Source organism: Leuciscus leuciscus, assembly GCF_965113295.1.
Source record: "Leuciscus leuciscus genome assembly, chromosome: 5".
NCBI lineage: Eukaryota > Metazoa > Chordata > Actinopteri > Cypriniformes > Leuciscidae > Leuciscus > Leuciscus leuciscus.
This window is the reverse complement of record NC_138729.1, coordinates 28,963,558-29,089,363: the sequence shown is the minus strand read 5'-3', so window position 1 is coordinate 29,089,363 and position 125,806 is coordinate 28,963,558. Positions and strand designations below refer to the sequence as shown.

The following is a 125,806-nucleotide window of genomic DNA, read 5'->3' as shown; positions in this document are numbered from 1 at the left end:
GACGCACTCCGTCCACACTCAAAGTATACATGACAGTTATTGCAGCGTACCCAAGCCCCAATAGCTGGCCAGTAGAGATGCGCGGTTGGCAGTTACAGCCGCAGACTCTGCGGATAAACCATGGATCGGGCGGATGATGTGACAAAAATTATATTTTAATTAAATTCGGGTGGGTGGCGGTTGAACCAATCAAATGAAAAAAAAATATATACGAGCACACTTTGAAATAGTCACATTTTCTTCAGGCTGTAATTTGGCCTAGTCGCCGTTGCGTCTGTGCATGCTGCTTTGTTTATTATAAGAGATGGCAACGCCGGCGAAGGTGGTACGTGACAAACTCAAAAAGGGAGAACTAAAAGCCAAGGAAAAAGAAGGTCAGAAAAGTGCTGCCTGGAATAAGTTTTGTGAAGTAGTGATTGTGCTGACAGTATAAAATGAATTGCACTGTCTGCCTGAAAAAGACGCACTCTCTTCCCATATGCAGTCAAAATTAACGGGAGTCTTCAGAACAGGCTCGTCCTAGTCGTCACCCTGACCTGAAAGTGCGTAGTTAATTAGCCTATAATGTGAATGACTTGTTATTTTATTCGAGCTTTCTTTCTTTTTGCAAAAAAAAAAAAAGTGCAGTAGGAATTAATTAGTAGTAGGCTAAATAGCAGCATGTTGAAATGATGTGCCAAATTGCGTTTTTTATTACAATGATAAAATTGTACAGTAACCTAGTCAGGTAAGGTCAGGTTTGCCGATGTGTGTTTTATTTAGGCTATTTATTTATTTTTGTCTCTGTGTGCCGATCGGAGATGGAGTTCATTGTTGATATTCTGGGGATACAACATAGCCAATAGGCAATTCTAGTAGGGACTTTAGCCTTTAAATATCTTTGCTGCATTGGATCAGTATCCTTTCTAGAACAGGCAAGAGCTTTCTAGGCTCGCGTCAGCAGCGCCTTGCATCGCCCATAGACCTTAAAACAATCAGCGGATGCCGGGCAGGTGCGGCTTTAAAAATTGGTCACAAAACGTTGGTGCAGATGGATGGCGGACGGATGATGAGTTTTGTGATGTGGTTGCGGATGAAATAATAGCCCATCCGCGCATCTCTACTGGCCAGTCAATTGGGAAACATGACCAGATGGTCAGATTTCTCAGAGGGGCTAGGAGGCTAAACCTTCCCCAACATGGTCTCTTCCTGGGACCTGTCCATTGTCCTGAGGGTACTCAGCGGCCCTCGTTTGAGCTGCTCATGACAGCCGACCTTCAGCCTCTCTCGCTAAAGACTGCTCTTCTGCTGGCTCTAGCATCGGTCAAGCGAATTGGTGACCTGCAGGCTTTCTCAGTGGACACTTCCTGCCTCAAGTTTGGGCCTAACGTCAGCAAAGTTGTCCTTGAACCCAGACGAGGCTATGTGCCTAAGGTGCACTACACGCCCTTTAGGGCACAAGTCATCTCACTCTCTGCCCTCCCCTCTGCTGAGGGTGAAGAGACACCACACCTCTTTACCCGGTGTGGGCCAATGTAGGGTGTATTGTAATGTTAATGTAGGGTGTACATTAAGCGCTCTAGCCAATTCAGGCAAACATAGCAGCTGTTTGTGTGCATCGGAGGTCGCTCTAAATGGCTGCTAGTTACGAAGCAGAGACTGTCCCACTAGATAGTGCAGATATGCGCGAGTCAACGCTTTTGCTACTCAGTCAAGAAATTCTGACTAAATGGTCTTTTTGTACAACTTAAATAGGCAGTCCCTTTCTGGTGGGCTAAAAAGCCATTTGTCTGTGAAAAGTACAGACATGAACCAATCAGGCTTCAGTATTCAGAGAAAATGGAGTTTCCCCATATACGTCATAGACGCAATGCTCGCTCCCGTTTTCTCAGGGAACCGAGGTTACGTTAGTAATCAGAGCATTTTCTTTCTTAACTGTTTACGTTCACTTAAAACACAACTGACTGTGTTTACATGAATACTCACCAAGACAGGCATTTTGACATTTTTTTTTGTGTATTTGACTGTTTAAGTGCAATAAGCAGAGCAAAAGCACTCAATAGTACTGAGAAGGCGGCTTTATGTGTACACTTTGGATCTGAGCACAAAATCTTCGGGAATGAGAAAAATTATGCGCAATACGCACAATCCCACGTCAAAATTCAAGCCCTGTAACAACAAAAATATTCATCTGGAGCAAATGAAACGAGTGAGTGAGGGGAGGCGGGTTTGTGTGTCAACTCGCTATCGGAAAGATGAGAAAGCGCAGCTGGTATCGTGTATCTATTCTGCGAAAATGAGAATTGGAAGCGATATTTCAGTATCGTTAACACTACATTGCATTTATTTTATTATTTGATATGCCTTTTTAAAAGACACTTGAAAAATGTATATATTATATATAAAATTCAACCTACCAAAGTGGCTAGTGTATATATATATAGGAGGTCCATAGGTGGGCGGTACACGGTCACGGAGCTGACCCCATGGAAGGTGCTCCGGATAGTGGATATACGTGTCAGCCGACAGCACTCACCTGAGTAAGAAGAGGAGGATGCTCCCGATCCAACAATACTGAGAGTGGAACAGAAACGCTTGTACTCCTGGTGGCCACAGCTACATATGCCACTATGGTTTTTCTTGTTTACCATTACTGTAGTCTTATAGTCTTATTACTATGTTTACATTTGTACTGTTTGTTTGTATATATTTTCCAGTGTTAAATATTTTGTCCCTGGTTTATTTCTGAATCTGACTGAAATAAAGGGAATGAATGAATTTGAAAATGTATTACATTTGTGGAAAATGTGGTTAGCCAACTTTAGAGCATTAAAAATGACTGTACACTATATGGGTACTGTTGAGACATAAATGCACCTTATGATTATGAGCTAATTGTGGAAAATATAAACTACTTATGGACATTATTGATTTATTAATATTGATACTTTAGGACACAAGCAAAGGAAATATATCATTTGAAAAATCACTTCTTTTCAGCATCTTGTTTTTGTGTGGGTATGAAAAAAGCTGTAGGCCTACTTAGTGTACCCCTGTATTAAAATTATTTGAACGCTAGCAGACAGACCGTGATATAATTTTTACAGAATCATACAACATTATATATAAGGAGGAGGGTTGAAGACCTCTGATCTGGTCTAAATTTTTGTTGTTACATGATGCTGTTTAAACTATAGAAACCTTTCGTCCTTAAAGTGTTAAGCCCCGCCCTCTCTAATGGATCCTTGCCTTTGGTTCCAGCTGACAACAAGTTAATTAGGCTACTTCATCTGACAATTTAATCAGTGGCTGTTATAGCGGCAGCGGAATTTTAGGAATATTACAATGGATTTCCCAGAAGCAGCGTTCCGTTCATTACGAATGGCTTGTAGGAACTGTCAGTACCTACCGTGTGTTTGTTTTGGGAGTGCTGCTCACCTTCAGGCTTGGTCATGAACTCTCCTTCCCTTCTACCCAAAGGGCCACACACGCATATACATGTGATGCAGACACACAGGAACACCCAAACAAGCGTGTTGAATAACATGACATGCTATAACCAATTACATGCAAGCGCGCGAACACACACACACTCATCCACTCCACTCTCCTGAGGATTAAAAAGTCATTCAGTCGTTCACCTCTGTGCCACCACTTATGTTGAACAATGGAGGTGTGTATTCAAGCAAACAGGACATCCTTATTTATCAGGGAAAGAAATTCACTTGAACACACACACATGTTGTGTATTATGTACGGCATACTGTGCATTATGTACGGCATACTGTGTTACTGCTGTACAAAGTATTTTTAAAAATGAATGCTTTTTACATTTGCACATAGGCTATATCAGACTGCAAATATTTTACAGGGACTATAAAGAAGTCCCAGTCATACTGTCTTGTATTTTGCTTTGTAATATCAGCACTGATTCCTCATCTACATGTTTCATACAGGTTATCTTGACAAAATTATATATTTCTGGATTATATAACCAATGTTAAATTATGTACTCAAGCCATATTATTATAAAAAATATAATAATCATAACAACTATTACTGTTTAATTAGAAAATAAATATTACATTATAAACAAAGATCACAAAGAGATAATGGCTTTTGAATTAGTTAGAAGCAAGTTTTATTGTTTTGTTTTCTGATTTGAAAACCAACTGAATCTGATTCATTCTCCAGGACATCCTTTAATGCTCTTGAATGAGACATGCATCCCTTTCTGATGCATTAGATTTGAAAGACAGGAATAATAGTCACTAACACCAGCACATCTTGCTTGGGCGTTTAACAGACAAGAGCTCCATAAATACCGATGGTGATGTCAGAGACACCATAAACAGACGGTGAGGTGGCTGATGAGTCTCTTCCTTTGAATAAACAGTGGTGACATCTGAACAACCATGGGAATACAGCACACAAATGGTTTATGTCTCTGTGTAAGCACAAAGTGATTTATTTACGACAACACATCCCCTAAGCCAACCTGGCGGGCAACAAAATTGTATACACACAGGAAGTAAAACACCCGCATCTGAAATATGCCACGTACTATTTTAATAAACACCAACTGTACAACAATGTACAAACTTACAAATTATTGGTATAGGATGTCACAGTATATGACTTACTGCAAAACAATACGAGCTCCAAGAAAAATGACTTGAAGATCCTATAAATAGGTGATGTTGCTGAAGAAAGAAGTTAAGGGTGTGTGTGTGTGTGGGTGTGTGTGTGTGTATAACGGTTGACAGAAATTCCCACTGGAGAGATTTCTTAGAACAGACAAATGGGAGAATGCCAATCTAGCTCTTGAATACTCTTAATATTATATAACTGAGTAATAGATCATCTTAAATGGATTGCCCTAAAGTCAGTTTCACATTAGTTTAAAGTCAACAAGAAATTATAGAGTACAGCACTGTCCTCTCAAACTATATATCTCTCTCACACAGAGCTCTGGTACAACTTCCCTTCTTTTCTCTCAGTCTCAAGACAACAAACACCTCTCTTATCTCCCTTTCCTTTCTGTGCACTGACCTTTGCCCCTTTTACACCTGTAGGCAGATGAATCTGTGTACTGTTTGTCTTAGGCTGTCAATCTACAGGAAGACTGACCGCGTCATCAGCACATCTCGAAAAACACAGAAAACACCCAAACCCACTGAACTCCTGCAAGAAGAGGGACAGTTGGCTCACTGTTTATTAAAACTACTTGAACGAGCAGACCGTAATATAATTTTTACAGAATCATACAACACGTCGGGAATAATGCTGTCAGCCGGTCATTGTCGTAAAATAAGGTGTGATCAGGACTTTGACGCAAACTGACCAACACATTAATTGAAATAGAGAATAGATGAAATACAGATAATTTTATGATGATTTAAATCAATACAGATGCTGTTACCTGAAGTAAAGCATTGGTTCTCAACTTATTATTTGACTGACTTTTGTCCATGAATGTCTCCAATTGTTTATGATTTACTGGATAAGCATATATGAAGAGTTCAGATGCAAAAGCCTCTAAGTGCCATCTGAAATTTTCTTCTAGAATGATAATTTTTTATCAAGCTTGTATATTTAAGTTCAGTAATTTCACTTAAATGGCAATGAAAATCACCTATTAGTTGTCATTTAAGTGAAATTATTGAACTTAAATATACAAGCTTGAGAAAAATTGGCACTTAGAGAGTTTTGCATCTGAACTCTTCATATCCCATACACAAAAGAAATATATTTGAAATATATTTTCAAAATATATTTTTGGAATATATGCAAATATTTGATATTGGCCCAATAAATATATTTTAGTTCAATATATGTAAATATATTTTCATATATGTTTTAACTTTTGCAAATTGTTTCATTTGAAATTTAAAAAGTTAACATTTTCACAAACAACACATTTTCAGTTTATTTTTTTAGATAGACCACTTCATCTGTGGATGGTGCTCTACCACTTCCCCCAGCCACATTTTTCCTACTGGTCGGGGATCGAACCGGCAACTCTTCAGTTACAAGCCCGAAGCCCGAAGCGAAGCCCGAAGCCCGAAGCCCGAAGCCCGAAGCCCAAAGCCCGAAGCCCGAAGCCCGAAGCCCGAAGCCCGAAGCCCGAAGCCCGAAGCCCGAAGCCCGAAGCCCGAAGCCCGAAGCCCGAAGCTCGAAGCCCTAACCAGTATAGGCCATGGCCCTTTACTGACTTTATTGGTCTAAAATGACAATTTTATGTAGGAAAGAACACACAGAATGCAGAGTTTTTTCCCCTATTTTTACAGAATTGATTACTGTTATTTAATAGTGTGTGTATGCAGTGTTAGACACTGAGTTCTATCTATTGTTTAAGTGTACTTCACTGTTGGAGTGTCACTGTTATACTTGCATCATAAATATTGTGCATATTTTCAATATTTAAATGACTTCAGGAAAGATGTCAATAAAACAACAATAAATCTAATAATTGCACTTAGTGTTAGGTACGTGCCACCTAATATGGCCTAATAGTCCAAGGAAAGCAACTATCTTACATTGCAGTCATTTAAATGTAAGTACAGTATTTATTATAGCTGTGTGTCATAACACAGTAGTGAAATATGGTAGCCTACTGTTGTATATAGGGGAAAAGGTAGAGGAATTACTATGATCAAAATTCATTTTTGACCCTTCTTTAGCAAGCTAAACATTTTATGACCATATATTTTGTCGTATATTTTACATTACATGTTATAAATGTAAATATATTTCACACTTAACATCATATATTTTTGTTATATTTCAGAATATATTTCAAAATGATAAATATAAGTGAACAACAATGCAAATATATTGTATTTGGACATGTATTTGGAATATGTGCCACATATATTTTTGACACTTTAAAATATATTTCAATATATTTCTTTTGTGTATGGGATATATACTTATTTTAAATCTATAAAAAAAAAAGGTTCTTCAGCGGTTCTTCAGGGGTTCTTTGCAGCACCACTACCATTTAAAGAACCTGTTAAGCCCAGTTTGGTTCTTCAGCGGTTCTTTAGCGGTTCTTTGGGGTGGTTAAGGTGCTATATGGCACCTCTTATGGTTCTACATAGCACCATTTGACAAAGGTAGGTGCTATATGGCACTTAAAGTGGTTCCCCTATGATTACAAGCCAATGAACCACTTTTAGTGCTATTTAGCACCATTTTTGTTTAGAGTGTATATATATATATATATATATATATATATTAAAAATGCTCATGCAGTTTGATTTTATTAATTTACTTGACTTAGTAACACTTTAAATTAAGCTTATATATTCATATATATATTCTTATATGTTTATATCTTCGATGAGACGTAAAACCGAGCTCCTGACTCTCTGTGGTCATTAAAAATCCCAGGATGTCCTTCAGAAAAAGAGAAGGCCAAATTTGCCCATTGGCCTCTGTCCATCATGGCCTCCTAATCATCCCCATATACTGATTGGCTTCAGCACTCTGTCTCCTCTCCACCAGTAAGCTGGTGTGTGGTGGGCGTTCTGGCGCAATATGGCTGCCGTCGCATAATCCAAGTGGATGCTGCACATTGGTGGTGGTTGAGGAGATTCCTCCTTCCATATGTAAAGAGCGTTGAGTACCTAGAAAAACGCTATATAAATATAACAAATTATAATAAAAAAAAAAATATTATTATATATTCAGGTTTTCCAAGACTATGAGCATCCTGGTTCTTCAAAGACAAAACAAATTTTTTTTTTTTCATTAAGGGGGTAAATTAAAATGAGAAATATTTATAAATATTTTTTATTGGTTTTGGTTTATTTTAATCCGTGTTTTATCTTATTTGAAATAATTTGATGTCATCATGAACGTTTATTTTTTATTTTTTTTAGGCCCTAGTGGGCCCCAGTGTGCAGGTTGAGGCAGATCAATTCCAAGAAATAAAATATAATTTCTATCATGACAAATCTTGGAAGATTTTTAGCATGGCAATGGATATGACAATGTTAATGTATTTGGTATTGGCAGAAAAAGATCTGCTACGCTGCTGCTGAATTAGTTCTGCTGTTGATTATTGCTGGCGCTGCTGCAGAGCAAGTACAGGAACTTGCTACCGCCAATACACATAGCGATACGCTTGCTGTGAGTATGTAAGACATACTGCTGCTGCATAAATAGCATATTATATTAATTACCTATAGCAGATCTAAACAGGTGGTGCTGGGGAAGGTGGAGGGTTTTAGATAAACTCTGAAAAAGCACTGCAAACTTATATGGTAACCATCCATTTAAATGTTGAGCAGCAAGCTCATTGGCTGCAGATGCGACATAAACCAATCAGTGTGTGCTAAGTAGTTAACGCTGCAGATATCCTCAGCTGTGTTATGGACCAATCAGCCTGCAGCATCTAGTTTAATGACAGAATTAGGCATGAAATTAAAGGTTATTAAGGTTTGAAAATTGGCCTAACAGACAAAAATCAATGACTTCAGCACTTAAACATGAATATTTACAGGAAACAAATGGTAAGAAGATACTGAGGACAATAAGCTTGTTAACTCTTAAGGAGCTTAATGGAGCAATCTGAATATGTAGTTGGTCATTAGGAAGAGCGAGGTCAGCGGGAGGTTTGTGTTTTGGCTGGTTCTTTTTTACTGTCCTTAGAACATTCTAGGACCTATTATTTAAAGAATAAACTTGGAAGAGCTCTTATCCTGACAAAGACCTTTTGTTTTGTTCCCTTGGATGAATTCAAGAGGCTGAAAAATTGAAAGTAAACAGACACTAACTCAAACACATACGCCATTTTCATGACCTTTGACAGTCCACCTGAGAGCTGAGCGCAGCCAAAAACATGTCTGTGACTTAGAGTCATGCATTAATTTATAGTGTCTCTAGGGTAGAAGGAGAAGGAAAGCCTTCCTGAAAAGAAGTGAGGGGAGAGAGGAACAGGGAGGACAGGGGAGAAGGAGAGAGAGTAAACGAGAAAAAGAAACAATAGCACGCACTCTGAAATATTGCATTGGGCGGTTGACCTCTGCCCCTTCACACAGGACTTCATGGATATTTACGCAAACAGGCCCTTGCTTCATCAGTCAGCCAGTTAGGAGGACGTCCCGCAGGAAACAATAGCGTGGGTCTGAAACAGGACAAAACTCAAGACATCAGGCACACACACCCAAACATACACACATTTACACATCACCTCATTACACTCAGAAATATACAACTACTAAACTGCCACTACACACACAGAATAACTAATACAATTAGACATGCCATGCACACATGTAAAGAGATAGTTGATTACACAAAAGTGCGGACACCATTCCACACGTCATTCTCTCATTCTTTATCTAGTCTGTTAACCTCAAAGCATACAGTTTACAGCAGAGGTTACCAGTTAGAGTCCCAAATGGGCCCTATGAGGATGTTGACATTGTGTGCCCATAAAGATGTTGGATCTGCAGGCGAGAACGGCTGTTTCTCTAATGTCACTGGCCTTCCTTTGTTCACCGTCATTGCGCCCCAGAGCAAGGCACTTAACTCTTGGATGTTGAAGAGGGCTTCCTGCAGGCGAGTCCTGCCATTACTCATGCAAGAAGCCTATTAAGAAAAGTGGATCAAAATGTTTGTTACTGAGCACAAACAAATGTTTCAAATTTTCACCTCTTTTTCCATTTATTGTGAAGATATGGAGTTTATTCTCAAAATTGTAAGTTGAAATGCCTTTTTGAGTATATAATACCAAAATACCAATAGTAATGAGTTTATATATATATATATATATATATATATATATATATATATATATATATATATTTATTGTTTATTGCTTTTACTGTTTAATGTAAATAAAAACAATAAAAAATACGGTTGTATCTTCTGTACTTTAAAGGTTGCCAACAAACATAGGCCTAAAAACTTTTCCTGCGGTGAATTCATATTTATAAAAAGTTTTCCCCTTTCATTATTTTAACTTTATGGACGGGTCACTTTGGTATTGGGTACGAGGAAACAAGTCAGCTGCCTACGTTTTCAGATGCAGCCCTTCTGTAGCCCCGCCCCTTTTCATCGCTGTGCTCGTTGTTTTGTCTTCCGGTTTATATTTCCACGGCATGAAAGTAAGATCTAAATAATTCATAAATATTTTTTATTGGTTTTGGTTTATTTCAATGCGTGTTTTATCTTATTTGAAATAATTTGATGTCATCATGAACGTTTTTTCTAATCTGATTAAACAATTTGAAAATCTTCTCGATCCACTGACATTTATTATGACATTAGCTTCAAATATTACAATGCTCATGATAATTTTTGTTTAAAAAAAGATAACTCTACAATAAGTAAATCTACTTCACTAGATAATTAGGCCTACACTTAGACACCCATGCCATAAAAATAAGTTCATACAAATACAATATTCTAAAGATGGAAAAAATATTCTTGTTTCTCTGGCGCATAAGTATACCCTGTGATAATGATGTTACATATGAAACTGAAGTCACGAGAATGCTTCACTCACTATATATATTTGTATTCAAAGTTATTCAACCCCTATTGCGAATCAGGTTTATTGGCAAAACTGACAGACTTTCAGCTGTTTGAAATGAACAAATGAAACAAAAGTAAATGAAATAGCTCAACACAACAAATGTTTCAAGTGGTTTCCCCAAATTCAACTGAAAATGCTACGTTTAATGGCTTCTGCAGTCTCAAAATTATTCAACCCCTTCATGGCAAGCATCTTTAGTACTTAGTAGAACACCCTTTTGCTGTCATGACAAGCAATGTGTATAACCAGACACCAGCTTCTGGCAGCGTTTCTGAGTAATCTTAGCCCATTCCTCATGAGCAATGGCCTCCAGTTCAGTAATATTCTTGGGTTTGCGTGCTCCAACCGCCTTCTTCAAATCCCACCAGAGATTTTCTATGGGGTTGAAGTCAGGTGAGTGAGGTGACTATGGTGGCCACTGTAGAATCGTCCAGGACTACTTACAGTGTACAGTGCACTTACTTTACAGTGATAATAGGAAATTAAAGTAACAGAAATTGTTTTGGCTTTACAGCAGCTCTAGAATAAAGTTATTGTCCAGCTAAATTTAGTTTTGATTGATTCACTTCTGTTGCAAAGATCATTAGTTATTAACTAAGGGGCCGATTACACGACACCGTTCTAACAGATAACCCTTAATGCGCTCCGGCCACAACAACAGTGACTGGTCGCTCGAGAGCGCAAACCTTGAAATAGGTTCCAAGGTGCACGCGCTGAAAATTTTTGAAAAACGTTATCATCTCCGCGTAAACTTCAAAAACGCAAATCTGTGAAAACGCTGATGGCGTGCACATGCGTATTACGTGTTTGGTCTATAGGTATGCGTGTTTGAATATATATGTGCGCAGGCGTGTAGTCTTTCTTTACAAATTTACCTCACCAAATGACTTGTCTGCTGTTAAAAATTCATAGTACATTATTTTTATTTTTTTTTACTTCCGCGCATCAATGAACTGGAATAATTTTGACAACGTTTTATCTGTACAGAGGTAAAGGGAAGGGAAGGAGGCCTTCACAGGGCAGAGACTAATTGACACTTCAGGACTGCGTTGCCGTCGTAGGATGCCGCAGGTCCTTCATTAGATCTGGATACGGCCTGGATGCGGCGAACTCAAGTAAACCTCGGGATAAACAGAGAGACTAATATTAGCGTAGATGCCATTCTTCTTATGATGTAAGGAGACGGAGTACATCAGGATACATGGGAAGGTTTCCCGGTTCCAGCTGATCTAATCTATGTAGCCTAACATTGAATTTTAAAAATTGATAATGTGTTATGTTTATGCTAGGTCAAAGAGATGTGTTTTTAGTTTAGATTTAAACTGACAGAGTGTCTGCTTCCCGGACAATGTTAGGAAGACTGTTCCAAAGGTTAGGTGCTAATTAGGAAAAGGATCTACCGCCAGCAGTCCAGAGGCAGTGAATGGCCGTTTCTGTTTTGAAGTCCATAAAAGTGCATCTGTCTATCATAAAAGTGCTCCACATGGCTCTGAGGGGTTAATAAAGGTCTTCTGAAGCGAAGCGATGCGTTTGTGTAAGAAAAATATTCATATTTAACATGTTACAAAGTAAAATTCTAGCTTCTGGCCAAACGGCCATACGCAGTCTACTTGTGTATAAAGCGCAACTTACTCAACTTATGACATCAGAAGTAGCGTAGTGCATCATGGCGTAGCAGAAATATCAGCAGTACGTCGCATTACTCGCATAAGTTGCGCTTAGACTTAAATATTTTATGCTTTAGTCGAATACGTATGTTCGTTTGGCCGGAAGCTAGAATTTTACTTTGTAACATGTTAAATATGAATATTTTTCTTGCACAAACGCATCGCTTCGCTTCAGAAGGCCTTTATTACCCCCCCCCCCCCCGGAGCCGTGTGGAGTTTGTTTATGATGGATGGATGCACTTTTATGGACTTCAAAACAGAAACGGCCATTCACTGTCACGACACACATGAGGGAGACAGTAGATCCAAGTGCAGTGAGATATTTATTGGGTAATCCGTGAAACGTAATCCAGTCCAGGCAAGTGTCAAATACCATACAAGCAATCTAAACAAGAACAATGAACACAAGGAACAAGCAGGAACAAACCAAGAAGTGTGAGACATTAACAAGGACTCCGTAACAAACACTAACACAGACAGGGCATATATACACACAGAACTAACAAGGTGATGGGAACCAGCTGAGTGCAATAATCAGATAAGTGACAGAACAGAATGCTGGGAATTGTAGTCTAATGTGAATGACACCGTGAGAACGAGGACCTCTATTGAACCCCAGGGAAACACAACCAGACACTGTGACAGAACCTCCCCTCTACGGAGCGGCTACCAGACGCTCCAGGACAGAAAACAAGACGGTGAAGACCCCTCGGGCGGCCACGGCGGTGAAGACCCCTCGGGCGGCCACGGCGGAGACGACCAGGGCGGAACAGGAACAGACCCCGACTCCAGAACCGGAACAGGCACCGACACCGACACCGATCCTGCTGGCTCAGGAACAGGAACAGACACCGGCTCAGGCACAGGAACAGGAACAGACACCGGCTCAGGCTCCGGCTCAGGCACAGACACCACCGGCTCAGGAACAGACACCACCGGTTCAGGAACAGATACCACCGGCCCAGGAACAGATACCACCGGCTCAGGAACAGATACCACCGGCCCAGGAACAGACACCACCGGCTCAGACACCAACGGCTCAGGAACAGATACCACCGACTCAGGCACTGGAACCGGCGCCACCGACTCAGGCACTGGAACCGGCGCCACCGACTCAGGCACTGGAACCGGCGCCACCGACTCAGGCACTGGAACCGGCGCCACCGACTCAGGCACTGGAACCGGCGCCACCGACTCAGGCACTGGAACCGGCGCCACCGACTCAGGCACTGGAACCGGCGCCACCGACTCAGGCACTGGAACCGGCGCCACCGGCTCAGGCTCAGGAACAGACGCCACCGGCTCAGAACAGACACTGGAACAGACCCAGTCTCTGGATTGGCCGAAGCTACATGAACAGTCTCTGGACCGGCAGACCTCCTAAACCTCCTCCAAGCATGTAACACCGTCAATGAGTAGAAAAGGAAGACTACCTTCTTGACCGTGGCAGGAGAGATGACGGGTAGTTCTGGGATGGTCTCTGGGATAACAGCGGACTGCACTGGGACGGCTTCTGAAACAACCGCATGCTGTACAGGGACGGCCTCCAAAACGGCCGCACGCTGCACAGGGACGGCCTCTGAAATGACCTCATGCTGCACAGGGACGGCCTCCAAAATGACCGCATGCTGCACAGGGACGGCCTCCAAAATGACCGCATGCTGCACAGGGACGGCCTCCAAAATGACCGCACGCTGCACAGGGACGGTCTCTGAAATGACCGCATGCTGCACAGGGACGGCCTCCAAAACGACCGCACGCTGCACAGGGACGGCCTCTGAAATGACCGCATGCTGCACAGGGACGACCACCGGGGCGTTGGGGAGATAAGAGGCCCTTCTCCTCCTCCTCCGTCCTTGATGGCGAGGTGCAGCCTCAGTACTAGACGAGACCAGCGGCGAGGACTTTGAACTGGACAGGACCAGCGGTGAGGATCTGGTGCTGGACGGAACCAGCGGCGAGGATCTGGTGCTGGACGGAACCAGCGGCGAGGATCTTGTACTAGACCAGTCCGGCGGCTCCGGATCAGAAGAATGGCCAGGCGGAGGACGGTGTCGTGGAATTTGTCGACCACCTCCTCCCCTGCAACCTCCCCGAGTTCCGGAGAACTTCACCAGACGAGTCCCCAGAAACGACTCACCATTTCTGATGGACGAGTTCGCTGAAGCCTTAGCCGCTGCTGCTTCCTCAGTCTGCTGGGCCCATAAGGCAAAACATTGAAAAATGTTTAGTCGAGGCGCTTCCTCCCCGACCTGCGAACCTCCTCTCTGTGGTCCCCTTCCTTCCCCATACACAGGAGAAGGGTTACGGAATCCCGAACTGCTGGATCTATTCATTGTGACGGAGTCCTTCTGTCACGACACACATGAGGGAGACAGTAGATCCAAGTGCAGTGAGATATTTATTGGGTAATCCGTGAAACGTAATCCAGTCCGGGCAAGTGTCAAATACCATACAAGCAATCTAAACAAGAACAATGAACACAAGGAACAAGCAGGAACAAACCAAGAAGTGTGAGACATTAACAAGGACTCCGTAACAAACACTAACACAGACAGGGCATATATACACACAGAACTAACAAGGTGATGGGAACCAGCTGAGTGCAATAATCAGATAAGTGACAGAACAGAATGCTGGGAATTGTAGTCTAATGTGAATGACACCGTGAGAACGAGGACCTCTAGTGAACCCCAGGGAAACACAACCAGACACTGTGACATTCACTGCAATTATAAAGCTCGGAAGCGTCAGGGTGTTTATTAATATAACTCCAATTGTATTCGTCTGAAAGAAGAAAGTTATATACATCTAGGATGACTTGACGGTGAGTAAATCATGGGCTAATTTTCATTTTTGGGTGAACTATCCCTTTAATAAATGCAAATAATTAGCATAACAATACAATAAATAAATGCAATTTAAAAGCTATAAGGAAACAGAATAATCATACACATTATTCAAAGTTGCTCAGAATATTGTCAAAATGCCATTTACAGTGTTAATGCACTAATAACCAACACAATTATTATCTTATAAGTGTATAAGAGCATGCATTTTTATTGCACATATTGTCGACTGGCGAAGTCGAACATCAGCCGACGTGAATAATAATACTTTTAGCATTAGCCAGCACTTTTAAAATTGCTTTGATGTCAGGCGCTCTGGTACCCAGCAAACATGTGAATATGGTGGCTGGTGTCTCTATGTACACGTTCCGTGTAATAAAATCGCCAATAACTAGGGCACATTCAACAGGATTCTAAGTGGGTGTTTCACTGAGTGGGGAGAACCTGTTTGATACTGTAATCGGAACGGAAGAGCGGTATTTTGTCCCGCGACTATAGCGTCTCACGGTCACCCAATTGCCCTGCTGCATGGGCTCTACAGCCAGACCCGAACAATGTACAGAGATCACTAAGCTAGTCGCATACAAAGCAGTATCTAAAGCCCTTGTATTCTTACTATCCTCGATTCAAGTATGGATGCGTGTCTCTAGTTCTGAAATCTTTTCTGTCAGCCTATATCTCCCTGCATTTATCACATGTGAAGACCCCTTAGTGCTGACAGAGAGTGCTATACTATACATGTGACACGAAGTGCAAGTGACAAGTGACAGGAAGCTATAGGGCCAAAAGGTTCCAAAGTTTTAAAAAGTTTTGTCTGATCACTCCACAGAATAGAATCCCAAAACTTCTGTGGTTTATCTATATGATTTTGAGCAACTGGAGCCGACTTTTCTTGTGCTTTTGAGTCAGTAGTGGAGTACGTCTTGGAGTTCTGGCATGCGTTTTTTACGCACCTTACTGTGCAAGCTGAAACCTCAGTGTCTGTTGCCACCAAGTCTTTCTGCAGGTCTTTTGCAGTCACTTGCAGTCACTTGAGAGTTTTTCTGAACCTACCTTCTCAGAAATCTGGTTGCAGCCGTTGATAGCTTCCTTTTTCTGCCCCGTCCAGGTAGTGTAACCACTGTTCCTTTAACTGTGAACTTGCGAACTATGCTTCCAACGGTGTCTCTAGGAACATTTGGTGCCGTCGCTATCTTTTTGTATCCTGTTCCTTGTTTGTGAAGGGCAATGATATCTTCTCTTAACTTTTTGGACCATTATTTTGACTTATATTTTGACCATATTTCTAACATGCAGTCAAAACTAGCCAGTTCAGATATTTCATGTGTTCTAGCTCAAGCACACCTAGTGCAACTAATGAAGGCCTTGATTAGTTGCATCAGGTGTGCTTGAAACAACACCTGTTTTGCAGATTTATGCTGTTGTGAGGGATTCTATTCAGGAGGTTGAATAATTTTGAGATTGCAGAAGTCATTTTCAGTTGAATTTTGGAAAACCACTTGAAACATTTGTTGTGTTGAGTTATTTCAATTACTTTTGTTTGATTTGTTCATTGCAAACATCTGGAAGTATATATATATATATATATATGTATATGTATATGTATATGTATATACACAGTATATATACAGGCTATATGTATGTGTGTGCGTGTGAGTGTAACATTTTCATATATGCTGCCATATAAACAGTACAAAACCATAAAATAATAAGAGCACCATACTTGCCTCAAACAACTCTGTTGGTATTACTATTATTATTGTTGTTGTTGTTGTTGTTGTTACATTGAATTTACTTCAGTATGTGAATTATATTTTCATAAACTGAACACATTTAGCGTTATCATGCTTTTATTTGTGCTTAATAGATAAAAGAACGGAGCTGCACTCGGGTTTATGGCTGCTATAAATTTGACCTGCCAAAATATGGCACTGTTTTCAACACTTCTATCTAAGAGGCTTAATTCCTCCATCCCTACCTTGTGAAACCCACTGCGCAGGACACTATCACGACGACAAAAATCACCTTGGTGGGATTAGGCTATAGTTTTAATGATGTTAGGACTCCATCTAGTGGTGTTTTGATGGTCTAAACACCTACTTTTAAAACTAATGGAACATTCAGTTACATAACCTGTCATTTTATTCCCTTCCTGGTGGTCTATAATATATTATATGAGCCATATCTCTAACTGGACCAAGCTAATAAAAAAAATGTCTTTGCATTCATGGCAATAGGTGTTAGTTTAAAAGACCACTGCCATATTGGTTGTTCAGTAAAACGATGTGAAAGTAAAAAGCATAAATGAAAGGTGCAGCAGCACATCATGCAAAAACATGTGGTTCAGTTTTTTTCCTCAATTATCTTACTTATTTATGGTTATCTTTGTGTTGTGACAACTTATTGTGGTTATTTAGGGAAAACTCAATATGTCAGTTGTAAACTGGGAAGGGTTCGAGTGTCAGTCCTATGTAAGGCAAGTATAGTGCACATGCAGAACATTTCAGGGTTGAGAGTTCTCTTTATATTTCAATGGGGACAAGAAAGTGCATTTAAAAAAAAAATTAAAAAATCTCACATTCGTGTTGATTATGTCTGGTGTTAGGAACCAATTGAGAAGCTGAAATGTTTACAGATATAAATCCTCTATGGCTCCATTGTAAAAACTATTATGGTTACAGAAACAGGGATAGTGGAAACCTGGGGGAAAGCCTACTTAATTCATGCATTTTGAGAAATGTAAAGATATACAACTGTACTATGAACCTAACAAATAATAAAGATGAAGTGTATTTTATTGCAAGTTTATCAATTAGGTCTATACGTTGTTTTTTTTAGGCAGATGGTTCCCAGACTAAAATGCATTATTGAGCTGTTTTTAACTGAAAACACCTTGCACTGACGTATCATACAATATACATGAATTAGCATTGTAATGTGTTAAGAAGATATTGTGTATTGTGTTAAATATATGAACACATTGGATTGTATATGTGCTTAGGGTAAATTTTGTTGCCATCAGATGATAGACAGTCCTTGAACAGCATCCTCATTAAACTCCTGGGCCACTCTGAGTTGATTTACAGCTGCAATAGCATTTACCTGAGTGCAGCAGTGAAGAGAGACCATTGTTTGGATGGTTAGGGTCCTTAATGATTTTCCTGGACCTCTTGAATTAAATGTCCTGTAAGGTGGGGAGAGCATGATAATGCACTCAGCGGAGCGTTTCGATCTCTGCAGAGCCTTGCAGTCCTGAGATGTGCTGTTTCTAAATGCTGTGTAAGAGAATGCTTGTGATGTATGAATGAACTTAGTATCTCACAGAGGTGGTCAGTAACAAAGTACATTTACTTAAGTACTGTACTTAAAGGGTTAGTTCACCCAAAAATGAAAATTCTGCCAGTAATTACTCACCCTCATGTTGTTCCAACCCCGTAAGACCTTCGTTCATCTTCGGAACACAAATTAAGATATTTTTTATTAAATCTGAGAGCTGTCTCACTCCTCCATAGGCTTCTAAGACATTATAATTGCTGGCCCAGAAAATGCATTAAAGACATCATTAATATAGTCCAAGTGACTACAGTGGCTCAATCTTAAGTTTATAAAGCGATGAGAATACTTTTTGTGCGCAAAAACCCCCAAAAATAACGACTTTATTCCACTATTTATTTCCTTCTCTCTGAGCCTCGAGTTTTTTCACATAGTGTTTTAGCGCAGCGCATCTGTGTTGTACGTCACATGTAGGCTCACTATTGGCCGACGCTGGTCATGTGTGTCATGCGTGTGACGTGCAACACAGACTCGCTACGCTATTACACTACGTGAAAAAACTCGAGGCCCAGAGAGAAGGAAATAAATAGTGAATAAAGTCGTTATTTTTGTTTTTTTTGCGCACAAAAAGTATTCTCATCGCTTTATAAACTTAAGATTGAGCCACTGTAGTCACTTGGACTATATTAACGATGTCTTTAATGCATTTTCTGGGCCAGCAAGTTATAATGTCTTAGAAGCCTATGGAGGAGTGAGCCAGCTCTCAGATTTAATCAAAAATATCTTAATTTGTGTTCCGAAGATGAACGAAGGTCTTACGGGGTTGGAACAACATGAGGGTGAGTAATTACTGACAGAATTTTCATTTTTGGGTGAACTAACCCTTTAAGTACACTTTCTGAGTATCTGTACTTAACTTTTCTTTTTCTGTTTTTCTGGAAACTTTTTACTTTTAACTTCACTACTTTTGTAAGACAAATATCGTACTTTTTACTTCACTACATTTCTGTCAAGGTCCTTGGGTAGAAAGTAGTAACGTCAGTCAGGGGATGATTTTGGTCGCAGGGGTTGCATTTTGGTTGGAAATGAAAGTCGGGTTGATGTCAACATCCAACATCGGACAGACGTTGGATTTTGGTTGGAAATGAAAGTTGGTTTATGACGTCAACCCGATTTTCATTTTCAACCACAATACAACATCTGTCCACCATTGGAGATTAACGTCAATCTGACGTTGGATTCTGACATCAACCTGATTTTCATTTTCAACGTTGAGTTTGGTCTTCTAAATGCGAATTTTGTCATTGTTTTGGAGCACACTAGCTTATAGATGGAACTGGATAATATTCTGAATGTTTCTGATCCAATCTGACTTCTGACCTATAATGCTGCCTGGATCATAATCATACACTGTTCGTTCATTGGTCAGAGGAGAACTGGCCCCCGACTGAGTCTGGGTTCTCCCAAGGTTTTTTTCTCCATTCTGTCACCTGATGGAGTTTTGGTTCCTTGCCACTTTTGCCTTGGCTTTTGGCTTGCTTAGTTGGGGACATTTAATATTCAACAATATTATTGATCTGCCTTACTTAAGGTGGACGATGACGCAATTTTCTTCTAGAAACAAACTTTGTTGTATTATTTTCATGTTATCACTGTGAAGCTGCTTTGATGCAATCTGTATTGTAAAAAGCGCTATATAAATAAAGGTGACTTGACTTGACTTGATAGATAACAGTAAGGCTAACATATTCATACTAAAAGCCAAAAAAACTTTAAATAGGGCACTATTTGAGGGAACAGCCATTTGGGTGTCCGAAACCATTGTGGACGTTATTGAGTGCACTTATTCAATCTCACATTCAATGCCACTACTGGAACTGTGTTCTAGAAATACATTTGATATTGATGAGGGTAGGCAGGCATTCAGAGGCATAAGGTACTGTAAGTATTACATACAACAATGCAACAATAATAAAACAATGCATTGACGTTTACTTTTTACTTTTGATATTAAGTACTTTTAAAAACGAGTACTTCTGTACTTTACAACTTTTACAATACAAGTAATATTTGACCAGTATCTGTACTTTCACTCAAGTAAGGAATTTATGTACTTTGTCCCCCTCTGGTATCTCAAGGGGAATCCTGAACTTCCTCAAAAGTCTGAGGTGTGGAGGTGGTGGATAAGATGCAGGGCTCTGATGTGAATAGTGGTCAGGATGGGGTGTGTGTCTTGAAGCATTCAGGGTATGAAGGACAAGGCTTTTGGCAGCTGTGTAAACAGTGTTTTGAACTTAATTCTGGCAGAAATTGCAGCAAGTGGGCAAAACTGGAGCAATAAGAGATTGTATTTAAAAATCTTTAAAAAGGCTATTCTTCATAAAGAGGCTTTGCTCCTTCTATGTTTGTTGTAATGCTCAAAATGTATTTTCTTGTCTGTAGTACCTTTGTTTGCCTTGTAATGGCTGTGGCCTGCTCTTTGCTCTCCATACTGTCCTGTAAAAAATAAACAAACTATATGTTAAAAATAGACATTATACATTATTTACTTTGTTAGCAAATATTACAAGTCTTGAGGTGAACAATTCATCAGAATGTTTACCACCCAACCGCCAGTCTGCTGTGAGCTAGAGATGGTGAGGAGGTGCATTAAAATCAAGCTGCGCCCTCGTAATACTCAAGTAAGGTAAGTCATAACTCTTGTTTCATATGGACATAATGGCTTAACAGGAAGTATATTATTTCAAGGAAAAAGACACTGGCTGTGTCCGAAATCGCATACTCTCTTGAGTAGGGACTTATTTGGAATAAGTAATTACTTCACGACCGCTAATAAAAAGTATGTTCTAGTATTAGTGTGTGTAGTATTAATTTAACTATCATGTAGAATTATCATGTGACCTATACCATAGTCAGTTATGTCGCTTCACTGCCATTAACAAATCCTCTCCCGTGGCCTCATGGGACAGTAAAGTGTCAATCGTTTGCTAACCTCAGATTCTCGCTGGAAGTAGGTCATCCGAGTACTTTTTTGCCTATTTGAGTACTATGTATTCAGACATACTACTTTTGTCACATACTGTTCTTCGCCTACTATATAGTAGAGAAGTATGCGATTTTGGATGCAGCCAAGGTGTCTTTCTGCCATTCCACCTCAGGATAGCTGTTAAGATTTCAGACATAGTACCCACAAACCTCAGACAGCGTACCAGCTCACACACTGTTTGGTGTATATTGCACACAAAAGTTTATTTAAAAAGTTTTCTAAACCACCAGGCCCTACAATTATGATTAGATTAACGCAATTTCCAGGTGCACAGGTTTTATGCTGGGGAAAGTCATTGTTTAAGCTGCTGCAGTGAGGGCTTCTGAAAAATGCATTGGACTTGACAAAAGTTGGCTATGATTGCATCATCAGATTTAAATTAAATCCATGCTTAATAGCAAGTTAATGAATCCTGAGCACAGCTGTGTATTCCTCTTTGTTATGTCTGTGACATAATCACTACTTTTAACTTTTGGATGGACTGTAATTCTGGCCACAAAATTAACAAACATTTTCTACTCATTTCTTTACGTTTTTGTTTTGTTTTTGTTTTTTTGTGTAGTTCCCTGGACCTGTTACATTATTTGAGTTATCACTGACATTTTTTATATTACAGTAAAATAATTTTATACAGTTAGCCGGTAACACTTTATAATAACTTTAATTAATAAATCATTAACAAACATTATATAGCCTAATGCTTATGTAACAGGGACAGAAAGTGTACTGTTAAATGTATGTATTGTTTATTATAATTCACACAAAAATGTTAATTTATATCTGGTATACCTGCCTGAAGAATGAGCGTTTTCCTCTTTAATTCCAGTTTAATTGCTGTGATGTCATAATGAGTCTGCATAATTTCCTGTTTTGTCTCCTCCTTTTCCTCTTGGCATTGTTAATGCACTGAAGAGGTGAGGATTTTTCTGGCTCCTGATAATCTTAATTGTAATTATTTCTTTTATGCCAAATATTCACTGCAATGTATGTGTATTGTGTTATTTTACTTATCTGTGTGGTTATTTTTTGTCATTTTACCCTATTTAAGTTATATTTTTGTCTTTGGCCTATATATGTGGAGATGAAAGCTCATGGTGATTAAATGTACATCACATTTGTTTTATAGAAGCATTATAAGGGCGATTCACTCAGAGTCAGCTGTTATTTGTTTTATATATCTTATCTCTGTATTTTCCTCTTTTTAAACATTACATGATGATTAACAGATCATTTAATGTAAATTGAAATGCTTACAAATGGCATTTAACTTTCAATTTATATGATTAAGCACTTTTAAAAAATCTAAATGATTTCAACAAATGGTTTACAATGATTAAAAGCTTAATAAATCATTAACACACATTATATGCTTATCGGAGTTAATATATATATATATTCAAATAGCTATGAGAATGTGTTTTGTTAATGTTTAAATACTAACAAATCTCATTAAACTTAGATTCATATATTACCTAATGCACTTTTACATTTGTTCATGTTTTTGCAGTACCCAATCTAAAGTTGAAACTCTTCATTATAGATGTTTATAAATGTTTACTAATCAATTACCTTTATATGCTTTGGACTTTTAGCTACTGTAACAACATTTGTGTAAAGGGTGGTTAGTAAAGTTTAGCCAAATGCTTGTGACAACCATTACACATAATTGTCATTTGGGTGCAAATAAATAAAAAAGTGTTTTTATTACCTCAACACTTAGTATACTATATCCTTAAACAGAATATCCCTTACGTCAACAGGAGAAAAATCAATTTTTCAAGAAAAAACTTGTAATATAAAAAGTTTGAACCGTGTTTCCTTATAGTGATCAAACTGACCCCTGTTCACTGTTGACCCCTTGGTAAAATGGTTAATTGACAACAGATGAATGAAATGGAGAAATGACAGAGAAGGATGACAACCTGTAATGGTACGTGGCACCACGCACACCTTTAGATAGCAGACAGTTAGAAGAAAAAAATTGCATTAGGTAAATATATGAACTGAAGTTTAATGACATTTGTAAGCATTTTAATTGACATTAAATAATGATCTGTTAAGCATTAGAATGTTTGTTAATGATTTATTAATGAAAGTTATTTTAAAGTGTTACTAGTTAAACTTACTATCCTTAAAAGTTTGACAAAATAGCTAATTGTGCATGTAGTTCAATAGTTTGGGCCAGTAAGTTTTTATTTTATTTTTTTAAATAAAGTAATACTTTTATTCAGCGAGGACATTGGTGACAATAAAGACTTTTTGCATTGTTACAAAAATGTTTTTGTTCAAATGCTGTTCTTTTGAGCCTTCTATTCCTCGAAGAATCCAGGAAAAAAAATGTATCTCTATTTCCACAAAAATATTAAGTAGCACAACTGTTTTTAACATTGATCATAATAAAATGTCACATTGTTTACATTCAGTCAAATGCTCAGCTATACAGACACAGTCATCTGAAGTCAGCTGCATCCTTTAGAGTTTATAATCCTGTCCTTTGCCACTAGCCTGTAAATATAGTCAATATAATTCTACGGTTCTCTCGGTCATTCTTTTTTATTACAATTTGACTGTTTATAAGAAGATTGATAGCTGCAACACCTTGAGCTATTCTCCTTGAGCTCAATATACACTTTTTAATAAGTAGCTATAATGACTATAAAATGAAAACGAACAACGATTGAGATTGAAAGACCTCTACAGTCTCGGAGAAGTTCTCTATCAGATTGTGTGGAGCTCTTTAAATTGTCCATCAGTGCGCGCGCGTGTGCGTCCGCGCGCTTGAGTCAGTACCGAGACGAGCGAGAGCTAGCGGAGGCAGCAGTGGCGCATCTCACATATATCTGCCGCTGGATTATAACGGCTGCTTTAGGATGTGAACGGATTTCGGCCTCGTCACCGGCCAAAGCTTCTGTTTTCCCATGACAAACATATGCGACAAGAGAGCGAGCGAGCGCGAGAGTGAACGGTACAGGGGAGCGGAGAGATCATCAGTATTATTATGAGAAAAGAGGACGGGGTTTTCGGAGCCGTATTTGTTTTGCTCGCGGAGATGAGGCGGGGGGTAGTGAGTCGCTACAAAATCGTTGGGCTCCGGCCAAGCATTACTCTGTTTTAGCACAAATATACCGCCGCGCTTGCGTTTACATCGTCAACAGACGCGTTTGATCGCTACGGTTTGCATCGCAGAAAAATAATGCAGCTGTCTCGAGGACATCTGTGAGATTTGCGGACTGCTGTTGCCGCTGCCATGACAGACGCAGGCTTTACCGAGCAGGCGGTGTGAGACGACGAGCACGGCCCCAGCTGCAGCAGCACGGCCGATGTGGGCTGCGTTTACCGGGGGAGATTAAATCTGTAAATACTGTTCGCGCTATTCCTCTTTAACCGTTTGCAATCTCAGGGAAAAATGTCCTCTCGGTCTGCTTTACCGTCTGCGAACGACCGGAGCACAGATCATGTAAGTATCATCATTTCAAATGAATTATTATTGTTGTATCATCTAGGCGCTCCGTTTCCACACATATCCTACAACGCCCAGTATTTAACGTCAGATGCACGGTCATTTTTGCTGCCGGGATTGAATATCAGGAATTCATTGCCCTGTATCGTTCATTCATGGGAGGATGGAGAGGCAGGATACAGTGGCCCATGTACGCGTAGCAGGTTCTTTGGAAAAATGGGCCGCATCCTTGAATGTGCAAAGCAGCAAAAGAGGCGCTGCGAAACGCGCAGGCAGTAGAGCGCCATCCGCATAGTGTACACATCAGCGCATCATCTGCGCACGAGCGCGCGCTCTTCTCCCAGAGAGGGGTTTTGCTTCATTGGCAGAATTTGCGGGAGAATAGCAAGAAGCTCTGAGCATTCTGTCTTTGCAAATTATAAAATGAATATAACCTTTTGGGGCTTCAGAGTCATATAGGGAGGATGAGCTTTTAGCGTTAGCTGTGATCTGCCGTCTCCGTTCGTCTACAGTTGCGTGCTCCATACTCAGACGCACTGGCTGATGTAGTGGCCTACCAGTTATGCGCCAGCACATTACAGTGTTTTATGACCTGACCTAGACTTCTCTGTTGGTTAATGTATTTAGTGTTGCTTCAATATCTTAGTAAACAATCTAAAACAACTATGGTTTTACTTAGCCTGATTCATTTAGGATACTTAATAAAAGAGAGTGCTGTTGATGTAAAATCAGTAGGGATTCAATTTATGTGATGTTTGACTGCTTGATTGAAACTGTCTGAAAGCTTATTAAAAAATTATAATAAAACAAAATATCAGCTGATGGTAACGCTTAATGAATATAATTTTACTTGCTGTATATTTTAAAGCAAGCACCAAGGTAAACGTTTTAAGTAATTCATTAAAGTGTGCACAAACTACATTTTCTGTGAAGGATCAGGTTGTTGATGTCTTAGAAACGGAGAAACCCGTTTTGCATTTGGACTGTCTGCCTCTTTTTATTCTACCATTCAAAAGTTTGGGATTTGTCAGATATTTTTCAATGTTTTTTTTATATAGCCTAGCCTAAGTCTCTGATGCTCACCAAGCCTGCATTTATTTAATCAAAAATACAGTAAAACAGTAATATTGTTACAATTTAAAAGAACTGTTTTCTATTTGAATATATTTTAAAATGTAATTTATTCCTGTGATGTCAAAGCTGGATTTTCAGCATCATTAGTCTTCAGTGTCACATGATCCTTCAGAAATCATTCTAATATGCCGATTTTCTGCTCAAAAACATTTCTTATTATTATCAATGTTGAAAACAGTTTTTCTGCTTAAATATTTTTCAGTGCTACATTTTTTCATGAATTTTTTAGGAAAGTTGAGAAGAACAACATTTATTTGAAATGGAAATCAAACATTATATATGTCTTAAAGGTCACCGTTTGATCATCCTTTTGCTAAATTAATATTATTATTTTTTAAGAAGTCTTACTGACCCCAAATGTTTTGAATGGTAGCGAACAGTAAAAAATTACTCCTTTCTTTCAAATTCAGTATTGTTATTCTTTAGACCAACTGCCGAAACATGCACAGGATTCTGGGATGTCATAGACAACAAATTATATATAATCTGTCATCAAAAACAACCAGATGAAGACATCTTAATAAATAATATGTGACACAAATGTTGATATGGATGTTGACTTCTTACCTTTGTGTACAGACTGCAAAGGCAGCATTTTTCAGCTTTCAGACAGTCTTAGAGAACACTAATATGGTGGTTATTAAATGTAACTCTGTAGCACATGATGTTTCCATATATGGGACAGAGACAGAGTTTTAGGATACAGAGCTAAGATAATGTGTGCATGGTAGGCCTACATTTTACTGAGCAAACTTGTTCTGACCATAATATACCATATATTATGGAAAGTTGGGGCATTTAAAGGTCTTTGCACAGGATGCATAAGATAAAACAACCAAATCATTAATATAATTAAAATATGAGCCAGATTTGGACTAAGCTTACTTAACACCCACACATGCTCTCTCACATTTGGGATTCTCCCAATAAACCCTTTTCAAATAGGAGCAGTCTATGCTATATTCTTTATTTATTTGGTTTTAATTTTTCAAAAATAAGAGTGAGACCTGGTGCACAGTGTGTGCAGTTTGGCATATTGTGTATATAGCGTAGGATGCTGTGTGTGAGGTAGAGTCCAGTAAGAGTATGGCAGGGCATCGTTAGTAATTTATTCAATCCCTGAGCTGTAATCCCGTGGTCAGCGGTGCAGATGTGGACCTGCATGGGCATGTTTTGATTTCTGTGTGAGCTCCTTCCTCTCCCCTCTTAAGGGGGGCAGTTGGAGCCATTCAGTAAACTTCACCAGATGTTAGTTTGAGTGTTCAGGGTTTAGGTTTAAATGTGCTAATCTAAATAGTTTAGTTTCAGCAGCGACAGACTAAAACCTCCATGGCAAAGTAAATTAATCCTGTATTATAGGGCAGAATTACTCACACATCAATGCTTACGCTCTCCTATACCATCATCACATCAGCCATCTAAATGATAATTCATATGATTTCAGTCACCATTTATTAAGGTTGTGCATGTGTTTGTGTTTCTCTGTGAATTTTTTTAATTAGATTTAGACAAAAAAGCTGAATTATCTTTATTAACTTCCCCTCAGATGTGCATTATTCTAAATAATTTTAGACCCTGAAAAACACACATAGGAAGGCACAGAAAGTTATGTATTTCTTTATTAAATTCTGTATTATATTATTGTAGCACAAACTGTTTGTTTCATCGTTTGTATAACCAAAGCTGTGAGGACTCCTTTAAAAGCAGTTACAAACCCTTTGTAAATGCGTGAACTAGTGATGCACTGAAATAAATTTTTTACCAAAACATTGAAACCAAAATTAAAGTTTTATTTAGCCTAAAAACTAAACCTGAAAATAAAGGTTGAGTAATTAAATTTAGCAAATTAGGCACAGTAATTTGTGCAGTTGTGTGCACGAAACAGACCCTGACATGGTTGAAACGCATCAATGGAGAAACACTAATTAAATGCCACTGTTTTAGTCAATGGTGTCGGCCCACCAAAACTATTTCGGACGAATATAGGTTGCCGAAATTCCGGTGCATCATTGCCTAATCCCAGATTTGAGCAACACAACTGTGACATTGTTCTTTTTTTTTAAATTGTTCACACTAAAGTAGTTAAATTAAGTATTGCAGTGGCCAAAGATAGCAAAACATTGGTATAAATAAATAAAATACTAATTACTAGCCACTACAACAGTTGTGTGGCCCATCTGCATTAGTGTAGACTGATTTTTGTGTGTGTAGTAAGAGGCTTAATCATTAAATGAGGATTTAATTCAGAAATCTGGTGCAGTCAATCAGTGCTGTAGCTTTAGTCTGTTTCACTAATGATTCCTTTCTTAAAACGTTCCTATTCCTCAATAAAAATTCTGCTTTAATTAATTCAATTAATAAATCTACATGCAATTTCTGTGATCTAAGCTAACTACTTGTCTTTTTTACTGGCTACACGCACAGGCAGGTTAAATTTCTTTCTTTGAGGCCATTTTCTTATTTCTGTTTGCTTCAACAACAGCACATGTTCCCTCCCCAGTTTAATCCAAACTATTTGTTTAAACTTTAATTCGAATAATCTTAATACATTTTCGATGTGTCTGTCTCTTCGTCCAGCATGCGTCTCTGGGGGCGAGTCGTTCAGAGAAGGGGACGAATGTGTCGAGTCGTTCACTGGGTGCCAGATGTCGTAACTCCATGGCCTCCAGCTCAGACGAGTTGCCCCACATCGGAAACTACCGGCTCCTTAAAACCATCGGCAAGGGCAACTTTGCTAAAGTCAAGCTAGCCCGCCACATCCTCACAGGCAAAGAGGTGAGAGAGAAAGAGAGAGTTTACATAGGTAAAACCAGAAGGGTGTGATAAGATGTAGCTACAGGAGCTGCTGTATTAGGTCTCATTCTCATTAGAACACTTTTCTTTGACCACAATTCTTTGGGTGGTATATTTTTAAAGTGGTCCAACTTAAGTGTGAAAATTTCCACGCCCACGCTTATGCTTTTTATAAACCAAAGCTGATATAGTGTGATTTTAGATAGACTTGTTAGTGGGCACCAGAGAGCTTTAATAATCTTGGACAATAATAGAATGTGATATTTAAAGAGTAGTTTTATTTTTAATTTTAAATTTTTTAAATGTACATATTTTAACACTGCATCAGTGTTAAAATATGTACATTTCTAAAAAAAAAAAATCAAAAATTCAAAAGTTTAAATACCATTATAGAAAGTCTGCATAATTAATAGTGCACTTACGTGTGGCAGTCTGGAGCCACGTATACACTTTTGGGAGTGACAGCCGCATTTAAATGCAGATGGGAATCCCTTCAATTATGGTTGTGTGTGTGCATGGAATACAATCGTCATTCCCAGACTTAAAATGGTTTATATAACCATAACACTATTGTAGCTATAAAATTGGTAGCATGGATGCTAAAAGTTTTTTATTTTTTTTATCTAAGTAATGTTAGTGATCAGATAATTTTTAAAATAAAATACCCATCAATGTGCTTTGTTTATACGCCTTAAGTTGTTTCTAACAGCATGTGCTCTGTCTGAAGTGTACAGTATGAGTTACTTCTAGACTTCCACATGGCTGGTGGGAGCAGCTACTGGAGAGACTGACAGACTGGCATGAGAATTTGCGAATGAGTCAAGACACATGGCTCTGTCTCTGACTTGCGCCACGCGAGAAGAAAAGAGACATAGACACACTTCTAATTACATCACTGCATTAACAACTAGTTTTACAGTTGGGTGCTGTACACATTTATCACTACCTGCATTTTTTTATTTATTCAATATGTTTGTCACTCCTGAAAATGACCAAAACTCTGAAGCAAGGAGCAGTTTTAAATATTGACACAGATTTCTCTTCATATTATTATGCTATTTTCTTATCTATCTTCTGTAGTATTCTAATAATAGAGTCAAATATATAGCCTACAGTACTGTTCAAAAGTTTGGGTGAAGTAAGATATTTCTTTAGAAGTAATTAATGCTTTTATTCAGCAAAGATGCATTCAAATGATCAAAGGTGACAGTAAAGACATGTATAATGTTACAGTACAAATAAATAAAATAAATGCTTTCTATTCATTAAAGAATTATGAAAAAATGCATCACGGTTTCCACCAAAATATTAAGCTGCACAACATTTTCAACACTGATGATAATAATAATAAGATTAATCATAATAAATGACACTGAAGACTGGAGTATTGACTGCTGAAGATTCAGTTTGGAATAAATTACATTTTAAAATATTTCTTAAATTGTAATAATTTACTGTGTTTTTGATTAAATAAATACAGCCTTGCTGAGCATAAGAGACTTATTTTAAGTATTAAAAATTCTTACCAACCCCAAACTTTTGAATGGTAGTGTACATATTGTAATTTTTCATAACCAAGAATTATTTAAACTGGTTTCCAGTTACTCTAGCAAGTTGCTTTTGATAAAAGTATCAAATGAAAATCAAATGACACTATAACGGTTTGATTGAGTTTTTCTGGAGGCTATCTACCTGGCTTCAGGAAAAATAAATGTTTTGGAGCTCAATCACTAATTGTGAATTGTACATTTAGGTTGCAATAAAGATTATCGACAAGACTCAGTTGAACCCAACCAGCCTACAAAAGGTAAGACCATTAAGTATATATTTAGTATTAATGTTTTCAAAACATTTTCTTCTTTATTAAGACAACTGTCGACAAATTCCACACAATGATGTAATTTGAACACATTTAGTACAGAAACGGGAAAAAATATCCATGCACACTCTATATAAAGTGTCCAGAAAATCACATATTGAGTACCACAAGTGAATAGTGCATATATATACTCTTGGAAGTATTGCAGTAAAGTGTGTGTGTGTGTGTGTGTGTGTGTGTGTGTGTGTGTGTGTGTGTGTGTGTGTGTGTGTGTGTGTGTGTGTGTGTGTGTGTGTGTGTGTGTGTGTGTGTGGTGTTTAGTGTCTCTGTTGAGTCTGCGCTCTCGCCTGTATGCCAGTGACTCATCTGTCTCGTAATAGATTATCTCCGGCCTTCATTCCTCCTATTGAAGCCCAACACTCCACATTGCTCTGTGTTTGAGCATACATCAAGATTTGTTTCTAATTATTGACAAACCTATGTTTGTTAGGCTTCTGTTTTTGAACACACTTGTGAAAACAGTAGTTTGAAGTAATCTGGATGGATCTTACATTCAGTTTCAGCACAGACAACTGTGTTTAATTCAAGAGCTCCCCTTTGAAATGTAGTAACTTAAGCATCAGACATCAGTGATACTGTATGAACTGTCTTTTTTATGGGGAGCATAAAAAATATCTTCTAAATATCTCTAAATATCTTCTGTATTTCCATGCACTGTTTGGTTATGTCCATTTATTCCAAAGTCTTCTGACTTATCTCTTTAAATCTGGCCATGGGCAGTCTTGTTTTCAAAATGCATCATTTGTTTGTGTGCTTAGTGTGTGTGTTGGAGAGGAGAGGTCGACAGCTGCGGTTCTCCACAGGCCCAGAATGCCCCACTGTGATTCAGTATTGGCTCTGTAACACACACACCGTTAACTGTACACAAACTGTAAACCACCCTTATTGAACATAAGTCACGTTTGGCTTTTTGATCACTCATATAGCTGATATGAGCTGTTATAGTGCTGGAATCACTGTTTATTGGAGCATTTGCCTGTTGTCAGAGTAAGTGTTTGTCCCATCCCTCTTTTCTTGCCCTTTAGTGTTCCACATAAAGGAAAGCTTAGAGATTTGTCCTGTGTCATGTTGGGTCATGATTTGTCTGGTTTGCTAGATGATAGCTCCTATTTGATCTCCCATAAAATAAGTATAAAAAGTATGTTTACATGTGACATGGCTCACTACAGCATTCATTCACAGTATGTGTCTGTCAGCAATGCTTCTTTCTAATCTTCTTCTGGTCTTCTGATCTGCATATTTTTTTGCAGTTAATTCAAACATCTCTGAACTCTTATGTCAACAACACAGTTTTAAACATGTTTATTTTACTGTTACATGTTTATTAGGAGTATCTAAAAGAAAAAAATTAGGGCTAGGACTTTGCTCTATCCTCTGGTTGTTGATTGGATGATTGGATTGAGGCCGATCTAATATGAGCTTGCAGTCGATTGTAAGAACGGGGTGGGTTTAAGTTGACGAAATGACTGGAGAAGTCCAGCAGAAGACACTTGAGAGGAATCTGTCGTTTCACTGTACAATTGTGTTAAGACATTTTGATTGAAAAAAAATTACTAGGTAAAAAAAAACAAAAAAAAACATGCATGGACATGGTTGTTAATTCAATTCACAGTTATTTGTATAGCACTTTTCACAATACACATCATTTCAAAGCATCTTTACAGAAGATGCACGAGTCCACATTACAATTTAGAGTGATTTTATCAGAGATAACTGTCTAAGTTATGTATTTCAGAAATGTACATATACAAAATTAGCGAAAAAAGGTATTCATTATTTAAACAATGTATTAATTTAATGCAGAAACAATGAGCTCATTGAATGAATACTTGTTTGTTAACAAATGATTATGACTATTAGAAAAATGTAGCATTGGTGCATGTTGATTCAGAGTTTGCGTCATCTGAAGTTTTCATAGGTGTCGGGCATCTGAAGTCTTCATGATAGGCTGGATCCAAACTGGAGCTGACAAACTCTCTAGTTACCTCAGGATGCGCATCCCAAGATAAAACAGAGAAGCAAATAGAAAATAATTAGCGTAGCTGCTGTTCATAACATTAAAGGAACACTCCACCGTTTTTTGAAATAGGGCTTACTCACTTTCTTTCCTACATTTAGATAGGTGGGCAAATGCATTTTTGTCTCAGTGCATGCATTGTTTTAGTTTGACAGGGTCGGCGCTAGCTTAGCTTAGCACAATGAATGGAATCCTTTGTTGCCAGCTAGCATGTCCTGAGTAAAAGTGATATAAACAATTTAAAAACCCACCTAATTACTTCTTGTGGCCTGCGTATTCACAACAAGTACAAATAGTGATGCAGATTAACACTAGACGATTTCCTATGCAGATATTGACTTATATATTAAGGACTATATTAGGAGGAAGCACAGGTCGAAGCACTGCTACTTGGGCGTGATATCTCTGCGCCCAAGTAGCAGTGCTTCACCTGTGCTTCCCCCTAATATAGTCCCAAGTCAATATCTGCATAGGAAATCGTCTAGTGTTAATCTGCATCGCTATTTGTACTTGTTGTGAATACGCAGGCCACAAGAAGTAATTAGGTGGTTTTTTAAAAATGTTTATATCACTTTTACTCAGGACATGCTAGCTGGCAACAAAGGATTCCATTCATTATGCTAAGCTAAGCTAGCGCCGACCCTGTCAAACTAAAACAATGCATGCACTGAGACAAAAATGCATTTGCCCACCTATCTAAATGTAGGAAAGAAGGTGAATAAGCCCTATTTAAAAAAACGCTGGAGTGTTCCTTTAAGCAAGAAGAATAATCATGTGCTTTTGATCTGATATAACTGTATAAGGTTAGGAGATGCATTATATGAATGCTAGGCTAAAGAGATGCGTCTTTAATCTAGATTTAAACTGGGAAAGTGTGCCTGAGCCCCGAACATCATCAGGAAGGCTATTCCAGAGTTTAGGAGCCAAATGTGAAAACGCTCTCCCTCCTTTAGTGGACTTAGATATTCTAGGTACTATCAAAAGCCCAGAGTTTTGTGACCTTAAAGAGCATGATGGATTGTAAGGCGATAGAAGATTAGTTAAATATACAGGAGCTAAATCATTTAGGGCCTTATAGGTCAGTAGCAATACTATTTAATTGATACGGAACTTAATAGGTAACCAGTGTAGAGATAATTAGTAATTATCGATAATTAAATAATTAGTTATATGATCTTATTTTCTCGACCTAGTAAGAACTCTTGCAGCTGCATTCTGGACTAATTGTAGCTTGTTTAGTGAAGATGCTGTAAGATCAATAACAAACATTAAGAAAATATTGTTGAATTTCCATTGCATGCCAGCTTTAAACTGACAGTAACAGTTTTTAAATAGATTTAGTGGATTTTTGTTTTTGTTTTAACACAATATTGTGCTTAGTCATAATGAAATGAGGCCATGTGACAAAAATGAGAAGAGTATTGGGATTGGCTTATAAATCGACAACCCTCAGTAACCTACAGAGTTGAGGAAAACAGCTGATACAGATTGGTTCAGGTGCATCACGGTGTTTCCACAGCAACTGGAATGGTATATTGGGTACTCCCTTCAGACTGAGAGACAACAAAATACAGAAGTATATATTCTATCTGAATTTTGAATTCTGACTGACGTTGATGATAATAAGAATATCAGTATATTCTGGGAACATAATTTAAACGGCATTGTTTTTCTTGATAATCACTGAAGAATCACACCACCTTCTCTCTCTTACTTTCTTTCTCTTTTCTCTTGCAGCTGTTCAGAGAAGTGCGGATCATGAAGACCCTCCATCACCCCAACATTGGTAAGATGCACTAAAATGCAACAAATGCATGCATGAATGCTGCTTTTATAATACTGACTGTGCAAAATAATTAGCTAATGCTGTTTAAACTTAAGCTTTCCAAAAATATTTTATCTCTTATATATTACAGTGCAACTTTTTGAGGTTATTGAAACAGAGAAGACGCTTTATCTTGTGATGGAATATGCAAGTGGAGGTGAGCTCTGAAGTTCATACTGAAGTATGGAGTATATAACATTGTGTAACTACATACTAGAACATACTTGTGTGTCCATGAAAGTACTTTATGAGCTGTGTGTTCACTATAGGGTATTTATTTGTGTAATGTGGTTTTTCCCCAGAGCTGAAACATAATGCAAAAAGACCTTTGATACTCATAACATTTATAGGTGCCTCTGTGATATTTTGGGACATTATACGTGTGGGATTTGGTTTTCCAGGTGAGGTGTTTGATTACCTGGTGTCTCATGGGAGAATGAAAGAAATAGAGGCTAGAGCCAAATTCAGACAGGTGAGACATGTACCTAATGAATACAGCACATACAGTTGAAGATCAAGGTGTTGTGTCACATTAAGCTTCTGGTTTACAGTTTCTTCTCCAGTTTCATGTGTTTTACCTGGGTCATATAATTTTTTTCTATTTCGTTTCAGATTGTGTCAGCTGTTCATTACTGTCATCAGAAGAATATAGTTCACAGAGATCTGAAGGTACGAGTTTGAATCTTTATACTGCAAATCTGCATTTTTGTCTTACAATCTGTAAACATCTCTTACACTTTTCATTTGACTTGAGAAGCAAAATTGTGTGAGGATATATCTTGAATTATGCAGATTTTTCAAACCCCATTAAATCTTATTCAGTTTTGATAATAATAAATCATTTTAAAGATCCAAAAATATAGAAAATACTTTTTTTTAGCACTGTACAAGCACTATGCTGTAAAAGTATGATGTAGTATTACTGTTTGTAGTATGTGTTTGTATCACTTTCTGTCCTGTTTATTTCTCTTTGTTTTTCTCTCCTTCACACAGTTAATCTGTACAACTTAATTATTTTTCTGCCTCCTTCACACGCTCATGACTTTCTGTATTTGTAGGCAGAGAATTTGCTGTTGGATGCAGATGCTAACATAAAGATAGCAGACTTTGGCTTTAGTAATGAGTTTACGTTGGGGAATAAGTTGGACACCTTCTGCGGTTCCCCGCCTTACGCAGCTCCAGAGTTGTTTCAAGGAAAAAAGTATGACGGGCCAGAGGTGGACATCTGGAGCCTGGGTGTCATCCTCTACACGCTGGTCAGCGGGTCTCTTCCTTTTGATGGACAGAACCTCAAGGTACAGTTATTTTGTTCCTACACTCACAATGATCATTTCCTGCCATTTTACACCCTACAGGGAAATAATTGATACAGTCTCTTATTGCAATATTCTATGATTGTGTGATATTGATAAACTGACACCAGTTACATTTCTATTTACAACAAAAAATGCACTACCATTCCTTAGTTTTAGGTTTGGTATGATTTTTAGTTTTTTGAAAGACATCTCTTTTACTCACCAAGGCTGCATTTGTTCGATCAAAAATACAGCAAACATTGTAATGTTGCGAAATAATATTACAATTTAAAATAATTTAATTCTTTGATCAATAGAAAGTAATAAAAACACATTTATTTAAAATATATTTTTGTAACAATGTAATAAATAATTTACTGTCGCTTTTTAATTAATTTAATTCACCCTTTCTGAAAAAAAGTATTAATTATAATAAAAAAATATTGGTAGAGTAGATTGAGGAAAATGTTTTTTTTTTCGGTAATTTGAATGTGTCTTAACTTTGGTTTTAAACATTTCTTTAAAAAAGTTTTAAACATTTCTTTGAACAAGTTTTAAACAAGTTCTTTAAACCCTTATTTCTAAATTCTTTAGTATCTTTGTATTGTCTGAAATTTATGACACACCAAGCCGACGTCAAAGTCATAGTCGCCAATGGGCAGTAAATTTTTTATTTTACTTGCCAGACTTTTTTCATGGAATGCAAGAACAGAGCAAATAAAAAAATTCTACATAAATGTAATATAAAATTAGATACAGGTTAGGTAGATTAGGTACAGAAACTGAATAAAGTAGTCAAATGTAAAATAACACGGCATAGTCTTCGCTGTATAAGTTAAATATAGATTAATCCTTATTAAAGTTACAAAAGTTATTCATTCAAGAGCAACGAGTGATTTTTTTACAGTGATTATTTTGTTGTTTGATTAACATTAAAACACAGACAGCAGCAGGAATATTAGGCTGCTGTCACTTTAAGACATAATGCACGGATCTGATTCTGTTACACATGCGTTTTCTTTCTCCGCTGTTTACATTCACTTAAGACATAACTGTATATGTTTAGGATACTCGCCAAGACTGTTTTTTTCACATCATTTTGTGTGAAATTGTCCATTCAAGCACAAGAAGATGTGAAAGAGAGCTCAATTCAGTATTTGCATGCTGTCAGATGCAGCTTATTGGGCGCACAGCACATGCGAGTTCTTCTTGCGCTTGAATGTTTAAATTGGCAAGGCTTAAAAACACGTAAACTTTCATGACGATGCAGCACTGCCCTGATCGGGACCGTGACAGTTCTGTCAACTCTTGGCCATCGAGCATTTAGATCTAGCGCGTCAATTCTCTTTACGTGGCATGTGTAAGCCCCTCTTTTTCTCTCACGTTAAGTGCGCGTGTGTGAGAGAAAGCGACAGAGGGTGCTCTCAGCCAAGCGACGGTACATAAAGCTCACCAGGCAATGGAATTATATCTGCGCTAAACTTATTTTTTCAGGCGATCTAATCACAGGCGACTGAAATCGTACAATTTAATAGCCATTAGCTATTTAAAGATGTTTTTTTAGTCGCCTAGCATGAAGTTTTGCTCTTAATTCCATGTGGCTCATGTTATGTTATGAAAATATTTGCACACTGGAATGCTCAGGTAAGATGATGTAAAATTAGAACAGCCTTTTATCTCTGCTGTCTTGACTCGCTTTCATCACTTTCACTTTTATTCTTGAGCACTGACACGAGCGATCTCTCTCACCAACGGCCACGATACGGATTCAGTATGCTGAATGAGCCGAAAACTAGCCTGACTGAAGCTCACCGATGGCCAGCCGTCGGCTTGGTGTGTCAAGACCCTTAAGACCACACTGATATCTGTTTGTCACACTGTTTGCTGGTGCATGTGTTTTCCAGGAGCTGCGTGAGCGAGTGTTGAGGGGGAAGTACCGTGTACCCTTCTACATGTCCACAGACTGTGAGGGGATTCTGCGCAGGTTTCTTGTGCTCAATCCCAGCAAACGTTGCACTCTAGAGGTGCCTACTTGCACATTCATTGATACACTCTACCATACCAGATACTAATGTGCCTATTTGTGTGATGTAGGATGTACAGCATGCATTTGCTGGAATTTGCTAAATGCTATTATTAGTGTATAATTCGTGTTAAGTCAAAGCAGATAAATGACTGAGCTAAGAAGTTTCTGTGTAGTCAGGATGCTGGTATTTCCTCCACAGCAAGTGATGAAGGATAAGTGGATGAATTCAGGGTTTGAGGGCGACGAGCTGAAGCCCCACATTGAGCCAGCAGAGGACTACAGTGACGCCAACCGCATTGGTGAGCACGTAGACCAGTAAGAAACTGGTTAAAGTATTTTACTACTGTTACTAACTGTTCTGTTACTGTGATGCATAGAATAAAGAGAATGATTGTGTCTCGAAATATTTCTTTCTGTTCTCATTTATTTCTTTGTCTTTTCAGAGATTATGGTCGGGATGGGTTTTACTACAGAAGAAATTAAGGACTCTTTACTCACTCAGAAATATAATGAAGTCACGGCTACATATCTACTGTTGGGCCTGAAGACTGAGGTAATACATAATACATGAGGTAAACAAAGACCTGAAATCTGAGTTTAGTTTAAACATTTTTTCATTGCTCTTTGGTCATAGGATGGCGCTGAGTCACGAGTTAGCGGCAGTATGACGTTGCCACGTGTGCGTCCAAGCCCAATGACCAATGGAACCAACAAACAATCCTCTTCTTCATCATCTTCCTCATCCTCACACAGCAAGACTCAGCGCAGCGCCTCTACTTACCACCGCCAGCGACGGCACAGTGACTTCTGTACGAGACACTTGAGCTTCAACTCTAAACACAAACGTACTTCTAATTGTTTATGATTATAATCATTATCAGTTTGTTCTGCAGGTGGTCCTAGCATGCCTGTGATGCACCCTAAGCGTAGCCCGACCAGCGGTGGAGATCGTGAGCTGCGTGAGAGCCGCATGCCGCCGAGGAAGGCCAGCTGTAGTGTAATGGGCAGTCGAACCTTACCACCATCTAGTCCAATGGTCAGCACCGCCAACAACCCCAACAAGGCAGAGATACCTGATCGCCGCAAGGAGATGACCGCCACCACAGTGAGAGAAATTTCTCTAATTGCATCATTATTTTATTATATACTATTGTTGAAATGTTTGGGTTCAGAAGTTTTTTTTTAAAGAAATGAATACTTTTATTCAGCAAGGACGTATTAAATTGATCAAAAGTGAGGGTAAAGACATTTATAATGTTACAAAAGATTTCTATTTCAAATAAATGCTGTTTCTGTTCATTAAAGAATCCTGAAAAAATGTGTCATGGTTTCCAGAAAAATATTAAGCAGCACAACTGTTTTCGACATTGATAAAGATAAGAAATGTTTCTTGAGCACCAATAATAATAATATAGTAAAATAGAAAAGTTATTTGAAATTGTAATAATATTTCACAATTTTGTATTGTATTTTTGAGCAAATAAATGCCACCTTGATGAGCATAAGTGACTGAATCCTAAATATTAAAAATAATAATTTTGCATCATAATTCGTTTTTAATTTACATTTTTAATACTAAAACTTTCTGTTTATTTTAATTACATTTTGAATTCTAGGTTTTCAATATGGTCTCATTTTATGTGTGTACATGTAGCATTGTGTTTTGTAATGATATTCTTTATTTTGTGGGGGGTTAATGAAATGTTGTCTGCCATCTTCCTTGCAGAACAATATCCCAGGAAGTACTATGACCCGTAGAAACACGTACGTATGTACAGATCGTTCCAACACCGACCGACACTCGCTGCTGCAGAACGGCAAAGACAACAGGTGACAAACACACATTCACAAACACAGTCGCACTCTGTTACTGTGCTGCATATTGCAGTGCACTGTCTGCCTCTCATTCACTGTCTGTGTCTATCTCTCCTCAGCTCTCTGGCTCACCGCCTCCCTCCCACCTCTCCCTCCACTCTCAGTATTGTTGGAGCGGGAGCATCCTCCTCTTCTTCCTCAGGTGAGCGCTGTCGGCTGACACGTGGATCCACCATCCGGAGCACCTTCCATGGGGGTCAGCTCCGTGACCGTGTTCCGCCCACCTATGGACCTCCGCCCACGTCGCCCACCCTCAGTCATGACGCTGGAGCCCTGCCGGCCAATGCCCGCAGCCGGGCCACCTCTAACCTGTTCAGCAAACTCACCTCCAAACTCACACGCAGGTAAGAGGAGAAGTTCTTATCACACAAATAATGTGCATAGTTATGCATTAAAAAGTATCGCACATCATATGACAGAAAACAGGTTTAAGCATCATTTATAATGGAAAGCTGTCTCTGATCCAGATCCCACTGATTCTAAAGCTGTTTACTCTGACACAGTTTTTTTTTGCTGGAGGTTTGTTGGTCACTGTACTTTTAGTCACTACCTGGCATTTGTGCTGCTGGATGCAGCAGTGTATAATCCATTATATCATATGGGCTTGACATTAACACCATCCAAGGTGTGGGTTTCAGCAGTGGCGTGTAACGCATTCACTCCTTCTAGCCACTTTGGAGTCTTTTAAAAAGGCATCTGAAATAATAAACTAAGTGCAATTTAGTGTTGTCAAAAATAAAGATTTTTTGATACATATCGATACTGAAATATCTGAAACACTTCCAATTCAAATTTTCGCAGAATAGATACACGATACCAGCTGCACTTTCTCGATTTCTCATCTCTCCGACAGCGAGTTGACACACAAACCCGCCTCCCCTCACTCACTCGTTTAATTTGCTCTGGATGAATATTGTTGTTGTTACAGGGCTTGAATTTTGAACAAAGTTTTACTCATTCCCGTGGACTTTGTGCTCAAGACCCAAAGTATGTGCACATAAAGCCGCCTCTCAGTACTATTGAGTTATTTTCGCTGCTTATTGCACTTAAACAGTCAAATACACACAAAATAATGTTAAAATGCCAGTCTTGGTGAGTATTCATGTAAACAGTCAGTTTTGTGAACGTAAGCAGTTAAGAAAGAAAACGCATGTGTAACAGTATAATGGATCCGTGCATCAGGTCTTAAAGTGACAGCAGCCTAATATACCTGCTGCCAAATTTTTATATTTTAATAATATCTCATAATTTGGCAGCAGGTATATTAGGAATTCCTTCTTTTTTTTTTTTTAAGAGCTAGAGTACGACCTGTCGAATAACACTGGGGAATTCTTTCAGATTAAAAATGAGTTGTACACTCATGCTTCACACCTTCATCATTCCTTGGCGTATTGCCTCTCTTTTTCAAGCTTTCCAAGCTTACAAATGTGTACCTTTCCTAATCTCTCCCTCTTTGTTCTTATTTCTTTTCCTTTCTTTCTCCCCATTTTCTCTCAATATCACTCAATCCTTCTGTCTATGACTTTCTCTCTATCTTTCTCTTGCTCTCCTCATTTTGTTTCTCTCTCCTAGGGTCAATCTTGACCCCTCTAAACGCCAGGGCTCTAATAAATCAGTGTCGGGTTGCACTCTTCCACAGGGATCCAAAACAGTTAGTAAGTTCCCCTGTCTGCCTCTGTTTGCCTGTCTGTTGCCGCTGCACGTCCGTCTGTCTCTGCACATGGCACGCCTATCTGCATGCAATGTCCTTTGCAGAATTGTGCAAGTCTGACAAATAGGTTGTGAGGGTGAGGAAAGTCTGGATGATGGTGCATGGAGGTTTTGTCTCTAATCGGTTTGCATGCATCCAGGAACATGCAACGTTTTTATTCGTTATGACTGTTACTTTGCTCAGATCAACATCAGGATAGTTAGTTATATTGACCAAATTGCAGATTAAATTGCTGGGTCATCTTCATACAGGACTGAGAGATCCAGATACGCATGTTTGTCTTTTTGTTAGTTATGTTGGAGTTGTGTGAATGGATCGGTCACTGTTGGGATAATGCAGATCATCTCAAGATGTGTGCTTTTTTGCAGGATCACAAATGAATCTGAGGGAGTCAGCAGATCTTCGGTCACAGGGTGAGTCCTCATATGATACTACATGTTATGATCAAGAAATATCCAAATAAATGTTCATGTCTTGCCGACTTTAAGAACGGACTTTGTCAACAGATTGCAATGAATAGACTAATATAAACTTCAGCTGTGGATAATTTATAGCATAATTGTTATACATTTAAATAACACTAAAGCATCAATACACACACAAAGTAACAGGGAAAAAAATCTGCCAATAATTAACATAAAAATATTATTAATAAGTAGTAATAGTAAATAATAGTAATAAAAATAATAACATTATACAATTGCATAAAACAAGGGTGATGAAAGCAGTGACTTCTTTCTGAAGATGTGAATCTCAAATATGATTTTCTCAGTATTGGTCTGTCTCGTTCTCATGCTCTCTTTCTCTCTATTCTCCAGTGGCCATTTATCTGGGGATCAGAAAGCGTCCCAGTCCTGGGGCAGGGGAGGGGGGTGGGATGTAAGGGGTCGTTTCCCCCGTCCCCCCCGGGCCCCTGCAGAAGTGGTACTGGCCTTGCGTGAGGCAGCGAGGGGATGCGGCTGCCAGGTCCGGCACGCTGGCCCGTTTCTGCTGTGCTGCAGTCATGGGTCGGCAGGATCAAAAGTCGCATTCCAAGCTGAGGTGTGCCAACTGAGTGTGGGTCCCGCAGAGGCAAACGGAGTACGCTACACACGCCTGTGGGGGGCTCCCCTCGCCTTCAGGCACATCGCATCGCAGATCTCTAAAGAGGTGGAGCTCTGAGGGGACGGGGGAGAAGACTTGACTCGTAGATGTCCCCTCACTATATCCGTTGTTATAGAGATCTGACCTATGTGTTATAGACAAAATCTGATCCCTCCAACAACACTCAACACACACCTGAACACACATACACGTAAACAAACACAGTCACCATAAAAGCACCGGACACTCAATCCTGACAATATGGAAATCTAAAGTACAAAAACAAGCACACCCCTTCCATGCACATAAACCTGAGCGCTTCTTAACACGGATACACACACACACACACACACACACACACACACACACACACACACACACACACACACACACACACACACACACACACACACACACACACACACTCACTCACTCTCTGAACAGCCTCATTCACTGGGTCTGGATTGAATCCAGTTTAGTATTTTTATTCTCATTCTAGTCATGAAATTCTTACTTCAATAATTGATGTCATTCTTTTTTTTAACCACTTTTGTATGTTTTCAACAAGTCTTGACATTTTAAACGGGTCATCATTTTTATGTTTTTGTGATTTAATGTGTCTTACATTTTCTTAATACTAAGTCAAAGCATTGAATCATTGACAATGTAGGACTGTAGCTGCCAATGAACTATATGCACAAATGTGAAGTTGGCAAACGTATCCTAACTTCATCACAGCTCACGGTGCCCACCCAAATCCACATCACATTCGCTGGCTACCACCAATTTGATTAGGCTGCTAGCCAACCATCTACACTTTGCTTTTGAGATTGTCCAAGCAAAATTTTGTTCCCTAGAAAATCAGTTTTTCTGATGTTTTTCAGTTTACTTACTTTCTACCATGTTTAATTTAGAAGACATTTAATGCCAAATTACTTTCCCTGACCCTTCTCGGACAGGCACGTTGATTGGTTGGTTGTTAATGAAACTTTGCATATAGTCACCTCTCCTTTTACCCAGTCTGAGTGGAGTTGAGGTTATCACATGAGTGATTTTACTAAGACAGATGGTTTTAGTGTTCAGTGTCATAAAAAAGACACACTTCCTGCGTTGTAGATATCTGATTAAATTTCATGTCTAGAAAAAAAACACCTTTCCTATTCAATATTATTTAATTGTCAATAGATTCTCTCCCACCTCCAGTATTAAAAAGAAATAGAAAAGTAAATATCCAATACAGAAATGGTGTTTGCATTGCAAAATATGTTGTGGTTTAGCATTTGCAGACATTAAATCATAGTCACATTCATTAGCACATACATGTCGTCTTTTTTCCATTAAAATTCCTAGGCTTTATATGACTAAATTGGTATTGAAAAATCTTTTGATCCCTTACCCAATCATTTTGGCACCAGATATCTAAAATGCAGGATGTTTTAATGCAGGAGTACAGGAAGAGGTTCAGTGCTCTCACTACTGAAATATGTTTTTGGGGCAAATGCACCAACAGGGCTTTGAAAAACGTGATTTATTTATTTATTGTAAAATCAGTTGCACTTGCAATCTTGTAATAATATGGCATCTATATGGCTCTGTTTCCATTGCAAAATCTTTACAATGCTGTGTAACTAACAGAAATGCAGTTTAAAAATGGACCATGGACATTGTGTCATGGACTGGTCATGTTTTCGCTGTAGCTCGTGTTGGTTTTTTAGCCATACACAATTTTGTCTCTTTAACAGATTTGTAATCATGTTATTATCAATTTAACAGGGGTTTCATTTGCAGGTTTGAGACCTGAATAGAATATATATGCTGCTTCAGATTTTTTTGTTATGGGTAGAATTAGGTTTGTTTGGAGCTTATTTGTTCTTTTTTAAAATAATACTCTTGGCTTACTTTTTGATCGAACCAGTTCTGGTTTTTGATGTGTAACAAGGCCTAGTTTTGCAATAGTTGTCAATTTGCCAAGCATAAGCAATTCACAACCGATGGTGATCAAAATGTAATTGTGAATGGTGATAATTGTGCAATAGCATTAGATGTTACTGTCATGTCTAGAAGTTGTTTCTATCTTAATGCAAAGCCATGCTTTGACCCTGTTGGTGCTGCCAGCCCGTAGACAGTAAGATATTGATCAAGTACATGGTTTGAGCAATGAGGGCATAGTGTATAGGACATTTCTTGCTAGTTCAGTTTGGATAAACAGGTTGATTTAATATGGTTGGTCTGTTATTTTTTGATTGGGGAGTCATTGTGCTGTCATGTGTGAAATATATTCTAGATACTAAAGGATTATATGCCACTTTCTCCATGTTTGTGATGGCATCTCCCTCTGTTCATGAGAGGGTATTGGATTGTGGTACAGAAAACAAGCTTGGTTCTTGATTTTGGTTTTGTCTGCTATGTATGTCAAATGCTTTGAGATGCTTGAAAGTTCACTTGTGATGACTGACTCCACAGGTATCACTGTGGTGCTTCACCGTTGACCTTTAGCCAGACAGTGAGCCTCCTAGCCCACCTTTGCAAGTCTGACATCTCATCATTCATCCACTTTTTGTTGTTCACTTTATTCTCTGCTTTTGTGCCGCACATTCGCAAAGACACCTAGTTTCTCCTCGTCCAATTGCTGAATCACTGGAAATCCTCGTGTCATTGTTCTGTCTGCTCTGTGACTGGACTCCTGTTGTGGAGACGCTTCCTGTTTCAAACTGAACAGGGTAAAGACTGCACGTCCTGGACCAGTCTGACCCGGTCTCCGCATCAGACCGGCTCTGTCTGGTTTGGACTGCTAAGATCTGTATCTGTTCGACGTCCATTAAGACCTCTGTGCACTCATGTTGACTTGAATCAGCTGCATCCTACGGCTCTGTGGGTTTGTACCCATGTTTGGCCACTGGAAGGCGCCAATGTCTTAAATGTGAACACTTCGAATTGTGTATATTTGCACAGGTACTTAATTTATTTTCTAGAATAATTATCTTGGGAGAAAAAAATTATTGGTTTATATCAGTCAGATTCTGGCTGTATATAAAGATTATGATACTGATGATAATATTGTGAGTATAGTATATACAGTATTTTAGAATTCCAGGTTAATTCATAGCTAGAGCAGAGACCCTCTGCTAGCTCTCCAGACGTTTCTATGTGTGCTGAAGTGAAACACTAACCTGCAATCCTGCATGATTCAGAGCAAGGATGGAGAAAGAGAGACTACATATTATGTGAAATAACAGAACGGGCAAAAGCAAAAGAATTCGAGGGAGAGAGAGAGCGTGTATGCGTGTGCATGTATGTGTGAATGTGTGCGTCTGTGTATTGCGCTACTCTGTTGCCCTGCCTCCCTTTCTCTCTCTCTCTCTCTCTCTCTCTGCTGGTAGGACATGTTTGTGTGAGAGGATTATGGCAGCCATACTTGACCTGGAGTGAAAGTGTGTCCGTATGAATGAGCTTTTCGTAATGTCATTTAAAGGCATTAAAAAGAGTATTAGGGAGAATTGTGAGTTGGTGTGCTGGGCGTGACACGTCTGAATGATAAAAAATCCCTCCAGTTCAGTGTTGTGCTGTCTGTGATGTAAACTGTCTGCTATGATGTCGGGTTTCTCATGATGCATTTAGCTAATATGCAATATGACAAGAGAGATGTCAGGTGGACAAACTATATATATATATATATATATATATATATATATATATATATATATATATATATATATATATATATATATATATATAAAAGAGAGAGAGCAAGAGAGAGACAGAGAGATTAAAACCTTGATGCTGTTTGCAGAAAGTAATTTTTTTCCCCCCCAGAGGTGTTTGCACCTCTGGCCAAATATTAAAATGGAAACAAAAAATCTTGAGAGAAAATAAACTTCACTGATGTTGGCATCTTTGCTTGTGTTCAGTTATTGTTCGGTGTATTTGTGTTTTATCCGGATTTATGGCAAAGTCTGTCCCTCTTGTTTATGGGGACTTTATTTGGTGTCTGATTAGAAGAGATAGAATATCACTTATGTATTTATTTATCATGAATTTATATTATCATGAATATGTTAAAGTCCCCCTGTAGTCAATCATTTTATCCCTTAAAACTCATCTCACCAAAATGTCGGACACATAATGGTAATTAATATGATTAGTCTTTTGCTTGACTATGTTATCAAACAGCTAATAATGTGTTGCTAATGTTACACAAACTATGTTCACCCGTTCACCATCTCAGTCTGCTTTCTAACAATCATCAGAAACGCTTTGAACAACTCAGAACGTCAGTGGAGAAAGGCATATAGTTAATCATAACATTGCAATATACATCATACACCCGCTATATTGCTAAATCTACCCAATTTTTATATCAACAGAAAAATATACCAGGATAACCTGGCATCTCTCGAGACTCTCGAGACTGTGATTGGTTACAAGGTAGTTTGTGATGTCAGAAACACCAGCAATTTCAAACCGTGTTTTAAAGACTGTCTTTTTTTTCACTGCAGTTTTAAGGAGAAAATGAATTTATGAATTTGCACATGGTTTAACTTAAAGCACATTAAAAAAAAAACACCACATAGACTTATAAACAACATTTTCACCACAGGGGGAATTTAAATTAAATTATTTTTAACTTTCATCTAAACTGAAATATATATATGCTCACAAATATGATAAAATACAAGATGTGTATGTGTTTTATATGGGGTATCTTTATTCAAATACAACTTGATTGATTCACTTTTTACAACCAAGGCTGAAATTGAGGTGAAGCCTCGACGTCAGGCACTGACACCTGCGCCGACAATCTGATCCCAAGATGTTACCAACTGAAAAGTGATGGCGAAATGACATGGGAAATAAAGAAGAAAGGAAAAAGGAAAGGAAGACAGATGCAAAGGCTAGACTGTCTATGTGTTTTCGAGCAGCAGTTTCCTCTGCGTTGATGTAAGATTGTATGATGGACTGTAAAAAAAATACAAAGACGAGGAAAAAAAACAGAAGGGCTCCCGCTTTACTTCTGGGCAGGGATCATGCTGTCGATTGACTCGCCCTTCTCCAGCTTCTTCTCCATCTCGACCATCAGCTTGACGCCATCAACCACACACTGCACCTGTTCAACCTCTGAAGAGCCTATACGGTCAGCATTGGAAATGTCAAACACTCCACCAACGGAAGCAGTGTCCACACCACCTGAGAGAAATAAATGAAGATGGAACAAGCGGAGGTCAACAAATGGAGATGTTAACTACACGTCTTCATTAACATCAATAAGCATTTCTATGCTTTTTGCATAATATGTATGTTCAGTGTTTGTATACCTGTGCCACGCTTCTGCAGACGCAGTCTGGTCAGGATCTCATCAAACTTGGCATGTGTGCTCAGCTTGGGCAGCTTGACGTGGACACCACCACGCAGTCCTGTGCCCAGGTTGGAGGGGCAGGTCAGAATGAAACCAAGATGCTCGTTCCACATGAATCCATGGTTGTGCTTCTTGAAAATTTCCTCAATCTGTCAAAGCAGAACAGACACATGCTCACATGCTCCAGGTGACAACAGTCAGTTATGTGTGTGCATTTATTTGTGCATGTTCTCCATACCCTCTTAAGACCAACGCAGAAGCGCTTGAACACTTCCTTCATGTTGCCACCCTGCTGCATGGAAATAACACGCAGATGATCCTCCTCATTCACCCAGACCAGGAAGGTCTTGTTCTCATTGTGCCTGTAATTGAAGCATAGGCATCCATTTACAATACAAAACCTAATTTATATTACCCAGCTAATATAAATTGTCTTCTATTGAAGACACCAAACATGAAGTTGTTCAGAACTATTTTCATTGATGTCGAAAAAACAAAGTAACTGGGAATATATTGTCTAAAATGTTACTCGATATTAACCTCTTGCTAATATAATGTCGATGTTGCACTTGCAATCATGCTGTTGGTGTGGCTATCATCATGGATATTCTGAAAAACTGCTTTCTTGCTTGTGTGATATTGATTAATTAAATAATAAATTACCTTTGTCCAGTCATTTAACTCATGTGATGCGTCTCATTTCGAAGGTCGCATTTGTTGGCCTCATATGTCATTGAGGCTGCATTTAAGAAAAGTAACCATTACTCTGGGATGTAAAGGTTGCATTTCTGAAAGGAGGGAGTCTCAAAGTAAGAAAGAAATATGTCAGTTTTATAATGGTTACTTTTCTGAAATGAGACAACCTAAACGACAAATACGGCCGACAATTGCGACAATGCAGAGTGCAATCTTTGAAATGAGACACAGCAGTAGATAACTATGATTCGACTTACCAAATGCCTCTGGCATCGGGCCAGTCGCGGGCCATACCAGCAGCCAGCAGCAGGGGGGAGACGGGTTTGTCAAACAGGAAGTGATCATTGATCAGCTGCTCCTGCTCGGCATCAGTCATGGACTTCAGGGGGTAATACTTGCCCTTGAACTCTCCGTCCAAACTGTTCAGAGCTGGAGGAATAAAGATATTTTCTTCAGTTATATTCTTGTGCTATTCACCCATACAATTCTGAACTGTTGTTGGGGGTTGTAAGGTGTGAAATAAAATAAGCTATAAATATTACATGAAAAACAATAAAAAAGTACTAAAACTTCAATTAAAATAAAAACCGAAAATATCAAAATAATTCAAAGCGTATTGAAAATATGAATCAATACAATAATCATATGTAATAATACTGAAATAACGCTGATGTGTGCACACCTTCAACAGACAGCTTCTCCACAGCTCTGCGCTCTCCACGGGTGTTGTGGGGGGGCAGGGCGTATCCCTTGATGCTGCGGCCTGTACGCACACGGCTGCTAAGAACGTACTTGGGGTCCAGGTCATCACCACCCTACAAATAGAGATTTAATTCATTTCAGTCCCAGTTATTTTTAAACAATAGATTCTGATTAGTTTAGCATTACCATGTGGTTTGGGACAAGCTCACATTTCAAATTATTCATGTAAATTAACAGTTGAGGTCAAGGAGTTTACTGTTGTCTCCTGTCAAGGATCAATTAAGAGCATCTATAGCCTTTATAAAATATTTGTTATTTCTGTTTTGCACCTTCAGGTTCTCAAAGTTGAGATCGGTCTTGTGCTTGGCAGTTGCCTTGTATCCACCATGGCGGTCGGAAATGATAGGGTCGAGGAGATCCTTGAAAACTTCATAGGACTCCTCATCACCAGCAACACAGCCGACGGTCATGATGAAGGGGTGACCTGGAGAAAAGTGTTATCTCATCAGTATATAGACAGAAGGAAACATGTTGTGCTTCCTGAACAAATCCAGGTTTGATTGGGGTAAATACTGTATGTGGTAAGGATGTAAAACTGATGTGTTTACTCACCTGGGTTGTCAACACCGGTCTGGATGACATCATCCAGGGTGTACCCAGTGGGGGTCTGCTTGTCCCTAAGCTTGCCATAGATTTCCTTAGTCAGCACCTTGGCCATGTGGTTGTTGTGCTTGGTAAGGTCTGGATACTCATCATCAACTGAAAAGTTCAGCTTGAAGTTGTTGTGGGTGTTTCCGAAAGGCATGGTTGCGTTTCTAACACTGCGGATTGGACAAAGAGAAAGTGAGAAAGATTATTTGCATTTGATTCCTTGAATTTTCATATATTACTTCCACACATGCACATCTCACTTGTCTCTGACCTCAACTGTTTGAACTTAATTTTATTAATTCTGCTTAGTCAGTTAGGCTGGAAAGAGTTACTTCAACCAAACGTCTAAAAGCTTGCCACATGACTGTGTCGCCAACTGCTGCAAACATTCAAGTTTGTATGTATAAAAAGGTAGTAATTTACCATTTACCAAATAGTTTCAAAATGTGTTTACAGCATATTCAGTGCAGAACCATAACTGCTTAAACATCAGTTTCCATTGAATTGAGAAGAATGATACACATGTGAAACACAGCTGCACACATTAAAACAGGGTATACTAGCAAGTTCCACTTGAGGTCCACACTTGTTATTTGATATGTCTGATTGTACCAGGAATAGGAGAGACGCTCCCCAGTCTAAATCTAGACAGATCTATTTTTACTATGGTGTTCACTCCCTCCCATTACTTTCACATAATCTCGAACGTATCCAAAAAATATTGCACTGTTTTCCACATAAATAGTCACATAGCTTTGTATATGTTATTAAAGTATTCCCACATGTTCTGACCAGTTTCCTCAGACTCACATGTTAATCATGTCATGGTTGTGTAATGATATCGTTTAGATGAAATCAAGTTTTATGTAACATACAAAACATAACGTTGTCATTTGAATTATTTTGTAATAATTTCTGTTCTGTGGAATACACCCATCAGAAGATACTCGCATGATTACCACAAGATTTTATTTTAAGAAAAGCCAGCAGAGGGAACCTGTCCCATATGTGTCAGTATGAGAAACACAAGCACATCTCAGGATTTTTTATGGCTGTATCCGATTATGCTCTCAGAATTGCTGTATATCACATGTTTGACATCTGCTCCCACATTTAAGAACAGGTCAACCAAACAACAAGTCCCTCATCACAAAATATTTAATCATGCACAAAATAAAAAAAATATATTAACATTTTCATAGTAAATCCAGATGCCTTTAATAAACACTCCAGTATTTTTTACATAAAAAAGATTGTGCATCTGCTATCATGTTGGAGTGTATCATTATCGTAATACATTTTAATCAAATAGCATCTGAATATAAAGATTTTAAAAGGATTTACAAATTGTAAAATGTATGCAGCCCAGTTAATCACTTCTATTTTGCTTTTCAATTTTAAGGAGTATTACACTACAATACTTACCTTTTTCTCTCAATTATTTTATCTAATTTAATCAAATAATTTCTTTTTTTTCTTTTTTTTAAGACTCTCCTTGCTGTTAATGATGGTTATTCAAGAATGTTGATGTCTTTACCTGCAAAAAAGACAACAAAAGTGGTAACAGTCCTTGGGATCAGATCCTGTTCACCAAAGCCGAAATAGGGGTCACCCAAGCTAGAAGAGTCCGATTTGAGTTTATATACCTCCAACCCCTTCAAGCCATTGGCTGGCCCATTTTAGAGTTCGCTGTAATCTGATTGGCTGGCCCCAGTCTCTTATGCCCTGTTTAGTGTAAGAAAAGCTTCAATTTAGATCCCGGGCATCTTAAATGAGGTGGCAGCTGTGGGTTGTGTCCCCCTCCACTCGAATATCCATTTACACTTCCCACCCCATACATAGCTTTCCAGTAGGGTTTAGGTCGGAGGAGGGGTGATGGGACATGGAGGGTCTGCCATGCTAAAAAGGCTGAGCAGCACTTTTGCCAAACATACCATGGATATCAGAAGTGCTCACGTCAGGCCGATGGCTTTGGAAAAGAAATCACTTGGTAGGCTCTGGCCATCTCATAATTATTGGTGCAAATTCACTTAGCAGTTTTGCAGATTAAGTTCGCTAGGGTGTCACATTTAATTTATTTATCTGTTCATGTTGGACGCCATATTTATGCTTTGGGGGTAAAAGGTCATCATCTTTTATCATGTGAAAGTTAATTGGACATACATCCCAGACCTAAACATAACCGTAAAGCCCAACCCCTAACCCTAACAATGATTGTAAATTTAAAAAACCTATAAAATTGTTTGTATGATCCAATTCAGATGATATCATACGATTTTGCCATCTTGCAAAATTATAACAGATCTAATTATGTTGCCATGTGAGTGTTTATATGAAAACCATCAATATCACAAAATATCTTGAACTCTTAGTGTTTGTTTTATTCAGACACTGTTGTGTCTTTTTGTAATTCAAATAGAGGTATTTCCCTCTCTCAAGTTTCTGTCACACGCATACATACATGTTCTCACTCAGGGAGGCACCGTTAGTGTCCCCAGTAATAGAGTCTCACTGGTTATTATGGGTAACCCCCTCCCCCAATGTATCTGTCTAGTAATCCATTCAGCTGCAACTTGCGTAATACATACATTTTGTTAAGTAATGCATTGTAAAGATTTACACGTAACAGCATTGTTTCATTTTATCTTTGTACCATGACTATAGGTTACATAGGACTCTAAAGCTAGTCTAAGTGTCTCCAACATGGCACCAGTTGTGAATAACAGGCCTGTCATGGCTCACATGCTCCCCAGCAGCTGTCAAGCATGCAACACACACATACCAGCACAGCTTATTATACAGAGATGAACGTTTAAAGTTTTTCATTTGCTTCTCATGCTCAATTCATTACTCTGACTTTAAGACAAAGTCGGCATGAAACAGAAGTTGAGATAGTCTTTTTTTCCCCCGTATATAAGAGTGAAACGGCTACCCGAACAAGACAAAATTTTGTGTGGGACTTGATTTTGTCCACCGGTAATCGATTGCATTTGTTGGATTGTTATGGTTTGCTATTGCTGTGATCTCATGTGAGTGACGGGTTGTCCCGCCCTCTTGCCACCAGTAAACATGTCATCAGAGAAGAGATGTCGCTGCAATGTATTTATTTTAAAAAGATTCAAGGGATATTTATATTTAACGATTGGTTGGTTGGGAAGGGTCGTTCACTGTGGCCTTGCCCTCTGGTGTCACCCCATGTCCCCAGCTGTCTTCTGTTTGTCCTATCTATCTATCTATCTATCTATCTATCTATCTATCTATCTATCTATCTATCTATCTATCTATCTATCTATCTATCTATCTATCTATCTATCTATCTATCTATCTATCTATCTATCTATCTATCTATCATCTATCTATCTATCTATCAACTTTTGAACTATTAAGAAGTATTTTAGAGGTACACTGACATTCAAAAATCTGAGGTCAGTAAGAATTTTTTTAATGTTTTTGAAATAAGTCACTTGTTCCTTCAAAATCATTCTAATATGCTGATTCGCCGTTCAAGAAACATTTATCATGTTGTGCTGCTTAATATTTTTGTGGAAATGTCGATACTTTTTTGCCATGCTGTCTTTGATCAATAGAAGGTTCAAAAGAACAGCATTTATTTGAAATATCTTTTGTAACATAAAAGTCTATACTTTCACTTTTTTTTTATCAATGTAATGCATACTTGCTGAATAAAAGTATTATTTCTTTAAAAAGAAATCTTACTGACCCCAAACTTTTGAATGGTATGTGATGATACCTTCCAATCTTTGAATATTATTTCTTTGAGTTGGGTGTGTATAGTTATGTCTAATCTTTCTAGGTCTGTGAGGTTGTGTCAGAATGGTGTGCATGTGGGAGAGAGGGTAGGTTGTGTAACATTAGTGTGCTTACATATAGTCTAGAGTGAAAGAACAGACCCTCATTACAGCTTCAGTTACTACAGGACAGTTACACAACACTGAGGACAGAGAGAGAGTTTTTTAAAAAGTCTTCTTTATCATTTGCAGTTCTTACATACTAGGTACTATTTTTGAACATGATATAAAATCATAGTGTGCAATAACATGGTATAAATTTTTCTAAAGTGGACATGGAACATGTAAACATGGAACCACACTAAAGCCTCAAAATATCTGTGTCAAATGATGGCCTGTTAAAAAATAGTCATCAAGTGGTGTATAGATGCATGGTTGGGTAACTGCTAACGAACTAGAATGTTGTTTAGGACACATACTTCTAACACATACAGAATGTGGAAGTGGAAGTGAGACTTTGACTTGAGAATGTCTTTCATGGAGTCTCTATGAAGAATTATATGTTGTGTATATGTCTGTGGGTCCGGGGAGGCCATTTCATCATCATGTTCTGTAGTCTTGGTGAGAGTAGCAAGTTAACAAGCAGTGGCGGCTAAGAATATACTTGGCCTTTGGAAGGGCAGCAGGTAATCTGAGTCTAAACACTCCATATGACCTTCAGCCAAGGCTTGATTTTAAGGTAGAGCATGTATGCATGTCTGTTCTATAGCTTGTACTTTTTTGCACAATTTTGTTTTGTCACGTTGGAATGAATCACTTCCTGCATACTTCATTTGTCAATAATTATAATGAATATGTGTAAATATGCGTGTGCTTGCATGCCTGTACAAGCGGTTGGGTGCAGTGGAATGAGCTGAAGGTCTCACAGGTCACCTGGTGCGGTGTTACATTTTATTTTCAATTTTATTTTGGTAGGAATGAAATATGCACAACAGTTTGCACTAATAGTGTCTAATTGCATTAAAGGGATAGTTCACCCCAAAATGAAAATTCTGTCATCATTTACTCACCCTCAAGTTGTTTCAAACCTATGAATTTCTTTTTTTCTGCTGAACACAAAAGAAGATATTTTGAAAAATGTCTGTAACCAAACATTGACTTCCATAGTAGGAAAAAAAACATACTATGGAAGTCAATGGGGTCCATCAACTGTTTGGTTACAGACATTTTTCAAATCTTCTTTTGTGTTCAGCAGAAAAAAGAAATTCACACAGGTTTGAAACAACTTGAGGGTAAATAAATTATGACAGAATTTTCATTTTTGGGTGAACTATCCCTAATTAATTTACTTCAATTTTTATTTCTATTAAATGTTTGGATAGTTTTTTCAGTTGAGTCTGAGATGTGAGAGAAGATATAAATATGAGCTAATCAACCAATACTAACCTGTTATGCTAACCAGGAGCAAGTTGCAAAAACACAGCCACTATGTTAAATCCGAGTCTTAAGAACGGGTTTGACCAACTAGCAATAAGCCTTTTAAATAAGTCTTTTTCAGATTCAAATTAGACCAATCTACATTTTTATGCAACTTACTTTAAAAATTAATGATCAATTAAAAAGAAATAGATGACTAATTTAAAATTAGTCTAAGCTACTGTCAGGGTTTGGGTAGGTGGAAGTAGCGAGGACTCAAGTGCAGAACAATGGGTCTTTATTAAGCATAAAATTAAAACAAAAACTACACCAAGGGGGAAACCATGGGTGCTTCTCAATATCCCTCCTCATCTCCTCGCTCCTCCATCCTATGACCCGGAAACCGATCGAGTTCAGCCATCTTGAAGGACATCTCAATTTTCTAATTGCACCGACCGCGAGGAGGCGAGGATTGAGGAGTGAGGAGGCAGGAGGCTTCCTGAGGAGTCAAGAGCGAGGATACACGGGTGTATCCTTTGCGGAAGTGTTTTAATCGACTAAACGTGATGCACGTAAATTCTCCTCCCTCTTCACATTGGTCACAATAATTTTAATTTGTACTTTACCATTGCAGTTTATATAAACCACACATCTCACATATTTCAACAGGGTATCTTGCTTTATTATTATTAATTATGAATTTCTTAAATAACCAAACTTAAACGAAATAAGGGCAGACCCTTGAGTGCTGCTAATGACGCTGTGAAATGACGCTCGAGTGATCAAGTATTCCAATGTGTATATATATATCCAGGGCCGGATCTACCATACGGGCAATCTGGGCACGTGCCCAGGGGCCCTTGCACAGAGGGGGGCCCACCGTGATCAGAGTTTTTTTTTTTTTGTGCACTACATAAAAATAGTATACACAAGGCTTGGCCTCGATCTTGATAATCCAATCAGAATAAAAAAAGCTTAAATAAGGATAAGTCTATATTTAATTTATAATTTATGTAGAGCAGACTGTTTGATAACTTTATTAAATATCGGTATATGTCCTAGGTCTACCTGTTAGACAGTAAGGGCACTGGTAAATATGACATTTATTTTTTACTATTGTATTATTGAGACAAATAACAAGTTTGCAAAGATGTCAATATTTAATTTTGTAAAAAATATTATTTTAATTTGTGCATTTAGTTGTTGTTGCTAGTTTGAGTCGAGAAATACACATTTCAGCATTATCACTAATCTGTGTGTGCATTTCACTTGGGAACCAAGCAAGCTGACTCATATTATATCGCAATCGCATATTGCAATCGCAATATTGACCTCAATAATTGCAATATGATATTTTCCCCAAATCGTGCAGCCCTACTTTTCAGAAGAAAAAGAAATTGTATCATTGTCTTGTGTGCGTGTGCGTGTGCGTGTGTGTGTGTGTGTGGTTGTCAGGTAGGGGAGGGGGGCCCATGAGCTTCAGTGCCCAGGGGCCCCTGGGGGTACTAATCCGGCTCTGTATATATATATATATATATATATATAAGCTTTCATTCGATTCCTCCGCCCTCATTTTCTTTCCTTGCAACCTTCCCTCGCATCCTACAGGGGGTGGAGCTGAGAAGCGAGGATGCACAAAATAAGAATTGAGAAGCACCCCATGACTCGACTCGACACTGCAACCACAGGGATAATAAATAGGTAGCAAACAAGGCAGGTAAGGAGGTAGGACAGGTGTGGCAAATTAATCAATCAGGTAACAAGATGGGAGGGGCTAGACAATCGACAGGAGACCACATGGCACAAGGAAACACATGACAAGCCATGTGCTGCTCACACCAAACAAAAACGAGAAAAAATTGTCAAAAATAACAAAAACACAAGAACATGGCAAGTAAAGAAAATCACAAGCCATGTGCTCACACAAAATGAACATACAGCTAATGAGAACACTCATAAGCCACGTGTTCACACAAAACATGACAACATATAAGCACACAGCTAGTGTAAAACACAAGCTGTGTGCTACACCATACGAAAAAAAACACACGGCCGATGAAAACATGAACCACGTGCTACACAAAACACAACAACTCATAACCGCACGCTCACACGACAAGACCGAGCGTAAGCTCATCCTGTTCGCTCACAACAGAGGTCAAACACGCGGGTTTTCACGCAAACAACCGAATCCCGACACAGAACCGAAACCAAACTAGACAGATGTGCCGTGATCCAAACACCACAGCCCGCTGGCATACAGACAAGAGAGCGCACGGCAAAACAGGAGTGTCAGAGTTCTGTCACAAAACCAAGAAACAAACTAGACAGAAGTGACAGAACCCTGACAGCTGGCCTACAACCGGCAACAGAACTGCAGCAATATCCGAGAAATGGTAAAGCGTTCACGTTTATGTTTCAAGCATGTGACGTCAGAAGGGTTCTTTCTTTCTTTCTTTCTTTCTTTCTTTCTTTCTTTCTTTCTTTCTTTCTTTCTTTCTTTCTTTCTTTCTTTCTTTCTTTCTTTCTTTCTTCTTTTTATTCCTTTCTTTCTTTCTCTCTCTCTCTCTCTCTCTCTCTCTCTCTCTCTCTCTCTCTCTCTCTCTCTCTCTCTCTCTCTCTCTCTCTCTCTCTTTTCAACCCCCTTCCATCTCATCCTCCGTCCCTCTGTCTCTGGGTTGTATTGCATTGACGCAGCAAAGAACTCAATCAGTGAAATTGATATAAATTACAATCTGATGCTTATGATTAATGGCAGAACTTACATATGAATACAGTTTAAGTAAACTAGTATTTTTTATATGCAAATTGATTGCATACTATTCAACTGAGTTTCAAATAACTGTATTACATTATATTTCCACTGTAGATTTCTTTAAACACATGTACAGGTGATGTGAAAATAAGTTCATAAACTTACGGACAGCAAAGCCAGGCTAAAAATGCCTCATACGTTACAAGAATATTTTCACACACATACAGAGAGTGAGATATTCCCCTTTCATAGTAGTGCGTGTCTGCTAATGGACCCACAGATAATTATTCTAACACCATGGTTCATACAGATTCACATCTTGTGTGACTGTCTAGCCACTTACATAAGTACAGGAGTGTATCATGTGTACATTTGCCATGTGTTGTATGAAATGCAATATGACTTGAGTGTATTAATTTGCAACTCAGTGAGGCCACTATTAGACAGTGTGCCTGACTAACTCAGCATATTATTTACATAATTACGCAGGATTTCGCTCTCTAAATAATTTAAGTGCATATGAAATACTATAATATTTTTTGTAGATTTTGAAACAAAATTACATCTTTATTTGTGTATTTATAAAGCTTAGTTAAAAATTTACTTTAAAAGATAGAACATTTGTGAAATTTTTTGTGTATATTGCTTGGTGAAAATATTGAAATCATAATTATTTTAAGCTATATCCCAAATTAAAAATGTCTGAAAAGTGTATTACAAATAATTTTACAAATAATTTATTTTAAATTAATTAGTTTGAAGTATATGCTTATTTTCCTTTCATTTCTTTTGTAAACATTCTTTTTCTCACTCGCTGTATAGTGTTGCTGGAGGACTTTCCTCATGAAATGAGTTAATGACTGGACAGCGATTGCTGGTTTACCACATCCATGTGATTTTACTGATGTTTGTGTGGCTTCAGTTGCATGTGGAATGTTATTCTGAGCTCAGACCGCAGATTAGTGTAAATTAAACCACATAAGTGATGAGTTCTTCTTGTTTGTGTTTCAGATCCTGTAGATAGACAATTCTATAGCTGCCAATCCTCAAAGACAGAACAACCAACAACTCACCCTGATGGCCACCTCCTGCCACTGCCATCTGAAAACAAGATGAGATGTGAGGATTATGAGAATGTAACATAATCAATAAGATGAAAGAGTGCATCATTAATCATTTATTAATCAATAAATTACTGATTTAAGAATAAAATAATGAGGACATTTTGTTGCTAGAGGTTTTTGTTCAAACTCGAGACATTTAAAAGCACTGACAAAGCATTCATATTATCCAGATCTTTTCTCAACACAGTTTGCTTTTAGATAACTGTTTATGTATTTTATTTGAGGTTTATATAAGCTATATTTATATTTTATTCTAACAATACCAGCTGAGTATAATTGGCTTTTGTGTCAGTAATTGCTCAGAGAGCAGTATATGTTTCCTGTTGTGTTCTGAGTTGGCTATCACAACAAAACTTTCCTGTTGTGTTCTGAGTTGGCTATCACAACAAAACCCTTTTGCTCTCTATAGAATCTCTCTCAAGCTTTAGCTCTAGAAAATGCACCAACACATTTCATTAAATACAGCCTGCAGAACTAACCTCGACTCTGCTGAGTGAGTTGTGACATCATTGAGCAACAATAAACTGACTTAACACTGTAACAATGGAGATGTGACAATGTTCAATTCTCTGGACTGCTTGTTTAATAGATGATTAATAGGTACTGGGTGTATGTCTGTGGGAGCAGCTGGTTTGGTGTTTTTCTTCAGATTATTTAAAAAAGTCCCAGTCCTTTGCTTGTTTGGCAGGGCTCAGGATTTCAGCTGACAAGGAGTTAGATCTTAATCAGTGAGTAGTTAAGTTATGTAATCCATTTGAAACAAACCACAACAACTGACATGGTTGTGGTTGAGAGGGTCATCCAAAAGTGTTTTTTCCGATGTTAGCTAAGGATAAGTGAGGAAGAAAATACATCAGATTTGTGAAGATTCACAATTTCTATGTAATTATTGTTGATAAAATTCATACATTGCATCAAATTGAATGTTTTATGAAATATTCACAATGAAATGCGTTCCATTCTCATGGGGATAATTGGTAATTTTATGGAGAAAGTAACTAAGTACTTTCACAATAAGTTATTTCAAAGTGCTGTATATAATCACTGAATCTGAATCAGGGTAATACCATTAAATTATATATCTTCTTACATTTATATAGACTTTTACACCCCTACTTACATGTATTTAGTAAACTACTGCTGCAAAAGATATATATATATATATATATATATATATATATATATATATATATATATATATATACATACCAAGAGATAAGCAAGCCTCTTGTCAAATATCTTTGAGACTTCATAGATTGTTCATGTATGATATAAATTAATCATTAGTCATTGAGGCTGCGAGTGTATACAAATATTTCAGATAATATAATCCAGAGTTTATGCATGTGCATTTCCAAGACACTGGTTACATTTATTTAAAAGATTTACTGATGGATTTGGCTGATGCATTGAACCCTGCATGTTCAGGCAGCCTTGGGCTGAACTTTAAATCTTTGCTGACATGATAAGCTCTTGATGTTGTCCTTATGGGTGTGGTAGGCCTGCTATAGTTCACCCAATGTGTGCTTCTCATTAACTATATTATAGCACTCCAACCTATTGGTCTTTGAGTAAAACAAGGCCATCAATAACGAATGAAGGGATTGAAATAGGCTACTCTTAACTCATAAATAATTGCGTTTTTCTTATTGTCAACTCATAGCATGGCATTTGTCCTGCTCTTTGTGTGTATTGGTAAAAATTATCAAGTCTCAAGTATCTTGACACACCATTCATGTTGTGAAACAGAGGTGGTCTGTTGTTTAGTGTGACTCACTTCTGAGTGTGCACTGCAGGGAAGTAGGCTATTGCACAAGGCTCTTCTAAACCAGTTTTCTGGGTGGGGCAGACCATAATAAAACACTTCCCGTGTTTTGCAGTGCGTGGCTGACTGCGAGGGTCTGAAATGGCGACGGACTGGAAAAAGAAGTGCGATTCGCAGTGGCAGCTGGGGGCTCGCGGTGTCCCCATGCCCGCCAGCGTGGACTGGAAATCGGTGTACGAGAAGAAGCCGTTTAAGCGCAACCTACTGAAGACTCCCTCGCCTTACGGTAATGACGTCACACAGACGTGTAACGCTGGCGCTGCTAGTTCACAGTGTTGATGAAATCTCTACTACTACTGGAGAGCTCTGCTTGAACTTTGTTGTAACTTAAGAATGTAACACTGTTATGTTGAGATGGCGTGGAGGGGAACGATGATGTTTGCCTAGTTAGTTAAACTAAAGCGGCGACATACACACTGCTGTGTCTCATTGCGCAGGTTGCGCCCTGAAAAGTCACCGTTACATTCCAAAGTAGCCTAAGGAAAGAAATTCTAGGCTAGTTATTTACCCCACACAACGAATAATAACATGCAATTTTACAAAGGTTACTTTTCTAAAATGAGATATCCTCGATGTTTTGTATTAGCCTATGTCTGGCCTATTTTAGTTGTTATATTGTTGTTATTGTTAATTAAATCAATAATTTTATGTAGGCCTACTCAATTTTTCCAAATGGATTGCTGTTTTAGAATAAAATGTTTCCTATATTTTTAAAGATACAGAGAAGATATACAATTAAATGTATTTATGAATAAAATTCACAGGGCTAGTTGTAGAGTGGCAATATCTTTGTAGTAACAAAGTCATGTTTCATGAAGAAGGCAATACATTTTATTTAAATCTAGATGGGGATGATTGATAGTTGTGTATGTAAAAGAGAAAGAAGCTGCTTTCAAAATATTGAATCTGTGCAGCGATGAAATATGAGTTGCCTCCCATACTTTTACATGTGGCCTATTTAGTAGCCTACTGCAAATGTTGCCCTTAAATTATAGCCTATAGATTATATGGATTTATATTATTTGCCTTCAAGGATATTTTACATATACATTTGAAAGACAGTATTTGCAATTTTACTGTAATAGAAATTTAATATTTTCATGCAAATCTTTTGAACTCATCTTTTTTTTTCTTGCTCAACAACTAGGTGTAAACCACACCGTGCCACCACCTGAACCCCATCGGTCGGAAATGCCTCCTCCTCCAGACCGGCCACCTCAGTTAGAGCCCGATGGTGAGTCAGCAATCAACACAGTAATATATTTGCTGCCTAAAAAGCTCACCACTGCTGTGCTGAATATTACATTCAATGCAATGGAAATTTGTTAGATTATATCTGACATTTGACTAGAACATTAATTGTTAATTGGTTGAACTTTACACCCAAAACATTTGCCATTCTTAATATCTTTGGTTTCTAATAAAAAAAGATGATGGAGAATTTAATCTTGTACCTGGATGTTAATTGTAGGCAATTTCTCTGGCTGGAAAACTAGTACAGAAGTTTTGCCATACGACACTAGTGGAATACCCACCGGGGTTGTGGTCTGCCAGCTGCCTCAGTACAGGTGAAGCCCAGATTTGTGAGAAAAATGACCTTGTCTCAAAAACGTATAAAAACATTTGTCATGTTCCAGTACAATAGAGGTGATTTTATTTAGTCACTTGTCATTTAGCAAAAACTTTCAAGAAAAAATAAAATAATAATAATAATATTATATATATAATTGTTCCACTGTTCTAATAACTCTTTTGTAACTTAAGTAGTTTAAATGCAGTAGGACCCCATAATTGCAATACATAATAAGTGTTGCTATATATGTCTTTGTATTTGAATCAGATATTAGAAAGACATTGGCTTGTCAGTTCGTCAGGGTAAGCAGAAGGTCATATATTCTGTCTGATATGGCCTTTGTGTATCTTTACCTCAGGTGGTTTTCTCTAGAGCAGCATGTGGACCTGAAGGCAGAGGGTCTGTGGGACCAACTTCTGGATGAGTTTCAGCCTGAGATAGTCATTGAGGACTGGTGAGTTATGAACTAGTTATAAAACTAGGTATTTGCAGTTTAAGCAATCTTCAGTTACAGTAATTGCAAACTGAGCTGCAAAGAAGAGTTACAAAATTAAACTGGATATCAGTTAAGCTGTTTTAACAAAGTTAGCTGTTATGCAATCTATCCGTGTCCACACATTCAAATGTTTTACAGCTAAAGAAAAATGGACAAAAAGCACAAATGAATTTGAATGAATTTCTGACATATCTGGAATTCTTTATCTCTGACATAACTATATTTTTTATTTTAGAAAAAGTTGCATTGTTGCAATTGCTACATATGTCATGTCTGTGGTGGTCATAGTGCTTTAGACATTGTCGTTTCAGCCTAAATGGCAGCTTTAATATGCCCTTTCACTTTTAATGTCTGGGTGTTTCCCTTCATGTGTAGGTATGAGGAAAGCCAGCTTCACAAATCTATCTATCAGCTCGATGTGAAGCTCTTGGGTGCTGATGCTAAGACGGTCATCAAGCAGCATTCATTTAACCCTGAAGAGAACCTGGAGAACTACTCACACACCTGGAAAAAGGTAGCACACACGTGCATATTCATACATTTATATTCATGAATTTTTTATATATATTTGTGTCGACATAACATTTTAATGTGTATAGGTCTCCCATGTATTCTCCAAGTATGGGCCCGGGGTGAGGTACATTCAATTCCTCCACAGACTGAAGAACCAGTTCATGGTTGAATTCTTTAATACCAAAGTCACAGGCAGCTCAATTACTGTCAAGACCAGCAAATCCAGTGTGAAATAATGCAACACATTAAAATAAACAGGTAGGAGTTGATGCATCCCTGCCAGTTGATGTAGACTTTGAGATGTAGACTATTAAGAACAAAGCACTATAGTCTCAAATGCTTTATAAATTGACTGCACTTTCATAAGATGTATCCGCTGCTTAATAATGTAATAAAACATTCCTCATTCATTTTGTGACACTGTTTCTTTCATGTATTCACAATAGCACTAGATCCACAGATAGTGCTGTTATATTTTAGTATTTAAGGCCAGCAGATGGCGCTCACTCATTGCAAATAAGACATTGTGAAATTGATAATTGTTTATACAGTTATTTTTACTACTGTAAAATCATAAATTAATATGGAATCATCTCTAATTTAGAATCTTGTATTTCTGTTTTTCATGAGAGTGGCTGTATTTATTTTTTAGTGACAGTAGAAACTGGTAATTTATTGTAAGGGGGGTTAACAAACAATATGTAACTATTTTTAATAACTATAAATATATTAGTATGCAGGCTATTATATAACTTATATAATAACTACTAACATTTTAATAACTTTTTCCTTTTTTTAACAATTACTGTAAGAATAGTTAACCCTTTTATTGAATACATTTCTATTATAAATAGCTTTATAAAGCTTTATATTTGCTTCGGAGTTGGGTGATTACCCTCAGGCAAAGGCCAGTGTTCAGGTATTTTGAGAGGGAAACGCCTTGACGCACCAATCAGAGCGTCGCGTTGAGCTGTTGAGCAGTCTATCGCGTGCTGTGCGCGTGGAGGATGCGCGCATGTTTGGGATGCTGGCACACTTCAGGACAGAAACAGATACACCACGAAAACTAATGGCGCGATTCTCCTGAGCTCTCGAAAAGCATCCTCTACTGCCTCCGGTCATGTCCGTCCCAACCATTCCAGGTCTGCCATAGATATTAAGGTAAGTTCTGTTGAATAACTTTAATAAATCACACTCACTTGGGCTTCAAATTAGTCTACTTTATTACTAGTGTTCATGCATGCACATTGGTTTACTAATTGCCACCACTACATCTGTCAGTACCGAATACGCTCTTGACAACTTCTTTGCGTTTGGCATCATAAACCGAGGAATGAAATGAACTCTTTATATGTTTGCTAGTGTTTAGCTGTCTTTTATACTGTTACCTCACAGAGTCGCATCTGATAGCAGTCGCATGTGCCTCAGTCTGTGGCTGTTTTACACAAGTTATTAATGAGCCGCTCAACCTTGTGTCTGCTAGGTTTCTTTTGTATTATTTAAGAGTCGATGAAAGCTAAAAAACGAGAGTCGTTTTCACCCTACACAGGAAAAAGAGCAAAAGGGCAGTCGTTACCTTGAAAGAGTTATTTCTTTTGGCACTGACCCTTAAAATTACTATTGTTGGTGTAAGCGAATGTAGTTTGATTCATTCGTGTTAAATCATATTCAATCCAGTTTATTTATATGTTACCATATAGGTTACGTGACAACATGCTGTGGGTATACATGCATCCCCCCTATTGGTACCTCAAACCCAGAGATGGCCTGAGATAGCCCCAGTCAGCTCACTGCTTGTCTTTTAATCAATTAAAAATTCACAGATAGAAAACAGAGATAGATTGAAGTATCTTTTTCAATCAATTCACTTGACTGTATATTTAAAGAAAGCTATATGTGATCTAACAGTGAACTTAATGTAACTGAAAATACAATGTTAAATAAGCAGTTGTTCACTTGAACTGATCTTACTTTTAAAGATAAATTTCTTTGCCTTAACTTAATGTATTCGAGTTGATTCAGTCTTTCTTGATTCACAGTTTTTTACTGTGAATCATTAAATTTACCTTTTGAAGCACATTTTTGCAGTGCTAATTAAAGCAATTTTTGTGATGATGCGAGTTTGAGTAGTGTGAATTTATGTTGTTTTTTTGTTTTGTTTTTTTTAGGATATTTTGCAGATCAACAATTTGCAAGCCCATCAATCCCCTTGAATAGCTCAATAGGTTTTTTTTATTTTTTTTATTTTTTTTTTATTGTCTCACTGATAAAGTGGTCTGTTAAAAATTCCTACAGCAGAGTAATACTTAAAGTCTTGGATTACATGAAAGTCACGTTTGTCTGGTGGAAGTCTGTGCGCGGTCAAAGTGGAACTGATTAAACGGTAACCCGTCTAGCTCAGAAAAGGTGTTGTCTTTCGAAATGGAAAAAAGAAACAGAATATTTAGTTACAATGTGCGGTCAGTCAGTAACGTGGATAAACCTGACTGCAAGTAGACCGGACACATGAATGAGTTGTGGTGGTGGTGATGATGATGATGATGATGAAGGTTGAGTAGAAGTGATTCTGTCCTGAAGACTGTCTCTTTACAGAGAAAGTGTGGGTTCAGGTCAATACCGGAGTTCAGTTATCTTAATCACTTATACTTTCACTTACTTACTCTAGTTAATTTGAACATTCTCTAGTCCCAGAATCTGCAGTCCCAAATGTCTTCCATTTTCTTGTTTTGTTTCTGAGCAAATCCTTCAGAGCACTCACATGGAAATACAAGCAAAGCAGACACTATTCAATAGCAGCATATCTCACATGGTCACACGTACGTACACACACACACACACACACACACACACACACACACACACACACACACACACACACACACACACACACACAAAACAGGTTAAACTCCTTGGGATGGAGGGGCAATTCTAAACAGTAAAGTATCCATGAAGTTGTGTAAGAGACAGAAACATGAGACTCGGCATGTGTCCAGTATGACAGACCATCTTTTCAGCAGCACATTCATACTGTAGTAGACATATACCATGAACAAACTGAGCCAAAGATGTGCATTGATGTTTCTTGAGCAGCAAATCAGTAGATGATATCTGAAGGATCATGTGACACTGAATGAGGACTGGAGTAATGATGCTGAAAATTCAGCTTTGCCAATATCACATGAATAAACTACATTTTGAAATATATTACAATAGAAAAAATGTACTATCAACCCCAAACTTTTGAACGGTAGTGTGTATGTGAGAATGGTGATAAAAACTTAATATCTCCATCCATTCTTTCCTTCCAAAAAAGTAAACCAACAACACTTTATAAACACTTTAATTTAAACTAACGCATTTTGGTGCACAGACCTTCAGCAGAGTTAGAAGAAATAAAGAAATCCTTTAAATTCAATCCTTTAAAAGCAACTTTATCTTAACTTTAATAAACCTTTAAGAACAGAAAAACTCCAAAGTCCTCCTTCCTCTTCCCGACATTGTCAGTCTTTTCTTTTCTAGCAGATGATTTTACCTCCTTGGTCAATGGAAAGGATTTATTTTCAGCCACTGTTAAGTTTTCTGATGAAAACTTGTGTGCCAAAACAACCCCAATACATTTAAAGAAAGTGTTGCTGGTTTACCCTCTCTGCATGTGTTTTGCTACTTCCATACACCTTGTTTGGTAGTGAAGTTGCACAGTTTTCACAAAACCATTCTCTCTCTTTCTCTCTCTTTCCCTGTTTCCCACTCTCTTACACACACACACACACACACACTCTCCCTATTTCTCTCTGTTCAGGGCTGTAAAGTAGGATTTGGAGCACACAGTAAAGTAGCACAGCCAGCCAGGTGTGTTTTCTGCTCTTTGGACAGGTAATGCATTGCCTGCAGAATGTGATACTCTGGGAGTGAGGTAAGACTGAAATGGTGCTCTGGAGAGTTCATCTGCACTGGAGGAATATGGACAGAAGGGATGAGTGAAGGGTTATGAATAAATAAGTACTTAGATGGTGGTTCGGTTTGCATAAATCACTCAAATACATAATAAATTTACATGAAAAATATGATGTTCTGTGATAGAATGTGTATTTGCACTGTGATTCACTATGTTTGGTATTGTGGAAGAAGTGTGTTTGTGAGAGTAAGTGATTTATGCTTTTCTCTTTACTGTAGATTTGTGCTCCTCCTGTAGATATGATTGTCAGGAAGAATATTTTATGATAATTACATTTCAGTAATCTATCTGAAACTCTATCACCTGATATTGGACATTCAATTATTTCTGCCTATTTGTATTTTAAGATGTAGAACATCATCTACAACTTAAAGAGATGGCGATAGATTATGGCAAAAACAATTGCTGTGCACATGTAGTGATAATTTCTTGAAAAAAGTATTTTTAACGCTACTTTGATATTTGTAGTAACACAAACTTTATTATATAACACCTAATCATTCATATATGTTGATTAGAACTAACTTTTTTGTCATTTTTAACAATGTAGTATAGATTTATTAGACTTATAAAGTTGGCCAGAATGTCAGCACCCTTACTGTTAATAAAACCAACAAAAATTCACTTGCAAAAGCACTTGCAAATAATTATGCTACTCATGGTTTAACAAAGTTCTTAGAGATAGATTTTAAGTATCTTATGCTTAACAAGGCTGCATTTATATTGTGAAATATTATTAAAATTTAAAATAACTTATGTTTTAAAATACTATTTTAATAAACCATTTATTTAGTGTCATATGATCCTTCAGAAATCATTCTAATATGAACATTTATGCTGATTTGGTGTTCAAGAAGCATTTTTATGGAAGTAAAATAATGCCAAATGTTTTTGAAACAAAAAAGCCTTTTGAATTGCACTACTTAAAAAAGAAAAATGCATTACATTAACCATGCTTGCATTTTAATGCATTGTATTTTTAGGGCTTGCATTTTTATGGGCTGAAATTCAACATGGTTGAATATTTAAGGTGTGAATATTTCAATTCAAAACATTTCTAACACATTTTCATTATTAAAAATGAAATAATCCATATTTCACTTCCAAAATATTCAAACTGTTTAAAAATACAACCTATAATATTCAACAGGCAATTTTCGGTCCATATTATTTCACCTTGCAAATTCGCTTCCACAAATTCAGTGGTTCAAATTTGACAGTAAATTTAACATTGACATCCAGGAACTGCAGGAAAAGCAGTAGATTACAGAGCATACTCTCCATCTACTGTTAGTCGACCTCACCAGCAGGGGGTGCAAAAGCGCGTGTTGTTGACGAAGACCAAGCAACAGTCAGAGCAAGCCATTCATTCATAAAAACTCATTTACAGCAATTAAGCATGCATTAAGTTTATGTGATGATTATCTGGGTCAGTATATATGTGGAGAAGATGATAAAGACACAAAAGCTGTGTGTATGTTTCATTCAATAACTTCATTGTTACTTTCCCTGTGTAGCCTACATGTTTTCAGCTTTCTCTACCATAAACGGGATTATAATCAGTTTCCCTCAATACCTTATCATACTCGAGGATTCCCCTCCCGTCGGGATAAAACGCTTAACGTAGCTTAATGGACCAATACAGTGATATAAAAGACCAAACTCGCACCTTATTGGAGATGTAGGCTGCTGTACTATATAGGCTACAGGCAAGCAGATGGACTCAGAATATGAATTTAATGTGCAAAGTTTCATGCTGAGCATTTCCAAGTGATATACTGGTATTAAATCAATACTTTCTCTTCTTTTCTATATATATATATATATATATATATATATATATAAGTATGCCTACATGTAGTGCATTAGATTAAACTGGGAAGGGTCATAGCACTTGCATATTGTTGTCCTATTGTTAGTTTAACTGTAAGCTGCTTTGGATAAAAGCATATGCTAAATGACTACATTTAAATGTAAAATTGGCTTGACATTGGACATTCGCACAGTTAGCGTCTCTAAAGTTGCATACACGTTTCTAACTTCAATAGCAAACTTCAATTTATTTGAATAAATATCAAAAATCTAAAAGGTGCGCATTATGCCTGACACCTACATTTTTTTATGACTGTAAGTCGTTCTATTCAAATGCTATTGAAGTTAGAAACGTGTACCAATGTTGTATGTAACTTTAGAGATGGTCCCTAAATGTGCGAATCTCCAATGTCAAGCCAACTTTATGCCAGTATATCACTGGGAAACGCTCATATACTGAGTCCATCTGCTGGCCTGCGAGTTTGGTCTTTTACATCCACTGTATTAGTCCATTAAGCTACGTTAAGCGTTTTATATGTCCAGCAGGGGAATCCTGACGTATTGAGGGAAACCCTAGTAGCCTTCTGCATGCAGCACATCACCACAATATAAAGTTAAGGCAACTAAACAACCAAGAGAAATATATGTCAACCTCAAATGTAACATTGGATCTGTACATCCGCATCGGGGGAATAACATTATAATCTCGTTCACGGTAGAGAAAGATGCATGTAGGCTAAACAGGAAAAATAACCGTGAAGACACTGAATTTAAAGGGGTGGTATAATGCCCTTTTCACAAGATGTAAAATCAATCTCTGATGTCCCCAGAGTGTGTATGTGAAGTTTTAGCTCAAAATACCCCACAGATATTTTTATATAGCATGTTAAAATTGTAATTTTTTGAGGGTGAGCAAAAACACACAGTTTTGTGTCTGTTCCTTTAAATGCAAATGAGCTGCTGCTCCTGGCACAGAGGGCGGAGCTTCAACGGCTTGCACTCACACTGACATGCTCTGAAAATTTCAAAAACCTTTAGCCTTTTATGTTCAAACTGGATTCAGACAATGATGGAGAGACTCAAGAAGAGGTGACAACATGTAGAATGCAAAAGGATGTTTCTGAATGGTTAGTTGATGAATTTATGTAGCTTATGTGTAGTTATCTTCTAGTCATTGATTAGCATATTCTGTCTTGATAATATATAAATCGTGTTCTGGGGGTGGAGTTTATGTAAATTTTAGGGTTAGTGATGTCACTAACTCGGGAGGAACGTTGTGTAGTCCCTACCAGACGTTTGTTGTAGTCCTTAAAAAATAATTTCTTTAAAAGAAAAGATCTCCCTTTGCTTTGAACTTTGAACATTGTAACTTTGCAGATGTTGTTAATGCTCAAACAGCAATATTACACACTAACTAAAGTTAGAAAAGGGAAATCATAATCAACCACCCCTTTAACATAAAACTAATTTTTGCTGTAAATGATTTTTTATGAATGAATGGCTTGCTCTAACTGTAGCTCGGTCTTCGTCAACAACACGCGCTTTTGCACCACCTGCTGGAGAGGTCGACTATCCGCAGATGGAAAGTATGCTCAGTAATCTACTGCTTTTCCTCGTTGTCAACGTTGAATTTACTGTCGAATTTGAACCACTGAATTTGTGGAAGCGAATTTGCAAAGCGAAATAAAATGGACTGAAAATTGCTTGTTGAATATTATAGGTTGTATTTTTAAACAGTTTGAATATTTTGGAAGTGAAATAAGAATGGTGAATATGGATTATTGAATTTTTAATAATGAAAATGTGTTTGAAATTTTTTCAATTGAAATATTCACAGCTAAAATATTCAACCATGTTGAACTTCAGCCCATAAAAATGCAAGCCCTAAAAATACAATGCATTAAAATCCAAGCATGGTTATTTTTGGTATTGGTATTTTTTTCAAGTAGTGCAATTCAACAGGCTTTTTTTGCTTCAAAAACATTTGGCATTATTTTACTTCCACACATTTTCTAAAAATATTATTATCGATGTTGAAAATAGTTGTGCTGCTTAATTTTAAAAGTCACTTTTTTAATGCATACTTGTTGAAAGTATTCATTTTCAAACTTCAAACATTTGAACGCTATTGTGACTGTACTCTACATTTCATCATTCTATATTTCTGATGAATTAATTGAATGTGTATGTGACATGCAGGTTGTTGTTTACTAAATTAAATTTTTTGATGTGCTTCTAGCACGGCTTCTTACACAGACTCACTCTTGACTTCCAGTTGCTCTGTTTCAGTGTGGGATGATAATGAAACTGCAGGTTCTGAGCTGAAGCTCTGCAGCTGCTGCTGCTGAAGTCTTGCCATTGCTTTGGCTCTCACACAGAGCTCTACCTGAATCTACCTCCCGAGGTTACCTGAGTCGACCCACCTCAAAATACTACCCCATGAGGCACTAGTAAGTCATTTGAGATTGTTTTGACTTGAGTTGCCTCAACTGCATTTACATATTCTGTATTTCTGTGAAGCATTTGGGAGGAAATCAAGGCGTCGGTCATCTAAGTAAACTCAACAACATACCTGTACTGGTGCACATGAATCTCAGCCTAAAACCATGAGCAACATTCACTAAAAAGTGTCATCCCACCACAAATATTTAGTAACCCAGACTCGCAGAAGTTTATGTTCATGTGTGTCAGACAGACAAAATGTGATTTAGACAGCATTTGTCTGAGAATGAACGTGTACCTGGTGTGTGTGCTGTGCTAAATATTGTATAACGGCAGTGTCGCGATGAGTGGCGGGTGAAGTTGAGACTGCGGATCCTTCTAGAGTAACGCTGGCCAGGATGAGGGGCCACCGTAACACACACCACAAGACCTGAGCTCTCAGCCTTCCTGCTGCAGTCTGATGAGTGTGTATGTATGTGTGTACACATGCAGTCTGGTTTATTTGTCTCTCTTTGTATGTGTGAGCACGTATGCCTCTCTCACATGCACATTTCTGTCGATTTGCTTCACCTTTGTCTTATTTTAGGTCTGTGAGGTGATCTGTTTGTCTCTGTATTGTACATTCCACTTATAGGGGAGCATGTAATATGTAACATGTAAAACTGTAACAGGTTAATCATGTGATTCCAGGTCAAATGATCACACAAGTCTCCGTTCCGAACACTTGATCTAAACCTGTCATTAGTTAACCACCTGATCTTAGATCGATCTGCAATAGGTTAATTATTTAATGCATGGATGGAGACCATGAAAGCAAGAGTAGAGTTTCTCAATCCAAACGCCCATGTTAGTGTGTCAGTCACTTGCACCGTCTTTGTGCATGTGTCCTGGTGAGTGTGTACTCGTGACTCTGCTTGTGTTTGAAATACCAGGACAGACCCAAGAGCAGCCATTTTTATAAAATAGTGTTGTTAAAAAATCTTTGTTATTTTAATATCAAGAAAATTAACTTAATCTCTAAAGACCATGTAACAAGCTGATGTCATATTTAACATACATTAAATATAACATACATACATTAAAAAAAAAAATTCTTCATATCTAAAAAAAAACGGTCTCACTTCATGTTAAGTGTCTTTACTATATACTAACATTTAAATAAACCATTTGATACAATGCATTTATTAAATACATACATGTTTTTGCATTGTACTTGTATTTAAAAACTGTCCATGTAATTACAGCTGTAATTCATTTCTATAATTACTTACATCTATAATAGGCTTTATGCCGAACTTCACATGAACAAACAGGAAAACTGGTCTCATTGTATCCGCTTGTCCAAGAAAGTGTTAACAGCAGTACAGATGCCGATATCTATGGACTTTTAAGGTAATCCGCTAACCTTTTATTCGATTTAAATAACTCAATGTTAGTGAGAAGAAAAGAAAAAAAACCTTTTAGATATCAAAATGCATATGCGATGGACATCGGATATGCTCATCTCTGCTCACTTCTTTGAAGGTATCATGAGTAAAACGGCTGTATATTTAAGAAAGCACATACAAAAGACCTGAACCGGAAGCGATGCGACCTGTTTTACAGAATATGGAAGTTTGTTGTGCATACACTGTTGACCCTTCTCTTACCCCTTAACCCCCCCTTAAACCTAACCATACCACAAACCTGTCCCTGACCTTACCCGAATCCCAACTCATTAGTATCAAAAGTGTTTTGCAATACAACATGAACATAATAAGTACATTGTAACAAACAATATTTTTTATGTAAAAATTACGTAATTAATATAAAGCGTGACCATGTTGGTTGTAGTGTGTTTAATGACAGTTACAGATGACCATAAGATGCTGATAATTAGGTGTGTGTGTTTGTTCTGGTGAGTAGAGAGAGAGCAGAAGAGAGAGAGGGGGAAAGTACTGAGATTATTGTGTATAGATACTGAAAGGAGATCTGTGTGTGTGTGTGTGTGTGTGTGTGTGTGTGTGTGTGTGTGTGTGTGTGTGTGTGTGTGTGTGTGTGTGTGTGTGTGTGTGTGTGTGTGTGTGTGTGTGTGTGTGTGTGTGTGTCTCATTGGCAAGTGCTCCTTGAAGACAGCTGGAACACTGTGTGCTAGGACTCACTTTTAAAAGGCTGACTTAAATGGTGTTTTGTTTGTGGGTCACACATGGACAGCTTCAAGTGAAGTTTATTGGCTATGGTTAAGTGTCATTGTGATTAATTGATGAGAATTTTATGACCGAATAAAGGTTCAGTAATAACTATAACATTAGATATAATTAGAATAGTGACCGACTTCTACAATACCTTTGAATAATACCTAAGAAAATCTCAGATATAACAGAAATTAAAAGTATCATTGCATAAAATTACTTTTGGATTTTTACTGTTTGGATTTGTTTTGTTTGTGTAAGTGTTCATAAACGAGAGCATTGCTGTTATTTAGATACTATGGCGAGCTATATTGTGCATTCTGTGAGTGTTTGTGTATGTGACAACTCCAGGTTAATTGTTCCACGTTGTCCATCCACTATTATGTAGTCAAGTCTGTGTGAGTGTGTGTAATCAGTATTGGATGGCAAATACTGAGAGAGAGAGAGCGAGAGAGAGAAGGTGTTAAAGCACACTCATGAGAGAGAGAGAGAGAAGGTGTTAAAGCACACTCGCTCTCATAAACGCCTCTCATTCCACAGGGCAACAGCTTAGGAGTTGTCAGTGTGCTGGAACAAACATTGTGGCTGAGAATTTCAAATGAATTCATGGAATTTATATAAAAAATCAGATGGATACTGTAAAAAAAATATTTTTAAATAATAAGTTCAATTAAATGGTTTGTTTTACCTTAAAGTTTTGGGTCAAATAAGAGTAGTGTTAATGTTACAATATATATATTTTTAATTATCAGTTTTAATTAGTTAATAAAATAAATGTGTATTTCGGCAAATCAGCTGAAAATGAGGCATTTCCTAAATATGTTGATGTTTTTCTTCTTTCTCTTTTTACCTAACCATCCTCTACATTTTTCTTTGTCACTCTCACGTTTCCAAGAACGGATCCTCTGCCTTTCTCCCTCTATCTCCCTCTGTCACTTTCTCTCTCTGGTGGTGGTAATCTTAACCACTAAGAGGTGCTAACTCCTATTAAGCTGTCAGAGCTCTGTGTGTAAGCCAATCCGGCCAATCACTTATCAGCGGCACTGACAGACTGAAACAGTGTCATCGTGGTAATCGGAGACATTTCAGTTTCAGGCACACGCACACACCTGCACAGAAACATACACACACATAACTGTATGAGAGTAACACATACTCACTTATTCAAATACACATAAACAAACACACACTGTCACCCAACATCTACAATAACATACAAGACACTTTCATGTACATATGAGTATGTGTGTGTTTTAGTTGTAGGGCCATGTGTGGTGGGCAGGTTATTTTTGGACAGTGGTGTAGAGTAACACAGCAAAGCTGATGTCCAGGTAACCATAGCGCAGATTAGAAAGTGAAATATGAACACACGGTTCAATCCAGCACGTCACTCTCAATCTCTACCACACAGGTGACGGTCAGAGAAACAATCAGAGGAAAATAAGAAGGAGAAGGAGAGAAATTAAGATTACAAATCTATAAATGGATGTGTTATGTCAGAGCTTTTGGTGCATGGCAGCACTCTATTGAAATTTGTTGTAGGCCTATTCTATCTTAAAATTAAAGTAAAATCTCTTGCACTAAAATATAACCTACAATGATGATGCTGTTGTAATATTTGCATACTAAATAGTAATTGGTCTTGTCTTTTTATATCTTTTGAACAACTGCTTTTCAAAATTGTGGGGGTCTGAAATTTTTTTTAAAAACGTGAAAGAAGTCTCTTATGCTCACCAAGGCTCCATTTATTTAAATTCACATTCAATTAAATTCACATTTATTTGTATAGCGTTTTTCATAATACATATTGCTTCAAAGCAGCTTTTCAGAAAAATGTATGTTTCTACATTACAGTTTAGAGTAATCTGTTATCAGAGGTGACTGTCTCAAAGTATTGCCCATATATCAAAAATGTACAGTTCTTAGCTAATATCATGCATTTATTTAGGCAGAAACAATTATCTTATTAAAGCAATTATTACAAGTTGGGATTTCTAAATGAAATGCTGCAGGACCAAAAAGATTTATCAGAAGATTTAGAGACCGTGAAGGAGCTGTTACAATGAGTAAGAACCTCAATATCAATCATATTGGGTAACCATATACACCATCAATAGTTCAATGTTCTGTAAAATGCTGATCAATTTCTTCTCTTTTTCTGTATTTGTCACTTCCCTCCAGGAAGGGAGCTTAATAGTTCTCTAAACTGGAATTGTCTTACTTCCATAAAGCAGGGCTGATAAATAAAAGAAAGAAAATTATCCTCTTCTTTATGATTTGTTGTCCTCTTTTCTCTGTACCAGTGTAGAATTTGGGTGGCTCGCCATCAAATGTGAAGTTTCAGATCACAGGAGTAACACAATCCATAGAACCAAAAAATAGATAAACACAAAGAAGAAGAAAAATTGGGCTGATCACAGACCAGAGCATTCATTTTGTGGATCCAAAAATAATTTCACATCAAAGATAAAAATAACCAAATTAAACCTATTACACATACAAATACCATTTTACAAAAAATGATATATTATAGTCATTTACCTCTATATTAATCTATCTATCTATATTAATCGTGTATTTCTTACACAGGCACAATGACGTCGGTGAACTGCAATGAAAAAGGAATAACCCCTCTGTTCTCTATGACCACATGCACATTATAAAACATGTATAACCCTGTTTTAAATTATCCAAAATACAACATGAAAAAGGGAATAAACACTGTTTACTGCAACTAAATAACCATTATTGACGCAATCTTTTACTATGCAGTTTTTATACTTTTTTTTTTTTTTTTACCATTGATTATATTATGCTGACTCACCTTGAAAATATGACTCAACAATATTCATTTGGCTTTTTCAGATCCTGGAAGGTACGAAATAAATGAACTTGAACACATATAACAACTATTTCTGTACACTTTTCAGATAATTTCTTTAACTTAGTTTGTGTAGATCAACTCATGTCTTTCCTCCGTCATGCTCAGCTTTCTCTCCTGTTGTTATGCATGCATGCCGACACTCGCAGGATGAAGAAGAGCTCTCGTTGGTCAAATCAATATTCAACTAAATAACTTAAATCAACTTCTTTCTATTTGAATGGTCTTTAATAACTTTTACAATGTTCTTTAATAACTTTAGCATTTCTTTTCACCTTTTGGTTACATTAACTTGGATAATCCCCTTTTTAAATAAACAAAATGGTTACAGTACGATCTAATTTTGTAATCGAATTCTAAAGTGATCTATAGTGTCGAGCGCACCACTAAGATAGTAAAACTAGCATTGAGATACAGCCTTGGTCAGAAGCTAAGAAGTAAGTTTCTGTGCTATCATGGGGCCTACATTTTTCATAGATATCTTTTTCTTTCTTTTTTCTTTTCTTTTCTTTTTGCAGGAAGGAACACAATTGAGCGGACACAACTTTTTCTAGTATTTTAGACATAATTGGAAAATTTGAAATGGGTCTGTAATTTGCCAATTCATTTAGATCTAGTTGTTGTTTCTTAATAAGAGGATTAGTAGTTGCCAGCTTGAACGGTCTTGGGAGAGATAAAGATGAGTGAATATTGAGAAGAGGTAACAACTCTTTCAGTAATTTAGTGGTGTATTGCATCTAATAAACATGTTGTTGGTTTAGATGCAGTGATAAGTTTATTTAGCTCTTCCTGTCCTATAGTTGTAAAGCACTGCAATTGTCTTGAGGGACGAAAATTGAGGCTAAATCATAAAACGCTGTCAAAGGTTGTACATTTACTATTGTATTTCTGATGCCTTCGCAGTGAAGAAATTCATAGTCTTTACTACTGAACTTTGAATATTCAGTTCAGGTGACGCATATTTATTTGTTAAACTAGCTACTGTACTAAATAAAAAAAAACTTGTTTTGGTTATTTTCTAAGAGTTTGTGGAGATGCTCGGCCCTGGCAGCTTTTAGAGCCTTTTTATAGCGGGACATGCTGTCTTTCCATGCGATTCTAAAGACCTCTAAATGAGTTTGTTTCCATTTGTGCTCTAGGTTACGAGTTTCTCTCGAAAGCACGAGTAATACTTTTGTCCCATGGTGTAGTACTTTAAGTCTATTTTTATTATTACATATATTATATTATTACAGTTTATATATTTATCTGTATTATACACCATTCAAAAATGTAGGGTTGGTAAGATTTTTTTAAGAATTTTCTGCTCCCCAAGGCTGCATGTATTTGACATTTAAAAATGTCCTTTATTTCTGTGATGGCAAAGCTATATTTTCAGCATCATTACTCCAGTCTTCAGTGATATATATTTCGTTCAAAAATCAGTCTGATATGCTGATTTGATGCTCAAGAAACATTTCTTATTAATAATGTTAAAAACAGTTGTGCTGCTTAATATTTTTATGGATTTTTTAGGATACTTTGATACATAGAAAGTAAAAAGAACAGCATTTATTTGAAATATAAATCTTTGTAACATTATAAATATCCTTACTGTCACTTTTGAGCAATTGAATGTGTTCCTGTTGAGTAAAAGTATTATTTAAATAAATAAAAAAATTGTACTGACCTGAAACTTCATCTTTGTATATTACTGTCAGTCGCTGATTGTAAGACTTTTCTTATGGTAATTCTTTACCTAAAACACTTTTCATTTGCTACTTCACAACCATTGGTATTTTCTTTAGAAAGTGTAAATAGTTTATAAATCATATACTTATTCAAACTGAAAGCATGCTGTTTTTATGACTTTCTTTCATTTTTTATGGTACCACTGCTGCCAGTCCACTTGTAGTATTAAGGTCCTTGCATATTTTCGTCAGAACATTTCGCACATTGAAAAATAAAAACGACCTCACCTTGTGTCAATCACGTTTACACCCTGCCTGCGAAACTTTCATTCGTCATAAAAAAATTCAGATCGGGTTCGATTTTCTGCGTTTTTCGCATCCGTTGCAAGCCTTTTGAGAGGTGTTTTGACAATTCAGAGCCACCGAATGACGAATATGAAAAAACGCATACGAAAATTTCGGACTCAGTGTGCAAGGACCTTAAGTCTCATGGATCCATTAGGTTGGACTGCCTGTGTCCAATGTGGGCCAGGCATGATTAATGAACCGTTGATTAGTGTTTAGATTAGGACTGAGATGGCCTCACACACATTCACTGTTCTTCACAACCATGTACTGCATCCACACATATAACCGCATTATATGCCGCATTCATATAACACAAGCAGAATTTCTGTGTAAATCATTTTTAAAAACCATTCTTATGTACATTGTTGCATTATATAATAAAATGTATCATGATTGATTGATCATGCTTTCTATGAATAATCCCCACTCTCTTTTTCTCTCCCTTTCAATCTCCCAACCTCAAGAAAACCTTTCTGTTCGCCATATGAGGTCATGGCTCCTCCTCTACTCCTCCATCTTCTCCTCCTTCTCCTCCTCTCTCCACAGGTGTGTTTGGGTGGCACTGCTCATGGGAACAGCAACAGTAGTGCAGATGTCCCCAAAGGATCCTGTTCTGACAAAGTCAAATGTCATCCAGGGATTTTACTTCCTGTGTGGCTTCCACAAAACCCTTCACTGGCAATGCAGGCAATGAGAGCAGTGATCTACTTTTCATGTCTTCTCTACATGTTCCTGGGTGTGTCTATCATTGCTGATCGTTTCATGTCTGCCATCGAGACCATCACTTCTCAGGTGTGACAAAAAAATAAAAATATATATATATTTTTTTTTATATATATATATATATATATATTATAGACAGAGATAAGAATATATAAAGATTTTTTGTATGTTTTTAAAATAAGTCTCTTATGCTGGCCAGTTTGACAATATGATACAGTGTGACGGTGTGTGTCCACACAAATCCAGCAGAGAATTTTCCAGTAGATATATTGGCAAAGACATTAGTGAGCAGAACTGCTTTCAAGAAGAGGAAAAACTAGGTGATTTAATATATGGTTGAAGTCCTTACTGTTGTAGTTTGTGTCAATCTACTTCAAAACAGAAAGAAAAAATTGTCAAATGAGATGAAGTGCCTTTATTTATAAAGTAAACTCACTTGACTCTCCAAAAATAGGCAATACTACATGGTTATTAAAATATAAACTATTTACTACATTGTGATATACTTTTATTGTTTTTAAAATGACTAGCGTGAAATAAGATTTTGGTCATTCAGCCCACCCATATGATGTTGTTTTTATAAACTTAATGTGTCTCTTCTCCCTAGGTGAAGGAGGTGACTGTGACAGGTGCTAATGGAGAGAAAACAGTAATGACAGTAAGAATCTGGAATGAAACTGTCTCCAACCTCACACTCATGGCTTTGGGTTCATCAGCCCCTGAGATCCTGCTGTCTGTAATAGAGGTACGCACACAACTTCAAAACAAACCAGCAACTCGCATTGCTCAGTGGTTTGTCACAAGAAAAGTGAAGGCCTAGGTTTTTTTTTTTTTTTGGTTAATTATTAAACGACTGACACACACACCTCATCAGTTTAAAGTGATGACTTCAGCCGCTATTCATCCATGTAAAGACATATCATTTAACTCAGTGTGGTTTAACACAGTGACGGTCAGTTAAATATTTCAATTGTCAGACATAGACCATTTCTACTTCTTACTTCTCTAAAAATGATTCTGGAAAATTAAGAAATCATTCTCCAGAAATGACTAATTTGTTTGAGAATTCCATCTCTCCTAAAACCTGAAGAAATGAAGCAACCTGTGGGGTAGTAGAAATCATACTAACCTACATCGGCCAGTGACATTCAAATGTCATTGATAGAAAAAAATATAGTCTTGAAAAAACCCTAAATTGTGCATTACTAATTGCTTTGGAAAGTAAAGTATTAGTATTGGTAGTATTGTTCTCTGCTTTGTATGTGTGTAACAGGTGTGTGGACATGGTTTTGAGTCAGGAGAACTGGGTCCTGGCACTATAGTGGGCAGTGCCGCATTTAACATGTTCGTGATAATCGGAGTGTGTGTGTGGGTTATACCTGATGGAGAGGTGAGGAAGATTAAACACCTCAGAGTCTTCTTCATTACTGCAAGCTGGAGCATCTTTGCCTACATCTGGCTCTACCTCATCCTGGCAGTCATAAGTCCTGGCGTTGTACAGGTGTGTGTTAGTAAGCAGAACATGTTTGCATAATGTGGATGTTAATATTTATATGTGGATGTAAATTTTGTGGCTAATTTGATCAACTTTTGTGTGTGTGTGTGTTTGTGTGTGAGAGAGGTCTGGGAGGCTCTGGTCACTCTGTTCTACTTCCCTGTGTGTGTCTTAATGGCGTGGATCGCTGACCGGCGCCTGCTCTTTTACAAGTATTTGCACAAACGATACCGTGCTGATAAACGTCATGGTATCATTGTGGAGATGGAGGGTGAGCTAGCACCCAGAGGCATTGATGCCATCATGGCAGACAAATATCAAAACAGCACCACCAGCATCAATATGGAGAAAACCAAAGAACCCGAACAGGAGAGAGAGGAGGTGAGACAAAACAAAACAGATTCCATGGTCAATTAACTTTGTATATTGATTGCAAATGTGTATATTTGACCATTGTCTCTTGCAACCAATCTCCTACATTGTGACAGTTTTATATTTCTCATAGAACTTTGCAGTTTCCTCTTCCTCACATACACTTCTTTTCAAAACTTTGGTCTGTAAGATTAGTTTTTTCCAAAATAAATAAATACTGTCAGCAAGGACACATTAAATTGAACTCAATAAATTGGCAAATAAAAAAATTAAACATAATAGTAAAAACATTTATAATGCTATAAAATATTTCCATTTCAAATAAAATATTTTATTTTATTTTTAAATATTAGGTTTTTCAAATATTTGTCTCTTTTTTAACTTTCTATTTATCAATGAATCCTGAAAAACAGTTTCCACAAAAATATTGAACAACACTGAAATGCTTATTGAGCAGCAAATCAGCATATTAAAATTATTTCTGAAGGATCGTGTGACACGATTAGTAATGATGCTGAAAATACAGCTTTGCCATCACAGAAATAAATATAGTCAATTAGAGAACAGTTCTTTTAAAATGAAATAATATTTCACAATATTGCTGTTTTACTGTATTTTTGTATTTAAAAACATGCAGCCTCGGTGAGCATAAGAGAATAATAAAATAATTCTTACTGATGAAATTTGTAAACAATAATAAAATATGTGATTATCTCACATATTTTAAACGCGAATCAATATTTCATGTCCATTTATTTACTAAGTAGCCATATAGTGGTATAATGCACAGTCAGTTGGTCATTATCTCAAAATAAACAGGGTGATACAAGACCTGGGGCCAGTTGCATAAAAATAGCCACTATGTTAAGACTGTCTTAAAAACTAATTTGACCAACTAGCAGTTAACTTAAGGGTAAACAGTCTTACTTTTACAAGTCAAATTATACCAGTATACCTTTTTAGGTAACAAATTAGAATTAATTAGATGACTAACTTTTGAGACTAGTCTGAGCAGTTTATGCAACTGGCCACTGATTGCCCTACCAGAGCTTTTTACGATTTTGATCGACTAAATATCATCCCTTACATATAAAGATGTTGAACATTGAAATGAAAGATTATTGGATGTAACTGAGACTGTCTATGGTTGTAGGTGATCCGTATGCTGAAGGAACTGAGAGAGAAGCATCCGGACAAAGACCTGGATCAGCTGATTGAGATGGCCAACTATGCCACCATGCAGAAACAGCATAAGAGCCGGGCCTTTTACCGCGTACAGGCAACACGCATGATGATTGGTGCTGGGAACGTACTGAAGAAACATGCCGCAGCCGAACAGGCAAAGAGAGTCACTGGAGATTCGACTGAGAGTGACCTGGCTACCTGTTCTCAGATAGCTTTTGAGCAGGCACAGTATCATTGCAGTGAGAACTGTGGGAACGTGAGTCTATGGGTCTGTTTACAGGGGGGAACCGGCACCAGAACCTTCCACGTCGATTACAGGACAGAGAATGGGTCAGCCAGTTCTGGGACAGATTTTGAGTATTGTGAGGGAACGATCGTATTTCAGCCCGGAGAGACACGCAAGGAAATAAAGGTGAGAAAGTGGTGATGTCTGATCCATGAACAAAAAAGAATCATTGATTTGTCAGTGATTCAGTAAAAAAAATCAGTTGAATGATGTGAATGATTCAAATAGCAAGTGAAACCCCCAAGTGAAACCCCCCCCCCAAAAAATGTATCTGTAATTTTGGATACATTTTGTGTGTCCTTGTGAAATGAAAGGAATGACATGTATATTTGTCAAATATTTTCAAATAAATGTTGTTCTTTTGAACTTTCTATTCATAAAAGAATCCTGAAACAAATATATCACATTTTCCACAAAAATATTAATCAGAACAACTGTTTTTTTAATAATGATAATAATAGGAAATGTTTGCTGAGCAGCATATTATCAAATTTAAGAATGATTTCTGAAGGATCATGAGACTGGAATATATTCCTATTTTAAAATATATTCCTATAGAAAATTGTTATTTAAATAATAATATCCCACAATATATGTTTTTACAGTATTTATTTTTTTCAAAAACATAAAAAAATTCGTACTGACCCCAAACTATTGAACAGTAGTGCATGTATTCTAGTTGAATATGAGAGTTGTCTTAAGATGCATGTGTGCTTTTTATAGGTGGGCATTATTGATGATGATGTGTTTGAAGAAGACGAACACTTCTTTGTGCGTCTCTCAAACCTGCGAGAGGGAGAGGGTGGGACCAACACCGACGGTGCCCGACTGGTTGAACCCCTCGTAACCACAGTAACCATTCTGGACGATGACCATGCGGGAGTCTTCGCATTTGGTCAGCAGGAGCTCTGCGTGGGTGAATGTTCAGGTGTGGTGGAGGTGCCTGTGAACCGGACATCAGGTATACGTGGGACCGTAACAATTCCGTATCACACAGAGGACGGTTCTGCTCGACAGGGTGTTGACTATGAGCACACACAAGGAGAGCTGGAGTTTGCCAATGAGCAGACTAGGTAAATGTCCACACTAAGGTTTTAAATTCAAATACCTTCTTATTTTAACTTTACCTACACGATTGAGTATTTACTTCTCACATGCACACAAAACCCTGCCACATTCACACAAAGTTTGAAAGTTTGAAATTAGGTAATTGTAGTGTGGTTTAATGCATGTGTTATATTGATGCTGGTGAAGTATTTTGGTAAGTATCTCAATAAGCAGTCTGGCAGTAGCACTTAAAAATCTCTATTTACGGACAATTGTGGACCATTACAGCCCATTAATATACTTTACTAATGCTATACAGTTATAATGCATTATAAAGGTATAATAAATTAACATGCACTACCGTTCAAATGTTTGAGGTTTGTAAGATTTTTTAAATCGTTTTTTTAAAGAAGTTTCTTATGCTTACCAAGACTGCATTTATTTGATCAAAAATTCAGTTAAACAGTAATATTATGAAATATTATTACAATTTAAAATGACAGTTTTCTATTTTACTATATTTAAGCAAATTTTTCTGCAGCTATTTCTACATTACTGATTTGGTGTGCAAGAAACATTTCTTATTATTGTTATCATCAATGTTGAAAATAGTTGTGCTTAATTTTGTGGAAACCATGATATGTGTTTTTCAGGATTATTTGATGAATACATTTTAACAATGTAAAAGTATTTACTGTCACTTTTTGATCAATTTAATGTATCTTTGCTGAATACAAATATTTAATTTATTTTAAAAATCTTACTTTTGAACAGTAGTGTATGTCAATTTATTTATCATATCCATTTACTATCTATGATTTAATTACCATTTTTCAAAATGCACAATAAGCATTATTAAAGACTTAAGTTGAAATTCTGAAACCCTAGTTTAGCTGTAGGTTTGTAGCTAATGCACTGATATTAAACCTCGTATTACATCGCCATCAGCATACAAACAACCTCTATTATTTGTCACTATGCCCTCACTTCTCATTTGAGACACTAGAGGTCTCTTTCTCCCCAGTACTAACATTTATGCTGTTTAGTCTATAATCCCTGAAATTGTGTTCACCTCTGAGATGTTCTCTAGTGTCCTGTGTGGGCATCCAGACTGAATCTGTTATGCTAATACTGGATTCCGAGCAGCAAATGTCTTTTATTTTTTTGTCAAAAATAATTTTTAACCGACTTATCCTGCGCTAGAAGGTTTAAGGTTGACACAAGGTCATTCCATACAGCGTATCCATAGATCTCTATATCTAGATCTCATAGATCTTCAGTACATCTAGCGATAGTATAATTAAATATTCTTTTTATAACATTATAATATAAATAATTGTATTATAAATATCATATTATAACATATTATGTTATATGCTTAAAGTAGAGCATTTATGATAGGTTGTATTTTGAAAGTACAAGTATTTTGATGAGCAATGTGGTTCAAATTCACATTCACATTTTTTTCTGGCAATCCACTTTTGACAGGATTTTATTACTTCATTCATGTGTATGTGAAATCTGATGAGGTTGAAATCTCTGCTGTCTGTAAAGTGAAGCTTCAGCGAGTACATGGCACAGACCAAAATCATACCGCATACACACACTGAATGAATGTACCTTTTATTGTTAAAACAAATGAGATCAATCTTAAACCCTCAATAAAGCAGTGGTTTGTGGAGAGGAGAGTATGTACACAACCGATAGCTCGTCTCAGTTCATCTGTGTGTGGGTTAATTATTTATGCACTGTGTGTTAAAGTATTCATGTAGGCCCAACTCTGATGTGATTTAAATGCTGAGGTCTCCTTTAATATTTCAGAGGTAAAACCAAAAGGAAATGATTATTTGACCTTTGCTCTTTGTGTGTGTGTATCCACAGTAAGACACTACAGGTGCGCATCATTAACATGCAGGAATATGAGAAGCGAGAAAGTTTCTACATTGTACTTGAAGAACCAAGTTGGCTCAAGAGAGGCATCTCAGGTCTGTGTGTGTACCTATACTTGTTAATCATCTCATATGTTATAGTATTTTCATATTTTCTCATTGTGCGAGATTTCTATGAATGCTTGCTAATAGCCTCCTACTCGCCTCTCAGACACACACATTTCTATGACCAGTGTCCAGTTTCAGATCAATAACAACAGCACAACAGGGGGACAAACTAGATATGCGTCACTCATAGTAACTAGATCCAACTCACCTACGCACACACTTCAGCCTCACGCTTGTGTGTGTGTGTACGTAATATGAGCCGATGTGTGCAAATAAACAAATTTTTACTGTATTTTTAATCAAATAAATGCAGCCTTAGTGAGGATAAGAGACTACTTTGAAAAACATAAAAAACTAGTGTAGAACGGTAGTGTAGATTGATTGATTTATTGATTGATTCAAACAATGAATGAATGAATCTATCAATCAATCATTCAAATAATCAATCACTCAGTCAATGATTCATTCATTCTCTACTCACATGCTGCAAGTAGATTTGCTGTTGAATCAGGGTAAGATGATTTTTTTAAACTCTTTCTACATATATTATGCAGTGTATATGCAATTTTGTATGTCTACACATAAAGAATTGTTACACCTCACACCTCACATCTTAGCATTCAGTATTTATCCTTTGCTCTCCTGCTCATTTTCCCCAGCCACTCCTGGTCCAGAAGTGGAGGATGCCAGGCGTATAGCAGAGAAGGGGAAGCCCATTCTGGGAAAACACAGCAGGCTAGAGGTCATTATAGAGGAGAGCATGGCTTTCAAGGTATACATCATATGCATGCATTACATACATTAACAAACACATGAAACTCAGTGCCCAATTTAGTCTGTCACATTCAGGCAGAAACTGTATAAGCTGTGATTCCTTCCCTCTCATATAGGTCCGACAGGGAATGGCCCCTAATGGAGTTTTAGATGCGGTAGTAGACCACTTGCCTCAGTGTGAAGTGTGTGCTGGGATTGCCCTTAACTTCAACCTTTAAACACTCTCTGACTGAATTAATCCCACCTAAATGCATGAAGAGTGTGATGCAATTAAATTTCATTTTTCTCATCTCAACTTTTTCTGTTTTAATCTGTATGTTTGCTAATTGAAAGCTTTAAAACTAGAGCAAAACTAAAGCTTTATACACAACCTATCATATGATTTTTCAATGAAACAAAATGTTAATTTGGCTGAGCAAGTGTAAAGGAGGCCTGCTATTAAGAGCTGTGCAGGTAAACCTCACTTCGCTGGCCTCAAGAGGGATGCGCCAACAAGGGCGCTAAAGACCACAGCCTCTGGCATCAGTTGCTGGCCTCCGTTACACAAGAACAGTCCTTTTGTGCAAATGAATCAGGAATACAGTCAATATTACAAACAGGAATTAAAAAAAAAGTGTATCTGATTGATTGTTGTTTAACGGATATATTTCTCAATCACTAAGCTCTACTATGGTGTGCATATGTGTTTAGAATACAGTAGACCGCCTTTTGAAGGATACCAATCTTGCCGAAGTAATTGGCACACACTCCTGGAGGGAACAGTTCATTGAGGCTGTAACAGTCAGTGCAGGTAATATCAAATAATTTGTGTGTTTGTATATTTATATATGAAATGAATTATGCTGTGTTTGTGTGCACAAAAACTCACAAGAGATTCTTTCAGGTGATGATAATGTTTTATTCCTACCTTTTTTCTTTTTCTCAGGAGAAGGTGATGAGGAAGGAGGGGAGCCTCAGCAGCCTTCGCCCTGTGATTATTTCATGCATGCGGTTACAGTGTTCTGGAAGATTCTGTTTGCGTTTGTTCCACCCACAGAGTACGGGAACGGATGGACCTGCTTCATTGTGTGCATTCTGGTCATTGGGATGCTAACTGCTGTCATCGGAGATTTGGCATCTCATTTCGGATGCACAGTGGGCCTCCGTGACACTGTCACTGCTGTAGTGTTCGTCGCTTTAGGAACCTCCATACCAGGTAAATATGTATGTTAGACTGTGTGAAACGAAGGCTACGTTCACACTGCCAGTTTTTGGGATTGACAACCGCTTTTACTTACAGGTGTGAGTCTCGAAATGTCCCGTTCACACAGCAACTTTCAGTAGCGTCTCGAATACTGTCTGTATGCACGTTCAACGGGAGTCAAGCCTGTATTCTCTTACCATTAACCATAGTGACACTGACATTATGGCAACGTCCATTAAACTGAAAAGTTTGATCACTTTTGAGACGAAAAGTCCAATCGAGCCATAAGGTTATCCGTCAAATCTTCATCAACTGACTGCAGCTTTTATATCTGGGTGGAGAGTCACTCATAGAATACCAAACTGAGCCTTCAGATTACACACAGCTCATTTCTCCGTCGCTGCAAGTTACTGAAAGTAAAACCACACACCAAAACCCGCAACACACGGTAGACAAGCATTTGTGCAGTGCAGAGCGGCTCTCTCACACAGTATGACATGACAGACAACTAGTTGTCCAATCCAGTTCCGGTCATACAGCATAAGTTTTCTGAGAAGTTGTCAGTAAATACCGAAACTGTGTGTTAACATAACCATATTAAAGGACTCCAATACGGATGAAAATTAGCCTTTGGCTAAATCCGGTACAATGCATGAAATGGAAACATTTATGTTAAAAATTGTATATGGTCCCTTTATAAACAGGGTTCTCAAGTTTTATCAAAAGCTTGGAGTGAGATCACATGCGGTTAGGGGAGGAGCCCTAATGGAGCCCCGCCCCCCAATTTTACCCATTGTTCATAATTAACCAGCACAAATTGAAATTATAACAATTGGTAAATCTGATAAATGACAGCAATTCATCACATCAAATATACTCTTTAATGTTATATTTCAAAATTACAAATACAAAAATTACAAAAATATAACAAATTGCTCCAAACAGTTTGGAAAAACAAATCTTTTTGCATTTTGCGTCTCTGCCACCACCTCTTCCACTGTCTCCTCCTCTAATCTGGCAACCTTTTTAGGGGGCTTACCCTTTGGTGCACAGAATGATAAAATATCTTTTTGCTTTTTCCCTGACATCTTTGAAAAATACAAATGCAATGGCAATGATTAATGTATGTTTTGACAGGATATAAAATATTACCCTGAGCACTCTGCTTTAATACATGTAGCCTTAATGTAACTAGAAAGACTATTAATACAGTATAATATATAATTTAAAATAAAATGAAGAAATACATCTTCATTCCTTCCCATACCCACTAACATTTCCCTTAGTTTCAGATAACGTAAGCTAGCCAAACTGAGCCAAAGCTTCTGGCCTGGTTGCAAAGTAGTTGTAGAGTTTTTGACTGCATCAATAATAATGTATACGATGGGCTATATATTAAATGTTCTAGCCTAAAAATGTTAGACAAGCTTTCTTCCAACTTAATACCTTCTCCATCACGACGTGTGTTCGCGCGATGTTGTTGGTTACCTAGTAACGAACGTACGGTGGCCGAGAATGTTCCGTCAACTTCCGTGTGTTCGTGCATCTATGTTGCCTAGTAACGAACGCAATCTGGCCGAGATACGTGCTGGCGGCAGGAAACTTCACTTTGTGTGCCTGTGCCTCGTATATAACGTTATAAAGCTTGCAGGACAACTTGGTTGGCATTGCCTTTTCAGCGTGAGAAATACACGGTGTGGCGTGTGAACTGGTTGAATTGCGTGTGTCTCACGGCCAATGCGTGAGACTTGAGAACCCTTATAAGTAAAGAAAGAAAGAAGAAAAAAAAGGACTGACAACTGTCTTTTGTTGCTGTGTGAATGTGGACAAAATCATTTTACCAACCAGGCATTTCCCTTCTTTCCTTTTTTAGATACATTTGCAAGCAAGGTCGCTGCTCAACAGGATCAGTACGCAGATGCTTCAGTTGGAAATGTAACCGGTAGCAACGCCGTTAATGTTTTTCTTGGGATTGGCGTGGCTTGGTCCATTTCAGCCATTTACTGGGAGGTCAAAGGTCAGGTGTTTTATGTAGACCCTGGCTCGCTTGCGTTCTCTGTTACACTCTTCACCATCTTCGCCTTCATCAACATTGGTGTGCTGATGTTACGGCGACGGAAATCGGTGGGCGGAGAGCTAGGTGGGCCCAAAACGCTAAAGGTTCTGACTTCAGCGTTGTTCATCGGTTTGTGGCTTCTCTACATCACATTCTCCAGCCTAGAGGCCTACTGTCACATCACCGGCTTCTGAGGACAGAGAAGACATACAGACTCAATAAACACACATACACACTAACACTAATGGCATTCAGATTAAATGAGTTTTGTGAAAATTGTGAGAGAAATGTACGAAGTACTGTCTATTCCATGGTAATATGTACATGAAGTAGGGTATAGGTTTGCACTTTCTGTATAAACAAACATACCTAAAATAAGAGAGTGAGTGAGACAGAGCAATATTTGACTGCACAGCTATCAGGGGCATCTCTAACTGTTGGTCGGCTTTGGTTTCAAAGCACATTAGAGGTATTATGAACTTTTGACACCACCAGACCCTCAAAGACGTGGAGGAGTTTTAACACTGCAAGATGTAGCACTTTTATGACAGAACTGTGATGTGATTTATATGCTGACTCATTACAGTAATTGATGCACCTGTGAAGAGATGCTAGGCCTCTCTCTGAGAGAGAAGCCACATACGACTCTCCATAGAAATGATCACACACAAAAAAAAAACCACTTTGACAAGTGAAACTGAACAACTTTTGCAAGTTTCACATTAGGATGTTATACATTATGGGAGGTACCTTGCAAAGTTGGTCAAGGAAATAATGTATGTGACAATAATCAGAATTCACATTCATATATTTACAAACTCTTACGAGTCTATGTCATATGTCTCTTCATGAATTCACTCAAATGTATATTTTCAGTATTTAAATTTAAGTAAAATCCTTAATAAATTGAAACGGTTGTTTTATTGTGTTCTGTATTCGAACTGGAATATGCTGCTTTCAGAAATGAAAAGTGGAATTACTGTTATTTTATTCATTAAACATCAACAGATTACACTAGGCCTAATTAATAATAATTTATTCCTTTGACGAATCTTGTAAATGCTTTTTGGTTGCTTATAGAATCCATATAGGCAGAGAGGCGATATATCACAACAATGGGACAAAGGACATGTTAGAATTATGAATGTTAATTTAAAAACCATGTCCAGCATTTGAAAATAGAGGAATATTTTACTGAAAACATCTTGTGGTACTGTATGCAAATGAACTATAAACTATTTTGAGTGTCCCTTACACTGTTGGCCTATTAAAAACAAACATTGAGCTAGCCTATATTTTGCTTTGCTGAATTTGGCAACCCTAACGATCCACTCTTCGTAGATTTGTTTATAAATAATGTATTAGTTACATCAACTATTCAGTGTTCTTAACGAATCGGTTGAGTGTAAGATTCAACGACTTATGATACAACTGAAGCAGAAATGATCGCTTGAATTCGTTTTAGTGAACATATTCAAAAGATTCAAACTACTGGAATGAATGAAAATCCCCGCCAGTAAAAACCAGAAGGAAACGCGCCTTTAGTTTGAGTTACATCAGTGAGAACCAATCATGTTTAAGCATTAAAGACGCCGCCCCTTCTTGGAAGTAAGAGAAGTCGTCAAGGCCCGAGGCCGTGCTCTCAGCCGGTGACGGGTGACGCTTCCGGGCCAAGATCGCGAGTCAGGAGCATGAGATAAGAGAATTGGTGAGGACTCTGTTTTGAGTTACATTCTCACGTTGTTTATTCGGTTAGATGAATTCGATTTATATCGAATTTGTACTTGTAGTCATTAGCTGTTTTCCCCTGTCGGCCAAGGTTTGGTTGAGCGCCTTTAATCAACCGGAAGAAGAAGCGTCCACGCGCCCTCACACGACGGAACCGAGGACGTCGAGTCACACAGTAAGTCCGCGTGCTGCATATGGTGTTGTTTATTTGGTATAATTTCAAAGGCCTTTCTTTTCACATGCGATTATATATCTTTTACGAGAGATCGTGGTTTAAATGTTGCTGCCAGCTGGTGGATCTTTATATTTCGGTAGGTGTATCGTTTAATTCAAAAATGTGCCAAACAAAGAGCGGCCTGCGTTTCTGGCGCACTTATTATTGGCGTTAATCTTGCTAATTGGCTAACAAACAAACCAGTTGCTACATTCTCAAATTTATCATGCTTATAAGTTCTTATCCTATTGGCTGTTTTGGTTTTGGCTGTTTGAGTCTTGCTAATTCCAATATCATGTTGATAAACATGATTGAGCGGTCTATCATGGCCGTAGTTCGTTACGTGACTGGTGTTACAGACCGATGAAAACGAAACCAAAACATAATCCTTGAGAAATTTATACGTTTACATTGTGAAGCAACAAAACTCTAACAGCAGCACTCACATCTTAAGCTTTAACGAATTTAGATGCATGCACGTGACGTGATACGGGAACAGCTGACCGCGAGTTGCTATGTTTTTAACAAGTGCAGGGCTGTGCTACATTCTAGACCAACGCACTTGCATGCGCACTGGTTGATGAATGTACACTAGACACTGTAGTTTATATTAGAAGAAAGCTAGAGGTTTTCAACCTTTACAGAACTGGAGACTTGTAGTGTACGACGAAATGTTTATTTAAATTTTTTTCTACAATTTACAACAATCCTGGGCTGCTACTTTTACCACATTATATAATGCATAATGGAAACATTCACCAAACACTGAACATTGTCATTTATTCATGTCATTCCAAACTTTAATGACTTTCTGTTTTGGTGACATTGACCTTCGTTGTATTTGGAGAAAAAAAAAAAAGATACATTGGTTGTGCCCTGCAGAAGAAAGTCATACAGATTTGGAACTGTACGAAGGCGATTAAATGTATTATTATTATTATTATTATGGGTGTTCTGTCCCTTTAACAGAATGAGTTCGATATTTGATAGTTATAAATGTGGTGTTCTGTGATTTATATAGTCTCCACAGACTTTGAGTACCATCAGAGACACCCAGTGGTCCATGAACCCCTGGTTGAAAACATTCATTTGAGTGTCAGTGAATTTGGGGAATCAATTACTTGTATTTTGCTTCAAACATTAGCCAGTTTAAATTAAGTACCTACATTTTACACTCAAATATGCATCAATTAATTTCTTTACTTTGTCAATACTACAGGTGCAAGATGTCTTACTCATCCCGAAGTTCCTCTCGTGCCACCGACTGTAAGGTCTATGTAGGTGACCTTGGCAATGGTGCAGCCAAAGGTGAGCTGGAACGGGCCTTCAGTTACTACGGACCATTGCGGAGTGTATGGGTCGCCCGGAACCCTCCAGGTTTCGCCTTCGTAGAGTATGAGGATGCCAGAGATGCAGAGGATGCCGTAAAGGGGATGGATGGAAAGTGAGTCAACTTGAGTTCTACCTGCCTACATTTGCCATGATGCTACTGCAGCACATTTAACCCCCTGACCTCTTCAGGGAGCTCAGACCCGCAGGGGTGAGTGTCGGCGGTTTCACTGTTCTCTTTCCGCTCACAAAGGCCCCAACTTTTGTGGCATTTTCCTAGATGCAGATTAATTGTACCCTGTTTTTGAGCTCAGTTGTTTTTAATTGGTCTGGACTTTATCTGCATCTAGGTGAAATGTATGGCTCAGAAATAAAAAGGCTAACGGGGGGAGTCTGGGATGTCCAAACAGCTGGATCACATATGTACACGCCTTGTTTGACATAGGGAACAAATAACCTTCTGATCTATAATATCCCAGGGTGCTTTGTGGAGCCCGTGTCAGAGTTGAGCTGTCTACTGGTATGTCAAGAAAGTCCCGTTATGGCCGTCCCAGCCGCAGGCAATTTGACCCCAACGACCGATGTTACCAGTGTGGGGAGAGTGGTCATTATGCCTATGACTGTTATCGTTTCAGCAAGAGGCGAAGCCGACGCAGCAGGTACATAAATAAACGTTTTATTTTTATTGCCTTTCTACTTGAGCCTGTTGTTCATAAACTTTCATATGGTTTTTGTTGCTTTTAGATCAACATCTCGCTCTCGGTCCAGATCTCGAGGCCGCCGCTACCGCTCTCGGAGCCGTAGTAATGAAAGGTAAGACCACGCACTGTTCCAGTTGTTTGAATTTAATTTTTGTCAATATGTATCAGTCTGATTTCATGCCCTCCTTTTTTCAGAAAGTACCGTTCACCTTCATACTCAAAACGCAGAAGCAGGTGAGCTTTGGTATCTTTTCACAGTCCTGTTTCTAACAACTCTTAATTGCAATAAGTCTACTTAACACATTGATTTGCCTCAGCACTGTTGAAGAAGCAATCTTTCTATGGGACATTTTGATTTTCTGAAAGTCCCCCTTGTTTGTTATCCATTGAAACACCAAAATGACATAAAAAAAAAAAAGTTTTCCTTGAAGAAAAATACATCAGGCCTTAAAATAGCTTGAATGTTACTCGACACCCTTGCTTCATTTAGTATATGCGGTTCTATGAATATGCAAATCAGCCCCGCCCCTACTCACACACACCAGCTCAGAGATCCACTCTGATGATCACACGTTGTCGTGATTGGTTACAAGGTAGTTTGTGATGTCAGAAACACCAGCTATTTCGAAACGCGTTTTTGAAACTGTCTTTATTTCACTGCTTTTAAGGAGAAAATACTCAGCAATGGTGTTGACTTATGCTTTAAGACAAACCATGTGCAAATTCATATTAAAAACATTGCATAGACATATAAACATCATTAAACGCTTGATAAAAAAAAAAATAAAAATTACCACAGGGGGACTTAATTTTGTCATTGGTCTCTGGGATTTTGATTTTTCTTAAACTTCACCTCTGTTTTAGGTCAGGCTCCCCGGCCCGCTCCAGATCCAGAACCCCTGTGCGTCGCTCGCGATCACCTGTACGCAGGTCAAAAAGCCCTGTCCGGAGGTCCAGATCCAGAACGCCTGTCCGTAGAGACAGGTACTGCATGCACAATTTACATATGCTAATTTGTTCATTCAGTTTCACGATATACGTGTTGTTACATGCATCTCAGTTTAAATCTTATTTGTTTCTTTTAAAGTCGCTCCCGTTCACGATCTGGTTCCAGACAGAGGGAACGTAGTGTGTCCAGATCTCGGTCTCGTTCGATCAGTCACAAGAAAGACGGGTAAATGCAAATTTACACATTAGCACATTTCAGTTGTCATTCAAGGTCGAAAATCTGTAGATGCTGACTGTGTCTGTGTGTGTGTGTTCTTAGTCATTCCAGGTCTGCCAGCCCAAGGAGAAGTCCAACACCGGGTGCTGACTGATCTGAATACTGATGCTTCACCCCTATTCCCCACCTATGCCTCAGGGCTAAAATACATTTTATCTTCCCCATGATTTCAATTCTGGTTCTACTGTAGCTACAAAGCTTTTATTTTTTTTCCTCCCCACAGTTCAGTGACAGCTCCTCCACCTTGTAAAAACATCACTATCATCTCAAGCAGCTCATGAATATTTTTTTCCCTTCCCCTTTTCAAAATCCCCTTTACTTCTAAACATTTTTTAAGAGCTCCATTGTTTTAATTTCAGTGTTGAGCCAGTGTCCTGTGATTTGTGGGTAAGGTGGTGAATGAGCTATGTTGTGATTTAGTCAGTGTATTATATGAATGGAAAAGTACGCTGTGATTTGTTTGTTGTAGAAGGTTTTTTTTCATTTTTTTTTTTTTCATTGAAAATGGCAACAATCTTTTTAATAAAGTAAAGCTTTACAAACCTAACGGTTTCAGTGCATTTTTTTGCTGACCTGAGGTTTCTTTTTTCATCTTTTATTGCTTATTAGATTACATAACAAAGACATGTTATAACAAACACTCTCATTTCACTTATGGATAATCAACAAAAGGAAAAATATACAGTACTGTGCAAAAGTCTTAGGCATGTTAACTTCTATTAACTAATTCAAATCAATATATGGTGTAATGACCCTTTGCTTTTAAAACGGCTTTTGTCCAGGTACACTTGCGCATAGTTTTTCAGGTAGCTTTGCAGGAAGGTTTCTTCAAGCATCTTGGCATTAACATTAAAAGTCTTAGGACTTTTGCACAGTACTGTATATACAGTACACCCACAAAAAAACTAAAATTAGGTCTCCTAGTACAAGATGCATCCAACAATACTTATTTTCTTGCATATCTTATAAAATCCCATAAAATATATCCCCATTGTTTTCTTTTTCTAAGAAAATCATAAAGGGTTTCCAAGCATCTTCAAAAGCCTTTAATAATATATGTTATTTTCTCCAATGACATATCCAATGTCATCTCCCTATAATTGGTGCCTCCAACTTTTTCCAAAGTGCTATAAGCTTGTAGAATACACATTTGCCAAAAAAAAAAAAAATCCTTGTTTTTTTTTCGGTTTCACATAAAAGGTCCAAGACTAAAATGCATGTTTGAGCTGTTTTCATTAAAAGCAACTGCAACTTGCACTGATATCTTAAAATATGTAAGTGTCATTGTTCCGTCTCTAGATTTACACCAGTAATGTTTTTTTTTTTCTAGCGCATGTCTATAAAAGCTACTTAAATGCCCTGATTGAACTAAGGCTTAATCTAAACCCTGTCTGTGAAACCAGGCCATAGACAAATATATATTCTCCTCTTCTCAATTTAAGATTACTAGGACATAAATTATATAAAATTTCAAGAGAAATAGTAACATTGATTATTTTATCTATCATAGTCTGCTCTAACTTCCAGAATTTCAAGATCTCTTCACACTCTCATACACAATGAAATAATTATTTATTCAACTCTAATCTTCAAGGGATAGAGGGTATACTGTTTTAAATAAAAAATGGCACAATTTCTAACCATAATAGTTTTTATTAATTTGTCATATTGTTTGTAAGTTGCTGCAAGTTACTCTTTACATGCCTTCAGTAATTGTTTTAGGTCTTTTTACTTTAGTTAGCCTGGTATTAGTTTTTGCTGCTCTGTCAAAATTGTTTGAGAATTTTGAAATCCTGCTGGGTATATAAAATTGTATTGTGATGACCTCATTTACAGCACAAATAATTAATGATATTATTACTGCTTTACTGCTACTACTGATATTATTGTTTGTTTTTTTTTGTTTTTTTTAATTGGGCCTTTAGTTGCTTTTGTGTACAGCTTTTAGTCATGTCCTGAATGAAATGCATCTCTCCTGAAGGTTTGATTTTGTTTTGTGTGTGTGTTTGCAGTGCTCAAACATAAAGCTGTTTAGTCGTGTTTTGGATTCACTCCATTCTTGAGTCAAAGCAGTTTATTATATCAAATTGTTAAACCATTTTACGTAGAATTGTAGTACACTTATTACCGTTATAGGGAAAAAATACAAAGATTGAAATTCTAGGCAAACTGAAACGGCTGCAACAAAACATTTAAAAGTGGATGGAAACATGGCAAATTCTGCTCTAAACCATGAGTTTTTTAATGACTACACAAATGTGTGCAGTGTGTCTGTACGAATCATATATAATCCTTTTTTTTTGTTTTTTACTACAATATTATAACAGCAGTATTGCTGCCAGTCTTGAGTCTGCACACAAAAGAGAGGTTGAGCAGTTGACTATCTGGTGTAGTCACAACAACCTGGAGCTGAACACACTCCAAACTGTGGAGATGATAATGGACTTCAGGAGGAACACCCCAGCACTCCCCTCCCTTACTATCATGAGCAGCACTGTGGCATTCAGGTTCCTGGGCACCACCATCTCTCTGGACCTGAAGTGGGACACTTTTAACTCTATTGTGAAAAAGGCCCAGCAGAGGTTGTGCTTCCTTCGCCAGCTGAAGAAGTTCAATCTGCCACAGTTCTACTCAGCTGTAATTGAGTCTGTTCTATGCACTTTTAGAACTGTCTGGTTTGGTTAAGCTAAATCAGACATTAGAAGACTACAACAGACAGCCCGGACTGCTGAAAGGAACTCCCCTGCCCACGCTCAAGGACCTGTACTCTTCCAGAGTGAGGAAGAGGGCAGGTAAAATCATCACAGACTCCACTCACCCTGGTCACAACCTATTTGAACTGTTGCCTTCCTGCTGGCGATTCAGACCGCTGAGCACTAGAACATCTAGGCACAGAAACGGCTTCTTCCCACAGGCCATCTCCCTACTGAACAGTTAAATTCCTTCCGAGGCCAATCTTAGTGCAATACTCCCACTGTTTAGTGCAATTTCTTGTTAATTCACTTTTATTTATTATCCATAATACTGTTAACTGTAAATTATGTTCATATCTGTATTTCCTATTTACTTTTCTTTATTCTTTAATATCTTTATTCTTTAATTTTGTTATTATGTGTCTTGTTGTATTTATGTGTGCACTGGAAATTAAGCTTCATTTAGCCTAGCCTACAGAGAAAAATTATTTGTGTGAGCAAGCACACTTGGCAATAAAGCTCTTTCCGATTCTAATTTAAATAAACGTCATTTTGGTGCTCCAGACGCATTCGAACGCGACTACGCAGCCTTAATAATGTTGTCTAGTTAGGCAGCTTAATAAGTGTTGAAGCGCAGCCATTCCCCAAATTCCTTTTCATCTCGCGTTTCCCCCTCCTCCTGCGGGTTGCCGTAGCTCCAGCAGTGGTGTGTTCCATTTTATAACATTTCATTTGAGACAACATGGCTGCTGCGGCTGGCCATTATTACGGTGACGGAGGCAGAGCAACAAAAAGACAGAAAACAGACGGCGACGGAATGGCCACGGTACTTTCATTCATTTCATGTTATTGCATTTGTTTTAGGTTTGTGGTGCTAGATATGCTTTTTTTCTTGAAACGATTTTTTTCTCCATTCATTACGTGATGCTAATAAGGCTAGCTTGTAGCTAACACCAGTTTGTTAGTCTGTTTAGTTATGAGAAATAATGATGCGATTGTGGAGGATATAAGCATTACATATAAGGTGATATATATAATATACATCATCTAATACAACTAATTGGTCCCTGTGGTTCGGCTAGGATTGCTTTCCTCAATGCGCATTCATTGTTCTTGTCAGTCGGATCAGCCTCTGATAGCTAAGCCATTCAGTTCCCACTGCTTGTTAACAGACTTCTCTTCATTTAGCCGAATGGAAAATGTCGGAAAGTGCACGAGAAAATTCAAACGCAGTAGAATTTCAGTTTTTGCGCGAAACACTAACTCTGGCTAGATCATGGTATCTGAACTCTGAATGTGATGCTGGTAATTGGATCAATTTCACTAGTTTGAATCTTTATTTACTACAGTCTTACAGCTCTGATGTTTACCGAGAGGCTAACGTAGTGAAGCAAATGAATGAATATTTTAAATGTTTGCTTTAAGCATTCACAAGGATTCTAGTTTTCTGCTATTGTTTAATTTAACCATTTGTTCTTTCCTTTGTATGTGCAGGAGGGTTACAGTGACCCGCACAAGACCTTGCCCTCGCTTGTGGTGCATATAAGGGGGCTTATTGACGGCATTGCCGAGTCTGACCTGGTGGAGGCGCTACAGGAATTTGGCACTATAAGGTGATGTTCATGGTGGATAAGAATTGTCCCCGTCCCAAATGCTATCCTCAGCCCTTGTGGTTCTCATTCTAGTCCTTACTTTGTTGACAGAGATATTAAGTTACAAAAGGTTCATCTGAGATTAATTTAGAACACCTATAACAAAAATTCCTTAAAACCAGTGGTTCTCAGTCTTTTTGACTCAAAGGCCCTCCATTGTCCAACACAATATTCAAAGGCCCCTGATATCGGAGAGCTATTTCCTCTGGTATTTCTGCTGTAATTATGAAAGCGCTGCTTTTTTCCACAAGGGAGTGTTGATATTAAGTCAAGATTATGATTCTGTGTGTTTTTTATTAAAAATAATAGTTATTGAGGGAAAAAGCTTTTTTGCTTTTCAATTAATCTTAAAAAATATAATTAAATAATTTTAAGTCATCCTGTGGCCCCCTAGAAAGTTTAAGGCTTCTCGGTTGAGAACTGCTGCTTTAAATTAAACACATTTTTATATCTGACTAAATAAAAAAAGAAACAGTAGGCCTACTAATGTCTTCATTGGTATTAAGAGAGAACTTGTTTAACCAATAATAGTACACCAAAAAGTGTTTCTAATCCCATGATGATAATCCATTATTCAAGATGGGTTTTTTTTTTTCTTCTTCTTCTATTAATTGATTTGCATTTTGCACCATTTCAGCAAAATTGTTTGAGGAATTCAAAGTCATTATTGTGTGCGCTTGCATGTGTTTGTCTTTCAGTTATGTTGTGTTGATGCCAAAGAAGCGTCAGGCACTGGTGGAGTTTGAGGATATGGGCGGCTCCTCTAACGCAGTGACATATGCTAACAATAATCAAATCTACATTGCTGGCCGGCCATCTTACATCAATTACTCTACCAGTCAAAAAATCTCTCGGCCCAGCGACTCTGATGATACAAGGAGCGTCAACAATGTACTACTCCTCACAATCATGAACCCCATCTACCCCATTACCACGGTAAGTTGTTTAGATATTGGTCATATATTATGATGGTGTAGATGAGTAGACTCTACTGTCTAGCTGTCTACTACTGCATCTGAGCTTGTCTTCATTCTTTGTGCCTCTGTTTATTGTCATTTATTGTCCATAGGACGTTCTGTACACCATCTGTAATAACTGTGGACCCGTGCAAAGGATTGTGATCTTCAGGAAAAATGGAGTTCAAGCCATGATCGAATATCCTTTAACAAATTGACTTCAACCTTCACTAATGTGTTTTAAGATTAGAGTATGGGGCTTTTCACTAGAACAAAGATCAAACCCTGTACAAGTGTAGTTTAGGCTGCATGCTCTTATTTACATTAGAAATATTGTTCTCCTTGACTCTTGGTCACATTTGACTCAGTCCAGAGTGCGCAAAGAGCTAAAGCCTCTCTCAATGGAGCTGACATCTACTCGGGCTGCTGCACCCTTAAAATTGAGTATGCCAAGGTTAGTAACCCATGAAATGACATCAAACTGTTTGTGCTGTACAGTGCCTTCTACAGGCCTGGAGTCAATATGGCAAATTAAGTCATTCTGTAATAGGTGCATTTATTATTATTTTTCTTCATTATAAGGTATAGGCTACTGACTAAGCTAGTAACTAAATCTTACACATAGTCAAAGGTAAGTTGAAAAGTGAAAAGTCATGACTCTTTTTGGACTGTTCATTTTAATAAAGACATGGGACACTAATTTCACAGTAAAACGAGTGCCAATCATTTAAATTAAGTTACTGTACTAAAAAAAATCTATATTATCTAACACATAACAATTACATAACAAATATAAATAACTAAGCTACAATTTGTATGAAGTTGTATGCATATATCTTATAAGCACATATCTAAATTCAGATTTCAGAATGAGTGCTTTGACATTTGCAGAAGGCTTATATGTAGCGCACTCACACTTTTAATGAGCAGGGACAATTCAAATGATTGTGACTAATTACCCCTGTAAAAACGTATTCCTAATGAAAAATCACTTTTTATTGTACAGCCAACCCGTCTCAACGTCTTCAAAAACGATCAGGATACATGGGATTACACCAACCCCAATCTCAGTGGCCAAGGTACTGTACAGCCGTTGCACTCTGTCTGTGCTGCTCCTTATGTTTTTGGGGATTGGTGTGTGGACAGGCCTCCTCAAGTGACGCCCTTGGGAAGTTTGAAGTAACTTCAATAGTGGATCTTTTCCCAACTACGTCACTTCAGTGATGCTGCTTCATTCTTGTGTTCCTTCTCTTTAGATTATAATACAACATATTTACATGGTTGTAGTAGTAAATAGACATTCTTACATGGACACGCATTCTTGCACATACGCAAAAAGAACATCCGCCTTTAAAAAAAAAAAACGCACATTCGTTTATTTAATGGAAAGACATGCACTTGAGAGGGCATGATTGTCAAACTGACTGCAGAAGCGCACATTCTTCTTAGCTCATGCTGACGTACACTGGTCTGTTGCGCATGCCACCTGTTAAAGCACATGTGTTTCTCATATAGCAATTCCTTCGAAGCAGGCACTCCTTTCACCTGTAGTCACTGAGCATGACACTGCATCAAGCAAATATTACATGATGGAGATTTGTTTTTTGCTTTGCAATAGAGATGGGGTATCCAGTCCTTCTCCTGGAGGGCCACTCTCCTGAAGAGTTTAGCGCCAACCCCAAATTAAACACTCCTGAACCAGCTAATCAAGGTCTTCAGGATCACTCAAAATTTCCTGGCAGGTGTGTTGGGGCAAGTTGAAGCTGAACTTTGCAGGACATTGGCCCTCCAGGAGCAGAATTTCATTGAACGGGGCTGTAGAGCCAGGCTGTATATAACAGGTTGATTCGTGAACGTAAAGATTCACAATGGTCCAGGCAATATTTAATGGATCATTCAGGAACCAACTTTACCCAGATAAAGTTGTTTTATAGTACATTTTTGCATTCAGAATTTTCGGAATTTTTTTTTTTTTTTTGAAGACTAAAGCTTGTTTGTCTTTGGCCAGAGTTTATGTATTTGCTCTTATGCAAAATATCTATGTATCAGGTCTCAAAGGGTAAAATTGCTGAGCATTTTTACTCCTGAGATGTGATGCGTTAAGCTCCTGTGCTTGAACTAGCTGCTGAACACATTTTACATCCAACAAAACATTTCCATGTACTTAAGTTTCTCTGCAAGGCACACTCGCAGCACTTCAGCAGGCCACATGGAACAGCCAAACGGAACTCATGGCAACCTTAAACACTTCAAAGTCTGCAGTTTCACTCGTATCGAAGTCGCACGGATACAAAACACTCAAGATATCCTTCCATTCTCTACAAAGGTGGCGGACATCTCTGAAATAACGACACATTTTAGGGACATGAGTCTAGTCTCTTTGGATAACACATTACAGACTATCACCGAAGACTTTCACATATCAACACCGACCAAGCGACTGATCAAGCAGCAAACACATGAAGGGAAGTGGTACAGATACACAGAATGACAGAAGAATAGATATTTTCTTCTCGTTCCCTGCCTAATGCAGTCATGTTTCTTGGGTGTTTGGGCTACTTTTGCTCTCGCTTCTCTCCTCTTTCCTGAGAACATCATGCGAACATGCCGCACTGACATAAGTGACAACACCAGATCAGGATTGCTACAACACAAGTGCCATGGTCAGAGATTTGGGTTGGTCAGAGATCGCCATGACATCATGCCAAGCTGACATTGTCATGACAACATACTATCAGACAAATCGTTTGAGATTTATGCAGAGATCATCATGACAACATGGCAAGTTGACATTACCACCATGACACAAGTCAAGAGTGCTTCAACACAGCGGCGGTGGTCTCGTTGCGCACAGCACGACAAGTTGAGATCGTCACTACTCACCCGGCCAAGAACAGACATTTGTCTATACATAACGAACAGATGACATCGACTTTACACCGTGACACATCCAAAACCGCATGATCACAGGCCACATGCTCTGACATCAACGTGAGATTGTTGCAAACACATCCTTTCGCCATCTTGCTAACAATAGTGAAATGCACCAGACAAGACACTATGGGTGACAATAGCGACAAAACACCGCTGTAACACACGGGAAGGACCGCAGCTGCCCACCGATCACACAGACAGATCCTCAGCTCTCCCTCCCCAAGCCCTGTCTCTTTGTGGACTGAAGTGCTTTCTCTCTCTCATTTCTTCATCCCTCTTCCTCTTCCTCTCTATGTTAAATCTGTTTTATTCATTGGGCACGGCTGACCGTGTTCTGATCCCTGTGTTACGCCCCCTGTGTGACGCAGGTGTGGATAAGTCTGATTGCTGATGTGGCGTCTCTTCTAAACTCAACACCGTCTGCTGTCTGCTATCATCCTTTGCTACTACGGTAAGCACCTATGTGCCTGGAATGCACTAAAAGCACATGCAGTGGACTGGGAGGAATATCCTAAAGAACTGAATGAAAAAGAAATCATCAGGAAAAGAGCGACTGGTAAAGAATATCACACTTCCACCATGGTGCCTGCTGCATTTATTTATATGTATTTATTTAAATGGGCATATAGCTCATTGCTCATTTAAACTATTCGTCCTAGCTGGATCAGCTAGAACTTTGTTGGTAAGATATTTTACGCCATTTCTGGCATGGAGGGAAGACCTTGAGTAACACTTTCCTGTGGCCTTTTAAGCCTAAATAAAGAATACTTTCACCCATCCTCACCCCCTGGTGGTGGATACATGTAGCTCTAATTTATTATTATTATTATTATTATTATTATTTTGGGACCATTTGAGTAAGGTTGTTTTCCCACAAGTGACTGATATTTATTGTGTTGTCTTTAGAAGGTAACATTTCCTGTGGGAGTGAATGTTCTTTATAGTCCTGAAGTGTTTTTAAGTCAGAAAATATTCAATTAAAATGTTACATTTTGTAAATGCATGTTATGGATCTTGAGAACTCTGTGTGTGTGTGGTGACCGTGATTTCACCAAGTACAACATGAAGTTGATCCAGGAACAACATTCCAGTCAAACAATCAGATTTGAGGGACAAGTTTACAGTGTCAAGTTTAGGTTTACAACCAGGCTTAGGTGCTTCTACATCAGTGTTTACCTATTATTTCCCTCTGATTTTAGAGATAAATTATGGGTAGGGATAGGGTTAAGACAACATTTTCGGACAGGAATGTTGTTCCAGGATCAACAAAATATGTTGATCCAGAAACGTGTCTTGGCAAAAACACGGTGACCACTTGTTTTTGACCTTGTATGATTGAATCAATATTATTATTCAAACTTCTGGTGATGTATGCTAGACTTTCCAAGCATTTAATCTGCTTAGGCCCCGTCCTGTAATTACAGTCGATTGAAAACTCGCATTCAGATCTGCCTCACACCTTTCAACAACCAATGGATGAAAGACCCTGGCCTGTCCTACTTTTTTTTTCTCTCTCTCTCTCTCGATTGTTTCATTTAGGTGTCACAATACAGAAGAAAAGATCCTTCAATTTCATCACGATATAACATAACTCTAAAAAGACCTACCACCTTATCATTTGGCAGCCATGTTCATTTGTCTAGTCAACTTAAAATCAAAATTGACCCCCATTTACTTTAATGCATTTTTTTCTTAGCTTATTGTCCATGATTTATTTGTGCGCGTTATTACAACTTTTCCGAATACACATTTATTTTCACATGAAATATGATGTTCAATGAGAACATTGGGATAAGTCAGATTAAAGAAAGTAAAACTGGTTCCAAACAGTGTTTAATGTTCACTTTGACTCAACTCCACCCTTTTAGAAAAGCCTTAAACCCCTTCCTAAAGTTTTTGGTATTTTATCAATTTAAGTGAAACATGTTTATTGAAATCTCTGTCTAGGTAAATAAACATCACTGCATTGTTTTAGTAGTCTCTGCTCTCCTTTTCTGTGAAGTCTTGTATTATGACTTTGATGTAATTTGAGTGTAATTTAATTGGAGAAGACCATTTATTTTGGTCTCACAGGCACAGATAAAACGTATCTAGAACCAGGCTACGTATGTGCTTATTTTTCATTAATCAATACATATTGTTCTTTTGATCCCCTCTTGGAACCTGTGGTTTTACATTCTGACCCAAGTGAAATTAATAAATGCATATTTGGTTTTCGAAGTATGATTTAATCATGTTCATGTTGTATTTTTATTACTTATTTTAATCTGATTTGTGTGTATACCTGTCTGTGCAGATACCGATGCAGATGGCAATTGGAACAATACACAAGGTGTGTGTTTGGTTGTGTATGAAAGATTTTCTTGGATCATGTAAATAGTTGAATTTCTCTTTGAATAACCTGACGTCATTCAAAATCTCCATTATGGCTTCCTTTAGTATTGCAGTAAATCGGGATTTTGTAGTTTTAACACCCTATTCTCACTGCATGTCACTCACTGAACTGCACAGCCCTTCCTTTTCTTTTGTTTGTGATCACAGCAGTTGTGATGCTGTATTGTTGTTTTGTCTCTTTCAGACCCCAACGCTAACACAAACAAGCGGCAGAGGCAGCCAGCACTGCTGGGGGATCATCCACCTGAATATGGTCAGTTTGTTACACACATTAACAAATGGCCCAAATAGAGGCACGGAATCAATAGGTTAATATAATCAATTATAATCAATAGGAATTTTATAGGTGCTTATTGTGTATATTTCATTCTCAGTCCCCTCTCTCTCTAATTATTCGATTATTATTATTTTTTTTATAGCTGGTCCTCAGGGTGGCTATGGTCACTATGAAGACACTTATGGACCACCTCCTCCACCCACTCACTACGAGGGTAGGCGCATGGGGCCCCCAATAGGGCGTGGCCGTGGCGGACCCCGGTATGGTGGGGCACAGTACGGACATGGACCTCCTCCACCAGACTACAACGCTCATGCTGACTCTCCTGTGGTCATGGTGTACGGTCTTGAGCCCAACAAGATCAATGCAGACAGATTGTTTAACATATTCTGTCTCTACGGTAATGTGGAAAGGGTGAGTGGGTGATTCTTTAAATAAGTGGTGTTGTGGAGCTTATGATCCTCAAATGAAGAACTTGGAGGTTCAACTGCGCCTTAGAATTATAACCAAGTAATGGCTTGCATTTGTCAAGCAGACCTTAAGTTAAGAGGCTTCTGCATACTGCATAAGTCTCTTAATCTCACCAAGGCTGCAGTTATTGCAAGAACTGCATTTGTTTGAAATGGCAAAGACATTTAATGGTACAAAAAAGCTATCATTTTTGATGAGTAAGATATTCATTTCTTAAATTTTGCTGATTCCAAACTTTTAAACGATAGTCTCCTCATGTGTTGAATATTTGTGTGTGTTTGTGCTCAGGTAAAGTTTATGAAGAGTAAACCAGGTGCTGCGATGGTGGAGATGGGAGACTGCTATGCTGTGGATAGAGCCATTTCACACCTTAACAACAACATGCTGTTTGGACAAAAACTCAATGTCTGGTGTGTACAATAGAATGTCTTTTAGAGCATGCATATCCATTATACATCTATTTTATTATACATTACTTTTGTTTCTTAATTTTATTTTATTTTAAAATTAGTCAATTTACTAATTATTTAATGTAAAAGGATTTGACCATAAAGTTAGCTTTTCCATTCAAGACAAGTCAAACTAAATCTGCATGATTTCTGTCTGTGTGCACTACTATTTCGTTTTTTTTGTCTATTGGTCTGCAGTGTATCCAAACAGCAGGCCATAATGCCGGGTCAGTCATACCAGCTGGAAGATGGCAGTTGTAGTTTTAAGGATTTTCACGGCAACAGAAACAACCGTTTCACCACTGCTGAGCAGGCAGCCAAGAACCGCATCCAGCAGCCCAGCAACGTACTGCACTTTTTCAACAGTCAACCAGACAGTACTGTTGAAGTTTTCAGTCAGGTCAGAAATCGTATGTCATTTTAAGGTTGCAGTGTTTATTCTGAGTGATATCTGTGCATGTTGTTTTTTTGTTGTTGTTTTTTTTGCACTTTTAACAAAAACATTAACTCTCCACAACTTCTGACTCTCTCGTTTGTTTTCCATTTTACTCAAATATACGCCGTAATAGTCATTGGGACAAAGATGTTTTGTGCTTTAAAGATCTGGGTGTGTGTGGGCTCAGTTTAACAGTCTTTTCTGTATCTTCATCTACAGATTTGTGATGAGTTGGGAATAAAGAGCCCAACCAGCGTCAAACTGTTTACTGGCAAGAGTGAGTTACTAATTGGTTTATGTTTGTAAATAGTCAATTTATTGTGTGAATTAAGTGTATATAGGTGGTGTATGTTTGGTTCTATGTAAATACACTTGTGTTGTGTGTGCTCTTGTGTTGGTGGAACTGCAGGTGAGAGAAGTTCATCTGGTCTGTTGGAGTGGGAGTCAGTAAACGATGCGATGGAGGCTCTTGCGCTGATAAACCACTTCCAGATGAAGAACCCTAGTAAGTACTCAGCTTACATCCAGCCAGCACACTTTAACGCTACTGCAATGTGACAACTATAGTTATGGCAGCTACACGTTTTTGTACTGGTGAGTTATTTCGGAGCTGTTTTGCTCTAAGGCCTGCAACACGGCATTCTTCATCGCATCATAATCTAAACTCTGCTCAAGAGTCAACGCGGCACACACTTCTTGAGCTTTCCCAACCAGTTTACACTGCAACAGCAGCGGCCAAACATTTAGCGGCCATTGAAGCGTGGCGGCGATGTGTTCAAACGCAGTGAAGTATGTATCCACTTCACTTTCACGGAAGAACGTGACTAACGTGATTCGTTTACTAATATCAAAACTTGGACTTACTTGCAAATTGCGTCGAGAGACAAATTCAGAACCAGGAGTGGAAGTGCTGCTTGGAGAAGAGACGGGCGTACTCATGCCGGGTGGACCAGTAGTTGGAGACCTGTTGGGAACCGTAGTTTTAAGTTCGAGCTCCAGCTCTTTCAGTCGGATTGCGTGCAGAGTTTCCAGATTTACTGTTTTAAGTAAATGTGCGCTCACTCACAAAGATAATGTTCAAACAAATATAAATGTATTAACAAAAATATAGTGAAAACCAGAAACAAAGGGGATAAATTCAGGAGTGGCCAAGGACAATAAACAAAATAACTAGTTTAATACCCTCTATATTCCCTAAAAAAAAGAAAATCGCATCAAAAGAAAAATACAACGCAACTTCCCTAACTCCTTAACCCAAAACATAGAATAAACATATGCAAAAGAAATGGCGTCACACTCCTTACTTCCCCTAAATTGAGTATTTATAAATAATATTTACACAATATAACTGAAAGCCAAAGTAATTCAAAACAACCTTAGAGTTATAAATCGAATGAACAAAAGCAAGTTTCACAAAAGGCACACAATCACAGTGGAATTCAAGACAGAGCAAAACAAATGGCATGCATTCAGCCTCCATAGAGTGTTTGGGGTGGTCCTCTTCAGTGGAACCAAAATTAGACCAATCTGGATCAGACCAATCAGGATCTCTGCTGGCTTGAGTGCAGGCCACACCCTCTCCTGCAACAGAAACACTCAGAAACACAAACATATACTTCTAAAAGACATAAGCTGTAACACAGTAAATAATAATGTTCCTTAAATTTTCTCTTTATTTTTTTTTTCCTCAGGTGGGCCTTACCCATACACTCTTAAACTGTGTTTTTCAACTGCACAGCACGCCAACTGAAACCTATAACGCCCACTAACCTTCTCGGTAATCCCAGCACCATAGCATGTCTTAATTCTTGACCTGGAGGGAAAGAAATGGGACTGTTATTTCCAGAATAAGACTGGACTCAATGTTTTGTATCATTGTTCATTTTAAAGAATTTTTTTTAATTGATATTAATATACTTTTCTTTTTTTTTTTGGACCGGTCTTGTATAACAGTAAATTGTGAAAATGTATTAAACTAGTAAAGACATCATTGTGAACCAGTTTGTGTCTCATGTATGTGGTTTGGCTCAAAACAGTGGGATTGCTGGTGTGCTATGGAAACAGCCAGCCAAGCAACTAACCTTAACACAAAATGAATACGAACTTTACTTAATCAAACAGAATGGAGATCAATACTCATTTGTGGTAAATGGTTTCCATATGTCACTGAAGACTGGAGTAATTATGCTGAAAATTCAGCTTTGCCATCACAGGAATAAATTACATTTTGAAATGTATTAAATAGAAAAGTTATTTTAAGTTGTAATATTTCACAATATTACTGTTTTATGTTTTTTTATTAATTAAATGCAGCCTTGGTGAACACACAACTTATATTACCAACCCCAGACTTTGAACAGTAGTTGTCTTGATTGCAGATGAAGTTAGCTCTTTGTTAACAGTCCTTTACAGAATGCATAATGTGCTATTGTTTTTAGTATCTTTGTAGGATATGGTCAATACTGGCCAGACCTGCGGCCTCTTGCATCACTGTATATGATAATATATTCACAGTTATTGTGAAAGTAATTAATATAGTATTAATATTAAGAAAGATTATAGCCTCATTAAGGATGGGTTTTGGCTTTCCTACAGTTGTAGTGAAGAGACTGCTGTCATATGTTGTGCTGCGGGTCTGCAGCTGAACATTTCTTGCCCCATGGGACTCGTTTATTAAACGTGTGTACCCTAAAATCCACGCCAACGGTGTTGCTTCGCGACACCTGAGATTCTAAGCAGACGCACTTTTCCTTGTGTGAGAGTTGGAGTAGGCTACTGCAGGTATTTAGAAATCTAATCAATTCTTGCCACTTGCCATTCTCAAGTAAAGGATTTGGACGTTGACAGTTGCCCTTATGTTAAAGGGATAGTTCATTTTGAAATAAAATTTTGGTATGTTTTAGCTTACCTCAAGGGCATCCAAGATGTAGGTGTCTTTTTTTCCGCAGTAGTTTCAATTTTGATATTTTTAGGTCAAACCGTTCTTGTCAGTCAAATAATGCAGGTCTATGGTCACCACCTCAAAGAGCATGCACAGAGTCCAAATTAAAACAATTCCCCATCGTAAGTACACATTGATGGCCTAAGACACGAAACGAGCGGTTTGTGTGAGAAAACGAACAGTATTTATATCGTTGTTACCTCTTGAACACAGCCGCGTCCAAATGATCTGAGGGCGTGGGCGGGTATACAAATATACACTAGGCTGTGTTCAAGAGGTAACAACGATATAAATACTGTTCGTTTTCTCACACAAACCGCTCGTTTCGTGTCTTAGGCCATCAATGTGTACTTACGATGGGGAATTGTTTAATTTGGACGATGTAGAATTGTTTTAATTTGGACTCTGCTTGCTCTTTGAGACAGTGACCATAGACCTGCATTATTTGACTGACAGACAAGAACGGTTTGACCTAAAAATATCAAAATTGAAACTACTGCGGAAAAAAAGACATCTACATCTTGGATGCCCTTGAGGTAAGCTAAAACATACCAACATTTTATTTCAAAGTGAACTATCCCTTTAATTACATTAATTAGGCGGCGTTTGCAAGGCGGAGATCTAAGTTAGGACGAATCTAAGGGCCCAGGCACTTTTGGGGGGCCCAGAGATCGATTTTATTAACGGAATGGGTGCGGTAGGGGGCCCAACCTCATATTCTTTCATAGGGCCCAAAATTGATGGTGGCGCCCCTGATCTGAACCATTAGCTGCATACAATTTCAAGAACATTTGTGATTTATAGATTTTGCATCTGTAAGAGAGGCGTACGCTCGTTCTTTGAATCACAAGTACGCACATTTAAGATTTGACCATATTATCAAATGTAGGATGGCTTCTACGCAACATTTAATAAATGAGGCCCTAGGCCAGACCATGTCAAAGATCTCAGGATTTCTGAATGCACTGATGCAGTGTTAACTGACTGAGGGCGCCCTCTTCTGGGGATATGGCAAAATACACGTCTTGCCTGAAGAACTTTGAAATATCATGAAACCAAAGCCTGGGTTTAGAAATTCTCAAAGCAGATTAAAAATGGACCAAAAATATTGACGACTTTTCAAAGATTTATATACCCCTGTAACTAAGACAGATAAAATGTGAATGTCCCTTTACTCTAATACAACCTGCTACTGACTAGCAACAGCAATGTATGAAATCATGGTTTTACCAGGTTATGATGTAAATAAAAATAAAAAAAGACACCCCATGTCCCATCCGAAATTCAACAACAACTACTTGTGACCAATAGGAAGTAAGATTGAATAGGCTAAGTCTGGCTACAAAACATGGTACCAGCAGCAAGAAGTAATTTTCATTTCAGTGTTAAAGAACTGCCTGCTAGATGGCTTGGATTCATACACAAACAGAATGAAATATTTAGCTCTTCCTTAACCATTTGAAATACAAATAAATATCTTTCACATAAAAGTCAGTGTTGAGCGGTTGCAGCTCTCTGTTCATTCAAATGAACTGCTCTTCAGTATCTTGGTTTTTGATCGGCTGTTCTTTTGAAGAAACAGGCAGTCTTGATACTAAAGTGGACAATCGGTGAAGAACAAGATCTGCCGTTGTTTTCAGACTGTGCTGTTTGGGAGGAGAACAGGAAAAAACACAGAAGCTTAATTAACTAAAAACATCAGTAATCAATAATAATAATAATAAAACAGCTCAGTGACAGTCACCTGAAGTATATGCAGGCCTTTTAAGGTAAGAACTGCTAACTCTCTTAGTCCGTCTCCTGCCAGGTCAAGATAAATCAGTGACAGAAGGGGACTTTTAAAACTCCGTCTCCACAGCAGCTGTAACTTATCCTCAAAAGCTCCTGTTGTTTGGGGAAATTTGTAGCAGAGCAGGTCCTATAGATAACAAATCAAATACATCATTGTGCATACTGGTTAGCTACTTATAATTTTAAAATGTCAAATTACCACCAGTGTTATGAACTCTTTCCTTGTGGCATACATTTGTTCCCTATTATGCGTATGTATTTTGAATCCAGCACTCTACCTGTCCATACGTTCCTAGTAGCAACTCATGTTGTCCGTCAAAGTCCAGATCAACAACGAGAGCACAGAGAACCGCATCACACTGGTCGCTTTCTGCCAAACACAGCTGTCTGCTCAGTCCATACTGCTCTACATCCCTGAACACACACACAATTATTTTACACCACACCAGACACATGGTGCACAACAAGCAACATACTAAATAGGCTCTAACCTGTAAACAACAGCCATCTCTATCGCACTGGTTACCAACAGATTAAATGTTTCCCTTTGACTACCTGTGGGGGAAAAAGACAGATAAAGAGAGATTAATAACATTTTTATATTTTAAATCCAACATTTGATGGAAAACAAAACCTTTAAATCTTATATTTAAAAATGAAAAATACATGAAATTACCACTATAACCAGTAGATGGTGGTAGAGGAGCACTTATTGGCTCATTTTAGCCATTTCCACTCCCTAAAATAGTTTTTCCCACACATTCTGCTTTTTAATTTATATTAAGACATTATAAAACCAGAACGTTAAAAAAAATTATCATAAAAGTTTAGCACTTTTTTTTTAAAGTTGAAAAGTCACAAAGACTCATGAAAAAGAATAACTTTTCTTCAAATTGCGAATGAATTACACAGAAAGTGAGCAAGGAGCGCTCCCTTTATAAGCGGTCAGTCAAGCTCACTGATTTGGGGACACTTGTGAAAACTCCAATTTTAATAATTTAATCTTACTAAAGTGCACAATAAATCTCTAACTTACAATGACATGCTTTGTTTGTGATAATGGGTTAGGGTTAGGTTTGTGAGCATGTAGAACATAGACTGTCACTAAACACATCTAATTGGCCATTACTTTCAAAAGACATGCCTGTGATTGGCTACAATACTCAACGCTGCAAAATCAAGTTGTAATTGGACACATTTGCAGCGACTAATGCGTCAGGCTGATGCTGGGGCGATTGACATTATTCCTGGCATGCTTAATCCGCCTAGATCCATAGATGCGGAACAAACCAAGCAAAATCTAAATATTTTGGGGTTGGGGATCACTGGTCGACTCTAGAGAACTTATCAGGCATTAATAAACTTGCATAAAGAGTAATAATTAATCAAGTCATTCAAAATCTATTTAAAATAAATGCTTTTTTCTATTCATCCAAGAATTCTGGAAAAAAATGCATCACAGTTTCCAGAGAAATATTAAGCAGCACAACTGTTTTCAACACTGATAATAATAAGAAATGTTTCTTTAGCAGCAAATCAGCATATTAGAATGATTTCTGAAGGATAATTTGACACTGAAGACAGGAGTAATAATGCTGAAAATTCAGCTTTGCCATGACAGGAATAAAATACATTTTTAAATATATTCAAACAGGAAACAGTTATTTTATGCATCAACTGGTGATCATATCACTCACTGTTCCCCTCTGTGTTCTGGTGTTGCTCTTTCAAAGGGAACAGCAACACAGTGGAGATGGGACTGTCATGCTGAACACGCCAGTTCTGGAGAATCTCTAATAAGGCAAATGTGCATAGAAAGCCAGAGCTTTTATTAGACTATATTACATTCTAAGAAGAGAAGAGAAAAAACGTGCAAGTGTGTTTCTCACCGGGTCCCTTTTGGTTGACAAGAGAAAGTCCCACAGAACCATTCTGACATCCAAATGCAGTGAGACGCCGGTTTTGATCAATACTTAAGACATCTAACCATAATACACTGCAATGCACACAAAGTACATATTAATAATTATCAAACATCTCAGATAACGGCACGTCTCATCATCCAAACCTGAACTGCAGAAAAGTAAACCACTCACTTGCTTGGCAGCTCCTGCAGTTCAGGAAAGAGTCTTTCCACTGGCTGTTCCTCAAACTGGTGCAAAGAGGCATTCTACCAATCAGACAAAGAGGATGAACTTCAAATCTTTAGTATGAGAGTATGAGAGAGAGACATTTATCTGCTGGGCTGACCTCTTTGTAAAGATGTATGCGCTGATCATGCCCACTGAGGAGAAAGACAGTCTCGCTGGATCCATCTACACAATGCACCCTGCAAAACAAACATGTACTTCTGAACCCTAAATCTTTGTTAGATTTCAAATACCACAACACACTGCATTTCATCTATTTAAATACAAATACCTTACTGGCTCCTTTCATTGTAACATAAATGAACAACACAATGACACACTCACTCAGTATGATAGAGCTGGAAGGGAGTGAACTGGAGCTCCAGGTTCAGACAGCTTTCTATCAACCAGATGAAACCGTCAGATTATTCAGTATGGACCAATTTCAATCAGATTAAAATATGTAGCATATAGTATAGTTTAAGCCATATGATATATATATTCTTTTTTTTTTTCTCCATATGAGAAACTCACGTGCAATAGACTCCAGGTTAAACTCTGACCCTGGTTCATAATCACAGTAAATATTAAGGAAAGGGGTCGCTTTATCTCCTGAGTCCTGAGAGGAAAGAGATCAAAATAAATGCATGAAGCAGAAAATGCAGCAAAAATGTAAGCCCTCATGGATGGAGAAAGTGAGTGAGCGAGGAACATTCTCCATCTAGTTTGAAACTTGTTACTTGTACCAGTTAATGATGAAGCACACCTTAATGAAGGTTATTCCTACGACCAGTCCTCTTTTAGGGGCAGATTTGTTGAAGGCGTCGATGGAGACGATTTCTGCATCAACTTTATTAACAAAACAAGAAATAGTTTTGCATTAGACAGCAAGCTAAAACAAAAGACTTTCAAAGCAAACGAACAGGTTGTGACCTGGTATATATGTGAACTGAATCTCTCTGGCCACAGGTCTGATCTTCTTCTGCAGGTCCTGGTATCTGAAGCACACTACTTTCCCCTTCAGAGTCGCTGCTAGTAACTCCTGCTCGCCTGCCTGGCATAGTCCGTATATGTTACTCTGCGAGGGAAAACGACTAAAACTATCTTCCACAAATGGACACAGGCCTTTTACATCCGGCAACATCTTACAGATGATCACAAAAGAAATAAAACAATTCCTCTGGATCTTACTGGACTGCCACACTAGTGACAAAAAACAACAACATCCGGGTATGGGCGGGTTGTGAGTAAATTTAACCAATCATCTGTGTTTTTCGAACCGCTTGACAAATCACAGATTTCCAAATGAGGCTGTCGTCATCGGCTGTCGTCGACAGTGATACGCCGACGAATAAAATAGAGTATTGAATAGTACAAACATATAATAGTATAAGTCGTATTGTAATATCATATAATATAATAGGCAGAAGAGGAGTAGAGCAGTATCTTGGAAATGCAGAGAACAGTGCCCTGACAGGCTTTCTTCAGCCTTCATTCAAGTTTGTGTTGTCCTGGTTCCACTGGCTAAAATGTGGAAAAAATATAAATGAGCCACGATTAGATGACGAGCAATCAAAACACCTCTTCTTTGAAGAGATGAGTCGGTTTAGCTCTATCTGTAATTCTGACAGACATGGGGTCTGTCTGTGTATTTTACATATCTATGGTAAGCCACAGACCCTCTCATCTTCCAATAATAAGACAATCTCTGCCAATACACTCAATTTTATTAAGCGTAAATATTCCATACCAGTTTGTTTATTGATCATGTCTTAACTTATTCTTTGTGGTTAAGATGCATTAAACTGAAACCAGTGGGAGGCTATTGCTATTATTCGATTAGTTAAATTCCTGATGAGGAAGAACTGGGGCCTCCAGCAGGGGGCGAAATTACATGCATTAAATCCTCCTGGGACCCAATAATAGACTTTTGTCCACTGTAGTGGACATTATATTTTAGTGAATTTCTCTGACATCATACATGTCACATGACACAACCTGGGTGTCCTGTAAAGAGCACATTCAGGACTTTTCAGAGATACCAAATGTTTGGAGGTTTCACCATGAAAACAACTTCTGCTTGGTCTTTAAAAATGTCTGACATTAATTTAGTGATCAAATGTAGCATTCTTATGGAAATATGATAATATATTGTAATTATAATTTAAATTGGACTACTTTTCAAATTGTATTTCATAAAACAACATCTCAGGAAAATGTTATGGGGTTTCAAATAAAATAAATACTTTCTGTTACAGAACAGGACGTTGATTTCAAACGTGTCCAGAGGACATCAGGACTTAAATCATGTTTATCAGGCATTTTAGGAGACACAAGAAGTGAATATGAAAATAAATTATACATCAATATTCCTATGAAATATTAGATATTATTGTTAAAATGTTGCCAATTATTACTCCAATTATTACACTTCTTTTTTCATTAATGTTGCTCCAAGAACACATTAATGTGCAAATTAGATACAGTGTATAGATAGCCTACATTGCAATGAATGGGAATATTAATTTATGGCCATTTTACCCACATATTGCATAAAGTAAAATGGTGTATCAATTCATTCCGTTATTTCTTTCATAACATAGTTGAGAATAATCTTTATACAAATTTTGGTTGAAAAAATCCTGAAACCCCAAAATGTATTGGTGATTGAAAAAAAATCCCATTGTTTTTGCCTATACATATAATTTCATGTCATTTTATTTTTTAAACAACTTAGTCCTGGCGTCGACTACAGAGGACATAGCATAACGTATGAATAAAATATTATTTGTCAAAAATGTTTTTTTTTACCATTTGTTTATTGTGCTCTAAACAGTGTGATGACATGAAAAAAAAAAAAAAATCTGGGTCTCAGGAGGTTAATTCATTTACTTTATTTACAATCTTTATTTAAGGCAGCCATCACAATAAATTATGCAAAGTAATCAAATACTATGGCTAACAATTTTGTAAAAAAAAAGAAAAAAGAAAAAAAAAGAAAAAGATAAGTAGCCTAAATAAACCAACAAACAAACAAAAACAAATAAAATGAGCAGAATATGATCACAAAAGCCATCTAAATGTAAAAATCGGCAGATTTTGTAGAACTAAATACCCAGTAGGCCTATTGTTCAATTAGTACCAATTAGATCTTATTATTATTAGATCTTATATTGTTTTGTTACGCAAATGAATGAAAAGCATATATTGATGCATTCATACACCTATCTGATACAAGTAAACTGCAAAAGTAAAAAGCTCAAAAAATCTATTTCATTACATTTTACTCATTTAGATACAATGCTTAAACACATTCATACCTCTGTCTGTTATCAGTAAAACTTATTTGACCTGAACTGAATTGATTTGAAATAAATGGACGGAATCTCCACTAGAGGGTCAGACAAGCCGTCAATTGGTTATTGGGGCCCTTTTCAGCATACAGCCCCACTGACATTAAAACCCTTTTAATCTGACTGTGACCCAAAGTCTGTCCACATGGGACATATTGTGCTTATCAGCAAATAACTGCCTCATCACAACATCTTCCCATATAAACACATCTACACTCATTACACTCAATACACTGCATTATAAATTGCCACCAGTTGTTTTAAATACCTGTTTATAAAGTGATTACAATCACTGGTTTGTGAGGGATTATAGTCAGAAGAAGAGCCCCATGTTTTGTACATATATTTAGCACATATTCAAAGTTTCGAATGAATCTGTTGTCTGATTGTGCAGAATATTTTATATGCATGCTTAACTCACTGTTTAGAGAGCGTGAGTGGATGTGTGTGTGTGTGTCCAGGGTGTGTGTTTCTTAGGGGATTAGAATTGTGTGAGTGATTGGTGCTGACAGCGGTCTGTGTATTACTGGCTGGCCTGCAGATTAAGCCGCTCCTTTTTAGACTGCCTAATCTGGATTAACTGATGCAGTGTGCCTGCAATGATGCGGCCCACTACCTCTCTCTCTCTCTCTCTCTCTCTCTCTCTCTTACTCTCTCGCTCCCTCCCTCCTTCCCTCTCTCTCTTTCTTTCTTTTTATCTATCTGTCACCCCACTCGACCTTCTTCACCCCAATCTATCTTCACATTTTTCTTTCCTTTACCTCTATTTGCGTAGGAACATTTTGTTTATTTCATCTGTTTTACTCTCCACTCAGATTAAATGTTTGTTGCAATGTTAATGTGTTGGCTGTGTATTTCTATGCTAATGTGCTCTGGAGTGTGTATGTGTGTGTGTGTGTGTGTGTGTGTGTGTGTGTGTGTGTGTGTGTGTGTGTGTGTGTGTGTGTGTGTGTGTGTGTGTGTGTGTGTGTGTGTGTGCGCCTGCGGATTAGAGTTTAGTCCACTTCCATAATTGCTCTTGTGCCTGCATAGCTGGTTGTTGCCAGATGGACGGACTGGTCCCCCCACCCCCCTCTGCACCACCCTCCACAAAACTTTGCCTTCTGCAAGCGCACAAGCACAGATCCTGAACACATAAACATACAAACATCATACTGACACAGAACAACAACAAATTCATCATTTTACTGGTTTTAAACAAAAAACAACCACCACTGAAAAACTGCCATGTTGTATGATGTGGTAATCTGAGCAAAGTATAAAAAAAATTAATAAATAAAAAGTAGCCTGATTATTAGTTTGTTGCATAAATAAGCAGACAAACAAGTAAATAATAATTTATTGTTTGGTAATGATATTGTCTTTAATTCCTAATTCTTCATGTCAGTTCTTTACTTGCATATTTAATTCGTATTGTACAACAATATACATTAATAAAAAATATTTTATATTGAAGGCCATTGCTGGGAAGTGTTGGACAATTGGATACTTTGCGGGGGGAGTGGATGAGGTGGAATATTTTCTGTATGTGTATAGCTAAATAATCTTGATTCTAAACTAGAAAGATATTTGAGTTTCTTTCTAAGATTTGAAGAACCCCTTTTCAACTCATTTTTCTTTTTCAAATGACTTAAAAACAATTATTATTATTTTTAGTAAAGCAAGCTGATCGGATTCAAAGTAAGTATGTTTTATCCATATATCTAAAATCTGTCATTTCCATCATTTAGAGAAAAGCTTGACATAATAATTTAGGGAATCTGAAGACTTTTTTTTGCCCTTTGTCCCTTGACTGTGGAGTTTGTACTGTACTTAAAAGGGATGACGTCTAGTCACAGCCAAATAACCCTGTCTGCTCTCTCTGTTTAAAGCCAACCTATCACATTCAGTTCATCTTGAGAGACAATTGATGCCTTTCTCTTACCTCTCTCCCTCTCTCTGTCACTAACATATTTACACTCAAACAAACAATCCTTTCAAATAAAACATACATGTTCTTTCTATAGAAAACATTCTATTTAAAATTTCAAACAGCTCAATACAGCAAACTATAGTCAACATCCTTCCAAATGGACGTTCTCCTTTCATCTTTTATCAGGCCCTCCATCACTGGTCAAGATAACACTTGTCCTTCATCTTGTTTTAATTCATCATTTATCCATACATTCCTTTGCTCTTTTTCTTTTCACCTTTTTGGGTCCTGTAATTTTTTAAGATTTTAATCAGTTAATTGCAATCAATAAACAGATATGCAACTAAATTCTTATACAAATAAATATTATGCAAGTTGCTATGCAAAACTGTTAACACAGGACTGAACAAGAAAATATCCACAAGAAACATTTAACCTAGCTCATATACGAAAATAATAATTCGATTAACGAATGAAATTTCAGAGTGTATAGTCGTCTTATTTATGAGATTCAAATTACAGTTGCGTCTAAAAGCCTGTCCGAAGTTTGAGCCATTCGTTTCTATAAAGATAGCAAAAATAATGCCAATAAACGAAAAACAAAGCATTCAGCTAATTCATAGCCTATATAATGGTTTACAGCTTGTACACAATTTATAAGATAGAAATAAAAAAATCGAATTCTTGATATGCAAATTGTAATCTGAATCTAAATTATTTTACGAACAAACATGCACAAGAATTCAATAGCCTATAAGAATTTTATTTATTTTCAATGCTTGTGGGCAGTGTCAGAATTTTTTTCGTCATATATTATAAAGAAACGAGTTCTGCCTTCTGAATTTGTTTTTTTTAGGGACATTTTTACATTTGTCAGGGCGCATTTTTCGAACTTGTAGCCTGCAGCGTGTCAAAGACATGTATGGAAAATGCTTGCACTGAATCAATTAATTAATGGTTGATACGGTTCCTAAAATCGATAACTATATCTAGAGAATATGCCTATTGTTAAAAAATGATGTTAGATATTAAACAATGCGGCATTTTGAGGCATTTCTCGTGGCATTTTTGCTCCGATCCCTGGTCATTTTCTGTCCATGCTATGAAGATTCGCGACATTTCGATAGCCTATATCTTCAGAGTTTTTATTTATTAATTGTTTTCAACGATTACACTTTTTTAAATCAATTTATTTACTGTCATATGCACGTGTTAAGATAGGCTAGCCTACACGTCAAAGTTGAGGAGAGAGAGAGAGAGAGAGAGAGAGAGAGAGAGAGAGAGAGAGAGAGAGAGAGAGAGAGAGAGAGAGAGAGATGCCCCTTGATTAGCTGCTCGGTCTCTTATTTCTCATAGTGTCCCGCTCCTGTCCGGTCTTGCCCAGGGGACACGCGCCTTAACCAACGTCAACATTTTTGTTGAGCTATAGCCTAATTGTAAATTTACTTTTTACTATTTCCTCACATTTAGCTACGCTCATCTTTGATATTCAGGACGATATTAAAGACAAGAGTTGTGAGAGTGTAAGCTTGTTCAAGGCACCGAGGACCGGGAAAACATCTACAGGTGTTTGGAGCCGCGTGACTGAAGGAGCACCGCACGCGCCAGGCGCGAGCACAGACACACGGCCGTCAGGGGCAGAGCGCGACCCCCGACCCGTAAAAAAAAAGCGTCACAGAAGAAAAAAGAGAGTGAGAGAGAGGGGTGAGAGAGGGAGGGAGAGAGAGAGCAATAGAGAGTGTGTGCGAGAGACGCGGCCGTCCCAAGAATGATGTCCTACATAAAGCAGCCCCATTATGCTGTGAACGGGTTAACACTGTCCGCCTCAGGAATGGACCTGCTCCACACCGCCGTCGGCTACCCAGGTCAGTTCTTTCTCATTAATTATTTACAATATATTGTTTCAGACATTCGATTAATTTTGTTGGTCGTTGAAGTCAAAAGAGACGGGACAAACAAAACTAAAAGGTAGCCTCATCTTTCCTGTTTCATTTGACATGATTGTACCCCTTTTCCCCCTACAATTTAGTCAGAGCGAACATCATTTCACCAGTTGATAGCCATATTAACTGAACTTGCTCACGTAGTAGGCTAACAAACGTAGTGCCCACGTTCTAACAAAAAATAATGTCAGATAGCCTATATATTAAAATTTCTTCTTTACAAAAACGTCAGAGTTTTTTTCGTTGTCAAATTTTAATTTTATGTGATGGTATGTTTGTTTGTTTGCTTGATTATTAAAAGGTTATTTTAGCCCATTATGAAAAGCTTAATTTTTTTATGTAAATATTTCGTCCGTTTTATTCGTCCGTTTTACAAATAAAAATAATGATCATAATAGTAGGCTACTGAGTGAAGAATACAAATAAAGGCTAAATGGGTTAAATAGCCTAATATCAATATGTAATCGGCCTAAATCACTAATTAAAAAAAATATACTGACGTAACGATGTTTTTATGCGCGGCCTTAGTGACGGACCTCAGTCACTCACTGACTGGACTTAAGTGTAGCTATAAAAAAACACAAGAAATATTCTAAAATACAACCATCTATCTATCTATCTATCTATCTATCTATCTATCTATCTATCTATCTATCTATCTATCTATCTATCTATGGTGACAATGGACAGTCTCTCACCAACATCAACCATATTAATGACTGTTACAAGCTCACATAAAACGATTAACATTGATGATGCTACCATGTAAAAACCAAACAGTTTTCTCTAGGCCTAGGCTACATGTATTGGAAAACCTAAAGTTGTTTCTTACTGTATGATGTCGATGTTTTTATAAATAGCCACTCCTAGGAAGCAGCGTCGGGAGCGCACTACCTTCACACGCACCCAACTGGACATTCTGGAAGCCCTGTTCACCAAAACACGCTACCCAGACATATTTATGAGAGAAGAGGTGGCTCTGAAAATCAACCTTCCCGAGTCCAGAGTTCAGGTGAGTCTTCCTCAAACTGAGACAAACACCTTTCTGACACCTCTCTGACTGCATAACATCTTTCTAAGCACACCTGGCCTAATGTCGGATGTGGCAGAAACAGACGATGCTCTTCAAATAAAATAAAATACATTTATCCCAGCATCTAACACGCACTTGCTATGATGCAATGAAGGTAAACTGTATATCTGCAACTAAATATGTACAGTGCTGTGTTTAAAGTTGAATCTATTTTAATTTCTTAAGTCACAAGTATTGAAAGTGGCCACAACTCTGACAGTGAAAGTCAGTGTGTGTGATGCCCATTATTAATGCAGATCACATCACATCCATCACAAACACATTCTTTTTGATCTATTGAGAAATGAGCCAAACATGTATTTCATCTTCAACCCCGCTCTTATTTCTCTCAGGTGTGGTTTAAGAACCGCCGTGCTAAATGCCGCCAACAGCAACAGCAGACCAGCGGTCAGCCCAAGCCCCGTCCCCCCAAAAAGAAGTCCTCCCCACCCTCTGAGCTGACCTCTGACCCTGGCGCCAGCTCCTCGGTGGCGGCTGCCCCCGTCCAGGCGGTGCCCCCTATTGCCAGCGCAGGCACAGCACCCGTTTCTGTGTGGAGTCCCACCTCTCTATCCCCCCTTCCCGATCCATTGTGTGGCTCTGGCACGCCCTGCATGCAGCGCCCCGCTCCCTATCCCATGAGCTACGGTCAGCCCTCGACCTATAGCCAGGGCTACAGCTCCTCTCCTTACTTCAGTGGATTGGATTGCAGCCCGTACCTCTCTCCCATGACCACTCAGCTGTCTGCGAGTGGGGGCGCCCTCTCTCCCCTCACCGTGCCCTCCATGGGTGGCTCGCTCAGCCAGTCACCCTCCCTCTCCTCCCAAGGATACAGCACCTCCTCACTGGGTTTCAGTTCCGTAGATTGCCTGGATTACAAGGACCAGCAGGCCTGGAAGCTCAACTTCAGCACCATGGACTGCCTCGACCATAAATTCCAGGTGCTGTAAAAGAGAAAGTGAGCAAGTGAAGAAAAAAAGCAAGAGGGAAGGAGAATTAGGAGACGATGCATGAAGAATCAATTAAACAGAACTATTGTGCCGGAGACATTTTGATGATGAAACAGGTTTGATTTAGCAGGATTCATGTGATCTCAGAGGTGAAAAAGGGGGCCCATTTTGGAACAGGTGAAGACTCTGTAGTCCAGATCTGCTCTGTGATTGGCTGAGAGTGAAGGGACTCCTCAAGTCTACTGATCAGTCATCATTATTAACCATTTACCTCACACATACACACACATACAATCAAATAGCTTTCTCAACACATTGGGGATATTTAGCTATTCACTAATACACACACACACACACACACACACACACACACACACACACACACACACACACACACACACACACACACACACACACACACACACACACACACACAAAGACATGCACATAATTGGAGGGGAACCTCTCAGTTTCTCTGCAGGTACAAGCTTCTTGTTGGACAAAGTTCTTTCTACTTTTTTCATAAGTTTGGTTGGTTTGTCTGTACTGGGAAGCATTAGGAGTTCTTGTGTTGTGCATTTAGCTTGATGTTATTTATGTATTTTTAAATTATGTTAACTTATAACAAATAATGTTGTTTTCTGTTAGTTTGAGTTAATCGTTACTTGCTTTATTAAACTTCATTTAATGGCAGTATAGTCATGCTGTTGATATATATTTTCTATTTGGGTGACCTTGTGTTGAAAAATGTTGGTGTTTACAATTGTTGTTATATTGCTTTGACCGAATACATTCAGAAGGGAACTAAAGTTTTTAAATTTTACATTTAGTTTAACTACACAATTAAATGTGTCTTTGTTTAACAAGAATTGTCAAACAAGAGTTGTCTAACTTTGTTTCTTGTTGATTATGCAAGATGAAGTACTAATGTCAATTAATAAAAACATGGCTGGAAACTTAGTTAGCGCACAGCATAAATGATTTACGTGAGGAAAAAAGGGGAAAAAGGGGGGGGGGGGGGGGTAAAATTTGGTCTGAACAGCACAGAACTTAAATAAATTGGGCTACAACTGTCCCTCATGCAGAAAAAAATAAAACTAAATAACATTTATGAATATAAAATACAAAACAAAGTACTGAAAAGTTAAAACAAATCCATTCATGCCTCTAATAGGGATTTTCTGGTATCAGCTAGAACTGGCAATTCAAACTGTAATGAACTTCAAATGTATTTCTTCTGCTGAACACAAAAGAAGATACTCTTCCATACTCTGGAAGTCAATGGGGTCCATCAGCTGTTTGGTTACCCATATTCTTCAAAATATCTTCTTTTGTGTTCAGCAGAAGACAGAAATTCATACATGTTTGGAACAACTTGAGGGTGAGTAAATGATGATAGAAGTTTTTTTTTTTGTGAACTATCCCTTTAACCAACTAAACTGAAAGAAGATGAATTTCCCTTGAAAGGTTCAGTGCTTTGGATTTAAAAACACAAAGTGGAAAGATTCACATACTTCCACCATCTTCTCCATGATTTACTGTGACACCCTGGGGTTGGATACACAGGTGGCCCACATGGAGGAGGCATCTGGGGTCCACAATGTTGTAGTGATGCGATGGTGTTGTCTGGTAATCGTGTTGCTGTGATGGTGTGGTGAGGGCGGCCCCGCCCATGAAGCCGGGTGTGTGGGGTTATTTTAGCCAATGACCCAGAGAGCACCTCAATCTCCTTACTGTCGACAGAACACTACCCTAAAGCAATTAAACAGGATTACTGAACCTCCCTCTCTCTCTTTCCTTCCTCCACACCTCTCCTGTTGATTCCAGTTCCAGCTCTCTCTGCTATGACTCCTCCGCTATGATTATTCCATCATTCTTTATCTCAGTCCCAAATTAGATTCAAAATTAAGAGTTACAGCGGTCTGCCCATATGTTTAATGTCTTTGCATTAGATTTATTAAAAGAAATTAACTGGAATTTAAAAGAAATTGTGCAAACATACACTCTTAAAAATAAAGGGTTCTTTGTTTGCATTGATGGTTCCATTAAGAATCTTTAAAATCCATGGAACCTTTGTACAAAAGCTTCTTTAGATTATCAGAATGTGGAAAAAATAAAAATAAAAATGGTACTTTTAAAGAAGTCATCACTGAAAGGTTCAGTGATTTTGGAAAACAAAAATGGTTATTCTATGTTGGATTTGGAACCCTGTTTTGGAATTTTTTACTTTTCAAGATTTTTTTTTTTTTATTTTTTTTTTTTACCAAGTTTAGGTAAGTTTCATGAAAAGGTGAAATGTTTCACAATATATGACACCTTCACCGCAATTAAAAAAAAAGTATTTGGACAATTTCTGGTTGTCATAATTTAGCCCAACATACCCAAATTTAATGTAATGAACTACAGCTGTGTGAACTTCATACATACACAAAAAAGACAACCTGTTGCTTAAAAGTAAAACTGGCTATAGTAAAAGTGAAAAATAAAAAAGTGAGAAAAGGTTTAGAATCATTTATTTGTAATTAGCACTTGGTTTGGTATCAGA

General features: G+C 37.9%; 8 protein-coding genes across 21 annotated transcripts; 6 read left to right on the top strand and 2 right to left on the bottom strand.

Annotated features, from left to right (window-relative positions):
• The first annotated feature begins 24,139 nt into the window (after positions 1 to 24,139).
• mark4a (MAP/microtubule affinity-regulating kinase 4a) lies at positions 24,140 to 42,834 on the top strand. 2 transcript variants are annotated; one of them, XM_082169839.1, is made up of 18 exons: positions 24,140 to 24,820; positions 28,535 to 28,732; positions 30,504 to 30,557; positions 34,384 to 34,432; positions 34,563 to 34,628; positions 34,873 to 34,943; positions 35,084 to 35,140; positions 35,530 to 35,766; positions 37,671 to 37,790; positions 37,992 to 38,091; positions 38,236 to 38,345; positions 38,427 to 38,601; positions 38,686 to 38,897; positions 39,519 to 39,622; positions 39,727 to 40,011; positions 41,240 to 41,322; positions 41,747 to 41,791; positions 42,197 to 42,409. In XM_082169839.1, the coding sequence occupies exons 1-18, from the start codon at positions 24,770 to 24,772 to the stop codon at positions 42,259 to 42,261; spliced, it is 2,082 nt and encodes a 693-aa protein (XP_082025965.1). In that variant the 5' UTR covers positions 24,140 to 24,769; the 3' UTR covers positions 42,262 to 42,409. The 2 variants fall into 2 exon arrangements, with proteins under 2 accessions (XP_082025965.1, XP_082025964.1); XM_082169838.1 differs by lacking the exon at positions 41,240 to 41,322 and having other exon boundaries at positions 42,197 to 42,834.
• Positions 42,835 to 47,144: 4,310 nt separating this feature from the next.
• Positions 47,145 to 51,559, bottom strand: ckma (creatine kinase, muscle a). 2 transcript variants are annotated; one of them, XM_082169835.1, is made up of 8 exons: positions 51,401 to 51,559; positions 49,825 to 50,033; positions 49,542 to 49,696; positions 49,193 to 49,325; positions 48,768 to 48,939; positions 48,053 to 48,176; positions 47,774 to 47,963; positions 47,145 to 47,645 (listed from the first exon to the last, which is right to left on the bottom strand). In XM_082169835.1, the coding sequence occupies exons 2-8, from the start codon at positions 50,015 to 50,017 to the stop codon at positions 47,467 to 47,469; spliced, it is 1,146 nt and encodes a 381-aa protein (XP_082025961.1). In that variant the 5' UTR covers positions 50,018 to 50,033; positions 51,401 to 51,559; the 3' UTR covers positions 47,145 to 47,466. The 2 variants fall into 2 exon arrangements, with proteins under 2 accessions (XP_082025961.1, XP_082025962.1); XM_082169836.1 differs by lacking the exon at positions 51,401 to 51,559 and adding an exon at positions 51,289 to 51,309.
• A 9,192-nt stretch (positions 51,560 to 60,751) lies between these two features.
• Positions 60,752 to 63,724, top strand: nccrp1 (P1, F-box associated domain containing). The gene is made up of 6 exons (XM_082168996.1): positions 60,752 to 60,958; positions 61,880 to 61,966; positions 62,204 to 62,300; positions 62,664 to 62,759; positions 63,177 to 63,315; positions 63,401 to 63,724. The coding sequence occupies exons 1-6, from the start codon at positions 60,814 to 60,816 to the stop codon at positions 63,548 to 63,550; spliced, it is 714 nt and encodes a 237-aa protein (XP_082025122.1). The 5' UTR covers positions 60,752 to 60,813; the 3' UTR covers positions 63,551 to 63,724.
• Positions 63,725 to 63,849: 125 nt separating this feature from the next.
• slc8a2a (solute carrier family 8 member 2a) lies at positions 63,850 to 91,306 on the top strand. 10 transcript variants are annotated; one of them, XM_082168991.1, is made up of 15 exons: positions 63,850 to 64,475; positions 67,114 to 67,227; positions 71,357 to 71,531; positions 79,058 to 79,385; positions 79,924 to 80,061; positions 80,590 to 80,817; positions 80,938 to 81,192; positions 82,337 to 82,780; positions 83,378 to 83,727; positions 85,583 to 85,686; positions 86,358 to 86,470; positions 86,589 to 86,654; positions 87,163 to 87,262; positions 87,398 to 87,667; positions 89,529 to 91,306. In XM_082168991.1, the coding sequence occupies exons 4-15, from the start codon at positions 79,086 to 79,088 to the stop codon at positions 89,903 to 89,905; spliced, it is 2,745 nt and encodes a 914-aa protein (XP_082025117.1). In that variant the 5' UTR covers positions 63,850 to 64,475; positions 67,114 to 67,227; positions 71,357 to 71,531; positions 79,058 to 79,085; the 3' UTR covers positions 89,906 to 91,306. The 10 variants fall into 10 exon arrangements, with proteins under 10 accessions (XP_082025117.1, XP_082025115.1, XP_082025113.1 ...); XM_082168989.1 differs by having other exon boundaries at positions 67,127 to 67,227; positions 89,529 to 91,247; XM_082168987.1 differs by having other exon boundaries at positions 67,114 to 67,187; positions 71,371 to 71,531; positions 89,529 to 91,247.
• Positions 91,307 to 91,459: 153 nt separating this feature from the next.
• srsf7a (serine and arginine rich splicing factor 7a) lies at positions 91,460 to 95,455 on the top strand. Of its 2 annotated transcripts, none has more exons than XM_082168994.1 (8): positions 91,460 to 91,614; positions 92,873 to 93,097; positions 93,462 to 93,641; positions 93,727 to 93,795; positions 93,879 to 93,917; positions 94,548 to 94,667; positions 94,771 to 94,857; positions 94,951 to 95,455. In XM_082168994.1, exons 2-8 carry the CDS (start codon positions 92,880 to 92,882, stop codon positions 95,000 to 95,002), a joined length of 765 nt encoding a protein of 254 aa, XP_082025120.1. In that variant the 5' UTR covers positions 91,460 to 91,614; positions 92,873 to 92,879; the 3' UTR covers positions 95,003 to 95,455. The 2 variants fall into 2 exon arrangements, with proteins under 2 accessions (XP_082025120.1, XP_082025121.1); XM_082168995.1 differs by lacking the exon at positions 91,460 to 91,614 and adding an exon at positions 91,618 to 91,750.
• A 2,828-nt stretch (positions 95,456 to 98,283) lies between these two features.
• hnrnpl (heterogeneous nuclear ribonucleoprotein L) lies at positions 98,284 to 109,167 on the top strand. 2 transcript variants are annotated; one of them, XM_082169946.1, is made up of 14 exons: positions 98,284 to 98,427; positions 99,096 to 99,214; positions 99,952 to 100,189; positions 100,323 to 100,410; positions 100,569 to 100,663; positions 101,216 to 101,288; positions 105,440 to 105,475; positions 105,722 to 105,790; positions 105,957 to 106,228; positions 106,574 to 106,695; positions 106,933 to 107,134; positions 107,390 to 107,447; positions 107,580 to 107,675; positions 108,862 to 109,167. In XM_082169946.1, the coding sequence occupies exons 1-14, from the start codon at positions 98,344 to 98,346 to the stop codon at positions 108,918 to 108,920; spliced, it is 1,611 nt and encodes a 536-aa protein (XP_082026072.1). In that variant the 5' UTR covers positions 98,284 to 98,343; the 3' UTR covers positions 108,921 to 109,167. The 2 variants fall into 2 exon arrangements, with proteins under 2 accessions (XP_082026072.1, XP_082026071.1); XM_082169945.1 differs by having other exon boundaries at positions 107,390 to 107,450; positions 107,571 to 107,675.
• A 2,057-nt stretch (positions 109,168 to 111,224) lies between these two features.
• kptn (kaptin (actin binding protein)) lies at positions 111,225 to 115,256 on the bottom strand. Its single transcript, XM_082169834.1, has 12 exons — positions 114,965 to 115,256; positions 114,798 to 114,880; positions 114,566 to 114,650; positions 114,377 to 114,431; positions 114,153 to 114,231; positions 113,999 to 114,072; positions 113,792 to 113,898; positions 113,600 to 113,695; positions 112,394 to 112,457; positions 112,181 to 112,316; positions 111,856 to 112,029; positions 111,225 to 111,757 (listed from the first exon to the last, which is right to left on the bottom strand). Exons 1-12 carry the CDS (start codon positions 115,173 to 115,175, stop codon positions 111,635 to 111,637), a joined length of 1,287 nt encoding a protein of 428 aa, XP_082025960.1. The 5' UTR covers positions 115,176 to 115,256; the 3' UTR covers positions 111,225 to 111,634.
• Positions 115,257 to 121,018: 5,762 nt separating this feature from the next.
• On the top strand, positions 121,019 to 123,261 carry crx (cone-rod homeobox; the record flags this gene model as incomplete). The annotated part of the gene is made up of 3 exons (XM_082170075.1): positions 121,019 to 121,161; positions 122,100 to 122,251; positions 122,665 to 123,261. Exons 1-3 carry the CDS (start codon positions 121,065 to 121,067, stop codon positions 123,259 to 123,261), a joined length of 846 nt encoding a protein of 281 aa, XP_082026201.1. The 5' UTR covers positions 121,019 to 121,064.
• Between the last annotated feature and the right edge of the window lie 2,545 nt (positions 123,262 to 125,806).

Excerpts from the sequence above, each read along its gene's own strand:
- mark4a (XM_082169838.1), top strand. The coding sequence starts at position 24,770 with ATGTCCTCTCGGTCTGCTTTACCGTCTGCGAACGACCGGAGCACAGAT. Across the intron at positions 37,791-37,991 it reads GCAAACGTTGCACTCTAGAG|CAAGTGATGAAGGATAAGTG; the intron begins GTGCCTACTTGC and ends TTTCCTCCACAG. Across the intron at positions 38,602-38,685 it reads GCGACGGCACAGTGACTTCT|GTGGTCCTAGCATGCCTGTG; the intron begins GTACGAGACACT and ends TTTGTTCTGCAG.
- ckma (XM_082169835.1), bottom strand. The coding sequence starts at position 50,017 with ATGCCTTTCGGAAACACCCACAACAACTTCAAGCTGAACTTTTCAGTT. Across the intron at positions 49,697-49,824 it reads GACCGGTGTTGACAACCCAG|GTCACCCCTTCATCATGACC; the intron begins GTGAGTAAACAC and ends ACTTTTCTCCAG. Across the intron at positions 47,964-48,052 it reads TCTGCGTTGGTCTTAAGAGG|ATTGAGGAAATTTTCAAGAA; the intron begins GTATGGAGAACA and ends CTGCTTTGACAG.
- nccrp1 (XM_082168996.1), top strand. The coding sequence starts at position 60,814 with ATGGCGACGGACTGGAAAAAGAAGTGCGATTCGCAGTGGCAGCTGGGG. Across the intron at positions 62,301-62,663 it reads TGCCAGCTGCCTCAGTACAG|GTGGTTTTCTCTAGAGCAGC; the intron begins GTGAAGCCCAGA and ends TCTTTACCTCAG. Across the intron at positions 63,316-63,400 it reads ACTCACACACCTGGAAAAAG|GTCTCCCATGTATTCTCCAA; the intron begins GTAGCACACACG and ends TAATGTGTATAG.
- slc8a2a (XM_082168991.1), top strand. The coding sequence starts at position 79,086 with ATGGCTCCTCCTCTACTCCTCCATCTTCTCCTCCTTCTCCTCCTCTCT. Across the intron at positions 82,781-83,377 it reads AGACACGCAAGGAAATAAAG|GTGGGCATTATTGATGATGA; the intron begins GTGAGAAAGTGG and ends TGCTTTTTATAG. Across the intron at positions 85,687-86,357 it reads GCTCAAGAGAGGCATCTCAG|CCACTCCTGGTCCAGAAGTG; the intron begins GTCTGTGTGTGT and ends CATTTTCCCCAG.
- srsf7a (XM_082168994.1), top strand. The coding sequence starts at position 92,880 with ATGTCTTACTCATCCCGAAGTTCCTCTCGTGCCACCGACTGTAAGGTC. Across the intron at positions 93,918-94,547 it reads TACTCAAAACGCAGAAGCAG|GTCAGGCTCCCCGGCCCGCT; the intron begins GTGAGCTTTGGT and ends CCTCTGTTTTAG. Across the intron at positions 94,858-94,950 it reads ATCAGTCACAAGAAAGACGG|TCATTCCAGGTCTGCCAGCC; the intron begins GTAAATGCAAAT and ends GTGTGTTCTTAG.
- hnrnpl (XM_082169945.1), top strand. The coding sequence starts at position 98,344 with ATGGCTGCTGCGGCTGGCCATTATTACGGTGACGGAGGCAGAGCAACA. Across the intron at positions 98,428-99,095 it reads ACGGCGACGGAATGGCCACG|GAGGGTTACAGTGACCCGCA; the intron begins GTACTTTCATTC and ends TTGTATGTGCAG. Across the intron at positions 107,135-107,389 it reads CTGTTGAAGTTTTCAGTCAG|ATTTGTGATGAGTTGGGAAT; the intron begins GTCAGAAATCGT and ends CTTCATCTACAG.
- kptn (XM_082169834.1), bottom strand. The coding sequence starts at position 115,175 with ATGTTGCCGGATGTAAAAGGCCTGTGTCCATTTGTGGAAGATAGTTTT. Across the intron at positions 114,232-114,376 it reads TTCCAGCTCTATCATACTGA|GGTGCATTGTGTAGATGGAT; the intron begins GTGAGTGTGTCA and ends TTTGTTTTGCAG. Across the intron at positions 113,899-113,998 it reads CTGCAGGAGCTGCCAAGCAA|TGTATTATGGTTAGATGTCT; the intron begins GTGAGTGGTTTA and ends TGTGCATTGCAG.